General features: G+C 38.1%; 4 protein-coding genes across 7 annotated transcripts in view; 2 read left to right on the top strand and 2 right to left on the bottom strand.

Annotated features, from left to right (window-relative positions):
- Positions 1-59,220, bottom strand: part of samd4a (sterile alpha motif domain containing 4A) — a 60,411-nt gene extending 1,191 nt beyond the window's left edge. Inside the window, exons 1-14 of one of the 3 annotated variants that reach the window (XM_026926285.3) lie at positions 58,807-59,220; positions 58,397-58,523; positions 55,934-56,455; positions 26,072-26,593; positions 21,157-21,432; positions 20,647-20,756; positions 19,783-19,869; positions 18,372-18,606; positions 16,879-16,964; positions 16,511-16,629; positions 14,984-15,197; positions 12,375-12,501; positions 8,176-8,259; positions 1-5,179 (exon numbers count right to left, since the gene is read on the bottom strand). The exon at positions 1-5,179 is cut by the window's left edge and continues 1,191 nt beyond it. In XM_026926285.3, coding sequence (XP_026782086.1) covers positions 5,151-5,179; positions 8,176-8,259; positions 12,375-12,501; positions 14,984-15,197; positions 16,511-16,629; positions 16,879-16,964; positions 18,372-18,606; positions 19,783-19,869; positions 20,647-20,756; positions 21,157-21,432; positions 26,072-26,593; positions 55,934-56,129 — 2,085 coding nt within the window. In that variant the 5' untranslated portion in view covers positions 56,130-56,455; positions 58,397-58,523; positions 58,807-59,220 and the 3' untranslated portion in view covers positions 1-5,150. The remainder of the gene's footprint in view (positions 5,180-8,175; positions 8,260-12,374; positions 12,502-14,983; positions 15,198-16,510; positions 16,630-16,878; positions 16,965-18,371; positions 18,607-19,782; positions 19,870-20,646; positions 20,757-21,156; positions 21,433-26,071; positions 26,594-55,933; positions 56,456-58,396; positions 58,524-58,806) is intronic. The other 2 variants (XM_026926287.3, XM_026926286.3) reach the window with 2 other exon arrangements.
- Positions 59,221-65,717: 6,497 nt separating this feature from the next.
- On the top strand, positions 65,718-78,003 carry ero1a (endoplasmic reticulum oxidoreductase 1 alpha). The gene is made up of 16 exons (XM_026926785.3): positions 65,718-65,986; positions 68,207-68,326; positions 68,437-68,520; positions 69,263-69,301; positions 69,411-69,487; positions 70,527-70,600; positions 71,605-71,725; positions 72,378-72,424; positions 72,591-72,602; positions 74,077-74,103; positions 74,206-74,298; positions 74,469-74,715; positions 75,686-75,755; positions 75,849-75,935; positions 76,046-76,182; positions 76,679-78,003. The coding sequence occupies exons 1-16, from the start codon at positions 65,891-65,893 to the stop codon at positions 76,740-76,742; spliced, it is 1,395 nt and encodes a 464-aa protein (XP_026782586.3). The 5' UTR covers positions 65,718-65,890; the 3' UTR covers positions 76,743-78,003.
- Positions 78,004-79,563: 1,560 nt separating this feature from the next.
- Positions 79,564-111,016, bottom strand: gpr137c (G protein-coupled receptor 137c). Of its 2 annotated transcripts, none has more exons than XM_026926876.3 (7): positions 110,203-111,016; positions 88,647-88,696; positions 87,035-87,269; positions 86,422-86,571; positions 84,452-84,577; positions 84,106-84,230; positions 79,564-82,858 (listed from the first exon to the last, which is right to left on the bottom strand). In XM_026926876.3, exons 1-7 carry the CDS (start codon positions 110,581-110,583, stop codon positions 82,645-82,647), a joined length of 1,281 nt encoding a protein of 426 aa, XP_026782677.1. In that variant the 5' UTR covers positions 110,584-111,016; the 3' UTR covers positions 79,564-82,644. The 2 variants fall into 2 exon arrangements, with proteins under 2 accessions (XP_026782677.1, XP_026782678.1); XM_026926877.3 differs by having other exon boundaries at positions 87,035-87,236.
- A 281-nt stretch (positions 111,017-111,297) lies between these two features.
- txndc16 (thioredoxin domain containing 16) lies at positions 111,298-136,235 on the top strand. Its single transcript, XM_026926883.3, has 19 exons — positions 111,298-111,735; positions 112,514-112,596; positions 112,945-113,018; positions 113,290-113,364; positions 113,455-113,576; positions 113,815-113,905; positions 114,684-114,840; positions 114,941-115,107; positions 115,992-116,052; positions 117,058-117,184; positions 117,374-117,520; positions 117,661-117,720; positions 117,812-117,980; positions 123,668-123,801; positions 124,094-124,178; positions 127,551-127,689; positions 129,357-129,526; positions 129,721-129,911; positions 135,004-136,235. Exons 1-19 carry the CDS (start codon positions 111,561-111,563, stop codon positions 135,210-135,212), a joined length of 2,436 nt encoding a protein of 811 aa, XP_026782684.3. The 5' UTR covers positions 111,298-111,560; the 3' UTR covers positions 135,213-136,235.
- Positions 136,236-144,179: the final 7,944 nt, after the last annotated feature.

Genomic DNA, 144,179 nt, shown 5'->3' with positions numbered 1-144,179 from the left:
GCTTTTTTCTGTTGTTGTTTGTACAGAGAGCACTCTTCTTTGTTTTGATGATGACGAGGATGTGGCGGCGCAGGAGCATCATGGGCATTTTGATTTTGACAGCCAATTTCTGATTACAAACTGATTTAATCAGGCTCAAACGGTGGTCACACTGAACTTTTCAGTTCCATTGACTTCCATTCATACGCATACCAATGCTGGAGACCAGAAACGGAAGAAGTTTCGCATTTCGCTGCGTTCCAAACTTCCTAAATTTGGTGAACTCTGACATGCGAATTCGTATCATGTGAAGACATGTGACCAGTAGAAGATCGACACGTCACAGCGTGACTTCTTCAAAAAAATCCAAGATGGAGGACGAACTGATTATAGTGGTGTCACACTTTCCCGTTTTATACACAGCTTTAAAAGAATATAAAATCAACATCTATAGAGAAGCACGTCAGAATCCAGAATCCATCCATTCATTCGCAGCGGTCTCCGAAGAAATTTCACATGCCGAAAGTCTAGTGTGACCACCCCTTCAAGCTGATTTCGTTCCAACAACTCGTGCGAAAATCATACTTAACTAGAGAAATTTTAGACATTTTAGATATCTTTAGGCAGACTGACAGTTTTTATAGCTGTATTTGTTGTACAGTTGTTATACAATTTAACAATTGGCTCCTTACATAATATGATCTTTGTAGGCAGATGTCAAGGCGAGGCTAGAAAGTAGCCTAAATAAAAACCACGCAAGTTTGGTAAAATATACTTACGTTTTCTTAAAGTAGAAACGTCAATATACATTACTGCCTGGAGTTTTCATCGTTTTTGGCAGCCGCACCGACATCCTAAGGGTTTTCCCAGACCACCACACATATTTATACACACTGAGGAATCGTTCCTTATTTCAAGCACACACAAATCAGTCTCATCCACAGCGTAAAGTGTGTGTTAAACTAGTTCGGAAGCTCACAGCATCATCTCATGCTGATTGCTGAGGCGACCGTGCACTGCCACACGACTGCAAAAACCATCTGAGAAGTCAGCTTTGTGTTTATCATCTACAATGACGTGTTAAAACGCCGAGGCCTAAACTCCAACACTGCACTGTACAGCATGCGATAGGCCATCGGGATCCCAGAGCGAGCAATTTACACGACGAAACAAATCAGCAAATAAAGAACAAAATCAAATAAGGACTATAAAATACAGTTTTTTTAGATAAAGAGAAAAAAAGAAACAACAAAATAACAAAATGATATGAGATGTACTTATGGTTACCAGCCATAGCGAGTTAATACATACGGTATCTTAAATAATACATCTAATGAATACAATAATCTCTGCGACAATAATAGAAAAAAAAAAAGAATGAATAAATAATCATTTGAATCTGCTAATAGGGTTCGTTCAAATGGCAGTGTTGAGTGGCTATTACACAAACGCACCGCTCGAATGAGACCCACACACATGAAGCCTCACGGCAGTTTAAGAGCATGCTTCTACAAAACATCTTCCTTTAAAGGTTAATCAAATGTAGGAAAGAAGCCTACTAGTTCAGAACAGCATGACTTGTAATGATCTACAGAATTAAGGGTGCCATTGAACGCATCTCACTTTTAAAGCGCTATTAAATAACACACAAAATGGAGGCATTCTCTGAGGCGACTTTTTTACCATGCGTTTTGTGTGTGTGTGTGTGTGTGTGTGTGTGTGTGTGTGTGTGTGTGTGTGTGTAAGGCAGTGATAGTCCATGCTCTGCCCCATCTTTTTCAACTCACAATGAGAGTATCATTCTTAGGGAACGTAGCAAAGTGCCTCATTCTGTGCTTTCAAGTACAAGTCTCTAGAGAACAAGAGTAGAAGTTTCTCAGGCGTGTGGGTGTGTTTCAAAAGACATTTGCCTTTTTAATTATTAATATTAAGTCACAGTTTACATTATCTTAAAGGGATTTGTGTGAGATAGGATCTGTGTTTCTGAGAGAAATCAGACCTAGTTAAGAAAGAAGCACCACTGATAAAGAAGGTGAAGCTTCAGGACGTAGCTAATTAGCCAGCGTGAACCGATTATTGCTAAAATTCTGACGAAAAATTCTGTGAATTAGGAAAATTATCACAGAAAAAATACGGCTCTTCTTCTGATTCATAAATCCCATCTTTTGCCTGTGAGACCTAAGAGAAGTTTCTAAAGAAAAATAAGCGGTGCTAGCTAATTAACATGCAGCAGTGTCAGCTAACTTAGTTAGTTAGACACAAGCTTAAAAAAAAAAAAAAAAAAAAAAAAGATTTTGTCATAAAGACTTCCTTCTTTTCTGACTAGCATAGCATAGAATAAACACAGTAAAACAGCTAGTTATCTAATTAGATTTAAGGGTTCACTGATACTCCGAAGCTAGCTTAGATAGCTTGCTAGTTAACTAGCCAATAGTAAGGTTTAGTCTTATCTAGCATCTAACATTAAACACCTTTGATAACTTAGCTGCAAGCTACAAATCTTTCAGTCTGACTGTCATGTCTGCTATTAATTCACTTCCAATAATTGAGAAATGGCCACTTTTGTTCAGCAGAGACCCCTTACTCAGCACTTTGGACTATTTCTTTGCTTTTCTCACTTTGCTAACGTGTGATAGCATCTTTGGACGTGATCTAGCTTGAGGTGTGGCTGTGTGTGAAGCCAACAGCCCGTAACTCTAGTTCATAACTCTATTATGGTATTGTAGTGTATTGTTGGCAGTGAAGAGCTAAAAGCGTACACACACACACACTGTCATTTGTGATAGGGGTGTGCGTGGGACTGTTTTTTTTTTTAAATCCCAACCCTGGCAGTTATTTGTTGTTTACACTTGTATGCTACAATTTCTAACAAACTTCGTTGTTTCTAATCTGGTTATTTAAACCACCATGACCCTGAACAGGATAAAGCATTTACTAAAGATTAATGATTAAATGCAGAAAAAACGTCGCACGAGCACACTCCCATGGTAATGAAACTTTCTTTGTCTCACAAGCTTCATATCTGACTGCTCCCACTCCCGCTCCTGCCTGCATGAGGGTTAGGGTTAGGGTTAGAGTTAGGGTTTTAAAAAAAAAAAAAAAAAAAAAAAAAAAAAGGGATCCCAGCCCCAATGCACACCCCTAGTTCACGATCTACTTTGTGTGCTCCAGCACGCTTTGCCCAATCTATTGCACGTAAGAGTGTTTGCTTTCAATAGTTCAGCGTTTCACAGCACCGAGTGCACGACAAACAAGATCTTATATTAGAAAAAAAAAACTACGATTACACAAAACTCTACACACCCTCATTTTAAGGGCTTTAAATCGCCCCAAAAATCAACAGCCCTTATAGATTTCTAATTAACGTTCTATTCCATGCAGAAAATCAAACAGCTACTCGAAGTGAAAAATCACAAAGAGGCCGAGATTCACAAAGTTAAACTGAAAAGCTTATTCCACACTGTAAACCTACAAACGTGATATGCTAATAGACTACCTGACCTTAAGACAACACTGGGAAAAAAAAATACACAACAGCTCATTTCCTTGTAGCGCTAACTAAAGGCTAGCACAAATTCATCTTAGCATTTTGTTACTGAAACGTCTCAAAAGCTAGAGCGCTTTGAATCTGTTCTTATAAGATGTCTTCATACAGTGAGTCTTTCCATTAGTGAATCACAATGTGTATCAGTTTTAACACTGAGAAATTGGTGACATATTGGTTTATAAATAAAGGTTATCTGTAACATATAGCTAGGGATGACGTGTTTAGCATCACTGTGCTCTCAGTCCGACTTTAGCTGAGCGTGTTCACTCAACTCTAAAAAAGTAGCTATTTTTGAGATGTCTCCTCGTCACACTGTGGAAAAAATTGTTAGTCTCCGCCCACAAACCATCATCACATATCAGTGTGTTTTCTGACCAATGCCCGAGTGTCCATGCGAGGGCACATGACTGCTTGTTACATCATTTGGCCACCAGGTGGAGCTACATACTTTAGTAAATTTCCTCCAGTCACTCCAGCATGCGGATAGTATTATGCAAAACAAAGCTCTCTAAGCCCTCTCTAACGGAAGTGTCCATTTATATTTATGTATTTATTTACAATCCGAGCATATAGCTGAGAATAATAAGCACGGCCCCAGACGAGCAGTGGTCCAGTGTAGCCTTTTTCATGACTCTCACTTTCTGTTAATCTTCTCCAAAGACATTCAAATACAAACATGATCAAAATCAGTGATCTATCAAATACGATTTCAAGCAGGAGATCTTGCCAAGTACCTCTTTCCATTCCAAACAAAAACATCCACCTTAGCCTGACTTACCACATGCCTTCGTCCACTTCCCTTGACGTCCAATTCCATTTACGACATTCCTTCCCCCTCCTTGTTCTACCTCACATCCTCCACATGCTTACGTCACTTCCCTTTCCCCCTTTGCTCTGTCTCTGTCTCTGTCTCTCTCTCATTCCTTCCTCTTCTCCTCTCTGACCACTGCTGCTCTGACTCTTCAAATTTTCACAAAACAGCTTCCCAAATGACCGGGAAATTCCCAAGTGAATCCGAGAAAAACTAAAACCTTGTAAACTGATGCTGGATGTTGCTGTTGGAGATGATAACTGATAACTGTGTGTAAACGACTTGGTTTGGTAAGTTATGATCAGCTCCTGGCTTTTAGCGTGTGTTTATTGATTACTGGCTGTTTTTTGGTTTCGGCGTGCAGCGAGACAGCTTCACAATCCTTAAGTCTCGTGGATCTTTCCGTCCTCTGTTCTCTTCTCCACATTCACCAAACCTCATACAGTACCTTTGATCGGTTTTATAATTTTTTTTGTTTGTTCTCTTTTTATCTCCCAAAAATATCCAATGCCTAATGTAAAAAAAAAAAGTAGTCATGGCAACGATGATGATGATGATGATGATGATGATGATGAAAATGATAATGATGATGATGATGGGAGCTGGTCACTTGCAGCAGGCTTTCAGAAGAAGGTGAATGGTAGCATGTAGGCCACACCCACCAGCTATTACTTCCACTACCAATGAGTGTGTTGGTTAGATGAGCAAGTGGGCGGAGTTTAAGGACAAAGCGGGTGTATGCCGCACAGATGGCCCTCCCCTCCACCGCATCTTCAATTCATGGTTAGCTCTGCCTCCTTTTCGTGCTCTCCTTCAGATAGTGGACGTCCGATCAACACCATCTACAAATACACAATGAAGAACATACATGAGTCAGCCATTCATTATTACACTGTTTAATTCATACTAACTCTCTGCCTGTGAGTTCCAGTGAAGTAGGTGTGGCCTTGGGGTCTATCAGTCCCAATGAAGGAGGTGTGGCCTCTCTGCCTGTGGGTCTCAGTGAAGGAGGCGTCGCCTCTGTGCCTGTCAGTGTCACTGAAAAAGGTGTGGCCTGTCTGCCTATGAATCTCAGTGAAGGAGGCGTGGCCTCTGTGCCTGTCAGTGATGGAGGCTTGGCCTCTGTGCCTGTCAGTATCACTGAAGGAGGCGTGGCCTCTGTGCCTGTCAGTATCACTGAAGGAGGCGTGGCCTCTCTGCCTGTGAGTCTCAGTGAAGGAGGCATGGCCTCTGTGCCTGTCGGTATCAGTGAAGGAGGCGTGGCCTCTGTGCCTGTCAGTATCAGTGAAGGAGGTGTGGCCTCTCTGCCTGTGAGTCTCAATGAAGGAGGCGTGGCCTCTGTGCCTGTCAGTATCAGTGAAGGAGGCGTGTCCTCTGTGCCTGTCAGTATTAATGAAGGAGGCGTGGCCTCTGTGCCTGTCAATATCTGTGAAGGAGGCGTGGCCTCTGTGCCTGTCAGTATCAGTAAAGGAGGCGTGGCATCTGCGCCTGTCAGTAAAAGCCTTTTTAAGACTCTTCTGAGCCATGTATATGGAGCACATAGGTATCCATTGTCCAGTATCCATTGTAAAATATCAGAAAGGCAGTACATAAATAAAATGAATTATGATCATTAGTAGAAAGTGTAGTGGGGAAATACTCCGGGGGGGATGGGGGTACGTTTTGGCTGAGCGTGGTCCAGGAACACAGCCAGCTCTGTGGGCAGCGACTCGGGCATTCCTGAGCTCACCGCAGTGCCTTACTGTGCTCCAAACACACAAAGCCGCACTTGTCCGGCCACTGAGGGTCTCTGTCTCAGCTCGGCTCCTAAAAAACACACACACCCTCTTTATGCGAAGGGAAAACTCCGCTTTGTACGGGAACGGTCACCTTTTTTTCCCGCAGCCTAAAGTCACACCCAGAGCAGTGGGGTTATTCAGCAGTCTGACGGATTTTCTGCGTTTTGTTGTGGCTGCTGCTCTCAGCTCGGGTTACGTCGGCGAGGAGTAACAGAGGAGCTTCGCTTGAAAACTCTCAGAGACGGAAAAGTACATTCTTGCTCTGTCCAAAAGCTACAGTGTAATTTTCCTCTGCAGCTCGGGGCCGACGGTGGAAGCACGGCTGCAGTGTTTGACCTAATTAAGGAGGATGCCATTTCAGACATTTCGCCGATAAAGAACGTTTCTGTGCGTGCTTTACAGCATAACGAGCCAGTATTCACCACTACCTCAAACCATGTTTGTTCACATTCCAAACTCTTTGCATTTGAAGCCAAAGCACAAAATGTACCCTTCCAGTGTTTCCACTGCCTTACAGGAGCGCTGCCTTAAAGGCACAGGAGGAAATTCTCATTCTGGAGTGCTTTAATGCCACTAAGAGTGGTCAAAACATCTTTCTCCACTTACCACAAATCGAGTCCATCAGTTAGGACTAATACATGTGTGGTGTGTGAAATCTATCTCTTTAGGTTTTGCACTAATGTAGCTAACAAGTAAAGGACTGTCTCAGGCCCCATCAACATGTATACAGATATTTTTGAAAACATAGCTTCAATCCTGTCCACAAGAACAGCGTTTTCAGAAATATCTGAGCATGCCACTCCAGCAGGTGGTGATAGCATCTCCTAAACTCAAATGTCATACGCCTCAAGAATAATGTTAAGAGCATGCGTACTAGACTAGACTAGTAACTCATAATTTCGACTACTGATCAGGAAAAACCAAAGAAAATTACCCCTCAACTTGAAATTCCCACTCAGGTACTCGAGATGGTCTCGTCAACTCTCAGTTCCTTTGAGTTCAGCAAGTGACGTCAAATCAACATGGCTGCTCACAGCATCAGCAGCAAACAAAGCAGCACTTCTTACCTTTACATGAGTTACGCTGTATATACAAGTATTTGCTTTAGCTTGCTATTTGCTAGCTTGTTGTTAACATGTTTTTTTTCCCCCCACTTTGTAGTTTGAATGCACGGAGGTTGAAAATGACTTAATTCCGGGCTCCAGCTTCCCGCTTCCGAGGCAAGTCGAATGCACCATTGTCCAGGACATTGTGTATCATATTATTGTCTCCACACAAGAGTGTTAAAATCAAGCAAAATTAAACTGAAAACACGTTACAGACCACAAAGTAACAAACTAGTCAGCCGCCATTCCTAGCACAAGCGAAAACCTCAATGGGCATGTCCATGTTTTCAAAAACATCCGTTTTTCCCGTCCACACAAACCCAGTGAAAGTGGAGTTTTCAAAAAAATATTCATGTATGTGTCGATGGTACCTTAGTAATTATTACTACAGAACCAATTTCATAAAATACTAATATATTAGAACTATATTATTATCTAAATCACTTCTAATAGTTTCACCTTCAAATTTTGGGCCACGCCTCCTCCTTGAGTCTAGTACCAAACAATGCTGATTGAGTATACAGTTATGGAAGAATGATTTATAATCGCACTATATCCGCTGTCCATCCAGAAGAGGATGGGTTCCTTTTTGAGTCTGGTTCCACTCGAGGTTTCTTCCTCATGTCATCTCAGGACCTTTTTTTCCTTGCCACTGTCTCCTCTGGCTTGTCTACATCCGTATCCGGATTTGTCTTTGCGACAATGTCCTTTGTTAAAAGCACTATATAAATACAATCTAAATGAATTCCTGAGGAAGAAAGTGATTCAGCTGAAAGATGGAGCCACGACTGTTTTTAGCTCTTTGACGTCCTAACAGTATCACATAGCATGAGAAACAACATGAGCAAAAAACAAGTCGACTTGCGTCTTCTATACTGGGTTTCAGTGCAACTGTGATCTTTTAATCTTCAGAGAAATAAGGACACTGAAGTGTATGAACAGGAAATTATTTACCTTCTAGAGCGTGTTCAGTCATACTGCGGCAGAGAGACTCCAATCGATTATTGATGTCTGGCTCCGTCACAGGAACCTGCAGATCTGCAACCAAACACAAACATGATGAAAAAAAAAAAACACATGAACGTCCAGAAAACCACCACAAACACAACACAGGTGACAGCTAATAAAGAAACACTCAAGTAGAAAAACAGTAGTGTTGAATTCTCGAATCTGATTGGTCAGAAGGTGTCGGTCCCTGGAGGTTCAACTCAATCTAAGACTCATAATGAATGAATGACTGTATAATCATTGATATGGTGAAGTTTTCTTGAAGATTTGTTTAACATTTATGGAAGCACTTTGTAACAGTCAGTAGATTTTCCACCACAGGGCAGAGGAGCAAGAAGAAGCTTGTTTCACAAGTTCCACAACACTAAAGGTAACTATAAAAGGATAAGAAGTATGACATGCTGTTCTTTAAGTATATGCTTTTAGTGGAAAAAAAAGTTCATGGTGGTGGGAGCACACACAAAACATTTGTTTCTTTTTCAGCTATTATTTACTATTGGAACATATTATTTTCAGCTATTATTTATTATTGGAACAGTCTCTAATGTTCACTATATATGCTCACTACATAGGATATAAAGTAGTAGCACTGTATGGTCAGTATTGTACCATTGTTTATAAGATTCGTCCAATATCGAGAAAATTAGTGACTATTGTTTTGTTTATTGTATTTTAATGGCTTTTGACAAATGTGCACTCTTCATTTTCACGAATATAAAAGTATTGGCACCCTTTGGCTTCACTTGCTTGCTTACAGTGGTAATCAGTATATAAACAATATAAAATATCCTGACAGAAAAAGCTTAAAGGCCCTTTCTATGTTCAATGGCAGACCAGATTATAAATACGTATGAGAAAAAGTAAACTATTATGTAGTTCAGATTTACAAGTAACACTTTTTCAGGTGCTGTTCTACTGAGGGTTATCAGTGCTGGAGAGTTTGCCCTGTGCCATATGGGAGCTGCAAGAAGACACTACACCACGTCATCCATGTTAGTGTTAAACACTCGGTCTTAGGCTGAGTCAGCACTGCTGGGGTCTTCACAAATTCCTCACAGGGACACACAGCTGAGTCAGGCAGGGACTGATGGATGGAGTGCACACTCCATGTGCTATTTTTAGGTACTAAATTCTCTGAGGCTCCTCCACACACACCCCAACATACACACACCCTCAGTCCACGTCTCAGTTTAACCCCGTATCCCTCACATTAATCGATCTGATTTAATCATTTGACTAGTCTCCAAAGGGAGCTTGTGATAGGGGGTGAGTTTGACAGTCACTTTCTGCTCCTTGTCTTGGACTCGGGGACTCAAAAGAAGTGAGAGAGATGAAAAAAAAAGGCAAGAGGGGGAGGAGTAGGAGAAAAAAAGACGAGGAGCAACATAAGAATGAGACAGCAGAGGAAAAGAATGAAGGGAAGAAAATGAGAAAAAGAGAAAGAAGACAAGGAAGGGGAAAAAGACAGAAAAAAAAACGAAGGAGAGGAAATGAAGAAGCGGAAAAGGAGACCAATGAGACAGAACAGTAATTGGGCTAAGGCTCCAAAGCCACAGCGTACAAAGAGTGTCATTGTACGAGCTGCCCTTTTCCCTGTTCCTTCTCATTCTCCTTCTGCTGCACACACACACACACACACACACACACACACACACACACAGGACTGCTGGATCGTCCACTTTTATGAAGGACAAGCTACAGGAAGTGAGTGTTGACACACTGATGTAAGGTTTTGCGCTGGCAGCGGGTGAGGGAGCGACTGTCTCTGTGGAATGTGTGTTAGTGGAACACTCTCCTCCTAAAGCTCTCCTACACACACACACACACACACACACACACACACACACACACACACACACACACACACACACAGTCACCTCACATGACCACAGAACACATTTACTCATGAAATGCTTGTGAATAAGCTCTATATAAGACCTCTGCAGGATTCCTACACACCAAGACTGAGCTTCAAAAATAGTTTACTGTTCCTTTTTAAACGTTCAGTACAGTATTCATTTATGAAAACTGAATCAATAACAAACCTGCAACACTTTCTCCAATGTGTAAGGAAAAATTACACTAAAATTTTGTTATATTAAAATATTCTGTCTTTAAATCATTCTTCATCATTCCACATATCCATATCCATAATCAGAAAAGAAAATCTCCTATATATTCATGGCCACAAGTCTAGACCAACTGGTTGGTGAAATGTAAAGGTGCAAGCTGTCAAGTGTGTACATTAGAAACTAGCTAAGCTAGCTTGCTAAGCTAGCAGAGTTGAAGATGGACAAATCCAGACCTACGTCCTCCACTTTAAATTGCAATTGTGCGTGCACATTTTAGGATTTTAGGAATTCAAAGGACAAAAAAAAACTGAACAAAAAGCACAGGGAACGAAAATGAACAAAATTTGTCACTGAATGTAATAAAAACAAATGCAAATTGCTCCAGAGTGCAAAACTTATTTTAAAAAGCGTTTAACTGGTAAATAATTTTTCATTATTTTTTCCGTTCCAATGCAAGTTCAAGAAAGTATACATTTCTTTTCAAATTCCCTTTCAGAATCTGTCACTTCCTGCAGTACATGCCTGGCTACAGGAAGATGTGGCATTAGATAACCACTACAGCCGGGTTTTTGAAGACGTGTAGAAAGTGTAGAAAGTAGTTTTCCTACAATTCTTGCAAGCAACAAATCGCACTGCAAAGTAGAAGGACACTATCATACGTAAAGAACATTATTAACAGTTCTTTTATTCTGCTCTATCCGGTAAACTAAAGAGGGGGGCGTGGAACGCTGGAGCAGGAACGTAAAAATATCATTTCTGTTCAGAACGAATGCAAATGAATTGGTTAAATTCATGATCATATGTTTACATTCAGAGTTGGAGAAAAAACATCTTCCATTCCTGCTGATCAGAAAACCTCTGAGCAAGTAACAAAGCTACCACATAATTCAAAAAAGGCGAAGAACTATCATATCGATTTAAAGATTCATCGCAAAAGATTCGCACACCTATGCCGTTGTTGAAAACCCAGGTTTCGCTTAGTTTTTTACACCCTGGAGCTGAGCTACTGCATTTCACTTCATGCTTTAACAGTAAAAAGTAGTCACATAGTTAAAAAAAAAAAAAAAAACATAATTATGTGTAGAATCGAGATGCGAGAATCGTTTTATTGAATCAAACTCGCATTGAATCGTTGGGCGCCTAAAGATTCCCACCTCTATTTAAAAATTAAGCAAAGTTTGAATGAAAAAATATAATAAAACATTAAAACATCGAGATGGCACGATACCACTTTTTCTCTTCTGATATCTAAGATCTTCAAAAAATTAAATTACGCTTTTTAAACTGAAGCACTTAAAAATTACAGTGAAAAAAAAAAGCTGAAATCTCAACTTTACACAAAACTGTAGCTTTTTTTTTTTTTATTCAGTTGAAATCTTTCACACAAATATCACTTACATTGCAAATCTAATAAAGTATAACTAAAAATGACAATCAACATTTCTAGTTCCAAAAAAAATCATTTCCAAATCCAATTCCAATCTTTTCCATTTGTTCCAGGATCGGATCAAATTCATTCTTTTCTTTTCCACAGTATCCGATCCAGCATTTTTTTGCGTCTGGTATCCGCCTGATACCGATCCTGGGTATTGCGTCGGTGCCATCTCTAATCACAATTTATCACGATTAGCTGTTGGGTCTAAAAAAAAACCCGATCGTAACTCCTCTGACGTACTCACATTCCAGTCTTGAGGTCGTGACTTGAATTCATAAATATAAAACGTGTTCAATATTTAGAGCTTATGCAAGATCCCACGTGCAGAGAGTCAGGATTTGGGAGTAGATTTTAAAGATTCATGTGTTTAATTCTGGGCAATATTTTGATTTTAGGTTTGATGAGTTTGGTGATTATATCTGTCACATTAGGATTGTATAAAGCTTGTACTGAAGTCTACACGAGCCTTTAAAAAAAAAAAAACTACACAAATCAAATCTCGACACCAAACATGTCTCGGCTAATCGGCTGCTTTTGTGTGTAAATGGAAAATGTGTGTAAGCTGGGTTAAGTGTGGAGTGTGTAGCAGACAGGAATGTGTGTGTGTGTGTGTGTGTGTGTGTGTGATTCTCTCTTACCTGCCTGCTGGAACATGGCCATGGTGTGTGGGTTGGTGTGGACGGGTAGCGAGCGCGTCCTCTGCACAGAACTGTGGGTGCGACTGGGCATGCTGTTACTGCCGCCCGGGTTAGCAAACCATAGACCCTACACAAAACACACACACACACACACAATGAGCATGACATCTTACTGTTTCCATTAGGAGCTCACATTGGGTAGCAATAAGTGAGAGAAATTATAACGCTGGACCACTGGGTGCAAGATGAGAACACACATGGCTGAAAGTTGTTTTGTTTGGTGTTGGGGCATTAAATGAGGGTTCATTAGTTGAAAAAAAAAATTAAAAAGTTTTTTTTTAAAAAAAGGGGGAAAGGATGAGTCAAAAGCTCCACAGAAAGGAAACAACACCGTTCTACGACAACAGCTGATACGAGAACACACTGTCATCCTTAGACAAAAAAAAACACTGACTATGCTGGACCTTTCTCTCTTTTTCTGTGTCTCTCTTGCTTCCTACCCCTTTATCACTCTCTCTCTCTCTCTCTCTCTCTCTCTCTGTCACAGATGTCTCTCTCTCTCTCTCTCTCTCTCTCACTCTCGATCTCTTTTCCCTTTCTCGGCCCTCTGGTACAGGGAGGCAGGCAAAAACAGGAAATGCCTATGCACTGTTCTCACTGCCTCTCTCTCCTCCTTTTTCTCCTCCTCTCCCCTTCACCATGCTGCCTCCCATTTGTTCTTCTCCCTCACTATGACTCATCCTCTCTCTCTCTCTCTCTCTCTCTCACACACACACACATACACACACCCCCTAACCCACAGACATGAATCGGTTGGAACTTCCTCCCATTGTACAAACGTAGGAAAATGTTTCAGCACGCACACACACACACACACACACACACACACACACACACACACACACACACACACACACACACACACACACACACACACACACACACTGGAAAGACAAGCTAACAGACTCAGCGCTTCCATAATAATTCATAGACATGAATCAACAATATGAAAACATGTAAGAACTCTTCCATTTCAGGACCAGTGTGGAATTTGTGGAATGCAGCACGTCGTCTGAAGTTCCACTTCAAAAAACATTTGAAACAATATGCTGTTAATTTATGTGGGAGCATTTTAAGTGTGTGTGTGTGTGTGTGTTCTCTTCCATGTCTGTCCAAACTTGCAAGGACCTAGTTTTCAGTGATCTAATCATTCAGGTATCTAATCAGTGAGCTAATCGTTGATCAGATATCTGACCCTTCGTTCACACTACCAAGTGACAAAGTGACATTTGAATTGAGATTTTCATAATTCTATGCAAATGATGCCACAAAGAGACAAATCCAAACAATCGTCTTAAATGACTCCTCGGACCAATCCTATGCCTCGTGTACAAATGCAAATGATGCCACAAAGCGACAAACAATCGTCTTAAATGACTCCTCGGACCAATCCTATGCCTCATGTGGTGCGATGTTTCGCACACGTAATTAGTCCCACTTTCTGTTTGCCACATAAAATTGAAAGAAAAACTATATATGACTTCTCAGTAAATGTGTAGAAGGACATTATGAAGAAAAATAAAGCTGGGAAGGAAGTAGCAGAGATCGCTTGTGTTTCCGCTGGCGAGTGACACAATTAACATTAGAGTTAACATTAATCTGCCAACAAAGTAACATGTCACATGTCAATCAAACAACCAATTTTCACTTTGATTAGTGCGTTATTTATTTATTTATTTTTTTTTACTTTTTAAGTTTATTTATTTACTAGCTAGCTTTAGAAGCTATATATACCTACTAAACTTTCACATCAGAACTAAAAAAAAAAAAGTAGACAAACAATAAACTAGGAGACAGGAGCAAATGACTTTTGAGTGCTATGCAAAAGTTATAAAGTCTCTTCTCATTGTGATCGCGTATGGAATCGGACACGCCTACTCGTCCCAATCAGACACACCCACTAGTCTACAGACAGACCCTATGTGTACGTCTAACTTTCATCTGGCTACAAAAAAAAAAAAAAGTAAATGAAAAAGCCAAGAGAGTGAACACACAGTGTACATCGTGATCAGAATGTTATTTGATCGGCCGGAGTAAGTCCAGGGGGCTGTCTTGCTCGCAGTGTGACTGGATCTCACGCAGCATGAGTTAGCATGAGTCTGGCGTTAGGTGGAACGATTCCACCTACAGGATTTGACATCAAATCATTCAAATATTCCTGAAAACCACAGCAAGAAAAAAAAAAAAAAAAACATCGTCCCTGGAGCCAGTGGAAGATGAAATGTTTTTGTGATGACATCACTACGTTTCCTCCCACCTTTACAGTCAACCTGCTGCACTACACACATTGGCTGAAACACGATCTGGCTGATGGTGTAATGGTATTTACTAGGTGGATTACTTAGCGTGTATATTGCTCATACCAGCAACACACACACACACACACACACACACACACACACACACACACACACACACACACTACAAGGTTAAATAATAAGTGCACCAGTATGGTAGGTGAACCTGAGAATCTGACAAATCAAGAGCTGTGGTTCATTTATGTTACTTAGAACACCCATGAAACTACACTGTGTGTGTGTGTGTTTTACCTGTCTGCCCTGCTTCAGGTTGGTGGGTGTGTTGTTGGAACTGCGTGGTGTGTGCGTGTGTGTGAGCAGGCCGGTGGTGCCCAGCAGGCCGAGCCGGGGCGCAGGAAGACTCCGCGATGGCACCGGAAACTGGCGCAGGTTTCTCCGGGAACACACACTGCTGCCCACACACACAGCGCTCGGAAGGGAGTTGGACTGACCGAAACCACGGCTGCTGCAACACACACAAACACACACACGCACACAGGTTAGCATCACATACCACTGCTATGACATCATGATAAAACGGAGGAATCTTGTGGGAACTGCGTGCTCGTGTTAGGACTTGTGGTGGTAAAGAGGGGAGTACGATTACCATTTGATATTTCAGATGTGTTCGAGTTTCCAGACTTTAACAGAGAATTCAATACTGCTTAACGTTTAAAGGAACGTAGTGTATATTGTTAAAACAATTTGTTTGAATGATACCAAATGGTCCGGGTTTTATATTAAACATCCAGCAAAGTAAAGTAAAATTTCAAGAACGTGATGACAGAAATCTAATAAAACCTGAGCTGAACTCACTTATCCATCTTTCGGTAAAGGTTTGCGTAGGTGTAAGCCAATTCGAACTAAAAATTCCTGCCACATTTACAAAAGTTTCGGTAACGCTGATTTTCTTCGCACTCACGTGTGTGTTAGATATAAATACTATGATAAATATGATAGATATGATAAATACTACTCTGCCATAAATTACCAAGCACTCTTATGACACACGTATTTCATGACGCCCACAAAACTCCATAAAAGGCAAAGCTTAAAATGATAAAATGACTACTAAACATTGAAAGGGTGCCTGCTAAGTGTGGTGTGTGCTAAATCTTCCAGTAATGCAGCTCGGTAATCCGTATACAAATATAATATATAAATACCACATTTCTTGTGTAAATGCTCCCCCGAACTATTTACAAATAAATTTGCTCATATCCAGATTGACAAACGAGGCCCATTGTGTGTGTGCATGGCCTAGTATTCTACTGCGCAGACTTGATTGACAGCCTCAGTCTGCAAGACCACTCATGCAAAAATAAATACAATGTCAGGATTGTACCAACGGACTTAAATACAGAGTTAGCACTTAACACTTTCGCTCACTGGGTTAGTTTTTCCGTATCCAGGTTGCTCAGCGTCAAACAGATAAATGAAGTGGAAACGTTTTTAAATAACAACTACTGATGTTATGGGAGGGGCAAGCCACATCTTCCCTGTTATTGGTGAGGATGAAACCTGCTCAAGTGTTACCCCAGCTTAGGCCCACCCACTTTACATAAAACAGGCAGAGGTCATAAAATCATCAATTATTCATACTTTGTAGTGTATACTGTATCTACAAGCACACCACTGAACTCATTATAAAGCAGGATTGTGATTTGGAGACAAACTAATTGTAGATCATAAAAAAAAAAAAAAAAAGGAGAGAGAGAGGGAGGGGCGAACCCTTATGAACACTTTTGAACGCTTAGTGAAAGTGAACGTGCACATTACCTCCTCGGCTGACGGTAGCCAGTCATGTCCAGGAGAGGTTTCCGTGGAAACGAGCGTACTAGCTTCTGCACCTGCTGCCTCCATGACGACAATCTCTTTTTCTGCGTCTCTGTGAACGCCTGAGAGACAAAGTGGGCGGAGTCACAAAGGTGACTAATAACGTCTCCTCCTCCTAAAACCCTTGATTACTTTCTAAAAAAAAAAAAGTTGAGTACGCTATCTAGTCACTTATTATTTATTTTGAAATAACATAGAATTTTAAATATCATATAATAATAATATCTAAAAATATATATATTTTTTTCATTTACTTACTTATTGTTAATAATTAATAATTATTCTTAAGACTAATCCTGTTTGATCCTCACCTCATGGAGTTCACACTTATTGATGAGCTGCAGATATGAGCTGATGTTCTCTTCATCCGGCCGAGACACCAGCAGCTGTGTGCACACTGACACACACACACACACACACACACACACACACACACACAGTTATATATGCAGGTTGAGTGCAGTTCAGAGATTGAGTGATGTCTGTTTGCTCACTCACTCACAACCTTTAATGCAAGCTGCATGAACTCTGTGATAATCTGTTTAGACCACACATTAAACATTAAACACACACCGAGGTGCCGAGTGTGTCACACTCGTGCTGCATTTACACACCTTGTCCATTAATCCATCTGTCTGTCAGACTATTATATACATGTTGTGTCCAGTATCCAGGTTATTAGATAACCAAATCCAGCAACCGTGTATAAAAGTGTGTGAGAATATGTTCTTATCTGTTTATATGCAGTATATATACAGATAGAAATATGGCGCTAATGATTTTGATTTTGTGAAAGATGATTCCTAATTTCAAAAACTACACGTTTATTTAAAAAAGAGAAGATCCAAATGTTTAGGGTTAGGTATGCATTGTTTTTCAAAAGTACTACAAAAATATTACATATACTATATTAGCAATGCAAGACACTTTCTCTCTCTCTCACTTTCTGTGTGTGTGTGTGTGTGTGTGTGTGTGTGTATGGTTTTATATCTTGATGGGGACCTCATGTCCCCACAATGATAGGAATATCTGACTAATTTGAGCTTGTGGGGACATCTGGCAGGTCCCCACGAGGAAAACTGTGTGTTTTGTTGTTGTTGTTGTTGTTGTTTATTTGTTTAGAATTTGTTTTTGTTTAGATCTGGTTACTGAGGTTTTGTCACAATAATGTCCCTATGAGGTCCTCACAAAACAAAATATGTTAAAACAAAATACCTATAACAGGTCCTAACAAAACACACACAACTCTACGTATGTCTTAATTCCAAAATAAAATGTTTTTTGTTTAGTTTTGTTTTGTTTTTCAATAAAACCTGAAGGTTTTGTAGGAAAACAAAACAAAACTAAACAAAAAAGATTTTATTTTGGAATTAAGACATACGTAGAATTTTAAGCTATAGTAAATAGGTCCTCACAAATATAGTAAAAACTCTGTGCATGTGTGTGTGTGTGTGTGTGTGTGTGTGTGTGTGTGTGTTTTGACTCAATAATATCTCCATAATGATATGTAAGAACTTGAAGATTGTGAGGAAATGTATAAGAATATCTGACAAATTTGTGCTTGTGAGGACATTTGGCAAGTCCCCATGAGGAAACCTCTACTTTTTTAATTCAAAAACTGCAGCTTTATATATTAAAAAAAAAAAAAAAAACCTAAAAGAGCTGAAATGTTTCATTCTGGTTGTTCAGGTTAAGGTCAGGGTTAGATTTAAGTGTAGCATAGCATGACTTAGTTGTATTAATAATTATGTAAGTGGAAAGTCCTCACAAGTATAGTGAGACAACCATGTTTGTTTATGTGTACCTTTGCCCATGACGCGCGTGAACTGAGCAGGAATGTCCCCCTCTGCTATGAGTGTGGTGCTGCTCTCAGCTTCCCCTCCGCTCACACACACTCCAGTGGCTGCGCTCTTTCCCTCGGCGCTCAGTAGGGGGCGCTGTGGAGACTCGGCCACGCTGTTGAACGCTTTAATGGGAGTCCCAATGATATAATGGAGCTCCTGCAAAGGAGAACGCAGATTCCCGCCTTCCAACACATCCTGAGAGAGAGAGAGAGAGAGAGAGAGAGAGAGAGAACATGAGATGACTAGAGATAAAGAAAAAGTAACACACAGAAAAAAGCCTGAAGAGCCAAATAAGTGAGAGTGACAAATAGAGAGAAGTGAGAGTTATCAAGACTGATAAACACAGGGTGAATGAAAGAGTGTGAGCGAGAGACAAATTACCAGATGCGAGTATAATTGGTATTCAAGGCCACAGCCAGCTGCATTATTTATTTTTGACGCATCCATAAATTGTAGATGAGCAACGGTCAGGTGTTGGGATATTTCTGCCATGTAATGAGGTGTAAAATGACATGTGGTGATGAAGTTCTCCCGAAAATACATGCTTGTTTTCACCTACGGGGCTTGGCCAGGCTCAAATAGCTTTACATGTACTGCTTAAAGCTGAATAGAATCAGAATATGCAGCATGAAGAGTCCTGTTTCTGATCATTCGACATGTTGAAAACACTGATCTGAAATTAGACCATCAGAGATACAAATGTGCTGCAGACATGTCCTGTAATTTGTACATAATCATTGTTTCCAGGTCTGAATTCATATGTGGCGGTCTAGGAAAACCCATCAGATGTTGCTGAGGCTAAATTCTTAACAGCTAAATATGATTTTTTGACATTTTTTTTGGCAAATAATGTACTTTGGCATTTCTACTTTCAGAAGGGGGAGGGATGGTATACTCTCTGTCTCCTGTCAATCACATCAACACTAGCCAATCGTGAGGTTCTATGAGCTCATGTATGCAGAAGAGGGCGGACAGCGCTTTCCTCCAAGACCGTTACGCTGCCCTGTGATGCAGCATGAGCAGCAGTTTGAAAGATACAGTTGGCTAGCTTCACGTCTCAGACAAAGTGCATGTTAGCCTTTAGTTATTATGAATAAATAAATAAAAACAGCAGCAGAAATAGCATTAGTAGTGGCTAGATAAGAACAGGATAATCTGATACAGACTTTGAAATGTTAATGTTAATATGTGTTTAGGATCACTTCATTAAACATGTCTATTCACACCAAACTGTGATTAATATATTACACAGTCACGCAGAAGCTGAGAAACATATCCAGTCCATTTTTAAATACCAGCAGTAGTCATATTTAAATGTTCTGTACTACAACTTTTAAGGAGTGAGAGAGAGGAAAAAAAGAGAAGACAAACCTTTTCCAGAGAGCGTAGCATGTTCTGTCTCTCTTTCAGTTTCTGGATGCTGATGATGATCTTGTGCCGCGCCCCTTTAGTAACGCTCTACATGAGAGATTGGGGTATTTCGACAGACATTCTCAGATATTTTGACATTACAAAGCATCATTATAGTGGATTATATCCACAGAGCTGTTGAATTCTCAATTCTGATTGGTCAGAAGGTGTTGATTAAAATCCTATAACAGCAGCTCTGACAGTAGTTCTGGCAAATCACAGGTTTATATTAAACACTACATAATCTAAGACTAATAATAAAATGATGAATTATTATCTAAGATATAACTAAGAAAAATGTATAATCATTGATATGGTGAAGTTTTCTGCGAAGAGACGTTTATTTAACTTTTTTGGAAGGAGTCTCCAGTGTCAGTGACTTGTTTCTTAGGCATTCTATAACATGAAAATTATGACATATTGTTCTTTAATAACTAAACATGGTAGCTTTGGAAAATTGTTGTGGTATGCTTTCGGAAATGCTGTAACTTCGGGGTGGTAACAGTAACTCCGATTCATGTCAGGCTGCCTGACACCTCGTCGTTGATTATTTTCCTATAACAGCATGTCTTGTTTTTTATTCCTTATATATTACATTCATATGCTGCTTTCAGTCAATAATATGACAGTTTTGGATTTTAATAAAGGTGCCTGAGAAAGATCATCCGATTCAAAATTATGCTGGCGTTTCATAAACCATGAAATCAAAACAGTTCCTTCTACTGGAATCGACCCAAGTGCACATTTAAATTTAGTCGTTTATCTCCACTGTGTATGAACTAACCCCAACCCCAACACACACAAACACACACCCACGCCTCTCACCTGTGCCTCCAGCTGCTGCTCCGTCAGCGACATCATTTCCTCGTAGGTCATAGTGGAGAAAAGCCCGGCGTACTTGTGCAGACGCAGACTCTTCAGCCATGCCGGGACATCTGCGGGCAAGAACACACACGTCTGCTTACACATCAAGGGTTTGAATAACCGTCAAAGGAAAAACAAACAAGAAGTCTTGCTCCATGGGAGAACTCCTTCACGTCTAATCACTGATGCACAAACTCACTGATATCTACAACCTGTAGTAAAAACACGGTGGTTTAGGTTTACAAGTTGTGTGCTTGTACAGGCTATGATGATTAGCTGATCGGATTAATTGATGTGCTCTCACCTGCAAAGCTACATGTAGCGATGCAACTTAGTTATTTTTAACAAAGCAAACTCTGGAATACGATTTAATGAAGGATAAATGGAATACACTCCTAGCGTCCCCTTTAGTCCATACGAAGAGTGAAAAAGAGCACAAGGTCAGGCAGTTCACAGAAGGAGTTCGCTCACCCCTCATGCCGCTCCCCTCCTCGCTGAAAGAGCTCCGGAGTGCCATGCCCAAGCCTGAGCCGTCCTCTAGGTGCTCGCTGCCGCCACTCCCTGATGATGCCACGCTGCTCTGAGGGGACAGAGGGGCGTGGTCAGGTGTGAGAGGTGCCCCCCGTCCCCGCAGGTCCTCCTGTGAGAGCCAGCCGTGTCCCAGAGGCTGAGTGGATGAGCCGCTCATGGGGGGAGTGAGAGAGACGGAGCGCTTCAGAGGACTGTGCTGACCCGCAGACTGCAGGACTGCACACACACACACACACACACACACACACACACACACACAGATTATACACTGATAGACAAGATTTTGCTAATCAGAATCTAATCTATCCTATGCTAACACAAACACTCATCTTTATGTCATCATCACAGACAACTTCATAGTGGCTCTCGGCTTGCACATGTGTAGACTCACCATAAAAACACGTAGTGTAACGAGACACGTAAAGTTTCGCTCATTCAGTTTTGTTACACAGGTACTTAACACAATTTTCTGAGTGGCTCTGCGTGTAGTGTATGCTTTTCATCCTAAGTAGGTGTGTCCGAGATGGTGTTTTTCAATACTCCGCCTTTAAACATGTAATTTATTTATCATATCCTATTTATTTATTGTGCTTTTAATAAGCTATTTCGAGTTAATAAACTAATGCTAAATATTTTACAATATATAAAAGTAGTTCATAATTTTATTCATAAAAAATTCAATCCTTGCAATTTAAGCAAGGTCTCCAATTAAGATGATGTCCTCTGTGCGAAAGATTAACGTTAGTATGGATGTTAAAGGGACAATACTATTAATTAATTAATAACGTCATATTTATGTATTTAATATTAGCTTTGAATGGCATTTCGTAGTTTTTTTTTTTTTTACTGTATGCTTAAATAAATAAATTTCAACCATTTCAACCAATTTCACTCAAGCTGATATTGGGCAAGTTAAATTAAATCCACGGTCAGAATCATAACAGAGACGTGCAAATTTCATGCAACTCTCTGAATAGTGCTTAAGTCTGTAGTTAAGTCGGAAGTCTGAATACAGATATGCGCAATTTCGGGATTAACTCCTCCCTATGCCCACACAGCTCAACTCTAAACATGGCTGCTGTAGGATTAAACTGCTATCTAGTGCTTTCTCTGAAAAGATGGACTTTTTCAGGTCTTAGGGTCTGTTCTGAGGCATCAAGCCCACTGGAGCTCATAGGGAGCAAGGGTATAGGGTAGATGGTGGAAGGGGGGCAGGACAGGATGAAAAACCTATAAGCAGTGGAGTAGCAGTTTGTCCTATGTATAGGCTTTCCAGGACCGGTTTAAAATAGGTGCCCAGCTAACATTACACACTCCAGTCCCTAAATATTAGCCATTTCCCCTAAATACAGACCCCACAAAAGCCTACCTTACAAGGGAAGGGAAGGAATGGCATGCGGTGCTCAGCTGGGGACGGACTATGGACTGGGAGGTGTGGAAGCGTCTGTTTGTCTGTGTGTGGCAAAGTGGAGACGAGATGCCGAGCTAAAAATTGAAATGATGCTTTTGACTGTTAATATAACAGGTTGGGATGTGGGACAGGCCACATGCACTGTTGTCATTGTTACCTATTATTCATCTAAACTGTTCCTATCATTAGCGAATTTTTTTTTCCCGACGTATCAACAGCATTTTTAATACCTAGAAAAAAACAAGCACCCATTCTGTAAAAGGGAAAACGTTATTTCAGCTGACACAAGCCGAGCTGATTGTAATTCTAAGAAGCGTGTGTTTGTGGTGGATGACAGAATGACGGGAGGTAAAAAATCAGGCTTTTGTGCTGCTCAGCCTCCAAGCAGTCTAAAATAAAGGGGATCTTGTGGAGCCAAGCATTAAATGGGCCCTTATTTATATCTTCAGCTGTCTCCTTCATCAGGAAAAAAAAAAGGAGCCTTGCATTCTACGCTGGAAATATCCCGCTCTAACCACAGATATGTTCAATCCCAATATCTTTGTCACAGCCACTTCACTGCCACACACTGCGAGTATGCTTCTCATCTTCTCCACACTGTTGTTTCAGGGGTTTTACTACAAGAGACTGGCCAAAAGTGAAGTGAACACAGTGTTCTCCGTTCAACCTCAAATGTAGATGATCATCACACACTCGCCTTTGTTTAGCGCAGTTTGTGTTAAAAATTAATCACGCAATTCGTAATGGATCTCATTTCTGCTAATCAACTACAGAGGACAATTGTGCGTGTTTAATTTTTGGCTGTTCCTTTCAGAACTGAGTTCATGTGTATTTAAAAAAGCAAATGTTCTAACACGTAGATCCTAAGAAAAAAATAAATAAATAAAAATCGCAGGTTGGTTAGTATGAGTATAAATCCAGCTGAGTATGATATCATTGCGAAAGCGTAAAGACGTCACATTATTTGTTTGCTCTGGGCAGATGTGCACAAGGACGGACTGTCTGATCTGAGATCTGAACTATGACCCACAATCAGAGTTTCAGCAAACAAGTGTCTCAGGAATCAACTATCAGTACTTTTAATTGCTCTAAAATGCACCTTGTATATAGAAACTGTACAAACAATTCGGTTTTTAAGTGATCTGTTTCATAAAATGATCTCATTACACCCTTTATACCAATACTGACCTGAGCTAGCTTCTAAATCATATTTAACCAGAATTTAAGGAGCTATGTTGATCAGATCGAAGTCAACGTAAACATACTAATCGGACTCCATACACAAAAAAATGATCAGAATCAACGTACACACACTGATCAGACAACATAAACACTGATTAGACTCAATGTAAACAAACTGACTTACAGTGAACATGCTGAATAGATTAAGCATATATACACTGATCATACTCAGTATAAACACAATGATCAGAGTCAATGTAAACACACTTATCAGGCTCAACATATACACACTGATCAGACTCAAAGTACATATGCTGATCAGACATACAGTGAACATGCTAATTAGATTCAGCATATACACACTGATCAAACAACATAAACGCTGATTAGACTCAAGGAAAACACACTGAACAGACTCAACGTAAACGCTGATTAGACTCAAGGGAAACACGCTGAACAGACTCAACGTAAACGCTGATTAGACTCAAGGGAAACACACTTACAAGACTTACAGTGAACATGCTGATTAGATTCAGTATATACACACTGATCAGACTCAATGTAAACAAACTGATCAGACTCGATGTAGACACACTGATTACTCAATGTACCACATTGATCAGACTCAGTGTAAACACAATGATCAGATTCAATGTAAACGTACTTATCAGGCTCAACATACATAATGATTAGACTCAAGAAAAACACACTTATCACACTTAGCATATACATACTGATCAGACTTACAGTGAACATGCTGATTAGATTCAGCATATACACAATGATCAGGCTCAATGTACATACACTGATTAGACTCAATGTAAACACACAGACTCAACGTAATCACACTGATTTGACTCACCATAAAACCCTTGATCAGACTCAACATACACACACTAAACAGACTCAACACAAACACTGATCAGACTCTACATAAACACATTTATCAGTCTCAAAACAAATGAACTTAGACTCAGAGTAAATCACTGATTATCATCAACCTTATCACACTCAATTTACTATTTACTCATTGTAAATATAATAATCAGATACTCAATTTACTCATGGTAAATATAATAATCAGACTCATGGTAAACACACTAATCAGACTCAATGTAAACATAAACACACTCATCAGACTCAACATAAACACACTGATCAAACTCATAGTAAGGACACTAAACAGACCCAGCATAAACACACTTATCAGACCCACTGTTCACTTATCACACTCAGTGTAAACAAACACACTAAACAGACACAGAATAAACACACTGATCAAATGTGATACAAACACACTGTTCAGAGCCATTAAAAAACAAGTTTAATAAACCAAACATTATAGGCCTTTACCCAACATAAACACATAGTTCAGACTTTAGGTAAACGCTGATCCAATGTAACCACTCTGATCAGACCCAACGTCAGTACACCAGTAAGACCCAACTTAAGCACACTGACCAGACCTAACATTAAAGAGTTAAAAGGAAAAGTCAACAAACACACACAAGATCCAACATAAACCTATAGGTTAGCTTCAGTGTAAGAAGTCTAATCAGATCCAAATTTAAAACGCTGATCATACCATATGTATACACTAATCAGACTCTTTGTTAAACCACTGATCAGACCCAATGTAAAGAGATGTCAGACTCCAATGTAAACACATTGAAAAGCCCCAAATCAGCTTAAATAAACTGCTCAAATCCAACATCAGTACACTAATCAGACTCACCAAAAACACAATGATCAGATACAATTTACACAGATCAGACTCAAAGTTAAAATGCTGACCAGATCAAACACTAACACATTCACAAGACTTCAACATTAAAAGACTGATTGAGACCAACTGTAAACACACTGATCAGACTCAATGTAAACAATCCAAACAAACTCAACGTAAGTGTAAATACTGATATAAGAAAAAATACTGATCAGACATAACGTGACGATATGATCAAACCCAATGTTGAAGCACTGATCAGACCCACTATATTCACATTAATCAGCCACAACATAAAAACACTGATTAGACCTAAAGTATACACAACAAACAGACTCAATAAGAAATGCTGATCAGACCTGGCATATAGGTACAGGTGCTGCAATGTTAAAGTGCTTATCAGACCTACAGTAAATAAGGTACACATGCTGATCACTCAACAGAAATACACTGATCAGACCTAAGGTAATACTGTAATGTCAAATTAATGTATTCTGAATGTATGGCAGACCCAACATAAAGGTAAATCCACTCACTGGAGTTGCTTCCACTTCCTGTGCCCACTGTATTGATGGTAGAAGGGACTGATGATGATGGGTATAGAAGAAGATGTCCGTTCTCACAGCCCTGCTGTTGTTGCTGTGTGTGCCAGGTGGCAATGCCCGAGTCTCGGGATCCCTGCCAGCCATTGAGACGATCATCAGAGCCGTAACGCTGATGCTGGGCATAAAGATGATGAGAAGAAGGCACTCGCTCCAATGAATCTCCTCCTCCTCCAGCAGTGCGAGTGGCTGCCCGTTCCTCCAGATGGTTGAGCCAGAGAGCGAGATCGGCCCGGTCCTCCAGAGACGTGGCCGGGTGGATGAGAGCGTACGAGAGCAGCTGCCTGCTCTCTTCAAGGTGCCGCCCAAACTCGATTGTGTGGGTGAGGATTTTGGGAAGTAGCCGCATGTACTCGCTTTTGGCTTCGCCGTTGCCCGGTTTGAGGAGGGGCAGATGGGTCAGGACCAGAGAGATGAGACGCTCTTTTGGCTCGGCCTGCCACTGACCAATTACCGCTGAGGGAGAGAGATGAGAAGATATGTTCAGGATATATTTATTTTAGTAAATGCATTCAATTTACCTGAAAGGTTGTACAGGAATGTCTTCAGAACAGAGAACCTTGTGGTTTCTCATGTCATGACAAAACCCAAAATAACAGTAATACAAACTAATAAAGAATCCACAGACAAATATGCCTAGCTCCTCCACTGCAAGAGGACAGGGAAAGATCATTTCTTTATTTTACCTTTTGTCCAAACCAGTGGCCACAGCACTATGTCTACACTATTACACAGTGTCCAAGCAGCTATACATATCCAACCTATTGAGGCATGTCTCAGAAACACTTGTCCTGTCCAACTTCAGCTTCAGCTATACATACTCTGAGGTCATGGACACTTTGTCCAATACCACAAATAGAGGACTGGTTAGAGAATGGTACACACATTGACAAATGTGCACCGAAATTGAACTGCCATATCATGATAGTTTATTTATCACCATTTATCAAAGCTTAGTATTATCACGATACTGAATTTTAAAAAAAAACTCTAACCACCCCGACATCCTAGCTTAGATAAAAACACCGGTTTTTCAAACAGGGCTAGTTAGAATATCTAAATCCGAGCTGATTAACACTGGCGAACTGCCCAACTAATACAAGTTAGGTAGTTATATACACTGCATATTAGCTAGTTTCATATTATATGTTTCATATTAGCTCTATACTAATGCTAGTTACCTAGTTATAGTATACATTGCATATCAGCGGGTTACATATACCACAAACTAGCCAATTAATGCTAGTCAAATACACTGCCTAATAGCTAGTTACGAATGCTAGTTAGCTATTTATGTACACTGCACATGAGCTATTCAAATATGCTGCATAGTAGCTTGCTGGATATTTTGCATGTTAGCTAGTTATTAGTTACTAATGCTAGTTTGCTAGTTACTTGTGCTGCATATTATTTACATACCCTGCATATAAGCTAGTTAGCTAGGTATATACAGTACATATTAGCTAGTTGCTAAAGTTAGTTTGCCAGTTATATATATATACAGGATATTGCTAGTTAGATGCTGTTTAGCAGACAGGATTTGCTAAGTTTGGATAGAGTCTCTTCTTTAAAAAAAAAATATCTTTTTAAAAAAAAAACTATGGTTTAAACTAATACATTATGACAATGTTATTTCATGACTAACGTGATAATCATTGAACACAGAAGCCAGATGGGAAAGTAGTGTAACAGTAGCGTAGCAAACCACAGTTGCTACATTTTTCTACAGGCCGTTACTGAGTCACAAGCTTGTTTAAAACTGAGGTAAAACGAGTAGGTGTGAGAATGTAAGTCAGTCATCCTGATAACTACTGAAAGCTGCTGAAAGCTACTGAAAGCTATAGGCTCAGTCTGGGTTAAAAAGAAAAGACTAATGCTACAATCTAACTAGCATAGACTCATATAGTTTTATTTAAAATTAACACTATGTACTAATACAACTGACTCAAATTGTGTTAATGTTACATTATAGCAGAAGTGGAACAAGCTCTGTTTGTATGGACTGGAATGCATGGTTAATTCATGCGCCCTCGAGGTCTTACACACAATATGTCATGCTTTCTTGATGTCGCCAAAGTTCAGACTAGAAGCGGCACGTCAAAGCTTGGGGCACTTTTAGGGACAGGGCTAGAGTCAGTTTGCTTCTCGTGATAGCCTGGATTTACGTACATAGTGACAACCTCAGAAATATTTGCGTCACTTCGTCATCTCTGATCAGCTGCTTTTTAATCTGGTTATTATTGTGGAGGTACTGTACAGATGTGGCCACATCTATTGGCACCCTTCCACCTTTTTATTAATTTATTTATTTAAAAAAAAAACCTCAGTTTTCACTAAGTTAAATTTGAAACTTACAAAAGTCCATGGTATTCAATATAATTTTATTTTACATTGAACAGAATAGAAACTTTACTCGATTTATGATTTTAACATATTTATAAGAAAACAAATGAAAATGGCATGGACAAAAATATTGGTACCCTTAACTTAATATTTTGTTGTACAGCCTTTGGAGGAAAAGACTGCAATTAAATGTTTTCTGTAGTTCTGAATAAGATTTCTCTGCTGGTATTTTGACCCACTCTTTTTTTAATACACTTCTCCAGCTTTCTCAAGTTTGAGGGGTGCCATCAGCCAACTGCAAGTTTCAGCTTTTTTCCACAAATGTTCAATAGGATTCAGATCAGGACTCATGGAAGGCTACATCAGAACAGTCCAATGTTTTCTCCTTATCCCTTTTTTGGCTGCTTTTTGATGCGTGCTTCGGCTCGTTATCCTGCTGGAGACCCATGACCTGTGACTGAGGCACAGCTTTCTGACACTGGGCTGTATGTTCGGCTCCAAAATGCCTTGCTAGTCTTCTGACTCCATTGTGCCCTGCACAGATTCAAGGCACCCAGTACATGAGGCAGCAAAGCATCCCCAAAACATCACTGAGCCTCCTCCATGTTTCACAGTAGTCACAGTGTTCATTTCTTGAAAGCTTCTCCTATAAACATACAGTTGATGGGATTTTCCAAAAAGCTCTAATTTTGTTTCATGCCCAAAGCGCATTCTGCCAGAATGACTGTGGTTTGTCAACAAGTCCAGTCTGGCCTTTTTTGTGAGTTGCTTTTAGAAAAGGTGTCCTCCTGGGTCTTCTGCCATGAAGCCCACTTTCATTCAGACACCGGCGGATGGTTTGACTGGAAATTGTTGTACCTTGAGCTTGAAGGATCTGACAGACCCTTTGGATCTGTTTTGATATTTTCTTTGTTCTTTTTTTAACCATTCGAACAATCTGTCTGTTCAACTGTGGGCTAATTTTGCTCTTGCGACTTCGTCCAGAGATGTTGGCTACAGTCACATGGGCCTTAAACTTCTTTAGAATATTGCCAACTGTGGTCACAGGAACATCAAGCTCTTTAGAAATGATCTTGTAACCTTTACATTGAGCATGCTTGGCTATGAACCTCAGACCACTCTCTGCTTTTCCTTCTGTTTGCCATGTTCAGTGGAATACCCACAGTGGAATAAGACAGCTAGATGAGTAACTACATCCATTTAAACTGGCTGCATGAGTGTTTATAAGACTGAAAAAGATTGTACAATGAATTAAATCTGAACAGTCTTCTCAAACTATCACCACAATGCAATTTTTCTTACAACTTTCAAAGGGTACCAATAATTTTGTCCAAGCTATTTTAGAATGTCTTAGTAAAAAAGGTAAATAATGCAGATATTTTCAAAATGTTTTGGTTTGTTCCAGTGCAACCTAAAGACACACATGTGGAGATAATATTTTTTTAAACATTTGAACACTTTCTGGGGCAAATTGTGTTTTAATTTAATAAAATCCAGGGGATTATATTATCAATATTTTTGGCAACGTCTGTATGTCCACAACCTTTGTGTATCCTGTATTATATCACAGCGCTGTTGAATTCTTGATTCTGACTAGTCAGGTGGTGTTTTGAGTAATATCTATAACAGCTCTGACAAATCACAGGTTAATATCAATGCACTCATTATAATATGTTATTGTTTCTATAGTAACAGCTCATTCACAGGGAATTGTATGGTGCATGCTCAATCTAAGACTAATAACAAAGGGATTGCAGAAAGTGTTGTTCTTTAACAAGCAAAAAATGCTAAATCGTTGATAAGGTGAAGATTTTTATTCTGTTTATGTAACATTTATGTAAGGAGTCTCCAGTGTCAGTGCTTTGTAACAGTCAGTATTTTTTTTAGCCATGGGAGAGTCCTCTTGACAGAGGGTTTGTGCTTTCTGATTTCTCAGTAACATGACAACCTTGTTCATGGATGATTCACAACATGTAACTGTAACTCTAAATAGATAAGAAGCATGACATTTATTAATTAATAAAAAATGTACTCATTGGTATAAAAGAATAAAAGACTTTGGGATATGCTGTTATCTGAAAAGAACAACTTCTAGGTGGTAAGGCCCCAGTGCAATCACACCATCTTGTCACTGATTATTTCCCCATAACAGCACACCCCCACAGTGTTTAATTCCTTACTTCTCAACCATTTAATTTCTCTCTCACTTTTGGTCATTTCAACTTTTTTTCTGTATTTCCTCCTCTGTCCAAATACTGCCCATTAACTTGTGACCTTCAATCTCGAACTTTACAATTTTATGCATTCAGATATAAGAATTATGGGATTGCCTATGATGAAAATTTATCAGAAATAGAAGTAACATTTGAATCAAGCACTGCTGACATCAGAGGCTTGAGAAGGTTTAATTTCTTTACCTCGACAACGTGACTTGCTCATGGTATTTACATGAATGGTACTATAATGGCAAAAAAAATCAAATTGCAGCAATGTAGAAATGCCCATTTTGCTGGAAATTGCAACAACTGGAATGGGGGATACATTGCTAAAGCAAGCAAAACGAATTTTGATAAAGAAAAGCGAAGAGTACAAACATGTATATCTCATTTTGTATGTAGTTGTGTGTCAAAACTATGACAATATCTTTGTATTGTGTATAAGCACTTAGGACTTGAACTGGGTAGTGAAATATGTTACCAAAGCCAAACTTGTAAAATGGTTGTTATTATTTTATTCATATTATAATATATAATATAATATTTCATTACTAATCTCTGACATCTGATGAGGTGATAGTTCAGGTCACACCAGTAGAACCAGGGACTGCGTCTTAAAATATATTAAATAGGGGAGAAGAAGAGAGCATGTGTTACATGTTACATGTGTCAATGGTGCTGTGATTAGTATGGATGTAATACATAATCTACAAATACCATTAATGTATCTGTATCTGTTTAGTGTGCCATATCTGAATCTGGATTAAACTCACAGTGGGCGTGGCCTACAATTTTACCTTTTAAAGGTTCTGGCTGAATTCTGGCTCTGACAGTTCCTCAACCTCAGCTACATCTTTCCAGTTCATAAATGGTCTCATATGCGTAGGACTGGTTTTTTTAACAGGATGTTATGGAGTGCTGATTCCGCTATCTTGTTTGGGAGTGTTTAGAAGACACACACAACACAAATAACACTAATGTCCCCCAACGCTCAGACCAAGACACGGCTGTTGTTCAGCTGTGATTAAACATTCCATTTGGACGACTTTTTCTGGCTCTTCCATTTTTACAGGGTCGTGTCTGATGCCATCCGTTATTTGTAAAAGCTGTGAGCTTCGACGTGGCAGAGTTATTTGTGAAGTCGTGACATCGCACGGCAGGCAGCCTACATTCTGGAAACATTCAATCTCAGCCTGGTTTAGCACAATTGGAGGCTCTGGATACTGTTAGTGCTCTCCTAAGTTAGCACCACAGGTGTCTGTCAAGATGGCTTTAAAATAAATCATATCTGAATATGAACTCATAAACCTTTTTAAAAGACATGTCATATGCTTATGAGGAGAAAATATACAAACAAGTCAACAAATGAGGAATAACACAGGATAGATCGTGCTGTTATAGGAAATCCAACGTTATTGCTAAAAATGATCCAGCTTCATTTTTGTTGGTTGCTTGATTATGATCAGTCATGATAGTTTCCTCTTGGAGAAAATATTCAACCTTGGAGGGAACACTACTAAAACCATTTTAACCTCATCACACCATTCATCTCTCCCATTCTTCCATCCTACTGTACTTCTCTACCTCTCCTTCCATCACTCCATCCCTCCGGCCCAGCTGATGGAGTGAGCTGCTAATACAATAAAGGCTTCTCATCTCTCAGACTTCCGCTGTCACTCTCCCCCCATTCACTTCCTCCACAGCCTGCTCACACTCACCCTCACATATCCACACACACACACACACACACACACAAATTCACTCTTTCTTATATTGCTCACTGAAACATTGTTTCGAGTTGTTTACCTTCCTTTCAGAAAATTGATGCACCCAATAAATGGGGTCAAAAAGTTGTCTGATTGTGCATGAATGGATCTCAGTCCCAGTGAAGGAGGCGTGGCTTCTCTGCATGTCAGTCTCAGTGAAGGAGGTGTGGCCTATCGACATGTCAGTCCCAGTGAAAGAGGGTGACCTATCAGCATGTCAGTCCCAGTGAAGGAGGTGTGGCCTTTCGGCATGTCAATTCCAGTGAAGGAGGTGTGGCCTTTCGGCATGTTAATTCCAGTGAAGGAGGTGTGGCCTTTCGGCATGTCAGTTCCAGTGAAGGAGGTGTGGCCTTTTGGCATGTCAGTCCCAGTGAAGGAGGTGTGGCCTTTCGGCATGTCAATTCCAGTGAAGGAGGTGTGGCCTTTCGGCATGTTAATTCCAGTGAAGGAGGTGTGGCCTTTTGGCATGTCAGTTCCAGTGAAGGAGGTGTGGCCTTTCGGCATGTCATGTCAGTCCCAGTAAAGGGGGCATGGCTTCTCTGCATATCAGTCTTAGTGAAGGAGGTGTGGCTACAGTGCCTTTCAGTCTCAGTAAAGAAGGCATGGCCTTTCTGTATGCCAGTACCATTGAAGGAGGTGTGGCCTTTCGGCATGTTAATTCCAGTGAAGGAGGTGTGGCCTTTCGGCATGTCAGTTCCAGTGAAGGAGGTGTGGCCTTTCGGCATGTCATGTCAGTCCCAGTAAAGGGGGCATGGCTTCTCTGCATATCAGTCTTAGTGAAGGAGGTGTGGCTACAGTGCCTTTCAGTCTCAGTAAAGAAGGCATGGCCTTTCTGTATGCCAGTACCTTTGAAGGAGGTGTGGCCTTTCGGCATGTCAGTCCCAGTGAAGGAGGTGTGGCCTTTCGGCATGTCAGTTCCAGTGAAGGAGGCGTGGCCTTTGGGCAAGTCAGTTCCAGTGAAAGAGACGTAGCTTCTCTGCGTATCAGTCACAAAGGAGGAGGTGTGTCTGTCAGTTCCACTCAAGGAGGTGTGGCCTATTTGCCTTTCAGTCTCAGTGAAGGAGGAAGTGCATCGTATTGAATCATTGAATATTTGGTATATTTCACACATTGGATCAATGATCATGTGTTCAGATACACATCACAAGGAGAGATAAACACCCTTAATGGCTATAAAACAAACCAATATTAACTAGTTCTGATATTTTTTTCCAACCCAGAACACATTCCAACCCAGAACTTGTGATGTATGTCATATATGGGATCTTCAGGATTTTACATTTGTAAATCAACCTAAATTCAGTGACAGATTTCAGAATGAGGGGAACTACAATTTGTGGTTTTTGCTAGAATGTAGTCTCATTCTTGTCTTTTCCTCACACTCTGTCCATCTCTCTCTCTCTCTGTTTCTTTTCTTTGACCATGCAGTACTAAACGCTTAGCTGCTTCAGGAGCCATCCAGAGCCGTAGGGGCTGTTGGAGAGGGAGGATGGAAACAGTGAGCAGACTTTCTCTTCGTCCTCTCCAAGCATTTGTGTAAACCCCTCCTTAACCCCCACTCTCCCTCTCACACACACACTTACACTCATTCATTCCTCTAACAGTCTCCCGTACACTCTTATCCTCTCTCTTTTCCATTGCACTCTCCCATAGACGGGAGGTAAGCGTACGCTGAAAGGCCAGAGCATACCATGTGGTCATCTGCATGAGTCATGAAGAAGAGAACCCAAGGGGGAAAAAAGAGGGAGAGAACCTTGGAATCTGTGAATCACAAAGTAGTCAGAAGTGCAGTGTGAGGAAAGCCCTGCTTAAACGCTTTATCAGTCAGGTTAAAGGGACAAAACAGGAGAATTTGGGGGAAAAAAAACAGGAATTCTACAAAACTGATTTTAGTCAAAAACAATCAACGCAGAATTACTGTGCATCATGGTGTATTGTACTTTAACAGATTATTAGCACATGGCTGATCCTGAATTACTTATTTCCTGATGTTCTTTTAGAGCAACATTAATCTCTCATCTTCTTCATGTGTATGTGTGTGTGTGTGTGCATGTGTATGTCCACTCCAGCAGTGCCAAGCCTCTGAGCATCAACACGCTGGCATTTTCATCTAATACGCTCATCCGGTCAAGCCTAGCACGCTGATCTGAGCACAACTCTGGCCTCAAGCTAAAAACATGAGTAGAATATAGCAGATGTGTTTTACAAACCGTGCAATGTCAGCTATTTCTTACACACACACACACACACACACAGAGCACTTTCAAATGGATGGGTGTGTCTGCGTGAAGCCTGTTAAGAGCTTGTTAACCCGACCATACTCAGACATTTTCTCCTTTTCATTAGATCAAATTCGAGACATCGTTACCGGCAGAACGGTCGTTTAAAGCTTGCCATACACTGCACAGTTTATTAAAAATAAAAACACTTGCGTAAGTTTCTCCCAGAATTTCTTGTCTTTTTGTCGTCAGGGGATGCACGCTAAACGATTAAGCAAAGGCAAGATATTACAGATGTAATGACTTTTAAACAGTGTTTAAGCAACACAAAATAAACCCCACAGAATTACATCGAAAGGGAATCAGTGCAATGTGGTGAACAGCGCTGGAAATACTTTGCGTCTACACAGATGAAATGTATAAACTCTCGATCGGGCCTGATGTCATCATTCTTGTAGTCACAGACTTTATTTTTGTAACTGGCTGCTGCCTGTGTCAATCATCCAATCACAGCACTGACCCTTTCATAGTACAAAAAACATGTCAGTTTTTTTAGTTGTAAAAGACATTTAAAATATTGCAAAGTCTGTGATTACTATGGAGTGAGACTGGAAGGCTTCGGATTTTGGAAAACTGTCAGAAAGTGCAAACGGGACTAAAAATCAAGATAATATTGTGAATGGTTTGTTCATAATAACAGGCGGGTGTTTATTTACTTGTATTTTTGGTCAGTGTAACACACTCGGAGGAAAGCGCTTTCTTCACTCTTCCTCATATATGATTGACTGTTTTCACTGTGATTGATGGGGAAGAAAGAGTATGCCCCTCCTACCCAGAGAGCACGGCCAGTTTTGCTCTCTTGGACTTCCAGCATTGGGATTCGAACTGGAGATCTCCAGACAACAGGGCGACTGCTGTTCTATTGCATCTCTTGGGACTCTGTGTTTATTTTCTATTAATTTGTAACAGGGAGCAACAATTCCAGCAAAAGCAACATGTTTTATGCAAATCAGTTATGACAAGATTCTCTTTTTTAAAAAATTAATATTAAAATACACTGAAGATGAAAAAAGAACAGATTTTTTTTAAGAACAGTAACATGGTGCTGCGAACTTAAAGAAGGCTGGACAAGCCCCGCCCACAAGCAATGACAGTAGTGGCCACTACACACACGACGCAAACCTGTAACGTAATCACTGACTTGTTACCATGAACGCAGTTCAGACATTTCATACATGTCTGAATATAAAAATCAACAATACACAGCCAATGATATTTGTAGAGTACTGACATGGTTAAAAGCTGACCAATGACACCAAAGCAAAGCCTCTCTCACACCTCACACACACACACACACACACACGTCCGTCTAAATGGGAGGTGAGTTGTTTGGCAGACACATGATTCCCTTCTATTTCTATTTATAGATCCTCCACATCACACACACCCCAGCACCCCATGGCTTAGAGATAACACCCTATTTTTACAAGTTCAACCATACACACATACAAACACACACCACTCAGTACACTATCCATTCAGGCGGGAACAGCAAAATCACAGATGTAGGACATGAAGAGATCAGGAAAAATTCTCATCTGTGGCTGTGTGTAAAGTTTGGTGTCACAGGAACAGCCTCCATATGACATGTTAGCACTACAAACACAGAGACAGAGACAGAGCTGCTGCTGTGTGTGTGTGTGACCATTCCTTTTTATAGTTGTTGAGTCAACACAACAAGGGCACGGCGTGTTCCCACAAGAATGACACACCACCTTTAAGCCCCCAGCTTGACACGCTCAGCTCAACTACCGACCATCAGAACCATCACAACATCAGGAATGTGGAGAATGGAGTGACTCGGGGGAGGAAGGAAAAAGATCTAAAGTTTATCTGAAGAATCAATCTGTACTTATTTCCCTACACACACACACACACACACACACACACAGACACACACACACAGACACACAGACAAATCAGGACTGGGTCTATGGTGGCTGAAGAGGCATAATGGAAAAAAAAGAGAGAAAGATGGAGAGAAAGGGGGGAGAATGAGATGTAAGAAAAAGAGGAGAAAAAGTAAATAGATAGATAGACAGATAGATAGATAGATAATGTGGTCATAATAAAGGAATGTTTGAAAGAGGGAGAAAAAGTGAGAGGACGAGAAGACAGAGACGAATAGACAGAAAGTTAAAAAAAGACAGAGAGAGAGTGAGAGTATCCCCCACCCTTCTCTCTGTTCCTCCTCTCCTCTCTCCAGCTCAGCTCAGAGGAATGTGCTGCGTTCCACACATCCACTCGTTCAGCGGAAGAATGAACAGTTTTCCGAACGGAGCTGCCGCGTCCCAAACCACGCTGCTGAGATGCATAGTTTCACTGTGAGATCATTCGGCCAGACGCTACGATAAAGCGCACTACCTTAAACGGACTCCTAATGCATTTAGCAGAGTGGAGAGGATGGGGATGGAGGGAGAGAGGGAGAGGGAAAGAGAGAGTGACAGAGAGAGAGAGAGAGAGAGAGAGAGAGAGAGAGAGACCAGCACGTATCAGAAGAATGACTCTCCAAACAGTGGAGAAAGGGTGACAAAGGAATGAAAGGGCAGGAAAAGAGAGAAGATGAGTGAAGGCCATATCACAGACACTTCCACAGTGTGTGTGTGTGTGTGTGTGTGTGTGTGTGTGTGTGTGTGTGTGTGTGTGTGTGTGATGTCTATGAAAGCAGCAGCAGTGTAGTCTAAATTACACTAAAGCTTCATAAAGTATACTTCATCACATTCGTGACACAGTAGTTCAGTACAGTCGCACAGTATAAGTCAACAACATCACACTTGGGAATAATACAGCACACTACAGCACACACAACACACTACAGTATACTACAATACTTTAGAATACATTTCAGCAAACCACACTTTAGCACATTACAGTATAAATCTTGATAAATGAGATTAGAGCATACAACAAGACACTGTATTCATACTACAGAACACACCTCATTATAACACACTGTAATAATTAAACACACAACACTATACTAACACTATATACATACTATAATCACACATCATTAGACCACACTATGACCATACTACAGCATACACCTCATTATAACACACTATAATAATTAAACACACTACACTATACTAACACTGTTCATACACACACAACATCATTAGAACACACTATAATCATACTTAAGCATACTACACTTTACACCAAAACACTATAATATATGGCACACTACGCTATACTCTGTTACACTGTGACCATGCTAGAGAACACACATCAGTATAACACACAATAATAATTAAACATTAACACCATGATCATACTACAACAGATAACATTATTAGAAAATACTATCATCATTCCACAGCACACTACACTATACTTCACTGTATACACACTGTAATCATACAGCACACTAAACTACAACACAGTCTATGGTACACTAAACTATACTAACTCTATAATTATCCTACAGCAAACATTATTAAAACACACTATAACCATTCTAGAGCATAGTAGACTATACTCCATCACACTACAATCATACAGCACACTAAAATACAACACAGTATACCCATACTATGACATACAGCACTATACAAACGCTATAATCATATTATAACAGACACTATTGGAACACACTATAATCATACTACAAGCATACTCCATCATACCATAATCATACTAGAGCATAGTACACTATACTCCATCACACTATAATCATACAGCTCACTAAAATACAACACATTATACTGATACTATAGCACACTACACTATACAAACACTATAATTATACTACAATAAACATTATTAAAACACACTGTAATCATACAGCACACTAAAATACAACACCATATACCCATACTATAACACACTACACTATACAAACACTATAATCATACTACAATAAACATTATTAAAACACACTATAATCATACAGCACACTAAAATACAACACCGTATACCCATACTATAACACACTACATTATACAAACACTATAATCATACTACAGTAAACATTATTAAAACACACTATAATCATACAGCACACTAAAATACAACACCGTATACCCATACTATAACACACTACATTATACAAACACTATAATCATACTACAGTAAACATTATTAAAACACACTATAATCATACAGCACACTAAAATACAACACCGTATACCCATACTATAACACACTACATTATACAAACACTATAATTATACTACAATAAACATTATTAAAACACACTATAATCATACAGCACACTAGAATTCAATACAGTATACCCATACTATAACACACTACACTATACAAACACTATAATCGCACTATAACAGACACTATTAGAACACACTATAATCATACTAGAGCATAGTACACTATACTCCATCACACTATAATCATACAGCTCACTAAAATACAACACATTATACTGATACTATAGCACACTACACTATACAAACACTATAATTATACTACAATAAACATTATTAAAACACACTATAATCATACAGCACACTAAAATACAACACCATATACCCATACTATAACACACTACACTATACAAACACTATAATCATACTACAATAAACATTATTAAAACACACTATAATCATACAGCACACTAGAATTCAATACAGTATACCCATACTATAACACACTACATTATACAAACACTATAATTATACTACAATAAACATTATTAAAACACACTATAATCATACAGCACACTAGAATTCAATACAGTGTACCCATACTATAACACACTACATTATACAAACACTATAATTATACTACAATAAACATTATTAAAACACACTATAATCATACAGCACACTAGAATTCAATACAGTATACCCATACTATAACACACTACACTATACAAACACTATAATCGCACTATAACAGACACTATTAGAACACACTATAATCATACTAGAGCATAGTACACTATACTCCATCACACTATAATCATACAGCTCACTAAAATACAACACATTATACTGATACTATAGCACACTACACTATACAAACACTATAATTATACTACAATAAACATTATTAAAACACACTATAATCATACAGCACACTAAAATACAACACCGTATACCCATACTATAACACACTACACTATACAAACACTATAATCATACTACAATAAACATTATTAAAACACACTATAATCATATAGCTCACTAAAATACAACACCGTATACCCATACTATAACACACTACACTATACAAACACTATAATCATACTACAATAAACATTATTAAAACACACTATAATCATACAGCACACTAAAATACAACACCGTATACCCATACTATAACACACTACACTATACAAACACTATAATTATACTACAATAAACATTATTAAAACACACTATAATCATACAGCACACTAGAATTCAATACAGTATACCCATACTATAACACACTACATTATACAAACACTATAATCATACTACAATAAACATTATTAAAACACACTATAATCATACAGCACACTAAAATACAACACCATATACCCATACTATAACACACTACACTATACAAACACTATAATCATACTACAATAAACATTATTAAAACACACTATAATCATACAGCACACTAGAATTCAGTACAGTATACCCATACTATAACACACTACACTATACAAACACTATAATCGCACTATAACAGACACTATTAGAACACACTATAATCATACTAGAGCATAGTACACTATACTCCATCACACTATAATCATATAGCACACTAAAATACAACACCGTATACCCATACTATAACACACTACATTATACAAACACTATAATCATATAGCACACTAAAATACAACACATTATACTGATACTATAGCACACTACACTATACAATCACTATGTAATAATACTACAACGAACACTATTAAAACACACTATAATCATACTAGAGCATAATACACTATACTCCATCACACTATAAACATATAGCACACTAAAATAAAACACAGATTACCCATAATACAGCCCATTACACTACACTACAACAAACAATAATCATACACTATAGTACAGCAACTATGATTATAAAACACCCTATATGCCAACAGGCTATAATCAATTTACAATAGGCTACAATCAGAAGAGACAAACTGCAATTATGCTACTATACACAATATCAAATTGCACAGGTTTATATACAACACACTACACAATACTACAGCATACTATGGCTGTAAAACACACAATACTCCAAAAGGCTGTAATCATGTTACAATACATTATGTTAAACAGCACACTTCACTATACTACACCACACTAGACCATACTACAGTACACTATGATTATAAAACACAATATACTCCCGAAAGGCTGTAATCTGTTTACAGTAGACTACAATGATAGCAAACAAACTACAATCATGTTGTAATACACTACACTACATTGCACATTTTACTACAACAAGTAATAATACTACTGCAAAAGACAACTTCACTTACTGTGATCATCATTTAAACATGCTACTCCACATTATATTACTATAAAATCATATCTCCATGTTGAACACACATATGCTCACTTTATGTGTGTAACACATCATTTTACTACAACACACTATACTTCACTAAAATACATTTTAACCATACTGCAGCAAAATATTAATCACAATAGAACACACAACGTTATACTAAAATAAGTTACAGTAGTAACTGCCAAAACTTCATCAATCAACAGTGACACACACACACACACACACACACACCAGTGTGTGTTTATTAGTGATGTCACTTCTGTTTCATATTGTATACATAAATTCTTATCATCTTTCCCATAATATGGACACTTTGATATTGTACTAAACAAGTCCAGACATCACCACAGACTTCCTGACACTGCTAAAACCTGGAGCGTATGACTCACACACTTAAACCCTTTGGACCAATCCTGCCTCCTGCTTACCCAGCCTGGGCTTCTCTCACAACTCAGACGGCTGTGAATCACACACTGCCACACTGTTATGTCTGCCGTGTCAAATCAGAGAGGAGCGCCGTTCTAATTTTAGCTCAAGGAAGAAAAAAAAAAAACACAACAATTTCTGAGGTTTGTGAATTTGTCTGGATCTGAGCGCGCGGTTTCTTCCTGTCTTCCTTCCAGCCGTGTCTATTTGTGACCTTTGATTTTGTGCTGTGCTGGACTGACGTGTGTGTGTGTGTATGTGTGTGTGTTTGTGTGTGTGTGTGTGTACTTATTATCGGGATGGACAGAGAGGGAAACACCTGCCAAAAGCAGCCACATAGGCACCGAGTCACTATTGTTCCCACACACATGATGAGCTTTGTCGCTCTCTCTGTCCGTTTTCCTCTCTCTCAGTTTGTCTCTCCCCCGTCTGTCTCTCTCACAGCTTTCTGGGTCACAGGAAGTCCGTCACGGCATGCACATGCACCATTTAGTGTTCGCCCTGCTTCTATTTTAGCAACAAAGCCTTCAGACAGCGCAGACTAAAAATAAAAAATGAAAGCCTATGTCAAAGTAATACATCAACGTGCACATTCATACAAAATGAGCTCTACTTTTTTTCTCACAGAATAACTAAACACACCACAATTCATTTTCTCTACTGAATATACAGTCTCCAGTAATTTTATAATAATACACAATCCTGACTTGACATGGTTTTCTTTCACAGTTTAAGACCGCATTCAGGGTTGGCATCTTAAGTCCAGAGTTGATTTTCCGGGCTCTGCAGTGAGACGATACACATGACTTGTATGCAGTTCACATTTCAGAGGTTGACTTTTCACAAGCAGATATATCAGAGAGGGCTACTTTTCAATAGTTCATGTAGACTCCCCCCTTAAACACAAGCCCGAAAAAAATCTGGGATAGAAAATGCGGACTGAAGAAGGAAAAGCCTTTTGTCTTTGCTGTCAAATGAAATATGATGTAACATAAAAGCAGAAAATTTAAAAGACTAATACCACGATATATGATTGAGAAGATGGCACGCATTGTCAAAATTTTGCTGCATGAATAGTCCTAGTTGTAATTATCACATTAGTCACGGCAAATCTGTTTTAACAATATGGCTTTCACCCTTATTATTTGAAGCTTATAAAATAGTACTTCAAATTATTTTGCATTTTAGTTTTTTAATATTGTGTGCCAATAGTTAATTGTCCGCATGACTCAGTGAAGGTTATTTGATCACGCTTTAATTTTCATCTGCTGAGTTAATAAATTAATGCAAAGGTTTTTTTTTTTTGTGTTCTTCTCTGAAGACAGATGTGCCCACAATTTGAAGGATAATCTGACCCAGCACTCATATGTTACACGTACAGGTAACTTTAAAATAATCCATAACTTTATCCGTTAAAAAAAAATTCCTTGAAATAAACAATGTCTCTCTGTGTGGGAAAAAAACCTTATCAACTTTCACTTTAAGGTCCCCATGAAGTGCCTTGAAACGTGCAGCGTTATTCGATGTGTTGATGTAATTTCCAATGAAACAGGAAGTCAAGGCGGGACATATCAAGTGGCTCCTCCTTTTTAAATATCCAATAGCGTTTACCTCATAGCCCCGTGGCGAATATCCCAAAATTGGTGAAGGAATCATCGTAAAAATGCCTGTCATAAAGCTGTGAGTTGGCACAAATACCCCCTTCTTCACAGTGAATGAATTCAAACCATTTCCTTCTTAACCAACTTACAAGTGGAAAACTGAATAGGACAGCCAATGACACATTTACGACCCATGCTTGCTGATTTGTTCTCTCTCGCTCAACAACACCAACTTTGGCAAGGTGATTTTTATAACGTTGGGGGCGGGACACTTCAGATTCTAGAGAGCATTTTGATTGGACAGAAAATCTGATGAGAAGCTGAAGTGCAGAATGATGTCATCAAAATTGTTGATGTGTCATACTTACTATGTACTTAATATTGGCCTCATATGGCACTCCATAGTTTTTCAGCGTACTTGCAACACAAAACATGAATTTCACTGTTGCATATTGTGGTTTCATTAAAGTGAGTGTGTCAGATGCGCTGGACTTACTACCGCTCTCCTCAAGGTGATATTGTGCATGAAAAATGCACTTAAGTCCAAGGTCCAAATTGTGTGTAGCTGAGACATGCCTCTATTTTATTCAAACTCCACCTTGTGTGCGTGACTTTCACGTAACTTCTGAGAGTTAAGTCTGTAGTTACGTCCGAGGACGGAATACTGACGTGTGCAATTTCGGTATTAAACCCTCACCGTGCGTGTTTAACTCAACGCACCCAGAGAAAATCACAAGGTCTGAATTATCTTGTTTCCCCCAGGAAGTGTCGCTGCAACCCAATGAGAGCAAGTGCCATAAAACTGAGACTGCAATGAAGGGAAGTATACTTTGCCTACCTGTGGAAACTTCAGAGGTTGGGTGTTTGTGCAGAGCTGAATGTCGCAGTCAGAGTTATGCTTGGAATGCAAGCCTCAAGTCTGAGGATTTGAGAGCTAAGGGTGCTATTTAAGGAAATAGTTGGGCCCCCAATATCCCCTAGCTCACCCCCGTGCTCACTCGCTTCCTGTCTGGAAGAAATCTTTATTTCCATACTCCATGCTGGGAGATGAATAAAACTGCGGATTCCTCCACTAAGGAGCCGATATAACTGCAAAAAAAAAAAAAAAAAAACCTGAAGAATTGACTAGACCAAGCTAAGCGGATTTGATAGGAATATGCTGTATTTAATCTGAACTCATCCTTGTCTGAAACCGGAAAGGAGCTGTGGCGATATTCTTCAGGCTCAGCTCATGCTCAATCAGCACTTTTTGAACCCGGCACACAGTAGAGCTTTGTGTCCCGCTGTACAAACAACACAGATGTGCCAGATGATTGGCAGCTCAAGCCAAACTTACAAATGCAACAGTGTGGAGAGAAATGACCTCATAAGATGTACAGCCCTGAGGCGCAGTATGGAAGAGTGTTTTGGCATGTGTATAAAGGTAGAGATGTCTCCAGAGTGCATGATCCTTTAGAGTTGAGCATGCTCTAACAGCTGGGGTAGCTACAGAACCGGTCTGACTGCGTGGGGTAACTGGGCAAGTCATAGATCTCTTAGCAAGATGACACCGTTAACCCCTACGCTTAGACTTCATCTCTCAGACAGTGATGGGTAATTCTTCTGTGGTGTAACTGACCAGCGAATTGTCTTTTTCAGAAATGTCAATCATTTTCACCCTTTGAGCTGAGGTGAAAAAGCGCAGGCAAGTCTGGCTATTCCATCTGCTGAGAAGAGGACAGGAAACTCTTCCAGCTTGCCCAGCCCCCTCTCCCCTCCCAGATGTCAGACACAGGTCGGGACGTGACCGAGAGAAAATGAGGAACTCCTTTTCTCTCTCTCTCTCTCTCTCTCTTATACTCTAGACACATATAGCTGGACTTAGAGTCCCATTCAAGAAAACCACACCTCACCTTTTTACCAATACAGGATGCTCTCAATGTCAAAAAGAACTCTAGAGTCCCAAATTTCATATAAACAGGGTTACCCAAATGCCCTCAAGTCATTCTTTTCACTCTTAAACTGCTGATTTTTTGCTTATAATAAGAACTGATTCAGCTGCTGATGTAATCCAACTTCAGCATATTTTCAAAGGTTAGAAGAGTGCACACATTAAAAATTGTTAGCCTGTTCAGCTGTATCTCTTTAACCTCCTTTATTACCATCATTATTTTCCAAACCTTAAGGTTTATTATCCAGTATTAAGGAATAGGAAGTATCCAGATCCTCCTACAAGTGAGGGAGAATCCAGCCCTGGCTAATAGAGCAGTTCAGGGTTAAATGTGCAAAGTCTGGCAGCTCTGAGAAAACCTTAACTGCTGAGCTACAACTACCCGATTACATGACATATACAGCAGAATGTCCATGAACCCCACAGATGTGCACTTTTATCTAATAAAATATTAACCAGGCAGGTATTTTAGCTGGACTAGTGAACACACAGAAAGCTAAGAAGCTGTAGAACCTAACCCTAGCCCTAATTTTTTTTTTTTTTACCTTAGCCTTGGTTTTATTCTGTTAAAAATAAAGCCCCTTATTCACCCTGCTGTTACATTCCTCTTGCCCCAGTAGAGCTTCTCTATCTTTGCCTGAGGCAGCTACCAGTGAAGCAATAGACTTCTTGCTAACTGTGCACTTCTGGATGCAAAAACTACATGACCTGTCAGTCAAGCAGACTACTAGTTTACGTTTCGGACAGATACAGCTATAACTATGCACAATTCATTCAGAATGTGGAAGGAAGGTTGTGGTTAGACTGCTCTTACAGGACTAATCACTGCTGGAAAGGTTTCCAGTTTACACTCAAGTGAAATACACTAACTGGTTGATCGTGAGCTCAATAATGAGGTTCACTGATGGCAGGCCGTGATCTAATATCTATCAACAGCTTGACACTTTATGGTTTAGCAATGCATTCAATCACATTTAAACAAGTGCACACACATAAAGAAAAATATGTAGCTGAACTTGCCAGTTCTAATTTTTTTTTTATCTGTTATGCTCTATTGGGTTCAAAAGTTCTTCCTGTTCTTAGTCTTTCTCCTTTTTTTGGGGAAAAAAAGATGATAGAGTGAACAGTCCACCTTGTTCACCTTTCCTTGCACTCACGTATGTATTTCACGTGCACAATCACGTGATCAATCACAGCTGATCAATCACGTGTTATGAATGTGTCAGCAATGCAGGCTGAAAAATATTGAAATATCAGCGCAAATGGACATCAAATCTAGGTGGTGTGCAATCACTTGATTCTACATGCACATATCTACAGTCTGGGCTAGAAAGAAACCAGCCCCAGCCTCACTGCTTCATACCATCTAGTGTATTTTTCTTACACTCAAACTAGGCCCAATCCTGTTCCAGCATGATGATGCCCCTGTGCACAAAGCAAGATCCATAAAGACATGGTTTGACAAGAAGAACTCGAGTGTCCTGCACAGATCCCTGACCTCAACCCCACTGAACATCTCATATCAGTGCCTGACCTCACTAATGCTCTCGCTGAACGAGCAGAATTCCCCACAGCCACGCTACAAAATCTAGTGGAAAGCTTTCCTAGAAGAGTAAAGCTTATTACAACAGCAAAAACGGGGATTAAATCTGGAATGGCAAATTCAAAAAGCACATATGAATGTGATGGTCGGGTGTCCACAAACTTTTGGCCATATAGTGTACCTTTGACAGCTTAGCAAAAATGAAATTTGCATACAGAGTTCCTTGTACAAAATGAATCATTTTGTGTCAGCATTTCCAGTAGAAAACTAGGTGTGGCACGGAATGCCTCGAAGTCTGGCTCGAGGTGCGTTATAAAAATGCACGGCTCTCATTTCAAAGTCGCAAGATCAGCTACTAATGTCATTACATAATACTCACTATTGAGCTGCTTTTCAAAAACACACAGCTCAGTTGATGAAAACTTCCTTATTATACAATTACTTTTTATTTTATTTGTTATAACTTTTTATAGCTGACTTTATATGGATTTATATGTAGCTTATATCTGTACTTACAAGATGTACTCACTGCTTATCTTAGCAAGTGAAGATATCCTGAAGCACAAGTTATCTAATATTTCTCATTGAGATTATGATATAACACATCTAAGATCATTAAACCTATTTCTAGACATGTCCAAGCTTAAATTTGTCTTATCCTATTAGCGGATAATTTTGCTTCTTTCTAGAAATAAGTAAAATTATTTGCCAGTAGAATATGAACAATTTCAAGCTTGAAATTAGTGAAAAAAAATCTAGAAATAGGCTTTATAATCTTAGATATGTTCAAAATGAATCTAATAAAGAGAAATAGTTGAATTTGCCTATACTCAAGATATTTGACTTGCTAAGATATAATCTTTGCAGTGGAAAGAGTGTGCAAAATTTTTATTTTTTTTAAAGAATAACAGATTTTAGAAGACACATAACAGGGAGCTCTGTTCTTGTTTGCGTTCCCTTATGCCAATGCAAAACAATTTACTTTAAAATAAATTTCAAGCCATTTTGAGAATACTGACGTAAGCCACTCATAAATGCTCATTCATGAATACATTAGTGCTATGAAGTCCCTACATTCCCTTACATCAACACAGGCACATTATGTAAATGTTCTTTAATGCTTATGCACAGGATATGAAGTCCTTATGAAACTAGACATTAAGTGTTACCAACTAACGCATCCATTTATCTGTGCTAAGAAATTTCAGACAAAAAGAGCTAAGTCTTAGATTAGGTATTTCAAATCAACATATATATCGGTGTATACGAAGAGCTGACACTGGAGACTCCTTCAATAAATGATAAATAAATTGCATGTGCTTATTAATCCATTCGTATCTGCCGTACAAGTCCCAGTGTAGGTTGCTGCTACAGAACCGATAGCATATTTAAACGTATTTGAACCTTCTGTCCAATCAGAGCCAAGAATATAACAGTACTGTGGTATAAGTACTCTTTAAAACACCACGTTAACATGTATAGCACAATCTTCTTGTAGCCATGTTGATGTTTTAAGTCTGACATTTACTGAACCAGACCCAGCTGCTAATCCTTAGCTGAGATTTATAGACTACTGAAGCAAATAATTCAGCCTCGAATGTACTCAGTGTCTGATGTTTGTGTGTTTAGTTTTGTAGAATGTAGTAAAATTAAATGAAAAAGATGCAAAAATTCAAATTCCTTCAAATTCTGTCCATTTTTATAGACAAGTGTCACATAAGACACCTCCACTGTGGTGAATATGAAATGATTAGACAGTGTGTATAATGCTGAACTGGTAGCTATAAGCTTCCATTACTACACTATTCTGATACACCTGTGTAAAAGTTAGTTTTTAAAAAAAAGCATATTAAATTGCTAGCTGTGATTATTAAGAAAAAAAGAGTACGGACCTTGATCCGGTCTTTCACTGAACAATGTTATGGGGTAGACGTTAAACTTTTAAATCATGATAATTTTCCAATCCTGTCAGATATTATCCCAATTCTGAAATTTCAGCCCTTACAAGACATTTGTCTTTAAGCTGTCTGTCCCGGAAATGCCTCGGGCATTAGTATCGTTGAATATTGTCTTGGTCTTGGCTGAGAATTTGTCAAAAATAGTGTTTGTTTTTTAAGCTTTTTATTCTGTATGCACAAATTTTGACAAGAGCTAATTGCTTCTTCTAGAAAACAGAGCCTAACCATTGGCGCAATCCATTAATGAAGCCAACTAGCTGAAATAAAGGTTTAGCTTAACGGTTTTAACTCAGCCTCACTTTCATTTGGACTTGATCTTGACTTGGACTCCTTGACCTCCTTTAACTCTGTCTTTACTCAATCCTGGCTAGTTCTGATCTTGGACTTGACAATGGCGGTCTTGACTACAGTCCTAACACTTTCCTTCTTTATATAATGTAGGAATAGCAGTGATATTGTCAATGATCTCCGATAACAATATCGTGATACACTGTATAACTGATTATTGTCATACACTTTAAAGAGGATGACAAAAAGGCAGTGTTTGGATCAAAACATTTAATGCAGGCTCTCCGTCCCATTCTGTCCCAAGGTTCATATTAGTGCCTGAAGCAAAGCACTGTGTGCCAAAAAGAAACAGTTTGCTTCTGTGTGGCTGTGATGAAACAGCTCACCAACCCTAAAGAAGAAGCACAATTTCTTCCCAGACAGCATAAAAATTCTGTTCGGAGCAACAAGGAGGGTGGACAGCCATGACAGAGCAAGTGTTTGGGTGTTGGCCTGGAAAAACATTTTATAAAGCCAGTGGATGGAGAAATGGAGATTTAGCTTCCAATACATCTAGACTACTGGTATGAAAACGCTCACTGTTTATTAACCTCTTCAGACACTGCTTCTGTTGTAATGATCACATGGAAAATCTGCTTCATTTTAAATTATCCATAACGCTGCTGAATTCTCGAATCCGACTGGTTTCGGAAGGTGTTGATTAATATTCTATAAGAGCAGTTCTGACAATTGTAATTTTGTAAAAAAAAGGGCACTCTGTATAAGCCACACCTAATAATAAACAAAAAACATGTTGTTTTCCAAAGAAAAATGTCTAATCATTGAGATGAAATTTTCTCTAAAGAGATATTTATTTAACATTTATAGAAGGAGTCTCCAGTGCTAGCGCTTTGTCACGGTCAGTACGTTTTCCGCCACATTAAAGTCTTCAAGACTTTGCTCTTTCTGGTTTCTTGGTAACATGACAAGCTGTATTATTCTGATTTATTAACTTCAAGAAAGAGGAAAAAAAGAGGCTGGTGAGGGGATGACTTGTCTTGTGGTTGTTCCACAACATGAAATGTAACTAAAAATGGATAAACGCATGCTGTGTCATTCATAATAAGTTAAAAAAGAAATCAAAAATTGTAACTCTTGGCAAATTGCTGCAAGATAAGAGGAATAAAACACTCTGGGACGTGCTGTTATTGGGAAATAATCAACGTCAGGTGCCATAACACCATCCAGTCACTGATTATTTTCCTATAACAGCACACCATGTTGTATTTGATTCCTTATAAGAAGCATGGCAAATGAGTAAGGATCTTTATCTCATGACATAATAAATACATTCTTTTTGTTTTTCGAACACTGTCTGATGGATGGTACTGGATGGGATGCAACACGTGATATCAACTGACATTTTTGTTATCCGTTTACTACGTAAAAAAAAAACAAAAAAACAACAACTGTTCAGTATGTGGGCATAGGCTTATAGCCAGCACTCTGACATCATAATTATATCAACAATGAAAAAAATCCTTGTTTTTTTCTTTCCTTTATTTGTAGAGCATACACTACAAAATATTTCTTTAGTTTCTTGTTACTTGTTCAATTGTACTTGCAGACACCCAAGCGAGGCTCATAGATACGGTCAGACATTCCAGTTAATTTTCCAATTAAGTGTTAAAACATTTCCATAGCACTAGTCAAATTTCAGAATATTCAAAATAATATTCTGTACTGGGTTAAACTGTCAGACAATATGAACAGCACAGGTATATTTTTGCTCCCCCAAGGTCCAAAAAATGTAAATGTACTGCCAAAGCTACAGCAGTGGACCTTACTGTCTAATTCTGAACGTTTAATGAGTTTTATAAGTGCAATACATTCTCTAAGTCGTAAAGCTAAAGATACAAAGGACAAAATAGAGTCTGGAATACTGCAGCATGGATCTTACCTACCTACAAGAGTCTTGTTATTCTTCATGACCTGCAGCACATTTATCAATAATGACAGAAACACAGAGTCTGAAAAGCAGCGTGTCAGTAATGACCTTCTCCCCTGCTGAGACTGGACATGTCCCGTCTGACTGCTACAGCGTGGAATGGATGCTGAGAGTGGAGGGCAGCAGCTGGGCACTAACACTGTGTGTGTGTGTGTGTGTGTGTGTGTGTGTGTGTGTGTGGCATGGCATCCATCTCCCAGGGATGCCACTGTGGTGTCTAAACAGCACCATGGCGTGGGCATCATCTCCATAATTTCACACATACACACACACACACACACACACACACACACACACACACACACACACAGCTCCCTTGTCATGTCCTTTCCCGAACTCATGTCCTGTGATCTGCACTCTGCCTCAGGGATTATATCCCAGATCACGGAAGCAGAATCCAGGAATGGACAATTCTGAAAAATACTCGAGTACACACACATACATATACAGAAGTGTAATAAATAGGGTTAGCTATTGTTTTCTGGAGTGAGATGACAAACATAGCTAGCTAGCTAACACTAGCTAGTGAGCTTTTTTTTATTATTATTAAAAAAGAACTAACCGAGATAGCTAGCAAGTTAACTACTATGCCTGAAATGCCTTGTTACATATATATCTAGCTAAATTTACAAGATTAGCTAGCGACATGTATGAACTGAACTCAGGCAGCTAGCTTTTCCATTTGTAACCACATTCCTCGGTGAGACTAGGATCATGTTTGTCAATCTTTAATGTTTCTCCTATGTTAAGTAAAAGAATAAAACAGACAGGGTGTTTTGTTACCACCATGAAGTTAATTATTTGATCATTTTATTAGTTAAATAACAGAGCATATTTTTATCCGTTTATCATTAGTCTTTGTCAAGTCAAGTTAGTCAAGAATTAGCTGTTACTATAGAAACCATAGCATAGTAGATTGAGCCTATTGTTTGCACTACAGCTGGAGCAACTGTCAGAGCAGCTGTTATGGAAAATTAATCAACACCTTCTGACCAAAGAGATCCGAGAATTCAGGAGGGCAGAATTATTGCCTTCAGTGGTGAATTTGTCCAAAAGAAGGAACCTTAGAGGAAAGATGTCCTTTCCAATAGAACATATATATATATATATATATATATATATATATATATATATATATATATATATATATATATATATATATATATATATATATATCTGTATGTATGTATATTTGTTCTATTATGCTATACACATATTATGATATTATGCTATTTGTTCTATTATGCCATACACACACACACTCAATTTAACCCATAACCCATATGTTATAAAGAATATTCTGTCTTTATTCAATAATTATGTATGCAGACAAAAACTCCTCAGTGTAAGACACGAAAGCTTCCAGTGCTTTTTTGGTTTCTCTTTAATATTCAGCCATCAAGTTGAAATAACATATTATTCAGTGAACACGTAAACACTTAGCTCAAAGTCACCATCAGTGTGTTGTGGGATGCTGAGACGAACAGCTAATACATTGCATCACTTTGGGTCAGAGAACAAGGCTGCTTCTTCACAGACTCGAATAAGTAGGTCATTGTGGATTCCTTTCATTAGTACAGTTCCTTCCAAATAGTTGTGCCTTTCCACTCGCACTTCCAGCTGAAAGTTAACCAGCTGTAAGCGCCACTCTCAGGACCTTTTTAACATTTTAGTACTATTAGGTTAAAAAAAAAAAGAACTATAGTAGTAGTTTAATCTGTTGACCAAATACTTATTAACATGACAAAGTGTACTGTATTTAAACATACTTTGCATGAAAAATGAAGAACCGCAAAATGTAACGCAGTGTTAGTGTTACTTTTTTTTCTAGATGAACCAAAACTGGGATGTTCAAATCCAAAAATAATATTAAAGTTCTTTGAAGAGTAACACATCCTTTCAGTGCAAATTTAATACATGCCTACATTAGTACAGAAAATGTGTACACTTTTAGCTTATAGTAGCTAAAAGTGATTGTAATCATTGTGATACTGTGATAAATTATGTTATGCTACATTTTCTGGAAGTATCTGGGCATCACTTTGGTACCTCATGTTCCTTGTTAAATATTTTTTAATAATGTGGCCTTACCGTTTTGCTGGCGATATTTTTGCGAATCTAAATATTGTGATATTGTGAGAGGTGGTTAAAATACCAAAATTTTTTACTCAAGTAAAAGTGCAGTTACTTATCTAAATAAATACTCAGGTAAAAGTTGAAGTGTGGTTTCAATTTTTTTACTCAAGTTAAAGTAGGAAAGAATACAGTCTTAACTTAAAATATGAAATTAAAACTACAAGCAAGATTCATAAAATAATAAATTTTCTGCCTCACATCACACAGTTACTTATGGTAAATTAGTGCTTCTTTCACCAAAGTACATGAAAAACATTAGCTAAGGCTAACTAACAACAGCTTTTTTGCTAACTTCTCAAATGTTAACTAGCATGATAATATTTCTGACCATACAAAAATAGCCAAATGTTAATAGATAGCTAGTCACAATACAAACAGCCTTGATAAAAACTAGATATTAGGTGTCATACTTGCTGTCACATTTGTTTAGATTTATGAATTTAGATGAACTCCTTGAAGCTATCTAAAACTAAAAGTCACCTCATGAGATTACAAGTATATCTAGCCATAAACTAGCACTAACTAGTTACATGTAATGCCTGACAGGTTGGGGTAAGTTAGCGAGCTAAATTTCTACATTTAGAAGCTAAACGTCAAGACAGACAATTAACTTACATTTGTATTGTACATTTGTATGTAATATATTCCTAAGCATACTCTTTTTCAGCCTTTTACAGGAAAAAAATAATCAGAATCACAAACTTGTAGATATAAAGTTTACAAGCTCAGTTTTAGGAAAGCAGGTTACACATTTTAGGGTCAGCATTTTGTCAATAACCTACTTTATATCATGGTAAAACCATAATAATGATAAAATTATCTGTAACCTTTTAGCTTATAGTAACCACTATTTCTTGTTAATATTGATATTTTTTGTGAGGTGATATTTACATACATAGGACTGTACTCAGAGTGGGCGACTTGAGTCCAAAAGTTATGTCAATATTTATCTGGGGAAAGTTATGTATATTCAGAGATGGGTTCAGCACCTGCATAAATTGATTTCTGTGGGCTCATCAATCCAATTATTTAAATTAGCTGCATGTAGTTCACACCTCCGAGGTTGCGAGATTTTTCTTGAGTAGGAGCATCCGAGATTTCAATAGTGTCTAAACCACTGCCTTCAAAACACAAGCAACTGCCTTTAAGCCCCAAAAACATTTGCTGTCAAATGCAATGAAGTCTAACATTATACTGTTCATGTTTTATACATAAACGAGAACATGACAAGCTTTGAAATAAACATTTAATAATCGTCTAAATATATATTGCCAGTATATTGCTGCATGAATAGTCCTGGTTGTAGTTATCACAATAATCACTGAAAAATTTCAAAATGGCTTCCATCCTCAATACTCAGCAGCTTATAAAATAGCACTTGATCCAGCACATCCTATTATCTATCTTTACATGCTGACAGTTGCACCAAAACACATTCACCAAAATCTCAGAGTGAAACTACAGACTGCGTATCACTGGTGCAGAAAAGTACCGTAACAAAAGAGTCACACAAGAGTCAACAGGTAAGACTGACTAACAAGGCCCAGGTGATGAAGTCTGTCACATATAAACACACACGTCCAGTAATGAGTGACAGACTCAGGAGGTTAGAAATACATACATGAATGCAAATGCAGTGATTTGCAAACTCTCCAAAGCTGCTCCTCATTGTGGGGAGGCCGGACATATGCAAAACTGTGCTGTGCACACACACACCCGTGTAGTCAAACCATCAACGGCCAAATTCATCACACAGCCTCGTGGCACTCAGTACAACAAATTATGACCTAAGATCATTCTCATTTCCAAACCTCTATACACCTGCTGATGAGTTCATCTTTATAATGAAGTAAAAGGAATGCTTCAGTGGAAAAATTCCTTTTACAAAATCATGTAGTCCCTCAGCTGAGACATGTGGTGTTGGACGTGTTTCGGAGCACACCCTGTATTGTTTTATTCCTTACACATGTGCTGATATTAAGATGCGATGCCTTTCAAACATAAAAAGCATCATGTCATTCATTAATAAATAGAAAAATGAAATCGTTTGCAAATTGCTGTGTTATAAGGAGCACTACAAAATAATGTGATGCAGCCAGACATGAAGTCGAGTTGATTATTTTCCAATAATCGCACATCCTGAAGTGTTTTATTCCATACATACTGTATATTATAGAATAAGGAGTACTTTATGGGAAAGTTCTTTCACTGAACACTCTGAAATAAATCTCATGTTCACACGTGTGTGTGTGTTTTGTGTATACGGTATAAATACAGTATTTAAGCACAACACAGCTGAGATAATATAAACCCCAAGATATCCCTTTAGCTGATTATATTACTAATCTTCTCATCAGTAGACCAGACACCACTACACGTTTTTAATCAGATGATTTGGTTACCAAGGTTTTTGTTTCCATGGCCACAGTCTCTTCTCAAGCACCACTCTAGACCACTAAAGACAGAAGTTTTGAGAAGTTTTTTTTTTTTTTTAACAATTTGGTCTGGTTACAACTATTCTATTTACCATATTTGGTATTTGGAGGAAATACAGTATGAAGCCAGTGAGACATTACAAACTTAAACATTTAGAAACCTTGAATGCATCTGCCTATCTGTCTTTAAGTGTGTGTAACAGTTTGCCCCATGCCATTATTATTATTATGCCATTGATGAGACCATGTGACTGTGCATAGCACAGCCCTAATATCTTAATTATCGAGCTATTAATAGTTGACCAGCCATCACTGAGAATCTGACGATTGTTAGATAATTTCATACTAATATCAATACAGCTGCTTTTCATAGTAAGAGTAGCAATATGAAGATTCTGAGAAGATTCGACTGACCTGGGTTGTTGGCCTCCACTTCAAGAACGTGCAGCTCCGTGCACTCAGCTAACGAATGCTCCAGACAGAGCTGCAGGAACCGAGCCTGGGTCCGACTCACCCGCTTCAACAGTGACAGCAGAGCCACGGTCTGCTCGCACTCGTTCCAGCCCTTAAACCAGCTGGCCAAGACACCCACCTGGTCACGAAACATCATGGTCTGGTGGGCCGCACTTGAAGCCTGCGACGTGGGTTTAACGAGAGAGATGGATGTATTCAATGTGGTGGGAATTGCTTCACAGACGAATCCTGGAAAAGCTCTTTAAAAATTTATCTGCTCTGAAGTCTTGGGGTCAAGCGTGGTTAATGAGGACTCAAGTGTTGTCTCGTCATTCTTTGTTATGTTATGATATGATATGAGATGGTGTTCTCCTCCAAGATTTTGGCAATGAGTGATAAACCAACAAAGACACTCCGTGATGGCTGTCCTGCGTTAATGTAGATTTACTGCTGCTGGCATTTTTCACCAGGAACACCTTCGATCTGCAAAGAGGAAGTGACAAATGGTTAGAGCTCATGAATGGATAGACGGATGGATAGATGGATGGACACTTTGTGATTGACTTATTACAGATGTCTTTTTTCCTCAAATGACATTCCAATTCTTTAACTTTAATTCACGGCACGTGTATTAACACTATTTATACCACAGCGCTACTGAATTCTCAAATCTGATTACTCAAAATGTGTTGATTAATTTTCTATAACAGCAGCACTTACAGTAGGTCTGGCTGCAAGGCAGAATTGTATTGTGGGCATTCCAAAGTAAACAGATAAAAAAAAAGTATGCGTTGTTATTTTAATAAAAAATGTTATAAAAGTAATGTTAAAAGTAATAAAACACTTTGGGATGTTAATGGCCTGACACGAAGCTTCACTCCACTTCACTGTTGATTATTTTCCTATAATTACACACCCCCTCACTGATACTACTCCTACTGATATTATGCTGTAATGTCTTTTCAATATTGTCCAATACAGTGAACTTTAGAAGACAGTTAAGACTTTATCATCTGAGGCAGCCACGTCTCACACAAGATATTTCAAAGCATCCAAGATTGTGATTTATGATTGTCAGTACAACGGATAATCGTGCTATCCCTATTTAACACACACTACACATTAGGGCTGGGCGAAATGACAAAAATATCATATCATGACACTTGAGGACATTTCTACGATACACGATCTGTATCACTAAATATAATTTAGCCAACAAACTGTCCGCAAAACAGTAGTAATATAAACAAAAAAGTTTGTTTGATGAAAACTGAGTTTGATGATATTTTTCTTTAATGCCTACAAAGACAAAGAAGATTATGTATTAAAAAAAAAAAAGTCTAATCTATGGCATCCATTCATTCTCTGTACCGCTTATCCTACACACGGTGTTGCACGGTGCCTGGAGCCTGTCCCAGGGGACTCGGGGCACAGCGTGGGGGACACACTGGATGGGGTGCCAACCCATTGCAGGGCACAATCGTGCACACACAATATGGACAATTTAGAGATGCCGGTCAGTCTAGAATGCATGTCTTTGGACAGGGATAGGAAACTGGAGTAAAAGTACAGAGAAAATATACAAACACTACACACACAGAGCAGACGCAGGGAGCGAACCCCGACCCCCATGTGTGCGGGGTGAGTGTGCTAACCACTATGCCATTGTGTCCTACGCGAGTCAATAGCATTTATATGCTGTATACGATCTCTCAGAAAAGTGTATCGCGTAATTATTTATCGCGATATTGATATTCTATCCAGCCCTACTACACATCCACACACACACACACACACACACACACACACACAGGGACAGATAACTCGGCGTGTCAGGCAGGGGCTGTCATTGTGTTTAACCCAGCCATGAAAGCGGACCAGGTTCAACATTTCCAGGCAGATATCCACATCTAATCCTATCATAACAGAGCCATTTATCGTGTCCTCTCTTTCCAAGCTAACATTATTAGCACCGATAAAAATAGCAAATAGCCAAGGCTTCAGTCAGGCGTTGGGGAGCAGCTCGAGACATTACAGCAGGCAAAAAAACACCCAAACAAGTCCAAAATTCGAGATTTAAAACATAACACGTTAAATAAATTGATATGGAAACTTCTTTCGCTTTGGCTTTTTTTTTTCCTTTCTAAAATATCATTTTTTCGAGCAAATTCGTCGTGTGTGCGTTTTAATCTTAACAGCCGACATGGAAAGCTCCTGCACTGGGTTATGTTAGGTTAGTACACACACACACACACACACACACACACAAGTCCAGATCCTTCTTCAACGCTTTCAGAAAATAAAACTGCGCCCCAAACCCCAGGCGACTGTTGCATTTTTCAATCCTTCTGCATTTCCATCTCCTCTAATACTACATGTCTGCTGCAGAAAAAGAAAAAGAAAAGAAAAAAAAAAAGCTCTTACCCGTTTATTTCCTGTACAGAAGGCGTCCAGGACTCAGTAAAGCTGCTGACTCTTCTGACTCTCAGGACAAATATGTCTATAATTTCCCATATACAGGCTATTTTCACTCAGCCTTAAAATAGACTGCCTATGGACGCCAGACAGACACACACACACACACACACAGAGACAGACATTTGGATAATATGTTGTTTTAGAAAAGAGTGAAAGAGAGAGAGAGAGAGAGAGAGGACTGGAGGTAGGAGGTAAGAGGTAGGGGAAGTAGAGATAGTCTATAATAGAGTCTATAATAAATATAAGAGAGTCTATAATAAATCAAATCCAGTATATAGCTATAATAATAATAATAATAATAATAATAATAATAATAATAATAATAATTAAGAAAAAGGAAAAGAAGAGTTACCCACATTGAGGTCCAGTATGCATGTGTTGCATCCAAAGTGCTGTGTTCAAAGTTGGAGTGGAGCAAAAGCCCCAGCTCACTCAGGCTCACTCCAGGGTTTGGCCATGTTGACCAAGTTTTCTCAGTCCAGACAACAGACTCAGCATTGCTACAGTATATCTTCTCCTTACACTCCTGACCAGAAGACCAGCATTGCTTTTGCTTTCCCTTCCCTGCTTTTCCTCCCTAAAGTCCAAAAAGGAGTCCTAACATTTCTTTCTTTCTTTTTTTTTTTTTTATCCCCCCTCCTTAACAGTCCCAGTGGAGAGGCTCAGGCTTGCTTTTGCTTTTCTGCTGCCCCCAGTCCAGAGCAAAGACTCAGCATTGCTTGGGCTTTTTTTTTTTTTCCTTCCTCCAGTCCAGAGGAGAGACTCAGCATTGCTTTTGCTTCCCACATGCGAATCATTAACAGGGAGCATTACGTCAGGGGCTTGGCAGCACACGCAAGCACAAAAATAGAGAATGGAGTTACAGGAACAGATCACACTGAGACCACTGACCTGGGATTAGTCCCTTTTTTTAAGCCATAGAAAGCCTTTGGATTATATCAGAATATAATAGTTGAAGTGTGTAAAATGAAAGAGAGCAGAGAGAGGAGGGGGAAGAAGTTTAGGAGTGAGAGCTACACCATATCCCTGTTTGCTTGTATGTAGATACAACACCATCCATAGTTTATATCTTCAACCCAAGAAATCTTTGACATCAGAAAGGCATATAGAAGGACAGCATTATATTTAGGATCCATTTGATACCCCCCTTGAGTTCTTCATTGTATAAGATATACTGCAGTGACAAATTCCTTCCAGTAGTAGGTATCCATGTCCACTAGGATTTGACCCCTGGATTTAATTTTAAGTTCATTACAGCACACTTTCTCTCCATTATGTAGTAAAGTCAAGGTATTATTGTCATCACATCCATATAAATATATAAGGGCTTACAAGTTCAGTACATATTCTGCCTTGACATGCTTCCAAGCTGCGAAGATGTAAGTGTGTCTATGATCTAGATTGGTGGAAAAAAAAATAAAAGTTGTATTGAAAATAAATAAAGAATGTATGATTTAGTGTTTTCCTGCTATAACACCTAATTCATCCCATTGACCAGTTATCAAGTACATCATGGGTTTAAATAGTAATGTTAATGTTAGAGCAGGATAAACACTAAAACGTAGAGATCATGAGGCACTAAGGAGATCACGAGAAGTTAAATACCGCTTTACTCACAAAAACAGGGCATATGACTTCTGTAAGTTGTTTATTAATAGATATTCAGTTATACTGCTCACCTGGAGTGTTCAGCCGCAGGATTGGATTTGGACTCTGTCTTCTTTGTAAGTCCCTTTGGAGTCTTTAAGATGCTCTTTTAAATAATGCAGAATCCTGTCCGGACAAAGAGATGATCAGTTGAAGGTTACTGGTGTTGCTCTAGATCCCAGCACTATGGCTCTATGGAAGTCTTGTTTTGTTTTTTATTTATTTTTTTTGGTAATTTTCCACTCACTAGCACAGGAACTTAGCTGCTGATATTCCACTGTCCCATTTTTATAAGACTGCAAGAAATTAGCCTAATTAAAAATTCATATTTGGCATAAGAATGAAATGTTGCTTTAAGTAAGACTGATTCTACACCGATTCCACTTTTTCTATTTTCGACGCAATGCTGATATGATAGCAGACCTCTGGGTTTTGATTGATACCTGATACCTGATCCGATACTAACATGCTCACAGTTATAGAGCCGACTCTCTGTATGCTTCTGTTCCTAAGTTATGCAGAAAATCAGAGGTGTTATGGGGGTGGATTTTAAAACAATTTCTGTTCATATGTTCTGTTTGTATATTCATATAACATCTGCCTCTTGCCAGTAAACATTACACATGTTCACTGAATAAAACCAGTGAACTGGACCAGAAAATGTGCCACATCCAATCGGATACTGACCCAGCCCCATTAAAATACTCAATATACTCAACTGGGTCAGACGAAAATCTCTAAATGCTATTTTCACAACTTGGCCTAGTAACCCACAAGATAAATGTCTGACATCATGGGTTTTAATCATAATTGGTGAAATAATTATGGAATAATGTATTAAAAAAAATAGACATTATATTTGCATGTCATAAAACAGGACTACCAATAAATATGTATGAGGCTCTAAATCCCTTGAACATCTGCATCTATGTACATAATTCGCATAACATACATAATTTTGATCCAAAGCTGATTCACCTTGAAAAAAAAAAGCTGATTGGTGACATTAGGAGATTTTGAACCTAAAGTCTAACCCAGAGTTTGAATCTAAGCTGTGTTAGAAATTAGCTTGGACTTGTGACATTGAGGATACACCTGGTAAAGCACTTCTTAGCAACACTTCTTAGCTTAAGTTTAGATTTGCTGTACAGCAAGGTCCATATTTTCTTTGTCACCAAAACACATAAGGCTACTGAGCAGTATAGGATGATCACTGATCATTGTGAGTCTCCAGTGCTGCTCACGTTCCACTTTCCTCTGCTCCATATGACCTCAGTATAGAAGTGAATATACAGTAGTTCAGCCAAAATCTAATTTCATTTTCAACTCTCAGATCCAATCACTTGTCAAATCCAGTTACTCACTTCTCTTTCAAGTGGGTATAGAACATATTTTGAAATATGCTCCATACACACTGGACTGCAGAGCAAGAAAAGAACTTAACATAACCTAACATAAGCTCAGTGGTGTAAAGTGGAACCACACTTCAGTTACATGGGCTTCATAACATACATTTTAGTCTTTGGCGCCATCTTGTGGCTAAATGAACACATTACAAAGATTAGCCAAGGTAGAGTTAATGTCACAAAATGCAAACTGCACTTACTACAATGACTAGAGGAAAGACACCCCAGGTAGAAACACTGATTTTGGATATGTCAGTCATTTTTAAGATTATTTATTTACTTATTTATTTATCTATTTTTGGAAAATTGCATGCATAACAGTGCATTTCTATTCTTAAATTGCACTAATAAAAATATCACCACCCAATTGTAATGTTTATTTTATTGGATTTTTTTTAATCTTAGCAATTTTTGATGATGAAAGCTGTAAGCAGTGTAAGCAGTGACACAATCATATCATGTCATATATCCCTAAAATATCCTGTTTCCTGATATACTGTATATACTATATGGCCAAAAGGATGTGGACACCTGACCATGACACCTATATGTGCTTGTTAAACGTTCTTTTTCAAAGCTGTGGCGTTAATATGGCTTTTAATATGATTTTTCTGTTATAATAACCTCCACTTCTCTGGGAAGGCTTTCCATTAGATTTTAAAGCGTGGCTGTGGGGATTTGCTCGTTCAACCACAAGGCCTGGGGTGCAGTCGGCGTTCCAGTTCATCCCAAAGTGGAGTTGAGGTCAGGGCTCTGCGCAGGACACTCGAGTTCTTCCACACCAACTTTGGCAAACCATGTCTTCATGGACCTTGCTTTGAGCAAAGGATATTGTCATGCTGGGGTACGTTTGGGCCTCTTAGTTCCAGTGAAGGGAAATTGTAATGCTACAGCATACAAAATTAATCCTACACAGTTGTGTGCTTCCAATGTTGTGGTAACAGTTTGGGGAAAAACCACATACAGGTACGATGATCAGGTGTCCATAACCATTTGGCCATATAGTGTACATTTTAATTTCATTTATAAATCTTGTAAACTTTATAAACCAGAGTGGAAACATATTAATTAACAATGAATGTTAATATAAATGACTCAAAATCATTTTTTCTCTATTGTCATAACCAAAATTCTAGGTTTTTAAATGACCAGCATTCATTTCTATCCCTAATTTGAATCATATTACTGAAGAAATTCCCAAAAATGATGATTATTGTTGGATTTCTGATAGATTCTACCCTGAAAAATTGCATAAAATATTTTTTCTTGATTAAATAATAAAGAAATTATGTTCCAACAAAATTCTGTCTTCAATCAGTGAAATAAATATTTTAATTACAACATTAAAAGACTAGATTTTTTTAAAATTAAATGTGTCAGTCTATATTCATTTTACATCATAAGAAGCCTCAACTGCATTAAGAAAATATCAATATATGTAAATAAATGAAAAAGTTCCAATACTAGGAATACAAATAAAATAAACTTTAGTCTTTGGCGCCATCTGGTGGCGAAATTAACGCATGACGCATTGAGTTAACGTCATAAACATGTAATCTGCACTTAACTAGGCACATTGTTGAGAAGAAGTAAATAATTAGAAATAAAATGATTTCTGGATGGATGTGTTCCTCTAAGCTTGCATCATTTGTGCATAGTCTAATTAAAATCATTCTTCTGTTGGAGTAAATAACTAAAAATGTTCTGCGCATGTGCAAAGAGGAATGTTTTGAGTCAAAGGTACTACAGCAAGTGTCATGCATTTCCATTTACAGTTTGTAAATGTATCTTTCACCCCGCTCACATATCTGTAAATCTCTGAAAGTTGTTTCTTAAGCACTCCAGGGTTTAGGGCCCATCTTGGGATTGTTGCTAGGCGTGACGCAATAATCATGCGCAGTATAGTTACACAATGTTTCCGGTTGTGATATGAGTATTAAGAGTCATATAATATAATATAATAGAATAGAATATAATATAAAAAAATAAACAGAGGAGAGTATCTCAAATAAAAAAAAAAACATATCACTAAAACCATCAATATATTCATCAAGAAATAAATCCATCAATATATCCATTAAAAAAATTAATTAATTTGTGCTTCCCATATATCTATACATTAATCCATGTATCCATCATAAATCTGGGAATTTTACTGACATATTGACAGTGTATGTATCCTTAGAAAAATCAATAAAATGATCAATAAACCCAAAATTAATTTGTTAATAGCCAAATCTGTTAGTAAATCTATCTATAAATTCTATCAGTAGCCTATATTTGTCAGTATATATTTTTAAATAAAAAAAATAAAAAAAAATATATATATATATTATATATATATATATATATATATATATATATATATATATATATATATATTCTGTAAATGTTTAAATAAATTCTGCAATACAGCAATAAAAAAATCATTTAAAATTTATTAATTCATAAAAAATTATGCTAATATAATAGGCATTATTTTATTTATTAGTTGAACTTGTTAAGGTATTTAAAGTATTTTTTTAAATATTATTTTTCAGTATATCCATAAACAAATCACTTGATAAATCAGTAATAAATCTAATAATAATCTTTCAGTGTATCCTTAAATAAATACATAAAGAAATCTAAAACACACACACACACACATATATATACACCGATCAGCCATAACATTATGATCACCTGCCTAATATTGTGTTGGTCCCCCTTTTGCTGCCAAAACAGCTCTGATCCATCGAGGCATGGACTCCACTAGATCCCTGAAGGTGTGCTGTGGTATCTGGCACAAAGACGTTAACAGCAGATCTTTAAGTCCTGTAAGTTGCGAGGTGGGGCCTCCATGGATCGGACTTGATGGCCAGCACACGCCCCCGAGGATGTTCGATCGGATTGAGATCTGGGGAATTTGGAGGCCAAGTCAACACCTTGAACTTTTTGTCATGTTCCTCAAACCATTACTGAACAATTTTTACAGTGTGACAGGACGCATTATCCTGCCTAAAGAGGTCACTTCCATTAGGGAATACCGTTGCCATGAAGGGGTGTACCTGGTCTGCAACAATGTTCAGGTAGGAGGTATGTGTCAAAATAGCATCCATATGAATGCCAGGACCCAAAGTTTCCCAGCAGAACATTGCCCAGAGCATCACACTGCCTCCGCCGGCTTATGTTCTTCCCATAGTGCATGCTGGTGCCATCTCTTCCCCAGGTAAACGATGCACACACACCCGCCATTCCACATGATGTAAAAGAAAATGTGATTTATCGGACCAGGCCACCTTCTTCCATTGCGCCGTGGTCCAGTTCTGATGCTCACCTGTCCATTGTAGACACTTTTGGCAGTGGACAGAGGTCAGCATGGGCCCTCTGACAGGTCTGTGGCTACGCAGCCCCATACACAGCAAGCTGCGATGCACTGTGTGTTCCGATACCTTTCTATCATAGCCAGCTTTAACTTTTCAGCAATTTGTGCTACAGTAGCTCTTCTGTGGGATCAGACCAGACGGACTAGCCTTCACTCCCCACACACATCAGTGATCCTTGGGCGCCCATGACCCTGTCGCTAGTTCACTGGTTGTCCTTCCTTGGACCACTTTTGGTAGGTACTAACCACTGCATACCGGGAACACCCCACAAGACCTGCTGTTTTAAAGATGCTCTGACCCAGTCATCTAGCCATCACAATTTGGCCGTTGTCAAAGTCTCTCTAATCCTTACGCTTGCCCATTTTTCCTGTTTGCAACACATCAACTTCGAGAACCGACTGGTCACTTGCTTTCTAATACAGTATATCCCAACCCTTGACAGGTGCTACTGTACTGTAACGAGATAATCAATATTATTCACTTCACCTGTCAGTGATCATATGGCTGATCAGGGTGTGTGTGTGTGTGTGTGTGTGTGTAATACATCTGAAAATTAATCCATAAAAATTATGATAATATAATATGCATTATTTTATTTATTAGTTGAACTTGTTAAAGTAATGTTTACTCGTCAGTGAGCAGATTATTAGTGGATTATCAGGAATTTTATTTGAGTTCATCCGTTATCTAGGGCGAGATCCTAAAACCCTGCTTACTCCCTACATGAGTGCACTACGTAGGGTGCGACAGCGGCTTCTCAACACACAGCGTCGTTCACTTAATATCCGATAGGCAGCAGTTTCGATTTAGGATCACACGTCACGTCTTTCACGTCTTTCACGTAGGAAACAGGAAGTTAATGACACAACCCACTTTCACACGCACTCTTACACGCTCTCTTTCACACCTACACACACTCTATCTCTCTCTAACACACAGAACACATCCTAAACTCCAGCTTACAAGCGAGAGCTTGAATTCAGACTTGTGTATTGAAGTGTGTAGCTCAGGGCAGCACAATGAGATTATTATTATTGTGTATAAACTTGAGTGTGCTTGTGTTTCCTGTTTCAGGCAGTATGGCGAACTCTGCTGCACACAGGTGTTTCTGCAAAGTAAGTTGCTTTCTCCAGCTACATGCACAACATTCAATTAGATGTAATATATCTGTGTCTTAATTTCTGTTTTCTGTTTATTTTAGCTGAAGGATTAGTGAGATTGTGTAGTAGTAGTAGTAGTAGTAGTAGTAGTAGTTGTATATTTGTAGTGAACAACTTGACAATTTCCTTCATACACAATTCCTCAAACCTCATCTCAACTTTGAGATACTATCTCAGGTTGCACTACTGGGTGGTGTTTGTTTTTAACTTCAAAACTATATCTAATGCAATATGTATTAATGTACACATGCACACATCATTGTCTACATACACAATATTCAGCTTAAAGGAAATCTCTACAAAGTCTTTTAAGGCTGAAGGATGATTTTATACTTCTGTTTCGAAGCATGTTTGTGTGTCTGTGTCATGACCAATGGCTGTAAACTGTGTATGAGTGGACAACATGGCACCATTTACTCCTAATACACCTTATTTATCAAGCTGGATCGTTCGTATGAGTGCTTACACAAGAAGCAGGAAAAAAAAAAACGTTTGTAGCCTGCTTGTGCTTGTGTAAATCTACACATAAAGAAGACTAATTAATGTAACTCGATTTGATCGACTTCAAATCATATAATTTGCATGGATTACTGCACTTTTATATCTGGAATGTACTGTCGAGTTTAAATTTCTTACTTTTTTTATTACATTTACAGCATTTAGCAGACAAAAACACATCCTCATGCTAGTTCATTAAATCCGAGACTAAGAGTACCATGAAAATTTTAGGTAAACCAGTTGTTTTATATGATTGGCATTGATTAAAGAATATAAAAAATAAAGCAAGCAAGTCAACACAAACGTATTAATTAAGACAATTTAATGATTAGTTGTATTTATGACAAAACAAACACCTCAGCTGATGGAAGAATTAGTGCTCGCTTATTTTTTGGCATAGTAGTGAGTCAAAGAAACTTCCACTTCTGCACTTGAACTTCATGAAGTTTTGTGGGTGTCACTGCGTGCAAATTTGCTGTGTCAGGAACACAGTTTGCACGTTACTGGGTGATCAATGTAAGCACGCTAATATGAAGAAAATCAGCATTTCGTAACAGCACATTTTAGTTCGGTTTGGCTTACGCAACCATTTACACACAACTTTATTAAAAGATTGATAAATGAGGCCCATTTTTGAGGCCTCCTTTTTTTGGTCAAAATGGGAATCGCAGTGAATCCTGCAAAAAATTGGAACCAGAGTCTGCGCAGTAGAGACCTTGGAGACTTTCGCCCAATCGTACTGGTGACTTGCTCCTGTCGGTGGTGCGCACACAAGATGGTGCATTGTCTAACTCCAAGTGGCAAGAAGAGTATTATTAATTAATATGTAAATTGTAAATTGTTGTCACATCATTTTTGCAGGCATATTGATTTTACTGTTGTCTGGAAAAGAGTTTAGAGCTTTGAGTCATGACCGACTTAGCTATCATTTGCTAGCTAGCTGATATTATTGCATTTTAATGTTGGTATAAGTAGCTAATGAAGAAATGAATGAAGTTTGCTGGGCTGTAATCGCAGTAAGAGATTCAGGGGAGGTGTTGGAAATTGTGTGCACATTTAGCCAACCCAAAATTGTCAATCATCTCATCAACCATACTCTTATTTACATTTATCATCATATAACTCCTATAAAATGCATTTATTATAAGAAAAAATATTGGGGCAGATATCAGGGTCAACTGAACTTGCGAAAAATTGAGTTTCCCAATTTGTGGGCATATAACTTAAAGTGTAAGTATGGGTCTTTGCGCAATGATTAACATGGGAGTGGGCGGGGTTAAATATTGTACTGTAGCCAGCCACTAGAGGGCCTCAGAGACATTTCGGCTTCCTTTTTGACTCCCTGTTTCTACGTCCACCCGTATGTACAATCATTGTGACATGGAGAGGGGGTTTATGGGTAAGCATAGGATGCAGAGACAGACTGATGGACTCATGTGAGTTCGGTTGTGTGTTGTGGCAAGATGTTGTGACTCTTCTTCCACAGGTTTTATCCAGGGTTGCAGAGCGGCGGTGTTCCACATACATCTCAAGTGTAATCAGTAAAATTTTAGTCAGCGAAGTGTAAACTATAACATTTTAGTAACGCTTGGTACTGCTTGCCTGTGTAGTGGAATCGGTTTGGAACTAAATCAGATGTAATCGTTTAATTGAATGCCTGCTTATTTTCCATCTTAGGTCACCGGTAGTCTGGACGACTGCGCCTGCGATGTGGAAACAATCGATGGCTTCAACAACAAGAAGCTCTTCCCCCAACTTCAGAAACTCCTTTCGTCTGATTATTTCAGGTTCTATAAGGTGGGATGCCTTTCTGGACATTGTGAAGCTTAATCTTCAGCAGTAATTTTGTTTAAATCGATTATCTGATGTAGCGTTTATTCCTGTACAACTAACTTTCTACTATTCAGGTGAATCTGAATAACCCATGTCCGTTCTGGAGGGACAGCGGCAACTGTGGTCTCAGAGACTGTGCCGTTAAACCCTGCAAACCTGTGAGTATTTTCACTCTTCCTTTTTCATAAGTATACACTAGTGATGTGAAGTTCTGTTAGTCCTAGACAAGGAGGCGTGGCCTCTGTTCCTGTCAGATCTAGTGAAAGAGGCATGGCCTCTGTTCTCGTCTGTTCTAGTGAGGTAGGCGTGGCCTCTGTTCCTGTCAGTTCTAGTGAAGGAGGCGTGGCCTCTGTTCCTGTCGGTTCTAGTGAAGGAGGTGTGGCCTCTGTTCCTGTCAGTTCTAATATAGGAGAGGTGGCCTCTATTCCCTTCAGTTCTAGTGAAAGAGGTGTGGCCTCTGTTCCTGTCAGTTCTAGTGAAGGAAGTGTGGCCTCTGTTCCTGTCAGTTCTAATACAGGAGGCATGGCCTCTGTACCTGTCAGTTCTAGTGAAGGAAGTGTGGCCTCTGTTTCTGAAAGTTTTAGTGTAGAAGGTGCAGCTTCTATGCCTGTCAGTTCTAGTGAAGGAGGTGTGGCCTTCCTCGCTAAAATTTTATTGTGATTAAAATTAAACTGATGATACAGTACTGAATTGTGTCTCATAAGCTTTAAATCATATCACACTGGATTATTGGCTACTTTAATGCCTCACTAATGTATAATGTCTTGGAGCAACATAATCACACTATAATATTTAGAATATAATATAAATGTTTATATTGTTTAGCCCTAGTGTAGATAAAAATAATTGTACTTGTGCTTCTTTGTTGATATAACGTATTGTTTTCATTATGCTGTACAGAATGAAGTACCCGAGGGGCTGAAAACCAGCAGCTACAAGGTATGAGCCATGCTAGTTAATGAACCACATCGCTTTTATAATCAGTACAGTGGAGACTGTATTTAATGGTTGGATATGTGTGTGTGCGTGTGTATCTGTGTGTGAACAGTACTCATTAGAGGCCAGCCAGCACACAAAGGAGTGTGAAATGGCAGAGAAGCTGGGCGCTGTCAATATCTCTCTAAGGTAAACAATGGAGAGTTATACTTAACACCTAACCTGAAGTGTACACATGGGCTGCTTATCTCTACAGATAATGTGTGTGATGAAGTAGTGCAAGTGTATCCATCACGCTTGGAATAACCTACGGATCAAAATCTATTTATCGTCATTCATTTCCTTAGTGTACATACTGAGTATTAAAGGTGGTGATTAAATTTTAAGTCATAGCACTGTATATTATTGCAAAGCTTCAGTAAAATGGCTGGTGTGGTAACTAAGTTGCTAATTAGCTTGCAGAACAAAGTTATGAAGTAAGCTTAGCTACATAAAATCCCAACAATTGCAAATACAGTGAAAAATACATAGTACAAAACACAAAAGCAAATAAAATGAAATATTTTTAAATATTTGGTATTGTATGCCTATAAACAGCTTTGTCACCCTTGACCCCTGATCTCAGTCCCATCTGCAGAGGTGCCAATATTTACGGTTTAGTTGTAGTAATTATGATTTTTAACCCCTTACTATGGCACTACTACTTCAGACTACACCTGAAAACTACACTTTCTGGTCTTTTCTGTCAAAGAAGCTGACCAGTAAAACCGATTCACTGAAGGGGAAAGGACGCCGGACTTGAAAAAATGCACTTTTGTTTTTAGTCATGGTTACTTTCACGTCACTTCAGCGTTATCCGTGTTACTTTCACGTCACTTCAGCGTTATCCGTGTTACTTTCGCGTCACTTCAGCGTTATCCGTGTTACTTTCACGTCACTTCAGCGTTATCCGTGTTACTTTCACATCACTTCAGCGTTATCCGTGTTACTTTCACATCACTTCCGCGTTATCCGGGTGAACTTTGACCTGTGAATTCACAAGTCTCAGTCGTGCCCCTGAAATCTACAATTATGTGAATTCATCCTTCATTAACGGTCATCTAACAAACTAAATCATTAAAATAACGCAACAGCCCAGCTACTGTCATGTTTCTCATGGAGACTAGGCTTTTTTTGTGTTGTAAGCTGTGTGTTGTGTAAGTTCTGACTCACAGTTTGTGTGGTACAGTGATGAAACCCGGCAGGCTCTGCTCGACTGGAACCGGCACGATGACGAGGCCGACCGTTTCTGCATGCATGATGGTAATTTACCAGAACAAAGATATTTTGCATAGAAATATGTACAGAGTGTCCCAAAAGTCTCCATGTATAGGGGACTATGTATGTGTGCCAGCACCAGGTCACTTGTGCCTTCGTTAGTGGATGTTCGTGGACGTCCACATCTCGGTTGGTCCGTGACACTTCCAGTCTTTTTGAATTTGTTAATAAGTTTGGCAACAGTGTCGTGTGTGATGCGCTTGCCAGGTTTCCTGTTAAAGTCCATGGCAACCTTGCGACAGCTTCCTGATCCAGCCATGAGAACAATTTCAATACATTCTTCTTTTGTCAAAGGCATTCTTAAAGGCTATCTGAAAAAAAAAATATGATTTTTATAATAATAATAAATTTTGGGACACTCTGTATTACTTAAAACATAAATTTTGAAACTCTTGAGCCAACTGCCAAGATCTGTTTATATTTTATGATTTACCAAAAAAAAAAAAAAACTTTACTTTTTAATCCATTTGTAGCAGTGTTAGAATTCCTGTTATGAAATTACCATTTATCCAAAAATCCTGGTGTGTTTCTGGATATATTATTTGTCCGATAACTGCCTTACCTTTTATCACTGTTTACGAGATTATTGTGACATTGTATAGGAATTCAGATCCAATCATTCAGTTTTCATATTAAAGAGAAAAAAAAATTCAGCTAGTCAAATGTAGTTTGCAAAACTCTCTGTTTAAAAGTTAAAAAAAAAAAAAAAAAAAAAAAAACACAGGCAGTTGAGCCCAATCAAAACACAGTGATAAAACATATTGAAACATAATTTGAAAATGTGTTTTTGATAACTGAAATAAACCACTTCAATTTCAAGGAATTTAACGCAAAACAAATGAATATAGTATTACAAGTATTAATGATGCAAATGATATTAATTCAGTGTTGTTCACTTTTCATTATCAGGAATTTAATGGCTTTAACTCGTACGCCTTGTTTTATCTGTTCTCCAAGAGCGTCTTTATTAACTGGGTTATTTCTTTCAGATGAAGACTCTCCGGATTCGCAGTATGTCGATCTCCTCCTCAACCCTGAGCGATACACTGGATATAAGGGTCCTGAGGCCTGGCAGATATGGAACAGTATATATGAAGAAAACTGTTTCAAGTAAGGTCACAGTAAATGATGTAAAGATGAGATAACAGGTTGTTCATCTCTCACAGGAAATCGGTTCGTTTCAGCAGTTTAGATTAGAATCAAGATCAGGGCAAGTTAGTGCAAAGCACAGGAAAATATATTCTTTGAACTGCTCAGGGCCGAGTTTCCCAAGAGCACTGCAAGTCGTGAGTGTATCAGTGAATACAGTTCATCTTTTTCCATTCACAGTGTATGATAATTGTCCTCTAGCCTGAATTAGTGTCAGCGTCTGACCATGGACTGTTCACTGTTGGCTGGAGCTTTTTATTTGATGGACTGTTTTTGACACTTATGTTATTAAAATCCCAGCACCCACCATTACTGCATGTGATACACTCATAGCAGCACTACACACCACCATGTCAGTATCACGTCTGTGCTGAGAGTAATTCAACACACTAATGCCTACTCAGCAGTGGTCCTGTGGTTTGCTTTGCATATCTTCCCTTCGCAATAATGCATGAAAGCAAAGATTTTTGCGCACTTACAATATGACCTATGTTGTAGGTTTACCTGATAAATCAGCATGTTAGTGTATTTCCTAAATGCCTACCTTTGCTTTTTTAGTTGTTAATCAGATAATGAGTCAGATCAGATAATACTTTTTGTACTATACTTTCAGACCGTATACAGTTAAACGACCACTGAACCCTCTGGTGTCGAGCAGTGGTAAGAATTTGGGTTTCTATGTATGTTGTGTGGTTTTATCTTATAAAATAAATACACAAAAAAAATATATAAAAACTCTTTTAAATATTAAAATATGTGTGTGGTGATTTTGGAGGGGCATGAATGTGAATCTTTTATTAATTCAGCTTTCTTGTTTGTGTTGCAGGAGACAGTGAAGGTAAGGAAGACTTTTCTTTTGAAATTGCATTAATTTGAATGTCGAATTAATTGTTTTAAAAGTTCTGATGATTGGCATAGTGTTTGCAAAGTTCAAGCTTGACATAATGGCTTTACAGTTCTAAAAGTTGACTTGTCATACACCTCCAGAGGTTTACTTAAAATTTTACATAAATAATTTTACAGAAATTTCTATAGGTTGGGTTTTGTTCTAAAATTTTAACAAAGTTCTAAAGCTTGTATTAATTTTTGTCAGGTTCTAAAGTCTAACTGTCCTAATATTCCAAAGGCTGATGCAGTTTTTTTTTTTTTAATGTAAAGTTCTAAAGCTTGTCTTAATTGTTGGAAATTTTAACTGTAAATTTTAAAGGCTGCAGTATTTTTTAACATAATTTTCTAAAGATTATCTTAATTTTTGTAAGGTTCTAAATCTTGTCTTAATTATCCTAATATTCTAAAGCCTGACTCAATTTTTTATGTAAAGTTATAAAGCTTGTCTTAATTGTTGGAAAGTTTAACTGTAAAGTTCTAAAAGCTGACTTACTTGTTAAAAATCACTAGAGAATTATAGTAAAGTTTCATTAAAAATAAAGGTTGGTATAATTTGGTGTTTTTATTTGATATAAAGTACTGAGCAAAAGTCTTACAAACATTTTTCTGTAAGATTTAATTTTGTGCTGGAAAACTAATGTTTGGAAGTCTAAAATGTTTTTGTACTGATTCGATAATGTAGAAGTCATAAAATATAAATCTATAAGAAGTACTAAAAAAATAGGATGCTTAAGACTTTTGCACAGTACTGTACATTTCTTTAGGTTGACATACTTGTTCTAAAGGCTGACTTAATTTTTTTTTAACATAAACGTCTAAAGCTTGTCTCAACTGTTGTAAAATTTAAAAGTAATCTTATATAGTCTAAAGGCTGACTTATTTTAACATAAAGTTCTAAATCTTGTCTTAATTGTTGTAAAGTTTTAACTGTAAAGTTCTAAGGGCTGACTGAATAATTTTAACATCAATTTGTAGTGATTGTTTTAGGTTTGTAAAGTTTGTAAAGTTGACAGAAAGTTCTAAAAAAAAAAATGCACTTTTTATAAATCTCTAGAGGATCCTTAATTTAAAGTAATTATAGTCCTAAAAGTTAACATAATTTACATAAAGTTCTTTAGAGTGTCTTAACTGTTCCAAAGTTCTAAAGACTGAAATTTTGTAACGTAAAGTTCTAAAGCTTAATAGTTGTAAACTGCTACATATTGTCTTAACTGTACTAATGTTCTAAATGCTGCAGTAATGTTTTTTAATGTAAATTTATAAAGCTTGTCTTAAATCTGGTAAAGTTGTAAAGGTTGTCTTAACTGTCCAAATGTTTTAAAAGTTACCTTAATAGTTGAAATTAAAGGTTGTCTTAATTAATTTAACATAGTAAATGTTGGTGTAATTGAGCATCCAGTTGTAAAGCTCTTTTTGTGTTTCAGGAAGGGGATTCTACAAGTGGCTGGAAGGTAAGCAGCACTTGCCACTTGTGTGTGTGCGCGTGCGCGCGCGTGTGTGTGCGTGCAAGTGCACGTATCTTGTTCTTTAACATGCTTTCCCTCTGTATGTAGGTCTGTGTGTGGAGAAAAGAGCGTTCTTCAGGCTCGTCTCAGGACTGCATGCGAGCATAAATGTGCACTTGAGTGCCAGGTACCTGTTGGATGGTGAGTCACGTTAAAGTTCTGTTCAAATGTTTACATTTTCATATAATTTACATATAGTGTCAAGCTGAGAAATTTTCCTGAAAGTGGAAATTAAGCAACAGTTTGCTGATGTCGATGTCTGTCTCTTACCCAGTAGCGTTAAACATTGCTTCCTGTCTGTTACTGATCAGATAACTGGTTTGAGAGGAAGTGGGGTCCCAACGTCACTGAGTTCCAGCTGAGATTTGATGAAGAACTGACAAAAGGAGAAGGACCCAAACGTCTGAGGAATCTCTACTTCCTCTATCTGATCGAGCTCCGTGCCCTGGCTAAAGTCCTGCCTTTCTTTGAGCGTCCCTCCATCCATCTGTACACAGGAGAGGCAGAACAAGACAAGCAGACTAAAGAGCTGCTCTTAGAGCTCCTCCATATGGCCAAGTAAGAGAATGACAAACTGCCATTTACACAGTGGGTAGATTTTTCCAAAATGAATTTCATGGTAGGATAACCGTATAACCCAGTATCACAATTTTTAATATTCACATTTTCAAATAGGGTGACATTAAATACCATTTAATAGTAAATTATACAGTTATAATATTAAAGCAAACTTGTTAATGGGATCGTTTAATAAAACATTTGGGGTGATCTGTTAGGGAAATAATCAACATATATCAAAATAACAGATAAGAGACAGATTTATTTCAGCTTTTTTTAATTTATTTTTATTTATTTATTTATTTATTTTTATGAGGGCCATTTCATTTTCACTTTGTTGTCTTTTGTTACAAAAGGCATTTTGTTACAAACTTGGAGATATGTTTAGGATCACTGTCCTGCTAGAAGACCTAGTTGTGACCAAGTTTTAACTTTGTGGCTGATGTTTTGATGTTTTGCTTCAGTATTTCTAGATCTATTTTCTGATACCTTTTCCAGCAAAACAGCATGATGCTGCCACCACCATGCTTCATAGTTGGGATGGCGTTTTTTGGATTGAACACCTCATCCTTTTTCGCTGATTCATTTTTTGTTTCGTCTGACCAGAGAACACTCCTCCAAAAGGCTGGCGATCACATGAGAAATTCAGTCTAGCTTTTTTTCTTAGAGTAGCGTCGTCTTCCTTGCATGGCAGTCTTTCAGGCTACGGCGATGTAGGTCTCTCTTAACGGTGGATGTTGCCTCAAACTCCTTCAAAAGTTCCTTTGTTGCTAACCATTTAGGGAAAACGGAAGAAAGGTTGAAAGAGATAGCTATAGGAAGGACTCTGGTCGAGGTTAAAATGCATGGATAACCAATATAAGAGCAGTTGCAGATGTAATTTTAATATTATGGTGTAATGTTATCCATGTTTATTCATGCGATTATTTAACATGCATGTTTTAAAAGCAACAAAATTTGTCATTTCCAGGTCTTTCCCATTGCATTTTGATGAAACCACACTGTTTGCAGGCGATAAGACAGAAGCAGCAAAGCTAAAAGTCAGTATATGGCACCTGCAATTTATTTATGTACAAGAAAGCATTAATGTCTTGCACTGTGATCACCTGATTCGTTACTCATCTGTTCATCAGGAAGACCTCAGGCTGACTTTTAAGAACATCTCTAGGATCATGGACTGCGTAGGATGCTACAAGTGTAGACTGTGGGGCAAACTGCAGGTATGAGTACCAAAAATGTCCCTAATGTCCCACGTTGACTGATTTGAACGAGATATCTATGAACATCACGTGCTTGATGTTTGACGGTTAGTCGTGTATTTCTTGTTTAGACCCAGGGTTTAGGTACAGTTCTAAAGATCCTGTTCTCAGAGAAGCAAATTGAAACTCTTCCTCAGTCCAGCAACGCCAAACCGTCCTTCCAGCTGAGTCGGCAGGAGATCGTTTCCCTCTTCAACGCTTTCGGGAGGTACGGACAACATTATTTACTGCATTATTTAACATTAAGTAAGCAATAAAGCATAACAGAACATGCTGTTGTAGGAAAATAATCAGTGACACAAAGCGGAGTTACAGTTACCATTCTGAAGTTGATTATTTTCCTATAATAGCACATCACACAGCGTTTTATTCCTTTTATACCACAGCAGTTTATCAATGATTACAGATTTAAATTTATTAATGAGCAATACATCATACTTATAAGTACTTATAGTTACATTTATTGTTGTGTAACATCCAAAAAAAAACAAGGTAGTTGAATGTAAACAGTGACAACCATCACTTTAATGCTGGTCTTAATTATTCGGCTTAATTGGTTTATTATTATTATTATTATTATTATTATTATTATTTAAAAAATAATACAAGTGTTAGTTACTTAGTTAATGTTACTTACGGGTTGTTCATGTTAACTATTGTAATACACTCTTTTATATTTTGTATTTTTTTTTTTTTTTTTCCAGAATCTCAACAAGTATTCAAGAACTGGAAAACTTCCGGAAACTGTTATCAGAGCTCAAGCAATGAGGTGATCTCAGCCTGATGTTATTCCTTCGCGTGGATGAACAGCCTGCTATCTATCAACCAAGACATGTTTGACGTTCCAAGTTGGCTTCTTTAGTTTTCCACAGGAATTAGGAGGAGATTGTAGCTACCAGTTTAGCACATCAGGTATTTCAACCAGACTTGTTCACATGCTTTCCGACACTGTATCACATATTATTATCTATAAAAATGGACAAAAGGATACCACAGAACTAAAAACAATACTAACGGCCATTTTGTATCTGAATCATGTTCTTTCTCAGCACATAGTTTGGTGTCACTTGGTGTTATGTCATTATAGGTCATTATGTCGTTTTAGGCGTGCTTAGGTGTGATGCTTTAGGCAGGCAAATTGGTAGCTATAAGCTTTCTTGTTTAGCTATATTAGCTACAGAAGAAAACTTTCAACCACCAAACATGTCTTGGTTGATTATAATAGGAGTAACAAGAAATGAAAAAAAAAAAAATCATTTTTGCCCAAACTGTTCATTTAAGCTCGACTCAGGAAGTGTGGTTGAAGATCATGAGAAACTTTACAGCCCAAAGAGAAAGTCTCAATGCCAATGAGATGTCCTTGAGGTATGAGATTTGGCAATACAGATGCCCCTAAACAAACCGAGCACTTTAATGACTGAGGATTAAATTTAGCATTTAGCACAATTTGCACTATGGCATATCTGAGGAATGTATTTCACAAAGAAGTTTGGAGCGAAAATAAGAATTAGGACTACTCCCACATAGGATTGTTTTTTTTTCTCAGGGATTTAAGTCAAAATTTCAGAATCAATTAGACAATAATGTGGAAAATAGGCTTGTCGTTCTTGAGTCAGGTACTACTGATGAATAAGGATCATTTTTGGATGATTCTTCTATTGCATACAGTTGTTAAAACTATTGGTTTTTGCATTTCGTTTTGTATCTTGCATCACAATACTTGTCCATAGTTCACATTAGGTATCGTGATATTTAGTTGTATGTTAGAACAGATACGTCATCTTTAAAAAAAGTACGTAAAGCATTACAACATGAAACAGGAAAAAAAATAAATTAAATAGTAAATACATTTACATATACATGCATACAGATGATGTGAGAAAACTGTATTTTGACTTTTTTGTGATGGTAATATATTGTCTTATCACCTGTGGTTCAGTAGGTTTATGGATTTTTCTTTTTGTTCTACCATAATTTGACAACCGCCATGTAAATGTGTTCATTCCTTAATAAAAATTATTTACATGCATTCATTTGGCTGATGGTTTTAGTTAAAGTGACTTGCACATGTGGCAGAAAGCAATATAAGATTTGAGCACACAACCAACACTGCCACTTAAAATGAATAAAAACGGCCCTGTGTGTGTGTGTGTGTGTGTGTGTGTGTGTGTGTGTGTGTGTGTGTGTGTGTGTGTGTGTGTGTGTGTGTGTGTGTGTGCGCACACCGCGACTAGTGTTTGTAGAAGAGTTGGATGAAGTATAATGGCATCTCTGTTTGTCAGAACCTAACCTGAACACATTCATTAATCTACAAAGCAGAAGGTTGTTGTCTGGGAGGCAGGCATGTGACTCAGACAGTCCTGTCCTGATCTGCAGCCAATCGGATTTAAGCGAGTTCAACCAAGACACAAAAGCACAAATACTGGCAGCGAGGAAGCTTTTGGAATGGTAAGAATGGTGTTTTTGTGAGACGACATGTAAAGAATCAGGGCATAATAAAAACTGTAATGTCGTGTATAGCCCACAAGTAGGCATGCGGCAATATTATATATTTTAATATTGCACTTTTTGGCCAATATTTTATTGTGGTTTATTATATTATGACAAAAGTGCATTGCAAACTGCATCTAAAAAGAGTATTTTGCTAAAACATTCCTTATTAGCTAAATGCCATGGGACAGTGGCTATATTTTTTTATGCATAAATATATATATATAGTAAAAAACAATACATGTGCCCAAGAAGAGCCACATGACCAAGTGAAGTTTTTTTTTGTAGTGTGATGAGACCAAGATTGAGATACTGTATCTGACCAAGTTTCAAAGTGCTGTGGTGTAAACCTAATGCAGGCCATACACACCATAACATACTAACACAGTGAAATATGGTGGTGGTAGCATCATACTGTAGGGATGCTTTTTTATCCTCAAAACCTGCGCTTCTTGTCAAAAGTGAGTGGAGAATGGATGGAGCAAAATACAGGAGGTTTTTTTTGTGTATTTGTGTGATAATTTGTAGCAGCGTACTCTTGTGCAAAATGTTTTTCAGCGTTTTTCCAGTGAAAACAGACATTTTCAAAAACAGTGCATTAAGGTTTTATTTGATTTTTTTTTTTTCTTGGTAGTGCTCACATTTTAAACTATGAAAATGGATAAAGGTATTACATTCATCGAACATGAATAAAACATTTAAAAGAAATGATAAAGGCTTTCTTGGTATTTCTAACAGAAAAGAGCAGATATGGTCAGTATTACCGAGCCATAAATGGACCAGTTACGCAAACATGTAAACCATACAAAACAATAGCGTTCCTGTGCAACATCTCTAGATGATTGTAGCTGCATCCTTTACTTTTAATGTTTTAAAAAAAAAAAAAAAAAAGCTTTTCGCACAGATGCAACACAACTCTGAAGACTTACAGCCAAATCGAACACACAAACCCTGCAGAAGCCAATGTAAAAATTAAAAACATAAAACATCCGTAAAAGCCAAGACTGGGACCTCCATCATATGTGCAGTGCTGTGGAGGATAATAAAACAGAGGGGGAAAAAAAAGAGATGATTAATACAATCATGATTGCCCAAATACATAAAACAATTCAAGTCAAACAAAATATAAGGGATAGAAATTAATCGGTTTTATCAAACGTTCACTATTTTCCCATTATCTAAATTGCAATCAGTCATAAAAACATAGTGTGCAACATCTGCTTCTTTAGTTTTGCACTGATGCTATAAGGCTAATGGAGCTAACAAAGACGGGTCTAAAATACTAACTAAATTACTGTGTAGCTGAATGTTATAATGTTTTATACCACATTGTCGAATCCTCGAATTTGATTGGTTAGAAGGTGTTGATTAGTTTTCTATAATAGCAGCTCTGACAGTATTTACGGCTACAAGGCAAATCACATGTTAATATTAATGCGCTCATTGTAAATATATTACGGTTTCTATAGTAACAGCTAATTCACATGGACGTCTAAGCCAGACGTAATGTAAAACTAATAATAAAGATTAAAAACGTGTTGTTATTTAAGAAAGAAAAATATTCATTGAGGTGATTGATTAACATTTATGGAAGGAGTCTCCAGTGTCAGTGAATACGTTTTCCTCCACAGGAAAGTCTTCAAGACAGAGGACTTTGTGCTTTAACATTTTTGGGAATCTTAACATGCTACTTTTTTTCTTATTAACTTAGAGAAAACCATAAGAGACTGATGAGGTAATGACTGTTTATCGCTGTTATAAAGTAACCGATAACAGGAACTAACTTTTTTTGCGAACATTAAATGTACGTGTCATTATTTAATAAATAAAAAGTTATAATTGTTGGCAAATTTCTGTGATACAAGTGAGCACGCCTGATCTAGTAGTGTACTAACAAATTATGCTAATTATACTAATTACGCAAAAAAAAAAAAAAAATTAAACATCCCTAGGCCCCGCCTCCCAAAGCTGAATGGTGAAGCTATACCAGAAAGCTAGTAACATTTATTATAAAGATTTCATGTGAACCACTTCTCGTACTTGTTATCTACATTAGCTATGTAGCTCCACTGTAAAAATAAAGAAGCAAACTTTGGACACAAGCTGCGGCTGATAAAACACAGCCTTTCCTCATTACTGTGAGGCAAAAACTTTTGGGTCAATCACATTAACCGTCAGTGAAAGAATTCTGTCAGTCTCTACACATGTGTGTGCTAATAGCTTGGGCTCAGTTCGCTGGGAAGCCTGTGATCATGATTAAAAAAAAGAACGAGGAATTATGGCATGATGCCTGTGAAATCACTTATGTACACACTTACGCAACAAAAAAAATTTTAGGGATGCACCAATCCTTTTTTTTTAATACAACACTAATATCAGAACCCTGATTATCAGCTGACACCAAAGAGTGATCCATATAAGGACGTTTTTCATGTTAAAAAAGGAAAAAAGCTGTTGCTTTTGTGAGAACATTGTAACAGTGTTTCAGTTCATGATGTGCTTTAAGACAATTTGTGTCCTCTGTGTTGTTAATCAACGTTCACTTCACAGAACACGCTACATAACACATAAGCCTGTCATGCAAATTATCAGGCAATTATCAGCCAATCAAGCACCAGCAATGCAATGCAATGCATAAAATAATGCAGATACAGGTCAAGAGATTCCGTTAATGTTCACATCAAACATCAGAATGGAGAGAAAATGTGATCTTGGTGCCAGACTGCTTTGAGATACTTCAGATACCGCTGATTTCCTGAGATTCTCATAAACAGCTGTCTCTATATTTTATACAGAGGGTGTATGTACTATTAAAAAAAAACTTCCAGTGAGCGGCAGTTCTGAGGGCAGAAATGCCTTGTCAATGAAGGAGGTCAGAAGTGAATGGATAAACTGGTTCAAGCTGACAGCAAGGCTACTGTAACTCAAATAACCACTCTTTACAACCATGGTGAGCAGAAAAGCATCTCAGAATCACAACATGTTGAACCTTGAAGCAAACGGGCTACAACAGAAGAAGAACATACCGAGTTCCACTCCTGTCAGCCAAGAACAAGAAGCTATCGCTACAGTGGGTTCACCGAAACTGACAGTTGAGTTGCGTTGCTGCTACGTGATTGGATAACTGCATGAATGAGTAGGGGTACCTGAATGTGTTCCTATTAAAGTGGCCGGTAAGTGTAGCTTGTTGATCTAAGGTTGTATTATGATGTGTTCTGGCTGGCTTTGTTTTTCCCAATTAGCTTCACTTGCTATGGTAACATTATCACCATTATATAATGGAATTTGAGAAGATGTTACGTCAAACTGTCAAAAGCCGTCTTTAGGAGACCTGGCGTCTATCACGAAGGGCTTATGAAGGTCTTACGTAGCCCTACGCAAGATGATTCAGGAATGTTAAGTAAAATATTACCAAAAATGATCCAATACAAAGCCAGTGTTTCACACCAGCATCAGTCCATCAGTGATACTTGGTATCGGATTGGTGCGTCCCTAAAGAAAATATATAATGGCACCCATACGCTTGAATAATACGTTTAGTAGTGAGATGTTAGTACCATTAATTCTGCATCACATATACACTTATACACTCATTCACACTTCATAAAAATAGACCTTTCCAAGAACATTCAATCCATCTGAATCTTCATTTGGGGTTTTTCCTCATGTCTGTTTTGGCACTAAGCAAGCATCTTTACCATCTTTAACGTCTTTGCTAATTGGCCACAGTTGACTTCTTCCTTTATGCCATCCAGGAAAACACTTTCACACTTGGGTCTCTGAGTGCACTGAAGTTCTCAGTACCATGGAGCAGGCTCTGAAAGGTTTTACCATGTCAACCATATCACCAGTGTGCAGAGGAATTTTAGGAATTCACCATGCTGAACCCATGGAGACTTGGGAATTGTGCAGATCAGGGAGTGTCTTTAGAAGGATTATGGTTGGTCCACATATTATTTGAATCCTTGCAGAAGTAGCAATACTGAACTAGGAGTACTGTGAGCAGAAGCAGCACCAGCTAACCTTCTTACCACCTCATTTCTATCTGGTCCCTTTTTGAAACGGTGAATATTTGAAAATACAAGGAGGTTTACCATACATATCTCCTGCAACAGTCCATATAAGGTCCATAGAGGGATCTTGTCTGTGCCTGACTGATTTAAAACTCCAGGCTGGTCGATCAGTTCTGTGGCGTGATGTAGTGAGTCTGAGGGGTGGAGCAGTAGTCCTGTGGGGTGGAGTAGTAGTTGTGGTGCTGGCTGGTCTGGATGCTCCCATAGGAGAGGAGAAGTGGAGCGGTGGAGGTATGGGGTGCGGAGAACGTGAAGCTGCCTGTCTTCTGGATGGAGCCATACCAACTTGCACCTAGCTGAGACGTCGAAGACATCGTACTACTGCAGGAAGGAGAAGGACAAGAGGAAAAATAAGTTATGTTTTACCAGGACGTCATTGTTTCTGATTGTTTCTGCGAATTTCTAAGCTCTTTACCACGAAGTGGTAACACACTAGGTGTGTTAGTGGGAGGAAATTTGAGAGAGTTTGACCAATATATCAGTGGACACTGATACACCAAGAAAACTATGAAGGATGTTCCTTTATACGGACAACGATGCCTCCTGGAGACAGACGCTTTTTTTGCTTTGGCAGTGATTGCATTTCAGTGTAGCACTACTGCAACACACTGATGAAAGTGAAATGCAATGCAACACGGAAAAGCGTTCACTAGTTTCATGGCTGTGATTGTGATTATGAAATTTCTCCATGTTTAACGCTCCAGAGTCATGAAGCCTGGAAGCATGAGGCAAAAGAAAAATAAGAGAGCACGGATGTGTTAAATAGTGCTTGAATTTGGAATAGGGATTTTCTTAATGTTGCTTGTTGCTTATAATTGCAAAAAAACCCAAACTTGCTAACTAGCAAAAGTTACAGGAAGCAAAATCACATGACATTCATCGTCTGATTATTAACATTATCAAAGCTATTATGAATAAGGAAAGGGCTACTACTGAAACAGTTTCCTGGCATGATCATAGCACTGTATAGCATTTTTTTAATTCTGTTTTTTTTTCTGTTCCAATGAGAAAGAGTAGTAGCCAAAATATAGTTAACCCTTTAATCACCTCCAAACTACTCTAATGTTATATACACCATTATCCTGCAGCATGTCTTGGCCATTTCTGTCTAAACTTTCTACACAAAAAGGTCTAATCAAGTCCAATCAAGACTGTAACAAACATTATTAGCTTTTTTTTTTAATAAGACAAAATGTAAAAAGACTTTATTTGCTAAAATATATATAAATCTAAATTTTCTATAATTTTGAATAGAGTTTTAAAAAAGTTCTATAATTGTTTTAGACCTAAAATGTTAGTGAATAACTTTACACATTGCAAATAGTTTCCAGCAGTAATGTTTTTTTTTTTTTTTAATCCATTTTAGTTCATTTTTACTTGATGTCTGCTAAGTTCAGTTACTTTTTAACAAGATTTAAAAAAAAAATAAAAAAGAATTGTGCCGTGCACATAGGCTACATAGAAAATGACCGGTCATCTGCTACTTTGTAAAGAACCTAGCAGGCAGATGAATGAATGTTGCTCATTTATCATTTCATGTTTTCTACAATCACTGTGTGCACACAAACCTTCCCCTTTCACCCCTGGAGCTGACGCTTCTGGAGAGGTCATCATCACTATCATAGCGCCTTGGATTGTCAAAGAAATACGCCCTGGAGTTGAAACTGTGGCTGTGGATCATGCCGCCTGGTGCCTGAGAAAACAAACACAAACATCTGTTCAATAGTGCGTCTCAGTGGATTTTTCCTCTTGACTGACTCAAGACTGATGTGACTCATTAATTCTGTCTGACAGGACTAACGCTCTCCTGTGGAGCCTAAAGCAGCGGATTGGTGTGATTCATCATGGAGGAAACACCGGGCAGCACAATAAAGGGTCAGTTAGGGTCAGAATGACAGGAACTAGACGTCTCACCAGGTTCTGATTGGGCCGCTGAACTCTGAAAAACACCACGAGGAGGGTGGTGGGGACAAACTCCCAGAAAAACAGGACAATCCCAAACACCATGTAGGCCTTCCCGCTTATCTTCTCTACATCAGCCTGCACACACACAAACACACACATCAATCAGAGACTACATGGTTCTACTATAAATGACACAAAATAACACAAAACACTAAACATAAGAAAATATTAAATAAAATAATACTGCAAGTTAGGATTAAAATATCTACAATATCATTAACTTTTCAAACAAAAGGTAAATCAGTGTTGTAAATAAGTGTTGCAGTTCCAATGTTACAGTATATTTCACATTGCATACTGTATGTATTATAATACCAAAAGTATTCCAAAGTGAATCATAGCCTTGGCTTAGAAATACTAGACAACTCTGAGGCATGGCTAACATTTTTGGATGCACACAAGCCAAGAAATTAGTATCAATACATAAATTAATATATATATATATTTAAAAATCTTTCTAGGCCTTTTTTCAGGGGTTTCATTATCTCCATATTATCTTCTGTGCCTCACAATCTGCTTGATAAATTACTACTTCTGGTTCACTGATTATTTTGAATAAAGGTCTGAAACAGAGATCATCTCTGTAACTTACTGGAATAGGAAAATATTCAGTAGGCATCCTCGTTTTTGTAAATTTGGACACCACTTATAGACATCGTAGAACTGCATTTCAAGAAATACTGTGCTTTTAATACAGATATACTGTATACACCTAGGAAGTGACCTAGTTATTTATTCTGTGAAGAATGTTTGGTGTTTTTGCCTGACATCTGAGGATGGTAATGCTTTTGGGATGGCTGGGAAACATTTCTATGGAGATGCATAATTACTGCTTTTTTTGTGACTTGTGAAAAACCCGAAATATGTTTTTAAACAGAACAAAATACTTTGAGACTGGAATGACTGAAACAGATGAGACAAAAACAAAAAAAAAGGACACATTATTGACGATTATGCAAACTGACAGGCACTCAAGGGTTCTGAGAAAAGTATGACGTGGCCACCATAACCTCCACTCTCCACTGTCTGGACCATGAACTGCAGGCTAGTCTGGAATATTTCAGCCAAACCGATCAGGACAACACCAAATTTTAGCCTTGCCATTTGGAAAAGAAGAAAAAAACTTCTAAACTGACTATATTTAACTGCTCTGTCTACAGTTAACTCCCTCGATCTCTCTCTCTCACTTTCTCTCTCTCCCTTAATGTCACTGCCAATTTGGAAACACGGCATCTAACAAAACAAGATGCCATTTTCATTTTTAATTCGATAAAATATATTTGGGAAGGCATGCCCAAATATATAACTAGGCAGCCTGCCCAAGTATCACCTATGTGTTGGGAAACGCCAACACACATTCACACCTTCATTCACACCTACGGGCAATTTTCTGGGATTTTTGGGTTAAGTGTTAAGAAAAATATGCTGGTATTGGCTTTTCCATTCCCTCTATGTCTTATTTTACATGCAAACCAGCCATCAGGATGACTGATGAGCATGAGAAAGGCTTTGGGTGCTCTTTTCCATCAGCATTTCTCATATTAATCATCATTAAGATGAAGAGATTTTAAAATATACTTAACAATACAACCTTGAATAAATTACCTTGATCAGTGCTAGTAAATCAGTTATGTAGTCTGGGAACTATTTACACTCCTTGCTAGTGTTTGGGTTTGCTTTAGCCCAGCTGCTTTTGGTTGTCTCTTGTTCATATTCCTAAAATGATGAATATTTATTGTATTTGTCTTCAGAAACTGCTTTATACTGGTCACGGTCACAATAAATCTTGTTATCAAAGGCAGGGGCAGAGCAGCCACAATCTGTGCGGTTTATGAAGTGTTTCTGCTTAAACAGCAGAAGGATCTGCCCAGTAGAAATAGGTTTTGCTCAGTAAGAGAAGAAACTGCTGGAGACGGTACCTGGTCGGAGAAGCTGTACCAGCCGTAGCTGAACGGAGTGGCCCGGTCTTTGGGAGATACGGCCACTACGGCAAGATTATAACACGCTCTCGATGTGTAGAGCAGGACAACAGCTGCTCCGGTGGCTGTGGCCTGACACACTGATGTCCCCTGAAGCAGAAAAATGCACTACTTAGTCAAGCAGCTAATATGTTTATGGTGTGTATATGTCTTTGGAATTCTCTTCAGTAACATCATTTGTACATAAACAGTTAGGTACAAACCAAAGTATGTCTTTATACATATATTAAAAAGTAAATATGCAAATAAATTTGAAACTCATACTTTAGGCCATTGTGCTTACCTTAGTGCTGAACTATGCGAAATTGTTAGCTATATTCTCATCTTACTTGCTAGCTACCTTCTCGTAGCTCCAGGACGGACACCAAAATTAAAACAGCTCACTATTACAGGATAATTCTGAGTATATTCAGTAGTATTTTATCCCAGGAATTCAATACATTAGTTATTTTCATGAATATAATCTGGAGCTAACAGTTCTGTCATGCTAATACTTATATTAGCACCCTGACGAGAGGAAATTTGTTTCATATTCCCTTTCCCATCATCTTACCTTCGACTCCAGATAAACGTTTGCAGAGGACATCTTGGCTAGTTTACAGATGCAGGTGGCGAGTGAAATTGCGCACAGCACAAAGAGGCTGTCGTTGATCAGCACGCGAGCCAGAACTATGTGTTTTGCATTGCTAGCTTCCATGTTTTTCTGGGTCAGCACCATCAGAGAGCATGTAACATTCACCACCAGGAAGAAAACGCTGAGGAACAAGAAGACCAACTTCAGGGGCGTCCTGTGCAGAGACAGGGTCATAAAACAACTTATACTCCTTCATCAGTGCACAGCATACACCAATGATACTGCTAACACAATCTATAGAATCTCTGTTAAGGAAAGATACAAATCAAATTTTGCGCTTAATTTTACCACAATGCTTCTGCACATTTGCTGACTAGTCATGCATCAATAGTCAGCTTTATGATATAACAGTTTTCAATACAAATACAACTTACAATATTCTTATTGTCAACACTTGGTCCTAATATTAAAATTAACCAAATAATGTAATCTGTCAAAGCAGCATGTGTACCTTCTTTCTAGCTAGCTATGTTTATTATCTTGTCTTTTGATAGAAGTCTGGACAATCTGAAGGTTGTGGCCAGAAAAGTGTACAAAAACAATGACTACCTTAACCCTTACTCACTTTCAGCATCTGTCAATAATTCTGGAGTCGCCTGTATCATCACTATCCCCTCTTCCCTTGTCTGACTTTGCAAGTATCTCAGAAAAGAAGTGATTTATTTATCTAGTAGTAGTGAGCCAAAGCAAATGGACTTGAATCTGATTGGCTGTCATTTTGAAGACTAATTCAAGGAGTTGACACCCCGGAGTACCAGTAAGTAGAAGGCTGCCTAGATAGGATTTGCAATCCTGAAGAGTCAAGCCACTATTTTTCCCTAATATACATGGTCAAGAACTTTCTGTGTTTACAGGAAGAAAACACTTGATTGACACCTGCAACCAACCAACCAACCAACCAACCAACCAAGCACAGACATTTTGTAGTGATGTTTCCTGACACTAGCATGCCTGAGATATAAAGCAACTATCCTTTCAGGTGTCCTTTAAGATGAAGGTTGAAGATATTCAAGGTCGAAAATCATGGTGGATGGTTATCATCATGATTTGAGAATAAGATCTTGACAAGATTCTTTTAATAATATTTATATTAATATCTATTAAAAGTGCTGTCAAAGGTGAAAATATTTTAAAACAAGCATTATTTTTGTTCCAACTGCATTCTTGCAATATCATTAACTTACTTATCATGACAGGAAAATCAAATTCAAATGAAGGTGAAACTTCATAGCTATACTTATACACCTAATTGGTCTATTTGTTAGTTTCTATCCAGGCGCCAGTCAGTCTACAGTCTCGTGGTGTGCTCTCCGTCTGTATCAACCATCTGTTTTTGTTTCATTTTCTAATTTGTTAGACTGCACTATTTGTTTCGTAGTCATTATCTCACTCCGTGATCAACAATTATTAATAATTCAATACAAAACAATGTCATTCATCCTTCACTGGGACTAACATAAGACAAAGGCCACTGCGACTTGTTTATGAAGCTTTCGTAAGTCAGCCAGGTCATTTTAAGTGTAGTACTTACTTGTATTTGCTGAGTTCTGGGGAATATTTCGCTTTGGCTTTACACATGATCTGTTGGAAGAAAGAGAGAGGAGGACTGGATTAACATGATGATGCTAGCCAATGCTGAGTGAAGGTTTATTTGGGTTCTTTAAGGCCAAGAACAGCGTTTTGAGTTTGCGACCAATGAAAACACTGATTGGTCAGAAGGTGTTGATTCATTTTCTAAAACATTTCTGCAAGGCAACTCACAGGTTTACATCAATGCGCTAGTTCTAATACATTATCATTTCTATAGTAACAACTTACACAGGGACTTGTATGGCAGACGCTCCACATACTGTACATGGATTAATAAATGTGTGTAATTGTTGATAATTGAAGAGGAGATCTTTATGTGGCGTTTTTAGTCCAGTGTCAGCGCTTTCTAGCAGATAAAATGGTTCCTTTACGTTTTCTGATTCAGGAAAGTCTTCAAGACGGGGGTTCTTGGTAACATAAACTTCCAGAGAGGGGAGAAGAGACAAACTGATGAGGGAACGACTGTTTATAGCTGCTATAATGTAAGTGATAACAGGAACTAACTTGTCTCATGGACGTTTCACAACATTAAATGTAACTAGAAACAGATAAAAAAATACAGTGTCTCATTCTTTAATAAATAAAAAATCATTAACGCTGAAGTATAAGAGTGATAGGAAATTAAACAACTTTAATTGTGGTGGTAATATTAACCACGCTTTATGCCAGGCCTCAACACAACACCCTGTTGTTGATTATTTTCCTACAACAGCACTCCTTCAAGTGTTTTATTCCTTATATAATACATGTAGCAATATATTTTTGTCTATAGCTAAAGTTTAAATAGTTTACTTTCAAAATAGCTAATGCGGTACTGTTGGGTAACACAACAAATAAAAAAAAAAGTCATTAAGATCAATAAAGTTTGATTGTCTTTAAACTGTTTATCAACATCATGATATTGTAAAAACCCTGATAACCGTCTGGTCTACAAACAGGATTGTTATCTGCAGACCTGTTCAAACAGAAATGTCTGTACTGCCTGTCTGTACAAACAGCTATTTTTTTTACAGCTTGATTGTTAAAGAACTGCTCAAAAGCTAACAAATGCCTTGGTTTTTCCTGCCTCGGTCTTTCTTTGCTGAGGCTCCTACAGTGCTGCCAAGGTGTTGGTTCACTAGCATGGTGCAATGAACTCATCTTGAACCCATTCCTCTATCTGCTAATAAAGACTGTAATGTTTTAGCTACGGGAGATCTTGCATAAATCCGGCACTGAGAGATTTATTTAAAGCCTTCTGCCTAAAATTTCCACACACAGCAAAGTTATTCAGACACAGACAAATCTGGACACTGTCACATTTTTTTAAAATCAACAAATATTTTCAGGCATGATCCAGTTAAATGAAATTACAGTAGGACAAATCCAGTATAAATACTCGGCCCAATAGGCTGCACGTGTTCTGCATTAGGTTAACGTTAATATTACAAGTGATATACGTTATTTTGTATTTTATAACTATTTCTAAACAGGTTTAGTTGTCAATTCAAAAGTCCAAGAAGGGAATGATATTAAACACCTTCTTTTTCTAGATGAGTTGTCCTGAAGAACATGAAGTGGGTGTTATAAGTAAAAAAAAAATGATGACATATATACGATGGGGTTGTGTGATAGCGCAAAGTTACTGTTACGCCCCAAAGGTGATTATTTTATAATTACACATAATGTTCGGCCATGAAACAAGTTACTTCCTGTTATGATTTAAACATCATTATAGCAGCTATAAACAGCTGTTCCTTCACCAGCCTCTCTATTTTCTATTTTTTAATAAATTTTAATAAAAATGCAGCTTTGTCATGTTACTGAGAATCCTTAAAACACAGACTTTCCTGTGAAGAAAGCTTATAGACAGCATTTTCAAAAAAAAAAAATAATAATACATAAGAATCCATTTATTATTAGGCTTATAAGGATAGGATATAGGATTATAGCTGTTGCTATGGAAACGATAACTTATTAGAATGCACGGGTGTAACGATTCACGCCGGTCACGATTAGATACGATTCGAATATTTTTAAATTTTGAATTATAATGAAGAAAAATTATGACTGAAAATACTGCTTTTTTAAAACTTCTGAATCATAAACAATGCAAAACATGTATTTGGGCATTTTTGTCTGTATAAAACTAAATAAATAAAAAAAACGGCTATAAACAGAGGTTTAGTGTTGTAAACAATATTCGATATTTTAAAACTAAAAAAAGTTAATTAAAAAAAATTAATTTATAAATTTATAATTAAGTCAGCTAAAATGTCCAACTGTCGCACCATAGCTCGCAGCTGGTGTTGCTACTGAAGAGCTCTTTCTAACGTTATAACGTGGTTGTGTATCCATATAACCCATAATGCACTGTTGTTGTGATCCGGAGCTATCAGTCACTTTACAAATGCACATGACTTCCGGTAATGGTCCATAAAAGAATGTGATCATGTGACCAGCGTACGCTCTATATATTTCAACTCTATGGGTTGCCCAGATTGGGACCTCTGGTGTTCAATCAATGTAACTGCATGAGATGCACAATTAATAGAATTCTAATTTCCATGATGTGAACTGAAAATTTCTACAATGCACATATTCACATTTTGCGATGCATCATTACACCCCTATTAGAATAAGCGCATTGATATAATTGATATAGAAATAGATATATATTCTGTTATAGACCTTACAATTGATCTGATATGCTTAATATCAAATTGATGTCAAACTGTAGGATGATTTATTTGAGGTCTCAACATGAAAATGTTGGTCAAAATGGTAAAAAAAAAAAAAAAAAAAAAAACACACAAAAGAATTTTCAGTTTGACTCCAGTACACTTTGCTTATACATACCTACTAAACCTGGTAATTAGCTTTGACCTGAATTCCTGGTTTAAACAGTGATATAAAATATAATAAACAATTTCTGAAATCTGAAGTGCAACTTTGCAGAATGAATTTTCCCTCTTTGCTTCATCATAAACATACCGCATTTAATCAGTGGTTTTAAAAAAACGTGTAATGCAACAAAATTGAGAATATTCTCATTTGCATGTGGTTAATCTTTGGCCAAAAATAAATGGAGAAATGAGACTTTTTTTTCACAACCTGTTTCTGCTACAGAACTAGGGTGTTTCTATAAGACTGCACTTTAGGGATGTGAAATGCTGTAAATGCTGTCATAGGCGCTGATTCTGTAGCGTAAGTAACACTGATGAGGGAAGTACCACGTCTTCCTGCCAGTTGGTGCCCAATAGTGAAACTTTTATTTATTAAAGCTTTTATTAACACTAGGGATTAACACTAGGGATAAACAATACAATGATATAAACATGGACAAAGGTGGGTTAAAAATGCGTTCGTGTTTAATTAACTTAATCGTTACAAGAATACATTAACTGCATTCTAAGTAAAAAATACATTTTTAACAAAACAGTTATCATTTCACAATAATGGGCACCATTGCATTTAGTGCTTTGTGCATCCTCTTCTTATATAATGCTGTAATAATGACACGAAGGGATCTGAGAGCACTCCTCAATACACAATTTCTCCATGTTCTCCAGGGTCCTATTTCTTTTCTTGTGCAATCTCCACTTCAGCTCACTCATCTTTACCAAGTGTGCCAATAATTCTGGATCTGATTGTAGATATTGTGATATGGATTTACTTATTTTCCGAATTATAAACCGCATTGTTATTTTTAGACAATGTGAAGCACAGGAATGGAAAACAGTTACAGGAAAACATGTAGCAAAACACTAATTTCCACGTCTCTCCACGTCTTATACCATATTTAGCTGTAGTCAGCATGTTATACAAATCACATGATACAAAACCCATGATGCATACTGCAGATGACATAAGTCAATGCATATGTGGAGCTCATAAACCTACCAAGCAAATTCATGGCACAGCTGGTTCGTATTTTTTGGTATTGATGCTCACAAAACTGCCTAAAAGGCTAAAATGACAAAATGATGACTAAACTGTGAAAAAGTGTCTCCTAAGCGCCTCATGTGCTAAATCTCGGTAGCATGTCGGCTATCCTGGACAAACACGAAACACTCTTGATTCTTTTACAGAGTGCCATTACTTTTGTCCTACTTGAATGGCTTGACTTACTTGTTTTTAATTTCTGGATTTGTTTTGGATCGCTAATAGATGGAAAAGTTGGAAAGAAAACCTGTGAGATCATGTTTTAGCTTGTGTTATAAGTGCATCTCATGCCAATGTTTTTTTTTTCCCCAGACAAGATAAAATGAGGTAGTATCACGCAAACATATATCACATGTTGTTGCTACAGCTCGACCTAGCCTCCATTTCTTTTTGTCCATGCAAAAACAGAAACCGTCCCAAAATAAACAGTAAAAGTGTACAGAAGGCTCAGTCTTCCTAAGAGAGACTAGGTTCCCCTGAGCATTCTACTTTCACTGAGTGAGAGCTTTAGCTCTCCAATCACACACACACACACACACACACACGCACACACACACACAGAAATAAGGTCAGCACACTGGCCCGCTGCTGAATGTGAGCCTCAGTTGGCCATAAAAACTCAGCCAAAGCACGAGATTCAGAGTTTATGCCAGGAAGAGGAATTAACACAGAATTGTGAGCAGAGTGGAGAGAGAGAGAGAGAGAGAGAGAGAGAGAGAGAGAGAGAGAGTCAGTGAGTTGATCAGTGAGTCGGTCTGTGAGTCAGTGAGTCAGTCAGTCAGTGTATTAGTCAGTGAGTGAGTCAGTCAATGTACTGGTCAGTGAGTCAGTCAGTGAGCCAGTGAGACAGTCAGTGTGTCAGACAGTCAGTGAGTTGGTCATTGACTCAGACAGTTAATGTATTGGTCAGTGAGTTAGTCAGTGTTTCAGTCAGTAAGTGAGTTAGTCAGTGTTTCAGTCAGTGTGTCAGTCAGTCAGTGAGTTGGTCAGTGAATCAGTCAGTGAGTCAGTCAGTCAATGTATTGGTCAGTGAGTCAGTCATTCAATGTACTGGTCAGTGAGTCAGTCAGTGAGTCAGTCAGTGAGCCAGTGAGACAGTCAGTGTGTCAGACAGTCAGTGAGTTGGTCATTGACTCAGACAGTTAATGTATTGGTCAGTGAGTTAGTCAGTGTTTCAGTCAGTGTGTCAGTCAGTGAGTGAGTTAGTCAGAGTTTCAGTCAGTGAGTGAGTTAGTCAGAGTTTCAGTCAGTGTGTCAGTCAGTGAGTGAGTTAGTCACTGTTTCAGTCAGTGTGTCAGTCAGTCAGTGAGTTGGTCAGTGAATCAGTCAGTGAGTCAGTCAGTCAACGTATTGGTCAGTGAGTCAGTCAATGAGCCAGTGAGACAGTCAGTGTGTCAGATAGTCAGTGAGTTGGTCAGTGAATCAGTCAGTGAGTTAGTTAGTCAATGTATTGGTCAGTGAGTCAATCAGTAAGTCAGACAGACACTGAGTTGGTCAGTCAGTCAGTGAGTGACTGAGTTGGTCAGTGAGTCGGTCAGTGAGTCAGTCAATGTGTCAGTGAGTCAGTCAGTCAGTGAGTCAGTAATTCATTAAAAAAAAAAAATGCTCTACAGCCCATCAGAATGCCCTGTTTAATACAGCTGAATATTTCTCATTTGGTTTCATAGCTCAATCAATAAAAACATTCATTTTTACACCTCAGCTGCTATAGAGGAAACCAATTAAGGCCAATCTGAGTGAAATTTCTTTCCAATTAAAAACAAAGTGGGTAGTCTTTTTAATAATCTGTGAAATATACGAAGAATAATTGTGTAAACCTTTGTGGAGGATTACTTCCACTATCGGAATCTCACTGTGCATGTGCATTTGAGACATGATGGGCTCCTGATAAAAAAAACTCCTGTGAGAAAACACAGTTCATGTTACAGATGTTAGCATGATTCATGTGAATTAACCTCAGCAGAGTGGCTCAGTGTTTGATATTCAACAGGCATTCAACAAGGATGCAGAACATACACATGAAAAAAAAAAAGACATTAGAAGTCGAGTTATCTGCTTTAATGTTGGATAATGTGTGCAATTACTTGCTCCTGAATGTCAGGGCTAATATCAAATGCTGAGTAACTTTATTCCAGTTCCAAACTCTTCCTCTCTCTGCCCGTTCAATAATGACATTTGGATGCCTTCTTGCTGAGAGGGAAATCATTTTAAACTCAATTTAAACACAACTTAAAAAAGCTGAACACACTCCCTGAACCATCAGAATGGTGTGTGAAGTCTGTCTCTGACAGATCCTCAGCCTCAGCTACATCACTCCAGTTCATAATTGGCCTCATTTAGAGATGGGACAATTTTTTTTTAAAATTCTGCTCACACAGTTATTATTTTTGTTCGTACCTGGATATGATATTTTTCTAATAAATTTAGTTGGTTGTACACTATATGGCCAAAAGTTTGTAGACACCTGACCATCACATCATTATGTGCTTGTTGAACATCCCATTCCTTTGCTGTTATAATAACCTCCACTCTTCTGGGAAGGCTTTCCACTAGATTTTGGAGCGTGGCTATGAGGATTTGCCCATTCAGCCCTAGTGAGGTCAGGCACTGAACAGGCACACCAACCTAGGCAAGCCGTGTCTTCACGGACCTCGCTTTGTACACAGCGGCATTGTTATGATGGAAAAGGTTTGAGCTCCTTTGTTACAGTGAAGCAAAATTGTAATCCTACAGCATACAAAGACATCCAATACAATTCTGTGCTTCTAATTTTGTGGCAGCAGTTTGGGGAAGGCCAACATATCAGTGTGATATCCACAAACCCTTGCCATATAGTGTATTTCCAAAAATATAAACAAACTAGTAACCTAATTTGAACCATGACTCTGATCAGGCAGTTACTAAGGATGAATGAAAGAATGCTGTGTGGTCATGTTAATGAACGTGGGCTCTGTTTGTCCCACAAACCTCATATCATATCATATCATATCATATCTGTTTGTTCACAACAGATTGAAAGTTAAAACCTTTTTTTTTGCATCCTAATGCATGCTTCTATACTCAACCAGATGCCTCAAGAACCTTCCCAACAAGCTTTCTAAAAAAAAACAAAAAAAAAAAAAAAAAAAAAACAGTGCATAGTGTTTGTCCTGTTTGTATCTGTATCTGTTTAGAACACATTATCTGTTCATTCTGGATGTTATACATCTATAACATCTATTCATATTGGGTTACATCTATTACATCTGTTAGGTTACATCTAATATAAAAACTTTATTTGGAGTCTGTAATCAGAATTACTTCATTCGGATTCATTTAAACATAGCCACTGTAGGAAAACGGAAGAGGGACAGTTTAAGCTCACAGCGTCTTGTGATCCAAAAATACAGCATTATACGCACTCTATAACATGACGACAAGGAAGAGGAAGAGAGAGAGAAGCAGTGGTGCCTGGGAACACATGACAAACATAACACACATTAACACACAACGCAATGTTACACAGCAGTGTGAGATTCTGCTGCTCTCAGTCTGCTCAGCCCAGCACTCCATTCTCCCTCTTTCTTTTCTTTTTTTCCCTGAGTGACCAAACAAAGTAAACAACTTGCAGGCTGGGTATTCGTATGTCTTTCTCTCTCTCTCTCTCTCTCTCTCTCTCTCTCTCTCACACACACACACACACACACACACACACACACACACAGTATGTGTGTGTCTTTCTCTCTCTCTCTCTCTCACACACACACACACACACACACACACAGTATGTGTGTGTCTTTCTCTCTTATTCTCTCTCTCTATCTCAGTCTCACTAGCATGTTATTAGCGTGTACTATATCTGCTACTTATAGTGAATCACAGGTTCACATGTCAGAATGATTACAATCCATATTGCTATTAAAAATTAACATTTTAGTGGAGAAGTTTGCAAACTTATGGCTTTTGAATGAATCTCTATTTTACAAATCACCTACAAAATGATCCAAAACATAATCAAAATCAACTGAGAAAATGTCTTTTGGCCTGTAGTTCATGCCCAATGCTCCCTTCCTCCTAATACCCCCCTACAAACACGCACCATCTGACATGTTTACAGGATCCAGCTCATTATTTCCTGTTTGCCTCCTCAGTTATCAGTGAAGAAATAACACAATCCTGTTACCAGGAGCCTCTGCAAAGCCTGAATCACGAGACTGAGAGGCTAAGAGGATTTAACCTCGGCTCTCTTCCAGTTTTACTTCTGTTTGAACATGATAGCCTGCCTGACTGTGTGTACACACGTGCAACATCCTCTTGCTCAGGCTTTAAAATCCTAATGACTGTCTTTTTTGTCAGAGAGGAGCTCCATTCACTTAGCACACACACACAAGTCTTGAGAGTGATCAAAAATCAATACATCAATCCAGAGTAAAGAACTCAACTGTCACAGAGTCATATGAAAATGTCGGACACGGTGTGAAGGTCGAGGTCAGACAGATAGAGTAATGAGTAACGATTATTAACTCAGATGGGAAAAGCTCTTCACAGGACAAACATTACCTTGGCACTCTATAAAGACGGGCTTTAATGAAGATTGGCAAGAAAAAAAAACACATGAACTCTCATTTGGAGTCTCAGCAAACATTTGGAAAAAGATTCTCTGGTCTGATGAGACCTGTAACAAAGTGCTACAATTTGGTGAAAACCCAACACTGCTCATCACCATGAGAACACCATTTCCACAGCGAAGCATGGTGGTGGTAGCATCATGTTTTTGCGTTGCTTTTCATCAGCAAGGACAGGGGAAAAATGACTGGAGCCAAATATGGGACAACCCTCGAAGAAAACCTGTTCCAGTCTGCAACAGACTTGAGACTGGACCCAAGGTTCACCCTCCAACAGGACAACAACCCTAAACATACTGCCACAACTACATCGTAGTGGTTTAAATCAAAGAACCTGAATGTGTTATTCAAAGCCCAGACCCTAATCTGATTGAGAATCTGTAGCAAGACTTGAAACTTATTTAATTAACCTCAAAATAAAAATGTTATAAATTCAAATGTTAGACATACTGTGCAAATCAAATGGTTAAAAAGTCCAGGTAAGTCCATTTCAATTCCAATTTGAAACACTACAAAATGCAGAAAAGTTGAAGGGGGTGAATATTTATGCTAGGTCCTGTATCTCTTACAACGTATTTGCATTCGTTTTCTCTGATTGACCAGATATTTGTTGGGCACTTCTTGGTTCTCTGTTTTACTTCTGTAGGTCACGCAAGTGTATTTTTATTAGAGAAAATATTGAATAGTACAAAATTCTAGTTAATAATAAGCCAATATTACGTAGAGGTGGAGAAATCATGAATTTATCAGCCCAGCACAAGTTAAAGCTCGAGTGTGTTGCCCAGTCCTATGTTTCGGTTGTTCAAAAAAACCTAACTGACTAAACTTAAAAGTAGTAGCTAATGTAATGTAATATACAGCAAGCTAGTTAGCTATTTAAGTGCAGAAACAAACAAGTATACGTTAACGTAGCATTTGCACCCTAGTTACAGTATCAAGGTATGTCTACATAGCTACATACCAAATGAAACTTTTTGTGTATATCAAATACAGACCGAGATCTAGAGACTAGCTTCCCAGGCAAAACCACATTTTTTAGACTGATAGCAACTGCAATTCTGGTAACACTGACTGATATAATTTACCACCACACAAGCATCACTCGCTTTAGTTAAACAAGGTGTGTAATGGTTGCACACTAAATCCTCAACACTTTAATGGGCTAAACTCTGCTTTTCCTTTGTAAGTCTCATCAACTGACCTCATTACCTAATTCTCCTCTTTATTAGTCAAGCAAATCTGCAACACCAGGCAACTTTTGCCAAAGAACCAGTGACCTAGTTACACATTAACTACACATCTAACACAACATCGCAACTCCATGAAAAAGCCTCAGAGCGAGTTGAGGGAAATTATTCTAATTTGAGAAGCATGAAGGGTTGTGTGTTTACAGTTAGAATGCCAATCATGATTATGTGGTTCAATTACAACTGCTGATTAAAATAGTTTCGGTCACAATGGTGTTCCCAAAATTAAAAACGTTAAACTTTACAGAAAAGCGTCAAGTAAACTTCCTGACCAATCAGGTGTCAAGTTGAGGGGGAATCGAGAAAAACAGTGGAGGATGGGGTGCCAATGAGTGAATATACGAGTGAATTCAACTATATGTTGAATTTTTTTTAAAAAATCCAATTTTGCAATCTGATTAAAAACAACAATTTGTCTATTTTCGGGACGTTCGCTGGTACGCAATCAGACGTTCCGGTTTAACTTTGGCTGCATGCAGTGAAGTCGCACAAGCAGCCCCTCGTCTCTTGCGTTTCTGCCTCCAGTGCTAGAGCAAAGTCAAACAACCTCCTCATCACAAGTGTTACACCAACCTTTATTACTGATATTTAATGTAGAGCGCAAGACTGTCTAGTTAGTTAGCTGATACTAGCTAGGTCTGGCAAGATTGTTCTTATGGTTACAGCGTGGGAATCGCATGAGCTGCTTTTTTTTTTCATATCAGCACAAGACATAACACTCAGCACTTTTTCTGGGAAAAAAAAAACTCTAAATATTATAATCAGTATAGTAACAATTAAGTGTAGCTTTTACATGCTAAATGTAAGAATATTAGACTCGAAATAACAACATCATAAGATTTCGTTATCATGTAATATTGACTTTTTTTATATTGTGATAACTGTCTAAACTTTAAGCTCAGTTTATGATACAGAGGTGCAAACATTTGTAAATCTGAGCATCAGTACAGTACAACAATTAGTCTTTATACTTTTAATACAGATGTAAAAGAAAAATATCAGCCAAATCAACCAATTAATCAAACAAAATATCAAGACAATGGTGTGGTAATTGGCAGCTCCGCCATTTTGTTTTACCAAGACCACAATCCCGCCCAATGGATTTCTACTGGCTCACAAGAACGAGGTTTTTGCGAATACTAAAAGTAAAAGTTAGATAAAAAGGAACCACTATCAGAAGCAAGTGTGCATCTTTCACGTCCTTTCCCCTTCAGTGAATTGTTTTTCTATTGGGTTTTAGTGGAGTAAATTTAAAATGGAAGGAAACTTACGTCATAAGTGCAAACAAAGCCAGAAAAATACTCCCTATGCTTAGACAACATTCTCCTTAATGAATCACAGGGATATTTTAAGGCATTCACAACAATATGGTGTAAAATATAGACTAATGAGATACTGTATAACAGTTAATCAGCACGGCTCAGCACAGATACGGCATCATATTCCTCTTGACAGGGAGAAGCAGATGTTTCTGTCTCATGCACGTCCTTCCTGTCTATGCAGCAACACGCTCTCGGCAGAGATCGCACGCGCAGCTAGTGACAACGTCAGCGTGCAGGTAGGACTGGGGATATGAAAACAATATTTCAGCATGTTCTAACAGAACACATTTACAGCTGTGTGTGGGCGATGTGACTCTTCAGCTGGCTAAACGAATCCTCAGGTGGCTGAATTAATAGCACTTTTGTCCTGGTAAACATCAAAACACACCACAGTCACCTTTAATGAAAAAAAAAATATATATATATATATACATATTTATTTATTTATTTATTTTTGGGCAGATTTTGCTCTTTGAATTTTTCACTGAGAAAAACTCGGTCCTGTTCGGAAAACAACATGTTGTCTAATACATTGTAGAAGAGTTGTTAAGTAATTAATAATATAACACAATGGGGTATGATGTTTTACGAAAATAATCATCAACAATGTAGTGTGATGCCAATAATTACAAATTTTAATTTACTAATAAATAACAGAGCATGCTTTTTTTTTTTTTTTTTAGCAGTTTATAGTTACAGTTACAGCAGTTTATAGTTATAGTTTATATGTTATGAAACATCCACGAAACAAGTTAGTTCCTGTTATCACTTATGTTATAGCAGCTATAAACGTATCTTTTTTCGCTCACTATTTTCTGTCTCTTGAAGTTAATAAGACAAAAAAAAAAAAACACCAAAAAAAACCAACACAGCTTCACAGCTTGTCATGTTACCCAGAAACCGGAAGCCAGAAAAGTCCTCTGACACTGGAGACTCCTTCCATAAATTATAAATAAACATCTAATAGAAAACTTCACCATATCAACAATTATATATATATATATATATTTTTTTTAAAATATCCATTTATTGTTAGTCTATGTTTGTGCGGACCGTCCGAGCTGTTGAGCTGTTACTATGGAAATGCTAACGTATTACAATGAGTGTATTAATATAAACCATTTATCATTTATATAATCATTTAGGATACAGCTAGAAATACTGTCAGAGCTGCTGTTTTAGAAAATGAATTGCTCTGAATCAAGAATTAAACAGCACTGTGAGGATTAAGCAATTTGCCAAGTATTATTCATTTATTTTTTAAAGAATGATAAATTATAAAGTGAATAACACATACACTTTTTAGCCATTTATAGTTACATTTAATGTTGTGGAACATCTATGAAACAAGAAGTAGAGCTAAGTTTCAGATACTGTGAAATAAACATACTTCTGTTCAATGTTGGCATCTTATTTGTACAGTTTAACAGACAACATGTTACAGATTACGGCAACCAAAAAGAATTTTCACTGTTGTGTCCTGCCTTAATATTGAGTCTGCCAAATATCTGTGGCATTTAATGAACAGCACCGTTTCTCCTGTTTACACTTTGAATCAATGGTGTTTTCAGAAAAAATCCTGTGCATCTCTACATTGCAATTACTATTTTCCTAAGATTCCTACCTAATAAACAGCTAATTATATTTCAGCAATGTATATTCGCCTACATAATTACAACCCTTGTTGGTTTTTGGGATCAGAAGAAGCACCTACAAGCCGAACAAGACAAGAAAAATTCCTCCAGGTTTCAAAGGCAAGACGAAATGCTGATTTGTGCAGGTTTTATTTGCTATTCTGATACACAGTCTGCTCTTGTGCACTCACTGGTCCAGGTTTATTTCAGAATAGGAGCGGATGGTGTTTTTGTCTGAGCACCACACACACACACACACACACACACACACACACACACACACACACACTTTTTTTTCAAGCCTGCAACAACACAATGACGTAATGCTCCTGCATCGGCTGCTGCACTGCCTGCAGCTTTAAAAACCAAGTGTTTTTCGCTAGGTGCCCAAACAGACACTAAAATAAAAATACTGCCTTTTTTGCTGTTGGTGCTAACAAGTCGGAACTCTGAGAGGATACAATACGCATTATAGATTCACACAAAGGCTGTAAAGATCGCTACAGCAGTCCAGAGCCAGTCAGTCAGGTTTCACTCGGCCACTGTCCCATATGCTGACTGCGTGGCACCAGAATGCTAAATAAGCAAGTCTTTACTGATATCTGGGCTGCAAAAGAGGTCACAAACTAAGAAAAGATCACAAGCGAAAGTTATCTGATTTTGCAATATGTAGTATTTCAGACAGCTCATTTTCCACCCCTTTAATTTCCACCTATATTAGATTCAGTTCTTGATTCAGGTTTGTCAGATGTTGATTAATTGTCCACACAAGCAGCTCTGAAGGTAGTTCCGCAAGTTTATATTAGCTTGTTCTAATACGTTATCATTTCTATCGTAGTAACAACATACACCACGACTTACATGACGAACGCTCCACATGAATTATTTATTGAGAATTAATTATTTGATTAATTATATCTATACCAGCAGCTCTGATGGTAGTTGCACCTGCAAGGCAAATCCCAGGTTTATATTAATGCACTCATTCTAATATATTATCTATAGTTATCTATACAATACGTTTCTATAGTAACGACTTACACAGTGACTTGTATGATGGACGCTCCAAGTAAATGAAAGTAAACGTTTTCTGTGAGATGTTTCTTTTCCATTTATGGAAGGAGTCTCCAGTGTCAGCACTTTGGAACAGTCAGAGGTAAACTTTTCTGACATGGGAAAGTCTTCAGGACTTTGCGCTTTCCAGTTTCTCTATAACACATTAAGCTGCATTTTTGCCTTATTAACTTGAAGAGAGGAAAAAGAACAACCGTTTATAGCTGCTAAGTCATAACAGGAACTACCTTGTTTCGTGGATGTTCCACAACGTTAAATGTAACTATAAATGGATAAAAAAAAGTATGTCATTCTTTAATAACTAATTATAATCATGTGCAAAAAAGGAGAAATGAAACACTTTCAGGGACGCAACAGTAACGTTGTTGATTATTTTCCTATAATAGCGTGTCATGTTGTGTTTTTATCCCTTATTGAAGGTCAAGGGCTTTATTGTGTTTTTTTCCTTTGTGATTTTAATGTGTACAAAAGCTACTATGTAATGTAATCACTGCTGGTAGTCACCAAATTACTTTTAGCCTTCATAATAACTACAAAAATCACACTCCAAAATCTCTGAGACTTATTGGTAATCCATATATGGCTCATCTTCTGCAGAACTAACAAAATGTCCCAATGTTAAGACGTGTTCAGAGTGAGGATGGACGTCTCTGTTAACTAAAATACACATGAGGCATCAATTACAGCCATGCACAGATTTAGAGTGGAGATTTCACATCATATTTTCCTGGTTATGATTAAGGGGTAATAGTTTGCTTATAATTATTGTTGCATAATATGTACAAAAAAAAAAAACCATGTGGCAATTTTACTGCTACATGTTGTAATCATTATAGGACCTGATATATATATATATATATATATATATATATATATATATATATGTATATATATATAAGGGGTGTAAATCGGATAGTTCATCACGATACGATACTATATCGATTTTCTCCGCCAGCGATACAATATTTGCCGATACCTCAAAAATTTCTGCGATACGTTTCGATTCGATTAATTTATCGATATTTCAATATTATGTGCCTAGTTTACACAAGCAGTTACATTTTTAATAACTCACAAATGCAACCAAAATATATAACATGAACATTTAATTAAACTCTTTGAAAATTGCACATTCTCTATCCCAATTGGGACATTTACAACAACAAACTAACAAAAAAAAAATTACACATTATTATTATTTTTTTAAATAAAGAAAAATAAATAATGGGGGGAAAAATGAAGTCACATGAAATCAATCAAGCTTATGATGGCAACAGTCAAAGTCTTCCAGTCTTTTGTGCCACAAGGTGCAATAGTGCAAATCACTGAGGTACTCTAGTTGTAGAAAAAAAAATTACTTCAATAAAAAAAAAAAAAAAAAAAGAAAAAGTGTCAAAATAAAGGTACCGCATATCGATATTTTACGTGTGGCATCGATGTATTGTATCGTTAGAGATTTAATAGATGCATCGATCCATATCGATGTATTGTTACACCCGTAATATATATATATATATGTTCACACTACCAGGTTGAACTAAAACAAATCCAATTTTCTGCTTTATTGTGACCCAGATCTGTTTTTTCTACTCAGACTTGAGCCAAATTTGTACGTAGTCCTAAACTGGACTCCGTACATATCCGATAAATGGCCATGTGACATGAATGAGAATGGAATGGAATACATGTGGCTCTTTATACACATTTATGCAGCACAGCAACAGCAATAGCACTGACTATTCAGTGGAATAATGAGGAAATTAATTTATTTGATATCTGGGAAATGAACCTTTAACCTAAGCGGCACAGGGGAACTCAAATGTTCAGTTACAAACGTGAACCTTCAAGATGGATACATCTGATCTAAGCAATAAAAAAAATCTGATCTGATTTGTGCAAAGAAGCTTGGAACGAAGGTATACTGATGAACTCATGATATTTCACAATACATACAAATGCCAGAGAACGTATTAAGCATTGGACCCTGTGTGAGAGCAAAATGTTAATTAAACATTTGCACATCATATAATTTGCATGTTGCAGGCTTCTTTATCTCATTACAAAACCAACACTATGATTATGAGTCACAAAAAATATATTGTGCAGAATTTTTTTTTTGTCTTGTGCTTGAGGCTTTGTTCAATAATAAGCACTAAAACTACAGGAAATCGTTTAGAAATGCACTGATCTTTGTTCTTTTTTTCTTTTGGAAGTCATACTGCCTTTGCTAAACGAATCAACATGAAAACATGAAGTGCACTGCAAAACTGCGAGCGCAAACGCCATTAATGTGTGTTCTGTGGCTTTCTGTGTTGTCTAACAAAATGGAGCCATGGATAGGTCTAGGAGGTTTTTTTTTTTTTTTAAATTTACACTCAGATTAAAAAAAATGTTGAGTTTGTCTAAAGAAGTCACTACTGTTTTAATCTTAGGATAAGGGATTAGATACTGTGTAACTGCTTACTGATTAATAACAGAAAAAAGGAACTCTTTCAACATGTAATTTTGGCTTTGCGAGGTGTTCAGTGTTGAAGCAAAGCAAAAAATATAATCGTCCACCTCATGCGGAAAGTGGGTTTAAAATCCTCCATGTTGTTAGCAAGTTGGAGAACACTATGTGTAGCTGTTTTTCTTTTTATATTCTTTGTATAGCAAAAGGTATTCATGCTCAACAGATACTAATAGCTGTAGCAATCATAATAAGAATCAATGAGAAATGCACAGATCAGGTCTTTGGTCTTGGCTAAATGTCAGAGTACAATAGATTTACAACAAAATAGAGTCATGGAGAAACCTGTCTGCTTTTCTAAATCAGTGGTTTATCAAAACAGAGTCTGTGATTTTCTTTATTTAGTTACAGCCTTGCAAATAACAACCTGCTATTATCAGAGTTATTATATTTATTACTGGTATAGTCTGACTAGCCCCTTGCATTCAACGAGTTTAATCCAAACTTTAATCCAAAAATCCAAAAGTAGCATATAAAATAAACCTAATGTGCTCAAATCGGTGCAAGCTTAAAGAATAAAAAAGCTCTCCGATAAATAGCTAGAATAATGAGACGAGTTAGATCCATGGGATTTATTTAACAGTTTGTCTCTGGCCTCAAAAGTTTACCCCTGCTCGAAATAATTCAGTAGTTTAATGATGTGAGTCCAGATGTTTTTGCAAAAGGACTGATGAGCCCAGGCTTTCGTTTAGCACCTATTATGTTCAAGGGAAATGTCGGGGGCCGGTGGGGGGGAGGACCAGTGCATGCACTAATGGTCCTTCGTCCCTCTCCTTGAATGAGTAACAGCCTTGTAGAGATCAAATTTCAAAGTTGGAGCCCGGCCTATGAATCCAACATTGTATAAGTTTTGTTGCATTGGATATTTGCTATATATCTGGCTTTGCTAGGTTTATTGGTAGCGATGGTCAGTTAAATCACACAATTTCACACTTTAGCCATAAGAGACAAGTGCAGTGCTTGTAGGTGTTTGCTGTTAATCAGTTGCCATGGATACTACTCATAGCATGGATATGCTGATAACCAGTTGTCATGGATAATACTCCTAGCATGGATACGCTGATAATCACTTGCCATGGATCAATTGCCATGGATAATACTCCTAGCATGGATACGCTGATGATCAGTTGCCATGGATAATACTCCTAGCATGGATACGCTGATAATCAGTTGCCATGGATAATAATCAGTTGCCATGGATAATACTCCTAGCATGGATACGCTGATGATCAGTTGCCATGGATAATACTCCTAGCATGGATACGCTGATAATCAGTTGCCATGGATAATACTCCTAGCATGGATACGCTGATAATCAGTTGCCATGGATAATACTCCTAGCATGGATACGCTGATGATCAGTTGCCATGGATAATACTCCTAGCATGGATACGCTGATGATCAGTTGCCATGGATAATACTCATAGCATGGATACGCTGATAATCAGTTGCCATGGATACTACTCATAGCATGGACACGCTGATGATCAGTTGTCATGGATAATACTCCTAGCATGGATACGCTGATAATCAGTTGCCATGGATCAGTTGCCATGGATAATACTCCTAGCATGGATACGCTGATAATCAGTTGCCATGGATAATAATCAGTTGCCATGGATAATAATCAGTTGCCATGGATAATACTCCTAGCATGGATACGCTGATAATCAGTTGCCATGGATAATACTCCTAGCATGGATATGCTGATGATCAGTTGCCATGGATAATACTCATAGCATGGATACGCTGATAATCAGTTGCCATGGATACTACTCATAGCATGGATACGCTGATGATCAGTTGCCATGGATACTACTCCTAGCGTGGATACGATGATAATCAGTTGCCATGGATAATACTCCTAGCGTGGATACGATGATAATCAGTTGCCATGGATAATACTCCTAGCATGGATACGCTGATAATCAGTTGCCATGGATAATACTCCTAGCATGGATATGCTGATGATGAGTTGCCATGGATACTACTCATAGCATGGATACGCTCATGCTGTTAATGTGTTCAGAATAACGGGAAGTTTCCGACTAATAAATAGCAATAATGCGTGGTGTTTTTGTTTGCTTGTTTCTTTCTTTCTTTCTCTAAGAAGTTATAATTACCAGTGTGGGAATTTCCGAAAGCTGACTCAATAGTGTGTGACACATTGGAAACCAATGTACTTAGTTTGGCAACGGTTGCTCAACATTAAGGTTAAGGCTCTGAATTACTGATAAGAAGGTCTGGGGTTCGAGAACCGCCAAGCTGCCACTGTTGGGCCCTTGACCAAGGCTCTTAACCCTCTCTGCTCCAGGGGAGCTGTATCATGGCTGACCCTGTGCTCTGACCCCAGCTTCCTAACAAGCTGGGATGTACGAAGAAAAGAATTTCATTGTGCCGTAATGTATATGTGACAAATAAAGGCTTCTATTTTTTTTTTTTTTTTTTGCTTTGAGAGCAAAAAAATTAGCATAGTTCAAATTTCTCTTTCTGGGTCTGACAAGATGAAGAGTTCAGGGAATGTCTGACTCATCATCTACCGTATTTCCTATGGAGTAATAAAATAAAACACTTGGGTTGTGCGGTTATAGGAAGATAATCAATGATGGGATGGTGGGATCCATCCTGAGGCAATGTGGAGTTACTGTTACCACCCTGAAGTTGATTATTTTCCTATAACAGCATGTCCTGAAGTCTTTTATTCCTCTTATACCATGGTAATTTTTAAAGAATTGAGTGTTGGTGTTGATTAATTATATCTATACCAGCAGCTCTGATGGTAGTTGCACCTGTAAGGCAAATCCCAGGTTTATATTAAAGCACTCGTTCTAATATATTATCTATAGTTATCTATATAATACGTTTCTATAGTAACGACTTACACAGTGACTTGTATGATGGACGCTCCAAGTAAATGAATAATAATTTTAAAAAAAAAGCATAATTATTTATATGATGAAGTTTTCTGTGAGGAGATGTTTCTTTTCCATTTATGGAAGGAGTCTCCAGTGTCAGCACTTTGGAACAGTCAGAGGTAAAGTTTTCCGACATGGGAAAATCTTCAGGACTTTGCGCTTCCCGGTTTCTCTACAACACGACAAGCTGCGGTTTGCTCTCATTAACTTGAAGAGAGAGAAAAAGGAACGACTGTTTATAGCTGCTAAGTGATAACAGGAACTAACTAGGTTTCATGGGTGTTCCACAACATTAAATGTAACTATAAATGGATAAAAAGGATGTAGGTATGATGTGCTGTTCTTTAATAACTAAAAATATTTGTAATCGTTAGCAAATTTCTGTAGTGGAAAAGCAATAAAACACTTTGGTTCATGATGTTATAAGAAAATACTCAACTCTGGGATGGTAACAGTAATGGTGTTGATTATTTTCCTATAAAGGCATGCCATGTTGTGATGCAAATGCAAAGAGCAAAAAAAAAAAAAAAAAAAGTTTAGTAAGTTCAGAGAGCTAGACAGACAGATAGATAGATAGATAGATAGATAGATAGATAGATAGATAGATAGATAGATAGATAGATAGATACTTTCCTGATCCCGAGGGAAATTGCAGTGTTACAGTAGCAGTAAAAACAAACATTTACAGATAACATAAATACAATAAAATAAAATAAAGTAATGAAGCACCGTGGGGAAAAAGCAATAATCTAATTAAAATCTTTTAAGGAAAGAGGGAGTCTCTATAGACAAAATCTGTAAACAAACTCTGTAAACAATGTACTTGCTGTGCAAATGTGCAAGAAAGTGTAAAGGTGCCAGTTTAAATGTCCTGTGAGGTAGTACTAATAATACTCCTACTCCTATTAATACTACTACTACTACTCCTATTAATACTACTACTACTACTAATACTCCTACTAATACTCCTACTCCTATTAATACTACTACTACTACTAATACTCCTATTAATACTACTACTCCAACTAATACTCCTACTCCTACTAATACTCCTACTCCTATTAATACTACTACTACTACTAATACTCCTGTTAATACTACTACTACTACTAATACTACTACTACTCCTACTAATACTCCTAATCCAACTACTACTAATAACACACATACTCCTACTCCAACTACTAATGCTATTACTGCTACTAATAATGATACTCCAACCCTACTTCATCTACTAACATTACTACTAATAATACTCCTACCCCTACTACTAATACTGCTACTACTAATAATACTCCAATCCTACTCCAGCTATTAATTTTACTACTAATAATACTCCAATTACAAATACTACTACTAATACTCCTACTACTAATACTCCTACTACTAATAATACTCCAATCCTACTCCAGCTATTAATTTTACTACTAATAATACTCCAATTACAAATACTACTACTAATACTCCTACTACTAATAATACTCCAATCCTACTCCAACTATTAACTTTACTACTACTAATACTCCTACTACTATTATTAATACTCCTACTAATATTACTCCTACTCCAACTACTAATACTGCTACTAATAATGATAATACTCCAATCCTACTCCAACTACTAATTGTACTACTAATAATACTCCTACTCCAACTACTAATACTCCTACTAATAATACTCCTACTCCAACTACTAACACTGCTACTACTCCTACTAATATTACTCCTACTCCAACTACTAATACTGCTACTCCTAATACTGCTACTAATAATAATAATACTCCAATCCTACTCCAGCTATTAATTTTACTACTAATATTACTCCTACTCCAACTACTAATACTCCTACTACTAAAATTAATTTTACTACTACTAATACTCCTACTCCAACTACTAACACTGCTACTACTATTATTAATACTCCTAATGCTGCTAATAATAATTATAATAATACTCCAATCCTACTCCAGCTATTAATTTTACTACTAATATTACTCTAACTACTAATACTCCTACTACTAAAATTAATTTTACTATTAATAATACTCCTACTCCAACTACTAATACTCCTCCTCCTACTACTAATAATAATAATACCCCTCCTCCCACTACAACTACTACTTCTACTACTACTACTAATAATAATAATAATAATAATAATTGTATTGTGTTTGTGCATGTGTTTTTTGCACTGGATGTTTGCAGTGTGCATCTGTTGGCTGTGCAAGCCCAGTGTTAGGACGTGTAGATGTATCAGGACTTGGCTGACCTGTGCGAAGTAGAGGTTGAGGAGGCAGAGGGTGCAGAACTGCAGGCACACGGGGAAGCAGTAGAAGAGCCAGAAGGGCAGCGGCTGCAGCTGGCTCGCCTGGGCCATGTTGTTGAAGTAGAAGGAGAAGAGAGTGGTCCTGAGGGCCGACCAGAGCAGGCACAGGAAGAGGAACACACTCCGGTAGCTGAGGCGCTTGTGGCCGTAGTGCAGGATGAGCCAGAGCTGCGAGTAGATGAAGAAGAAGAGCAGCGAGTACAGGAGCGTGTGCACAGCCGTGAGCGCCAGGTCCAACACGGCGCCTTCATCATCATCATCCTCCCCCTCATCCTCAGCCGTCAGAGCACCAAGCCGTCGGAGCTGATTCTCAAGTGACAGCATGTCGACAAATTCAGCAACAACAAGTCGGCCTGACTTAAGACGCCCTGGTGTCTCTTAATTCCAACACGATCATAAAAATATCCACAAACTTTTTCATAGATCGGATTGGATAATGACAAACGTCAGGACAAAGTTGCACATAAAACTAGATAACTAACAACCAGCGGAACCTAGTTGTTTAAAAAAGATCGGTCATACAACCATAGTTGAGGGATTAAAAACGGGCAAGGTGAGGCAAACAAACAAAAAAAACATGTAGTGAAGGAAAAAAAGGAGCTCAGTGCAAAAAAAACAACTCCAGCTGAAAAAAAAAAGATCCAGAGAGGAGCGCAATCAGCTGGGGTATACTGCAGTTTAGGACACGCCCCTCGTCCAATCAGCTGTGGCACGCTCCAGCTAAACCCCCACCTCTTGTCCAATCAGATAGTAGAGTGCGCCTGTTTGTGCCCCGCCTTCTTAGCGATGCTAGGAAACTGATTATTCTGTAACGCCATTTTGGATCCGAACGCAACTGTAAATCTCCTGTGTTTAGAACCAAAATGTCAGGTTCGTTCAAATTTTAACCGTTATAGCGCCACCTACGATATCAATGATTGGCTAATCCTAAGTCCCGCCGCTGTGTTTGATTGGCTGGGAGAGGTTGTGATTTTGGTGGATTCTCAAACCAGCCTAATGTTGGTGAAGAGTATACTACAAAGGATGCAAAGGACATTATTGTGTTCCCTAGCTTGTGCACTTATGTAGTGGGTAAGGAGGTGTTTGGGATACAGCCTCTGTTTCAGGAAGTAACAGTGGATCCCATATTACAGGCTGGAGGATTTTATACTTTTTAGCTATATTTATCTACAGTAAAAGGCTGATGTGAAATATTTTTTGCAATGCTTATAATTTTAAAAATGTTTTCCAAGAAGAGGAAGATTTTGGATGAATTCGGAAACTAGTCACGTTTGAATGACGTGTAAAATAGTGATGTAGGAATGCACCACACTGGGATCATGAAGACTTTGTGTGTTTTGTGTGTGTTTTTGCTGTGTTTTGTGTCAGAGCAATGCACTTGTGGAAATCCTGCAAAGCTGCTGCAGCTCACTGCTCAGGGCTTTAAAGAGCACGTGCAGTCCGGAAAAACAGCTCTCATTTACTTTGGCAAATATGGTGAGGTGTCATGCACTTTTCATTAGCTTAGCTCATCTAACAGCTAATGTTTAATTATGGTTCAAAATAAGAGAAAAAATATTATAAATAAAAAAAAAAGAAAATAATTTACAATTAATGGTGATATAATAATAATAATGCTAATCCTAACAATAATAATAATAACAATAATAATAGTATCAAAATAAATGTTTTTTTTTTAATATTATTGTTATTATTGCTAGTATTTATTATTAATGATAATAGTAATGCTGTTGTTATATTTACTATTATTATTATTCATAAACAGACTTTATTGGCAGCATGTACATGTGTGTATATATAACCTTTTATTGTTTTACTTTACGTAAAAGAAAATAAAAAGACTTTTCACACTTGTATTTTTGGACAAAAAAATAAAAATAAAGAGTGCTACTTTGGGCAGAAACCCTGCACATCCTCCCTGACAGCACCATGCTCCCCGTGAAGCATGGTGGTGGTAGCGTTGCACAAAAAATACATACATACATCTAAGGCATTAAATTATATGATAAATGTTGGGATGAAATGAATAGATGAAATTCTGAAATTGAGATTAGATGACAGATGAAATGATGCACATTCGCCATTTTTTATGTTCACTGTCTTTGCTTTTCCTTTCAGACAGCTTTTTTTTCTTTTTTTTTTAATTTGTGCATTTTTGTTGTCGGATATGCAGTAATTATCGTTGCATCAATCAGTCAGTAATGACATTGCTTTTCATTTATGTCTGAGTGTGAGGTTTTCTGCTTATTTGCAGCTGATTCAGCCATTCAGACGTTTATAGAGCAGTTAGAGACGTCCGCTGTGGCGTTGGAGGACTATGGCATATTGGTGGCGATGGTCAGTTAAATCACATTTCATTCTTTATCTTCAAAATTTTCAGCTATAAGAGACAAATATAGTATAGCATAAATAATATTTTACAATATTCCTCAGTATATCATAATAATACTCATTTCTGGTTGTCTGAAAGGAGTTTACAACATACTGTATGTCTATATAATGCAGAATTATAATTAAGAATGCCATCAGAAGTGATTACTGTGATATGTGGTGTGAAAATTGCATGCCTTATGTAGAATAAACAAAGGAAAGCGAAAAATGTCAAGCATAATGTGTTACTAAGGTTCTGCTTTCAGTGTTAGAAATGATATTATTATATTACCTGTCCAAAATGTGTCTCTGCAGGTGAACTGCTCCAAAGAAAATGTCGCAGAATACTGCACAGAGGAAGAAGTGATGCGGAAAGCATATTTATTCAGGTTTAAACTAATCCACTTTATCACCAACACTATTCTCTAATAATCACTTTTTTTCTTCAAGTTCGCTTCTTGTACTTTAATGGAGCTAACAAGTAAGGGAAGTGTAGAGCTACCAGTTTAGCATTGTGAACAGTACATGTATATAAATAATCATAACGAAGTCACTTTAAAAGGTGTCAGTAACAATTTGTTTATAGTTTCATAAAAAAGCAGATTAAAGGAAAAATCCTTAATGTTAATTACTTTTTCTTTTTCACTTCTTTTTTCGCAGAGGCGCAGATGTCTTGAGAAGTTTCGAGATTGACACCATTTTTGACGTCAACGCCATCGTGTCCCACATGCTATTGTGAGTTGGGCAACTTGCCTAATTTTTTATTTTTTTTACATGCTGTAGTAATTCAGTGCATGATGCAGAGCATTTGCTGTTTGTGTATAGCACGGTGCTCTTCAACGAGGTTCGATACATTCACACTCCAGCTGAGTTGGTCGGCGTTGAAAGAGTGGCGAGGGGAAAGACGGACATTGTGATGGGTCACATACCTGCACTCGGGCTTCCAGGTACGATACTTTGATGTGTATTTCTTTGGCATGATGTGGCCTGCATGGAAAATTGTCTATTGTGCGTTTAATTTTTGGCCAAACTCTTCTCAAGGCTATAAAAACCATTTTGTCTTCAGGTTGGGATTTAGATATTTACATATTTCTATTTATTTATTTGAAATGCTAATAACTATAAAAAGATGAATTGACGTGCACATGGAACAATATACAGTAAATGTTAAATATTTCTGAGCAGAGCACCGGGCTTTAATGGAGGCGGCGTTTGTTTACGGAGGAAAGTACCAGTTTGTGCAGACCACCGGCGCTCCTCTTCTCAAACACATGGGGTAAGTGTGAGCGGATTCACAGATTTCAATTTATTATATTCATTCAGAATATACGTTTATTCTAACTGCCTACAAGTGAGGCAAATCTTTACACTGTTCAAACAGCCAACAGAGATGTTACTAAAGTAATAAAAAAGTTTTGGTAATAAAATGTTTGCATAAAAAAATTTGAAAGATAAACAGATAAAAAGATAGATAACCCTAAATTGACGTTTTTAATATAAATACACCTGTTCTTGGAAGGCTCCAGAGTTTGTTTGAGAACATACCTAAACAGAACAGCATCATGAAGACCAACAAGCTATCAACCTGATAATAGCTCTCAACATGCTACCACCACCGTGCTTCATGGTGGGGATAGTGTTCTAATAGTGATAAGCAATGAATGGTTTCCTTTGAGCCAAGGCCAGAACATTCAATTAGGTCTCATCTGACTAGAGAACCTTTTCCCTCATGGTACTCTTCCATAATGTCCAGCTTTGTGGAGGGCTGGTAGTCTGGTGAACAGCTTCTACCACCTCAGCTGAGGTTCTCTCCAGCTCCTTGTCCTCTTGATTCAGTCATTGACATTCTCTCCAGTTCCTTGTCCTCTTGATTCAGTCTTGACTGAATCAAGAGGACAAGGAACTGGAGAGAACCTCAGCTACCACCTCAGCTGAAGTTCTCTCCAGCTCCTTGTTCTCTTGATTCAATCATTGACTTGAATTCTAAAGAAATACTTAAATATAAATAAATAGTTATAAATAAATGAATAACAATAAAACTGTTCTTATTGCAGGATTGCTGATGTGTCCTCTGTCCAGGCGCGTCTCTGGTTCCTCCACTGCAACAGTGTGTCTCACGCGTCTGAACCGTGTCCTCACACACTTATGAAAAAGCCACTGAGCACCATCAACATACACACCTTCCTTCAGCTGATGGAGGCACCAGTCCTGGTGAGAGGGACCTGAATTTCTCTGTCAAACACAATCACTGAAGTTTTAATTATTATTATTTTTAAGAAAACTTTAAAATTCATGTCATTGTTGATGACAGATGGAGGCAGATGTTGATCCTGATGACGTGGATGTGATCTATAATCACTTGAACGTGCCTGTGCTGTTCCTGTTTGCTCAGACTGAGACACTGCACATGGATCGCAGCACGGCTGAGGCTTTGGCCTGGAGGCTGCGAGGAGAGATTGGCCTCGTCCTAATCCACAGGTGTCCTAATCCTGGCGTGTGATGTCTTTAAAAGTGATATCTCTACAAAGCTTTAATAATTAGCATCAATTCTAGTAGTTTAAATAAATTGACTAGGCAGCGAGTCAAAATCTAGCTAATGGTAAATAGTGGTTATTTGCATGATAATTTATTTCTAATTAATTAGTTAGCGTTAATCGTACATATTATTAGCAAACTTGTTTTCAGGCAAAACTATGCAATTGCTTCAAAACGAAAGAGTTTTAGATAAATACTTTTTAAAATGTACATTTCACAATTTATTTTCATAAGTTCAAAACATTTGCCTTTTACATTTTAATACTTGACTACATGTAAAAGTAGCAACTTTTTCTTACTTTCACTTAAGTAAAAAAAAGTTTTAGGCTAAATACTTCCATTTTTTAATTCCACTTTTAATACTTCTACTTTTAATTTGAGTAAAATTTCGACACATTATTTATATTTTCATTTAAGTATAATTTCTCAGTTTTTTTCCCACCCCTGGTCCTGTTACCTGAAGGAATTATATTGTTTGAGGATAAAACATGAGGGAAAAAAAAAAATCGATTTTTCCCATTGATTTTCTATTACACCAGGTTGTATTTTGACTCAAACAGTGAATGTTATGGTGAGTGTGTAATGATCTAGACATGCAGTTTGTACCAGGTTTAACTGGTAGCTATAGTAGGCTTACAAGTTACATGTTTCTCCATGTAGAAAAGTATAAAAGCTAGTTTCATGTCTTGGTTAAATGACAACATTCACTGTAGGGGACATCATATACATTTGTTTTTTTATCTGAACAGTTGGTTTCAGTTGCTTTTTATTAAATTAAAGATATCTCTGTGTGTGTGTGTGTGTGTGTGTGTGTGTGTGCACTCTAGGGACAGTCCCAGGGTGAAAACTCCGGTCAGATATAATGCTGCATATCGACTCCCACACAAGGTCAGTAAATCACACTGGTGCAGACTGTCTAATATTTCACTCTGTGAGGGACGATCAGAAAGACACTAGCCAATCACAGGCTTCTGTTAGCTCTTGCATACACATAGTTTTTACAAAAAAGCAGGCAAGCTCTGTTAGCTCGGTTTCTGCCATCATTGTGGATTTCAGGCATAAAAAAAGGCACTACATGGTGGCAGGCAGGAGGCACAGCCAATCCGGGGAGAGGAAGAGAGAGCGTAAACAAACCAAATAGGAGTCTGTAGGTCAAAGAGTTAATATTATAGATGGATTTAGGTGTAATAGGTGTATTTTTTTCTTTTTGAACAGGTAAGGCACTTATTTGTTCTCTATTTTGCTAGGAAGCTAGTGAATGGTAGATGATAGTCACATGATTTATTCTTTTTTACCTTGTTGTTTAGTTGCTTTAGTGAGACAACTCATGATAGCTGGCTAGTGACTATTGGGAGGCATTTGTTTGTTTCTATAAGGTAAGAGTGAATCGTCTGCTCACACTTGGTGTGTAACTCGTGTTTAATGTTTTTAAGAGTCTGGTGAAATAAAAATATGACAGCAAAATAAACAGAGATCAAGTAAAAATACACACATAGAGAGCGACCAGAGGTGATTTTTTTCCCCTCTGTGCTATATTTTAGCTAGCTAGAGGTAATGGGTAATTGGGCTGTTGTTTGTCATGCGACCTAGTTAACAAATGGAATTTGGATAAGAGTAAAATAAATAAATAAATAAACTAAATAGGAAGAAATTTGAATAAAATTCCAACAATCCGTCTAAATGTGTAATCACCTGATCTAGATCTGCGATTAATCAGAATTTAGTTCGAGGTCAAATCTCACAGAGCTGAGATCAAATATAGATATAAACTGATTATCAGGAACAAATGTGTTGGATTTGGGTTCTATGGTATATCTCCAGAGCTAGGGATATTGATTGCTGGGGTAAACTATCTGCTTGTATTTCTGTATGATTTCTCCTTATGCCTAACAGGAAGTGAAGTATTTTACTTTGAAGAATGTTGAAGAAGTCGTTAACCTTATTCGGGGGCAACTATTTCAAGAGGAGAAGGAAGAAGAAGAGGAGGATGACGAGGATGAGGATCACTGGGCTTCTACAGGTGACATATTTGTGGTGGAGCCTGACCTGTAAAAAAAAAAAAAAAAAAAAAAAGAAAAAAAAAATCTGAAAACTAATCCAGCAAAGTTCAGACACTACATATTTGTTTGAATGACATTTTATATAAGAGGGACGCTGTGGACTTTTTGCTATATGTACTTTAATTAGAGGTGTGTGTATTCCCTCTCAGATGTTTTGGATGATGAGGTGGCGGAGTCGGTGTACAGAGACCGCGGTGTAATGCTGGACATGGAGTCTGTCTCAGAACTCACAGCTGACACTTTCAGCACTGCAGTAGCTCAGAGCGACCTCACGGTGGTGCTGTTCTACTTTAAATGTGAGTTTTATGTTTCAGCTTGCTCTGTGGCTGTGTCAAAGTGTGCTGTGGAAAGTTTCATGTGTTTGAGAGTTATTAAACAATTCCTGCCAGAGCAGTACTATAAGTGGACATGTTGTCTTTTTCTCTGTCCTCTGCAGGGGACGCTGTGTCCATGGCTTTTCTGCAGTCGTACGTCGAGGTTGCTGATGCACTTGAAGGTATAGAAGGTTCAGATCAATATGTGAAGCCACATTCAGCAATTTAAGCTTCCATTTGTTTGTGTGTGTGTGTGTATGCGCATCTCTTTAGGTGTGAGTGATATCACACTGGCCTCCATAGACTGTGGCGAGTGGACGTGTGTGTGTCGTGATCAGAATGTCTCCTCTTTCCCTTCCGTTCTGCTGTTCCGTCTGGGTGAGGACACTCAGTCCTACAGAGGCATGATGGGAACTGAGAGCCTGTATAGATTCATCCTGCTGTGAGTCTCTTGCTCTCGCAAACACACACTCACACACATCAGAAAGAGATTCTCCTTGAGGTATGAGAGGGAAATAATGGTGAGTCATTGAACTCAGGCTCTACAGTTTCTAAGATGATGGCAAGATATTTTGTTTTTGTGAATGACTCTTTTTGCATGAATCACTAAGATGAATGAATCAGTATGTTCATTGTGTCCTGAGATTTCCAGCATTTTAGTGCATGCAATAATAGTATTGAGCTGCAGTTTCAGGCTGCATTTACAATCCCAGTGATCTTCCACTTGTATGATTTGCACCTAAGTTATGGCTTTATCTCATTAAGGTCCAAGAGCAAGAGTGTCCTTTGTTAGGGATATAATTTACATTCATCATAGGATCACAGACTTTGTGAATCATTGTCTAAGCTCTTTTATATTCAGCCGCATGCTGTGTGGATTGATGCATAACGTGTACCACTAATGAGGCCACCAGAGTCTCCACCAAAGGCATTAAGCTCAGTCTTATCAATCTAACATCTGCCATTGTGGCCAGTATGCATGGGGTTGTGGCTTTAATATGCTTTTGAATGCACCAGAGCTCTTTATTGAAACCGATACAGTGTTTAGACCCTGCGCTTCGGTGACTATACCACAAAATGGGTTAGGCCATTGATCAACTTTGTTGAATTTCGCTAAGACAGCCTTTATATAAGTCTGCAGTCCATTTTCACTGCTACTGAGCCGCACTCCTTCATTTCACTCAGATCATCAGGAAGCTATCCGCTCCAGGGTGTGCTAAATATTCAAGTTTTAAAAAATTAGAAGCGATCACTTAGAGAATACATCAGGATCTGTCTCTGTATGCGAGGCAGTTGTACTAAGTTCCTGAGTTCTGCAGGTCTTTGCTCTGTTTCATTGCCGCTAACACATGCCTTCTATCAGTTCCTCTTTATACCAAAGTCGAAAAGGTGCTTACCTTCTTGTTCCAGGGGGCTCAGCAGGCAAGCCTTCTGCCCATTTCTGTTCCTGCTGCGACAACACAGCAAAGGAGCTCACCTATTTCTTCCTAGAGAGCTCTGAATCCATGTCTGCTGTTTCACATTTCACTCTCTGCTGTGTCCACACTGCATCAAAAGAAAGATAATAACTAGTCAGCAGTATTTACATAGCTTGACACATCATTGGCATTATGGCATTATGTTCCTGTGCCAAACGATTTGGGCGTATATCATTGTCCAGTAATGGGGCATGGATACCACAATGCCGACAAACATTAAGCCACATCTGTTTTAAGGACTCATTCAACCCAACCATGGTGAGAAAAGTCGGAAATAATAAAAAACACAAGAATTACCTCACCAAAGTGCACTCAAGTACACTCACACAAAAATTAGAGTGCTGTACTTAGTGATTTGAATCCATTCCTTAACTCGTTGACAAGAAGAGAATGGGAAACAGGATGACCGCGAAATATCGAGAACTGACATAACCTTTTATGATCACGGGTACAAGCTGGCGACTTTACTCCTGGTATTCATAAATGAAATGGCGTATATCAAACCACCACTGGTCCAGTAGTTCCAAAGGAAACCACCCTTCTGGAAGAGAAGGAGGTAGAACCATTTTTTTTCTTTTTTCTTTTTGGTATGGCATAGTTTTTCTCACACAAAACATGTGTTTTGGTTTGGTCTTTGGTCTTTTTATCTGAGGGTCTGGGAAAGAGCATTCAGGAATTTGTGGTTTTTTTTTTTTTTTTTTTTTTTTGCATTATCTAAATTTTTTTTGTTGCTGGTAATGACCTCTTTTTCTTCAGTTGTGCCGCTACTGAGTAGCAGGAAATAAAAAATGTCTAGGGCCATTGAAAACTTTTATGTTTACTGTTAGGGCCCATTTGCACCTTGAATTAACGAGAAATCTGTATCTGCATAATCACTATCTGGACAAGCAATCCAATCTCACCATTGTGTTTACAACAGATGTCTCTGTGCATTCTTCATCATCTGCACTGAGTGCTCATCATGATTGCATCTCATTTCCCCCCACTTAATATGTTAATAACCTGGCTTGGCAGATAATCACAGACAATATTGCAAGAGAAATGCAGTGTTTATATTCAATAAAACGTATGTTCCTGTATGAGTAGGATAAATGAATCAACAACAAACAAACAAAAAACATAGAGAAGAAAAATGGAAAACAGCTTACGAATCACTCTGGAATCCAAACAGGATGAGTTGTGTCACATGATGAAGAATGAAGAATTGTCACGTATGTATATTTTATCTTGATGTGTTGATATTACTTATACAGCAGTTAGTTCTGGGCAACTAATCTGATTGGACAAGCGGCATTCCAAGAGTTCTCATATTTAGTATAACAGCACTGGGACATTTCACTGTATGTATGACTCCATGTATGACTTTGTCTGTGCTCGCTACATGAAATTCCAATTCTAGCAATAGTTCATTACAATGGAACGGTTATTACACTTACTACGGCATGTCAGTGAGTCTGTGCAATGCTCTGTTCCAGGTGTGGCTGAATGATCAGCTACCTGTTTTTAATTTCTTGTTTTAAAAAAAACATTGTATAAAAGCAATATCGCACTCGCGGTCATGCTGTGACGTTGTGCCTACAGCTGAATCATAGCCATGCTGATATTGCAAATAACAGCACTTTTGCTTTTGTGATAATGCTTAATTATGTGGCAAAATTCATCCATTCATTCATTCATTCATTCATTGACCTTCAGTAAGGGCTTTATCCTGGTCAGGACCGTGGTTAATCCAATAATTCAGATACACCCTGAATGGGATGCCAGTCCATACCACAGCACCACACACACACACACACACACACACACACACACACACACTCATTCACAACAGTTCACCTATCAGCGTGTTTTTGGGAGAATGCATATGTGGTAACAAATAATATTTGTTCAAACCTGAATAATAAAGCTAGTTTGTAAACAGTCCCAGTGATTAAAATAAAGGTGCATGGTGTATGTATCATCATTTCAGCAGATGCCAACATCAGCACAGCTTGTACCGCTTCAGTGTTCTCTGGCCCTATTTTCCCCATTTTCAAGCCACAAAAAAAAAAAAAAATCAGATACAGATTATCCATGTATTATTATGATAAATATTTTGTGTATTTATGTGTATGATCACAGTATTAAGACGAATGTTCTGAATCATGACAAGAAGCATAGCACTTATTTCAGGTGATTTTAATAGCGTAGAAATGACGTATAACGTACTTTGTTATTTTTACTTGGAATTTACCTCATTTATTTTTGTGTTCTTTTAACTGAAATAGTGACATTTGAGGAGCAATACATTCAGGTTGCCTGATAGTGCTGGTATGTTATATTTGGCTTCTCAACTCCAGCTTAATAAGGTGTAACACAACTTAGGGTGTATGTCTAAACCAGACAAAACACTGCTCCAGCCCAATTCTAAATTTTTATATCATAAAAATCAGGTATTAAAATATTTATCTTGGGCAGAAATGCAATAAATAGAGAAGTGGCATAGTTTTAGAGTGAGTCTGGCAGGAACAAGAATCTTGGTTGACCATCGATTACGGTTATGACGCTTAAAAAATCTGTTTCTACTTGAAAAGGGAAATATTGTGAAAACTAATATTTTATTGTTATTAGAAAGCTTTTTTTTTTTTTTAATATCAAGTCAAGTTAGTCAAGTGATTTCCCAGAACCTCCAGAGAGCCACAGCTGGACCATTAAGGCTCTTAACCATCAGCGATTTAGCTCTAAAAATCAGCCAAATCTGTCTTCCTCATGAATAAACATAAAATTATTATTCAGTTATTATTACTCCATGTTTAATTTCATTACACACATCCTGGACGTTTGGGGAAAATGATCTCAGAGCCATTATTATTATTATTATAATACATCTTGCATTAAATTCATGGTAATGTGACTTGACAGGTGATATGGTTGAATATGGTTAGTCAAGCAGCTCCAGCAGCATTCCTGTATTCCTGATGTCTCGCCCGTCATTTTCCTCACTGGCCAAAAAAAAAAAAAAGATGTTCTTATTTACTTATTTGGTAGAAAACAGAGCTGTGCACTGTGGTTGTTTTCATGACTCAGGGAAAAATGACTGAGTTACTGAGTCCTTTGAAGTCCTGTGGGCTAATCTGGAGTTTATAAAACTTGCTGTGTTTGCAGCCTGGACCAAACTTAATGGCAGTTAAGGCGGTCTTTTAAAGCTGTTAACCATATAACAGACTCGCATTTTCATCTTTGCTTGACATATTTAAATGCAAGTAAAGAGATATTTAAATGCAAGTAAATATTTAAATGCAAGTAAAGAGGCGACTATGTGTTAGAGTGAAGGTAGAAGAAGCTAAAAAGCAGCTGTGCTGCTGTAATAAATGCCGCTTTCCAGACACAGTGCACGTAAAGTAGCTTCCACGCACTTATCTTTTCTTACTGTGCTATCTATAATGATTTAATAGTCCCATGCAGACAATTTGCAGAATATTTAAATGCTTATAATGTGTATGTCAATGAATAAGCTACAGAACACATACTTGAGTACTTAAAAAACAGGTGTAAGTGCAGTAACAAATCACTGTGCTTTTTACTTCATGCCTCTGATGAATGATGGTTATTAGTTATGGGAAGAGTAAATATTAAAAAAATAAAATAAAAATGCCTGACCTGCACAAAGTTATAGCTCCATTTATGGAAGAATTCAAGAAAATGGTTTAAAAACAGCTGGTTCAGAACTCACAGCTGGATGAGCAACGTTTGCAACAAGTTATGTCTTAAAACAAATAGGTTACTTTTACATGTTTTTTTTTTGTTTCTTATTTTTATCGATAAACCTCATACCTAATATCTACACCCTCAAACAATACACGTCCATTATTTTTTGTTAATATCTGATTAGCTAGTTTCAAATACACAAGTGCAAACATATGTTTTGGGAGCTTGTCAATCAAATGAGCTACACCCTAACTTCATGATGACATCATGGCGCCGAACTTAAGTCTAAATTCAACATACAGGCTTTAGGGAGATATGCGGGTAAAAAGAATATTACTTCCTTATAATAAGCGCCACTATGTCATGCAGATTTGTATGCTTTGTAGCGACTGTGATATGATTCTGATGCAGTCACATGCCACCAGCACTGTGCTCTGCTCTGATCCCATGATGATTCATTAAATCGATCGCTGCGCTTGATGTAATTATCTGCCAAGACCTTTTAAAAGCCACTTAATGCCCTTTCCTTAGACAGCGTCGTAATGAGGGTCAATGCTGAGTCTAGACTCGCGCTCTGAAAGCAGATAGGCCTCTTATCAAGATGTATGGCAATATCATGAGATAATGAGTCAACACTGTGCCGGAATTACGATCACAGGTTCATAACGCAGCATCATTCTGAGGGTCATAAAATGGTTAGAGGGAATGTTTTTTTTTTGTGCCACTATATAATAAGAGTGTTTAATTGTGCGTGCGTGTGTTTCTCTTATCCGTTACTGTGTTTGTTGGAGAGTGTGTGGGCTTTTTGTATCACTTAGCTGGGCTAGAGGGATGTTTTTGTTTGTGTTGTTATCTGTTTAATTGTGCGTCATGTACATGTGTACATTACTATGTTTGGATTTGGGCTGATGCTCTTAATCTCAGCCTCTTTTTTTTTTTTTTTTTTTTTCCTTCATGTCCACAGGAGTCATCTCTCCATCCCGCTCTCTCTGTCCTCCTCGGATGAAGTCCTGTCCTTCCTGGAAGGAGATCTGTATAACAGACACTCTTCTTTCTCGCCCATCCGAGTGCTCGGTCTTTTCACACCTGAAGATCCGGGTATGAAACTAACACTAAAGCGACTCCATTTTTTTAAATTTTCGATTCGTTTAGCATGCTGCTTCGTGTAACATACCTGATTCAACTAATGAGATTATTCCTGAGGCTGCCGCTCCGATGCACTTTAGATTGTTATCACAGGACATGTATTTTCCTGCAACTGCTATGTTTATCAATTTGGAAAACAAAACTAAACACATTTTGTATACAAAGTTGTTGTGGAACATAGTGTGGTGCAGCAGATTTTAGCTTGTTTACATCTAAATTTTTCACATCCTCTTGACTGTTACAGATGTGGCCATTTTTGAGGAAGCAGCGAAATATCTAAGGGGAGAAATGATTCTGGGGCTGTTTGAGCACATGGAGGCAGAGAGATGGTATGGACCGCATTAATGCACACCGTAGGCGAGATGTGAGAGTGCTGAATATAAAATGTGAGAATGACGAATGTGAGATTTGAGAATGCTGAATATAAGATTTGAAAATGCTGAATGTGAGATGTGAGAATGCTGAATGTGAGAGGTCAGAGTGCTGAATATTAGATGTGAGAGTGCGAAATATAAGATGTAAGCATGCTGAAAGTGAGAGTGCTGAATATTAGATGTGAGAGTGCTGAATATTAGATGTGAGAGTGCTGAATATTAGATGTGAGAGTGCTGAATATTAGATGTGAGAGTGCTGAATATAAGATTTGAGAATGCTGAATGTGAAATGTGAGTGCTGAATATAAGATGTGAGAGTAATGAATGTGAGTTGTGAGTGTGCTGAATATAAGGTGTAAGCATGCTGAAAGTGAGAGTGCTGAATGTGGGATGTGAGTGTGCTGGATGTGAGTGTGCTGAATGTGGGATGTGAGTGTGCTGGATGTGAGTGTGCTGAATGTGGGATGTGAGTGTGCTGGATGTGAGTGTGCTGGATGTGAGTGTGCTGAATGTTTGATGTGAGTGTGCTGAATGTGGGATGTGAGTGTGCTGGATGTGAGTGTGCTGGATGTGAGTGTGCTGAATGTTTGATGTGAGTGTGCTGAATGTGAGATATGAGTGTGCTGGATGTGAGTGTGCTGGATGTGAGTGTGCTGAATGTTTGATGTGAGTGTGCTGAATGTTTGATGTGAGTGTGCTGAATGTTTGATGTGAGTGTGCTGAATGTGAGATGTGAGTGTGCTGAATGTGAGATGTGAGTGTGCTGAATGTGAGATGTGAGTGTGCTGAATGTTTGATGTGAGTGTGCTGGATGTGAGTGTGCTGAATGTTTGATGTGAGTGTGCTGGATGTGAGTGTGCTGAATGTGAGATGTGAGTGTGCTGGATGTGAGTGTGCTGAATGTGAGATGTGAGTGTGCTGGATGTGAGTGTGCTGAATGTGAGATGTGAGTGTGCTGGATATAAGATGTGAGAGTGCTGAATGCAAGATATGAAAGCACTGAATATAAGATGTGAGAGAACGCTGAATGTGAGATGTGAGAGAACGCTGAATGTGAGATGTGAGAGAACGCTGAATGTGAGATGTGAGAGTGCTGAAAATAAGATTTGAGAGAACTCTGAATGTGAGATGTGAGAGAACGCTGAATGTGAGATGTGAGAGAACGCTGAATGTGAGATGTGAGAGTGCTGAAAATAAGATTTGAGAGAACGCTGAATGTGAGATGTGAGAGTGCTGAATATAAGATGTGAGAGAACGCTGAATGTGAGATGTGAGAGTGCTGAAAATAAGATGTGAGAGAACGCTGAATGTGAGATGTGAGAGTGCTGAAAATAAGATTTGAGAGAACGCTGAATGTGAGATGTGAGAGTGCTGAAAATAAGATGTGAGAGAACGCTGAATGTGAGATGTGAGAGTGCTGAATATAAGATGTGAGAGAACGCTGAATGTGAGATGTGAGAGTGCTGAAAATAAGATGTGAGAGAACGCTGAATGTGAGATGTGAGAGTGCTGAATATAAGATGTGAGAGAACGCTGAATGTGAGATGAGTGTGCTGAAAATAAGATGTGAGAGAACGCTGAATGTGAGATGTGAGAGAACGCTGAATGTGAGATGTGAGAGAACGCTGAATGTGAGATGTGAGAGAACGCTGAATGTGAGATGTGAGTGTGCTGAAAATAAGATGTGAGAGAACGCTGAATGTGAGATGTGAGAGTGCTGAATATAAGATGTGAGAGAACGCTGAATGTGAGATGTGAGAGTGCTGAAAATAAGATGTGAGAGAACGTTGAATGTGAGATGTGAGAGTGCTGAATATAAGATGTGAGAGAACGCTGAATGTGAGATGTGAGAGTGCTGAATATAAGATGTGAGAGAATGCTGAATGTGAGATGTGAGAGAACGCTGAATGTGAGATGTGAGAGTGCTGAAAATAAGATGTGAGAGAACGCTGAATGTGAGATGTGAGAGTGCTGAAAATAAGATTTGAGAGAACGCTGAATGTGAGATGTGAGAGTGCTGAAAATAAGATGTGAGAGAACGCTGAATGTGAGATGTGAGAGTGCTGAATATAAGATGTGAGAGAACGCTGAATGTGAGATGTGAGAGAACGCTGAATGTGAGATGTGAGAGTGCTGAAAATAAGATGTGAGAGAACGCTGAATGTGAGATGTGAGAGTGCTGAAAATAAGATGTGAGAGAACGCTGAAAATAAGATGTGAGAGAACGCTGAATGTGAGATGTGAGAGTGCTGAATATAAGATGTGAGAGAACGCTGAATGTGAGATGAGTGTGCTGAAAATAAGATGTGAGAGAACGCTGAATGTGAGATGTGAGAGAACGCTGAATGTGAGATGTGAGAGAACGCTGAATGTGAGATGTGAGAGAACGCTGAATGTGAGATGTGAGAGTGCTGAAAATAAGATGTGAGAGAACGCTGAATGTGAGATGTGAGAGTGCTGAATATAAGATGTGAGAGAACGCTGAATGTGAGATGTGAGAGTGCTGAAAATAAGATGTGAGAGAACGCTGAATGTGAGATGTGAGAGAACGCTGAATATAAGATGTGAGAGAACGCTGAATGTGAGATGTGAGAGAACGCTGAATGTGAGATGTGAGAGAACGCTGAATGTGAGATGTGAGAGAACGCTGAATGTGAGATGTGAGAGTGCTGAAAATAAGATGTGAGAGAACGCTGAATGTGAGATGTGAGAGTGCTGAAAATAAGATGTGAGAGAACGCTGAATGTGAGATGTGAGAGTGCTGAAAATAAGATGTGAGAGTCCTGGATGCAAAATGTGATATGCGAGAGCACTCGGTACAAGAACGTCAAGCGCAGACTATCAATGTTTTTCAGTTTAACTGCACGTGCGAGATGTGAGAGTGTGCACATATTCGTGCGCACATGTGATATGTAATAGCACTGGGTGCAAGATGTGACAGGATTGGGTGCAAGATGTGAGAGCACTCGATGGGGTCTGGGTGCCAGATGTGAGAGTGCTGTATGTGAATGTTGGATGCCAGATGTGGGAGCGCAGGAAGCCAAAGCTGTCTGTGTTGGATTGTGAGATGCTGCAAGTGAGACGCAAATGCTTGACCCGAGATGTTATTTGTATGAATGCTGGATGTGAGCTGTGAAAGTGCAGGATGCGAGATATGCATGAGCACTGCGTGTGAGAAGTGAGCGCGCTGGATGTAAGAGCTCTGCATCCGAGAGCTCTGGGAAGAAGTTTGAGATGCTGTATTCATTGGCACTGATTCTAGGATTGAGAGAGCTAAATTGCGCTGTTAGTCATAAAAGTGTTATTGTGTGTTTTTTTTTTTTTCAGGGCTCAGGAGCATGCTGTGATGCTGCCTGCTCTCCTGGTGTCTCATGGCCCTGGAGTTCAGAGAAAAGCTCATTCCCTTCTTTTGTCCACGTTACAGGAGATGATCTCGCACATCAGGAGAGTGGCACTTGATACATTTGTAAGAACCACTTTATTTGTGTGTCACATCTTTGTTCTGAATCATTTTGACCTTTTGAACAAAAACTGCTCTGCTGATATATGACCATTTGCTGGTATTTAATCTACTCAACATTATAGCATTTAACCAGTGGGCTTGAACTGCTCTTAGAATTCCTTGGTAAATCCTTATTTTATTGCCGCACTTGAGGAAACCTAAGTCAGCTTTGAAGAAGGCAATCTCCGCTGATTTATCAGAAATGAGGAAAAGCCAACATGCTACTGATGACGTAAATGGAAGCAAAGATTAACATTATTACTGTCATTTTGATCTAATCTCTATTTCCCTCCTAATTATCTTAATACAGTGAATATAAAAAGTCTGTACACCCCTGTTACATTTGCAGATTTTAGCAATGTAAAAAAAAATAAACTCAAGATAAATCACGTCAGATCTTTTTCCACCTTCAATGTGAACTAGGAGCCAATAAAATTGAAATGAAAACAAATAGAAACATTTTAGAGAAGAGAACAAGAAAAAACTTTCAATGATGTGGCTAAACACGCGTGCACACCTCTTAACATTTTGCGTGTAATACAGCACTCACAATTTTATCCCACTCTTCCTGGCAGATCTATCAAATTACAGTGTGATCTCCTGTGCACAACCTGTGCAAAGGCATTCCGCAGGTTTTCAATAAGATGTAGATCTGAGCTATGATTGGACCGAAACTTTGATCTTCTTCTGAAACCACTCTTCTGTTGACTTTGTTGAGGAGTCTTGGCTTGTTATCATGCTAATAGAGGCCTGCAGGTTTTGTGCCAAAATAGATTGGTATTTGGAGCTATCCATGGTTCCTTCTATCTTGACTAGAGCCCCAGTCCCAGCTGAAGAGCGGAAACAGCCCCATAGCGACGATGCTGCCACCACCATGCTTCACCGTGGGTGTGGTGTTCTCTGTGTGATAAGCTGTCATGTTTTTGCGCCAAACATATCTTTTAAAAATTATGGCCAAAAAGTTCTACCTTGATCTTATCAGACCATAACACATTTTGCCACATGGTTTGGGGTGACTTAGGGAGACTTAGATTTTTTTTTTTTCGTGAGAAATGGCCTCCATCTAGCCTCCATCTGAGGTTCCATGGTACATTTAACGTTTTTGAAATTCTTTTTTACCCCTCTTCTGATCGATACTATGTACGATCCTGTGCATGTTTTGCAAGCTGTATCTAGACCAGCAGTCAGATGAAACCAAGATGATGTCATGAAGATCCAGCTGATCTTTATTTGGGGTTAATCAGAATCACTTCATTGATGACAGGTGTATGAACATGAGTTTGAATGTGACTGGTTAATTCTAAACACAGTCCCATGCTCTGTTTAAAAAAAAAAAAAAAAAAAAAAAAAAAAAGAGGGGGGGGGGGGGGGGGTTTGCACACTTGTGAAACCAAGTTATTTTTAGTTTTTCTTTTTGTATTTGTTTTGAATTTGAATTGGTGGAAAAAGGTCATGACTTATCTTGGTTTCTTTTTTTTTTTTTTATATATCACAAAACCCTGCAACAGGTTTTATATGTGACTTTTTATACGAACTGTACATCAATTTAACAACATCCTGTTTATTTGCAGTTTGGCTGTCTGTCATTTCCTTTCTCTTTTTTTTTGGCTCTGCATTCTCACCGCAATCAGCCTGAACTGACAGTCGAGAACCTGCCATGGTATTTGGAGCTCAGGAAGCCTTTGCTGATAATGTTTGTTGGGGGAGAAGAAAGTCCAGAGACTTTGCAATCTCTTGAGGAGATGAAGAAGGCTGAGAGAACGGGACAGCTGGACTCGTCACTGCCATGCTGGATCCATCTGTGAGGGCTTTATCTTTCTCAGGGTTGAAAGTAACAAAATAATTTTTAAAAATGTGGATTTGTTAAAAAAAAATGTGTGTAAAGGGTTAGGGTTAGGGTTCTCTCCATTTATGTTTTTTAATCATACCATAAAACTGCAGTTAATGTGCTGTTAATCGAGGTTCTTGATTGTTTTTTTGTTTTTTTTTTCGTAGGGGTCACACTCCTGCTGGACGGGCCGTCTTAGAGACCTATCTTAGCTATGTTCCTCCACTCCCTGCTTTGGTGCTCTCACAGCTGAGCTCAGGTGGAGAGGTGTATCACTTCCCCACAGAGCGCCCTCTGCTGTCTGAAAACATCATTCAGTGGCTGCAGTGGATAGAAAACAACCAGGAGCAGGCTGCAGGTGAGATGCAACTGTGGTGCCAGGCTAACTTTGCTAATGTTAATGATAAACAAATTTTAACAGAAATATAAAAATAAAACCAAATTGTTTTGTATATTTTGAGATTTTGGTTGCTGTTCAATAAATCACTATCACGAACATGATGATACGAATCAAAAGAGATACTGCAATCCCACGCTTGTTGACCTGTGACAGATGCAGGCTAGCTTACTAGCAATTAACTAGCCTGTTAGTCCTTGATAAGCGATGCAATGAAATCCTGTCTTCATGCACTGCCCCACAGTTATTCTGCTCAATTCTGGTCATGAGAAAGTGTCTGAACGCCACTCAGGCATTCACACATGTCTTAGTCCCTCTACTCTTTCCGATCCCTTGTGCATTCGCTAATACAATCGCCATTGTTCCATGTGACAAAAAAGATCTATTTCTCATCTATGCTAACATTCTGCTGATTCAAACAGCACTCTTCTTCTGTCATCCCGCCAAAAATAATGGCCGTTAAAAGCCAAAATGCCCTCCTGTGCCATTCCATCTGCTTCCTATGAAGTTGGCGTAGCTACATCCCTTAATTGTGTCTGATCATTTCCAGCCGTTTTCCTGAAAACCTCCAGCTCCCGTGGCCATGTCCTTTTGGTTTTGGCGTGCCAACTCTCAGTAATTTAAGAGCATACTTTCACCCATCTGTCATTTTAAATGGGGGTTTTACCACCATACTTGAGTCAGTCTGTCTACAGTCTTTGCTCTTACCTGCTGCTGAAATACAAACAGCTGTCTACACTGTGTGCTGTACTTTGTCCCAGATGTTCTGGGGTAATGGCAGCTGACATTTCCTTGAGTGCCAGTTCAAAAACACGTCATCACAACCCGTTCATGACTCTAAGTGAGAGTGTGCGTCCTGGCACAGTGGGACGGGGCGATCATACACCTTGTTGTTACTTGGCTGCCTGAGCAGTGTGATATTAGGATGTGTAAGAGACTATTTTTGGAAAGAATATGTGTAAAGTTCAGCGATGGCCTGCATGTCAGTGAGGCAGGGTAAAACCAAGCACAGTGCTGTTTAAGGACTTCATAGTGTTAAGTGCTGTGGAAGTAAGCTTTCACCAACTGATCAAGAACAAGTGCAAGATATGTGGAGAAAGAACTGAGAGTGTTTGGAATCTGTGCCAAAAGTGTGGGTAGACTGTTAGCATACAGTCTCTTTAAGGTGGTTTTGTGATTGTGTTGCAGCCAAATTTGTAGTTATTCATCATTCAGTGGCGGCATATCGGTCAGATGAACTGACAAGTGTGAGCCAGCATTTATCAGTTATGGGCTATTGCTTCATTTCTACCAGGGAAAATGACTTAGACCATACTAGCGGTCTTACTCCACTCACAGTTTCCCCAACTGTTAATGGGTAGTGTATTGTGGCTAACCAGAGCTCTGTATTTATGCATATAGACAGTGGACCTTCTTGTACTTTTCCACATTTTGTAGTGTTACATCCTAGAATTGAACTTGATGTCACTGGGATTTTTAACCATTTGATTTATACAATATGTCAATTTTTTATTGTGGGACAAATGTTAAACAAAAAAGGAGACATTTGTTGCTTGCATAAGTTCACTCCTGGGTCAATAACCACCTTTGTCTGCAGTTATGCCTGCGTGTCCTCTTGGACATGTCTCTATCAGCTTTGCACATCTGGATCCTGATATCTTTCCCATTATTCTTGCCAAAATTGCTCAAGCTCTTTCGGTTTGAATGGAGGCAGTTGTTGAACAGTACTTCTCAGTAATTCTTGGTACAAATTCTCAATCGGATTGAGGTCTGGGCTTTGATGAACACATTCAGGTTCTTGGTTTTGAACCACTCCACTGTAGCTTTGCCTCAACTCACTCTGAGCATTTTTTTTTTTTACAGTCCCTGCTGATAAGAAGCAGCCACACAATGTGATGCAACCATCACCATGCTTCACTGTGGGGCTAGTGTTGAGAAATGTTAGGCTTCTGCCAAAGGTAGCATTTTGTGCCAAGGCCAAAATTAAATTTTTGGTCTCATCAGACTAAAAAAGCTTTTTCCACATGTTTACTGAGACTCCAACACTGGATTTCATATGGTGTTTTTTTTTAGTAATGGCTTTCTTCCATTTTGGTGGATAGTGTACTTTTGCTGGCAGAGTTGCGATTGTGCCATATTCTTTGCTCTGGACTTGTTTTGATAGCTCTGTAGCCTTCGTGGTGCTGTTTGCTTAGGTATGTTCTCTTCCAGTAACGGGTGTATTTATATTGAGATCATGTGACACTTTAATTGCATACTAATTATGTGACTTCTGATGGCAACTGGTTTCATAAGAAGTAGTTTAGGGGTTTCACAGCAACGGGGTGAATACTTATGGAGTCAAATTTTATATATATATTTTTTTATTTGTAATATACACTATATGGTCAAAAGTTTGTGGACACCTGACCATCACACCCATATGTGCTTTTTGAACATCTCATTCCAGATTTAGTCCCCCTTTGCTGTTACTTTAACCTCCACTCTTCTGGGAAGGCTTCCACTAGATTTTGGAGTGTGGCTGCGGCAATTTGTATTCATTCAGTCACAAGAGCATTAGTGAGATCAGGCACCAATGTCTGATGTCAGGTGAGGAGGCCCGGTGTGCATTTGCCATTCCAATTCATCCCAAAGGTGTTCAGTGGGGTTGAGGTCAGGGCTCTGTGCAGTCCACTTGAGATCTTCCACTCCAACCTTGGCAAACCATATCTTCGTAAGACCTCACTTGCACAGGGGCATTGTCATGCTGGAACAGGCTTGGGCCCTTAGTTTCAATGAAGGGAAATTGTAATGTAAGTGGAAGTGGTAGCTCAGTGTTTAAGACATTGGACTTCTGATCGGAAGGTCGAGAGTTCAAATCCCAGCACCACCAAGCTGCCGCTGCTGGGCCCTTGAGCAAGGCCCTTAACCCTCAACAGCTCAGTTGTATAAATGAGATAATTGTAAGTCAGTCTGGATAAGGGCATCTGCCAAATGCCATAAATGTAAATGCAAATGTAATGCTACAGCATACATTCTATACATCTGTGTTCTTCCAACATTGTGGCAACAGATTGGGGAAGAACCACATGTGGGTGTGATGGTCAGGTGTCCACAAACTTTTGGCCATATAGTGTATGACATGATATTATAATCCCAGTTAAGTCCTTTTCAGTTCTAGGTTATAACAATACAAAATGTGGAAAGGTTACTTCTTTCTTTTATTCTTAGAGCCAGAATCCAATATAAGCACAGAGCTCTTAAAGGAGCTGGCAATGACGCTATTGCTGCAAGACCACAGAGTGACCAGAAATGAGTGCAAGATAAGCTACACACACACACACACACACACACACACACACACACAAAATGCATACAGTCCAGTTTATAGCAGAGATCCATGACATTTCAAAATGACCTTAAAGCCAGGTAAACCCTTAATAGACCAGCTGTCTTTGATTGACCTTCTTTCTTTTTGTTTAACTTGAGCACTGGACGTTCCTTTCACTCAGACCTGGTGCCATCTGTCACACACGTTCCAGAAGGTTAAGCCATAATCCCTCTTGCTCTTGTTTGATGAGCATGAGCATATCAGAAACAGCTTGCAGCAATGAAACTCATGGAAACTTGTTTTAATTTCCCATCTCCTTAAATCTAGTGGAATTTAAGTAACAGCCCTTTCTGGTCTATTGGCTCTCATGCTCTCCTTGCATATTTACGTGTTTCATAGGCAATTTGGTTGCAGATATTCGATTTGTATCTGTCTGAACATTTTCCAGTAGTGCCACGGAGCACGTTGACCTTGCTGGCATAATCTTACTCCTGCCGGCTTGCGGTTAGTTCCCAGCAATGAGATTTTTGGCTTCATGAGCTTGGCAGGAATTGAGATGAGACCAGGTTGCTTTTAGGTAATTTCTTTACCAGGTTGACTGGAACTCTGCTCAAGACGTGTTTTCCGAACAATGCAGTCGGAAAGACAGCATTAACCTTTCACTTGGAGTGTATTAAAGGAGCAGAACTGGCCAAAAATTTCTCCAAACATAGGCAGTGAGTCTGGTGTGTTTGGTGTGCAAAGTCTGCTTATTTAGTTTTGCACTGGAGCTTCAAGACTAATGAAGCTAACAAGTAAGGAAAGCTCCCAGCTTAGCATGCTTCAAAATGTATATCCATCTCATTATAAACAGCTTTGTCTAGACTTACATTATTTCTGACAATGTATGACACGTGGTTATGTATGAAAATGGACAAAAGGATGCTGCAGAATGGGTCGTTAGCTGCATCTAAAGCTGATTCTCTGCCAGAATCAGATAAGACGCATGGCCCAGATAATATAGTTCCAGTTTTATTTGTATTTTAATTTAATAAATGCTAATCAGCTGTAAATTACCAAATCTGCTCAGGCACAACTGATTTATATTTAGTGATGCTCACAAAGTTGCATAAATAGGCAAAGTTCACAGAGCTGAAAATGACAAATTGAGAACGAAACAGTGAAAGAACACCCCCTCTTTGTGCAGCATACTCTAAATTTTCCAGTAATGCAGCTCATCCACTGCAGTGCATCCACTACAAACACAAAAGTCTTTTTACTTTTGTCCTAATTGAACGGCTAGTCTTATTTGTCTTGATTCATGGGTTCGTTTTGGATTGGTTTCATTCAAATCATTAATATGAAATGGCAGATTTTCACAAAATGTAACTGAAATAAATAATTAATTAAATAAAATTGCAGTAACACATGCCGATTATATGATTTGAAGCCGATCATTCGAGATTCCTATTAATGAGTCTCCTTATGCACAGATTCACAAGCTGTCATTGTATATGAAGGTTTTTCCACAATATTACTCTCTCCTGTTTTTGTTTAATCTGTCCTGTGTCTATTATGTTGTGCTGTACTTGCTGTTTAACTGTGTTTGTCCTACAGTGGACAATGACTAGTTGCACCATGACTTAATATTTTATCAGGCTCTGTTCTAGAGTAGTGCTTGTGCTGTATCTCTAGGGTGGTTGTTTTTGTTTTGCAAGAGTTAGTACTTTCTGACAGTTCTCTTTTCTTCTCTGTTTTCTTTAGGTGTGATTCCAGATAAAGCGTGGCGTCCCCCTGTGCCTTTTTATGACTTTCTGGCCGTCATGGACGAAGAGGCACCGGGTTACGCAGCTCAGCAGCGCCCTAAAGCAAAGCATGTGGTCAAAAAGGAGGAGGACGATAAGAAGAAACGAGGTGCTGGAAGAGAAACAGCTTTCAAACCTCAAAGAACTCCTCGTCATACCGAACTGTAGACTTTTATCCTTTTATCTAGGTGACTCATCATGACAAGATGACAAAATGAGTCATGTAAATATTTATATCAATATGATTGAGGTGTATGACTCCACACGGCTGCTATTTTTATTATGCTTTTGTATTATTTAAATATTTATTTCTTTTTATTAATGCAGCATTTTAAAGAATAACTTGTTATTGCTCATTCCTTTCTCGTCTGATTTGTACCAGGAACTCAATAAAATGCTCAGATACAGTACTGATGAGTTCCTGTAATTAGGCTTGTTTATGATTGATGAGAAGAGCGGTTTCACTGATTGAGTCATGACTGCTTTTTTAATCATCCGCTCTACGTGCCGTTCTGCTTCTGCCATTGAAAGTAGCACAACAAACCTGTGTTTCATTTCCTATGCTGTAAAAGTTGACCGCGGGGGGAAAAAAACCCAGCATTATTTAAAAGAGCAGAGAAAAAGGAAAAGCTTATATATATATATATATATATGTATATATATATATATATATATATATATATATATATATATATATATATATATATATATATCTTGCAAATGTGAGCTCTTAGGTCTTATATAATATTGACATGCTTTCTTCCAATACAGATCCAAATGTTAGACCATGTTAGAAAAGAACAAGGTTTTTTTTTTTTTTTTTTTTTTTTTTATTTTTTTATTTTTTTTTTTTTAAGGTAAATTGTTTACTTTGTACTCTTTAATGCTTGAGAACATTAGAGAGTGACACTGTACATAAAGTATAGTTTTGATCAGCTAGTCTTACTCTGTTTTTAATCTAGTAAGATAATACCTATTTGAGACAGTACACATCCTTTTAATTATGTATAATTTTTATGTATGTTAATGTATGTATGTTTCATGTACCGTAGGTGTTATAACATTGAGAAAATATGTATTTTTAATTAAGGTTCATTTGAAGAACTGAAGATTTCCAGAGCTTTCATATGAAAACAATTGCACAACAGTGCTGTCCTCCCATCATTTATTAAAAGCAATTTCAACATAGCAGAGGTTGATATTACGACAGTTTTTTTCTATATTGTTTTGCTTTTTTCTATATTGTTTTGCCGGACCTGATCCAACTCCTCCTATAAGCCTAACCTTAAACCCTAAAGCCTAACCCTAACCCGAACAACACTGTATAACTCGAAACAACACACTTATCCACACTGAGTTGATAAGATTGAATACACCGGAAGCATTAAAGCTGAGAAGAGGAAAAGCAAATGATTGACACTGATTGAGCAAAATGTAGCCCTGATTTACAAACCCTATTTGTAGAGTACTTGTTTCTCAGGGTGATTATAAAATAAAAAAATTCCATGTCTCTTTCATGATAAAACTCTCACATCTGGACAGCTGTGATTAGGTGTGATGAGTCTTGCATTATTGTATCACGAATTCACAGTTCATTATGTTTACCAAAAAAACAAGGTCTTGTATTTAGTTTTTTTTTTTTTTCCAATTGCAGTTGCATATGAGTTCCTCAGTTGTCCTCAGTGTGAAAAGATGGATCTCAAAATCATACAGTCATTGTTGGAAAGGGTTCAAATACACAAAAAATGCTGGAAAACCAAAGAATTTGTGGGACCTGAAGGATTTTTCTGAAGAACAGCAGGCAGTTTAACTGTTAAGGACAAACAAGGGACTCATGAACAACTATCAGTAAACAAAAAAACACAGCTGTGGATCATTCAGGTAACAACACAGTATTAAGAATCAAGGGGATGTAAACTTTTGAATTTGTATGATCCCTCTTATTTTGGTAAAATAATAAACATTTTGCAGATTCTGAAAGGGGGATGTAAACTTTTGACCTCAACTGTATATTTATTACATTTAATAAATAAATAAATATTTGTAAACAAAAATGTTAATATTTGGGTCTATTTATTCTAAAAATATTCAGGTAAATATTTACTGTTGAACACAATTAGAAAAAAAATTAATTTCTGGACAAAAGGCAATATTTTTGACATGTACAAAATGTACACAGTTTAGGACTGTTGCATGATGCAACAATGTAAAATAAGACCTTTATAAAATTGTGTGCATTGCGTTACTGTGTAATGCGGTACTGTGTAATGCGTTACTGTGTAATGTATTACTGTATTCTAATTACTTTTCCTGATAACACAGTAATATAACGCATTACATTTTAAATTTATGTAATTTGATTAGTTACCAATGTCAATAACATTACATTACTAGCGTTACAAATGTAGTGTTTAAAAATTAATTAAAATGCATTTAAAAATCACGTTTTGCACGGCAGCGTCAGTTAACCAGCATGCGCTTTAATCAATTATCGGAGAACGCGAGCTAAAATGGATGCAGAGTGTGGTGGTTGTTTCTTCAAGTGGAAATACAGATACATTTTGATTTCATTGAGCGTTAAAAACTATAATAAATATTACTGTTAAATGCAAACAGCGTGCAGTTCCTAAAGAACTTTCTAGCGCTCTTAACTCGACGAGCAATTTAAGCAAGCACTTGAGCAGAAAGCATTCCACGACAAAACTCGTTGCCAAGGAGGATGCCTGCGCCCAAGAACAGAGCGGCCCAACCAAGCCTAAACAGGTTAAATTGGATTTTTGCTCATGATCGGGAGGGAAAGTAACTTCAGAACAAGTGAAGAGGGGCGTAGCAGCGTACATCATGGAGGAAATGCTGCCCTTGTCCACTGTGGAATCGCAGTCATTCAGAGACATACTTGCGAATATAATACATTGTACAGACACATTTAAAGATTTTCATTGTTATGCAGGTTTATATGAAGAACATTTAGTTTTATTTCTAGAGATTGATTACATCTTTAAGTTGCAGTTTTCATACTGCTTTAATATTTTTCAGTCAAAATTAAATTATTGAAAGAACTGAGTTTCGCTTTGTAGTTTTTTACGTTTGATGTCTTCAAAGTAACTTGAAAGTAAAGTAATTAGTAATCTGATTACTTTTGACATGTAGTAATCAGTAATGTAATCAAATTACAATTTTAATGTAGTAATTAGTCATTTGTAGTGGATTACTTTTTTTGAGTAACTTACGCAACACTGATTGTGTGTGTGTGTGTGTGTGTGTTTTTAATCGAATGTGTTCAGTATAGTCTGGCACAAATTTTTTTTTTAAATGAATGTTTTCAATTTTTTAAATTTTGTGTAGAAATTTCGTAAAGATATACTAGAGACATAATGCACTGAGAACAACAAATAGTTGAGCAGCAGAAATTAGCAAAACAAGCAAAAAAAAAAAAAACAAATTAGCAAAACATTAGCTTGTTGTCGCAGAGAGTGCTTATAAAACGACAGAGATGTCTATCCACGCAACTGAAATGCTCAGACCACCTTTGAGTTTATCGAAAAACAGCAGTTCTTTCCTCTGGGGGTGGAGGGTGAGAAACACCAACACTGCGATCCAGATGGTAATAAAACCACAGAGGAGCAGCTGTAAAGGATAGAATTACTCCATGTAATCCAAATACCATCCAAACCAAGCTAAATATGGGCATGATTATTAATCAACAGCAATAAAAGAACAGTTTGAACTGAACAAGCAGCAAGCTGTAAGTAATGTTCTGTAAGATAATATTACAAAACATTTGTATTTGTCTTTTTAAGATGAGTCAGCACCTCCATCCAGGTCCCTGTCACGCTACGATGTCTGTCCATAAACAAACTACGCAGTGGTGGGAAACAGTATTTCCGTTCCTATCAGTTATTATGGCAGCCCTGGAGGGCAAAAGCAAATGAAATTGTGTTTTAGTTTTTCAGGGTTTCGTAGTGTAATGGGCTGAATAAAAAAAATCCAACACCAGGTTCCCTAATTCCCTAAGGTGCACAAGAAGTGAAGTGTACGAACATTCTTTTTTTTTTAAACTATAATGCAACAGAATATGAATTCATTATTGTTAATGACCAGATACTGTGTTCTTAACAGATACAAATATCTTTTACTAGCGTCTTTCTATTAGCGTCTTGTAGAAAGCTTGTTGAAAAAGGTTCACTAGTGCATCACAATTTGGGATCCCACAAAACACAACGAAAAAGTCATGGGAATTTTTTTTACTTTCATGTGGGCATGAGCTGGTGGTTAGATACGAAGCCTGTGGGACAAAGAAAGACCAGGTTCAGCTTTCATTCACTTTGCAGGCATGAACAAAAATAACTGCGCAAGCAGAATAAAAAAAAAAACCCCACACATCTGTCGTTGAGACCAATGATGAACTCGAGTGATGTAGCTGAGTTTGAGGAACTGTCAGAGCCAGAATTCATAGATCATGTTGAAAATGCTGCCATTTCTACCTCTGGGATTTTTTTTCCTAGTGTTTTCTAGTTTTAACAAGGGCAAAACAAAAAACCTTTCCAATTTAGGCCATTCCGAGTTTAATCCACAAATATAGATATTTGGAATGCTATGGAGATAACAGATACAGTATACTAGCTAACTAGTTAACCTGGTGTAACAACATCAACCACAAGGGGCTGCTGATTATCATCACATTACACTTAGCAGCTAAAAGTTACCAGGTTATTTTGTCTTCCACATTTAAATCATAGGATGGAATGATATAGCTGAGTTTGAGAAATTTTAATTACTTAAAGAAATTAATCCTTGGTAAGCAAAAACAAGAATGCATTTGATTCAGGAAAACGAAACACACTTTAATTTTCTTTTACTGTAAGCATCCAGGCTTCTATAGATTACTGACTGAGAAGGGGAGAAGAGAACACCACCTATCATCTGTGTTTGCTGTTCAATTATCATCTAATCTGTGCTGTCTGTATTTAAGAGGTTACACGTGCAGTTTGCAAATGTCAAACATGCTCTGGCAACCTCCTACAAACGACACTTATGAGAAGTGAAATGTCATGTAGACACAAATTCACTAACCCACCAGCTAAGGCTCTATATCTAGGTTTTCTCATGTACAAACTGCCTAAAAATGGAATTGCACCAGACCAGTGAAAGATGCTTAAGATAAATGGAGAAAAACCACTTGAAACAGCAGCCTGACCTCTATTTTCTAAGAAAATAGGACGTGTTACATTTCGGCAATTGGAGCCCCAGAATGATGTTTGTGTCTACTGTGGTTGTGTCACAATTTATCTGTAAAAAAGAGAGTGTTAATTTATGTAAGTAATCAGCGTTGCAGTGAAAGGGTGTGTTGATTTACAAAGAATAATTGCATAATGATGTCATGTGGAAAGTGCAGGGTGGTAACCACATTAATGTTAGGTCTTCGTGTGTCTGCTAATTGCTGTTGACAGCTGCGGCGAGTGTACTTGAAGAGCAAACTTGCAACACATATGAATAAATATGTGTGAAGGATGAGGCTAATTAAAGGCAGTGCAAAATAAAAAGAGTGCAGTTGTCAGTGTGTGCTTGGCTCATAAAGTATATGTAAAAAGTCTTTCTTATGGAAAACCATTGCTGTTGGTAAATATCTAATATGAAAACAACTTTACTGGGGTAAAATTATGTTCTACAAACTCATTATTTCATGATACTAAGACATCATTTCTAAAAAAGAAATTTCTTCATTTCTTCATTTCGGTGAAGTGACATGGGGCTGACTTGCTTGTGACTTTTTGGCCTTACTAAAAGATTCTTATTTGAAATGCTTCATTCATTAAATAATAAAGACAAATTTTAGATATAGTGGCAACCACAATGCATCTTGCATTCTGTCACCACTCTAGTATAAACATTTAGCTGTTTAGTCCATTGAGGATCTGTAAAAAGAGTTATTAGATTAATCCTGCATTAACCCTGAAGAACCTGGCGAAGATCCATGGGTAGACCCAGGCAGCATCAGTGCAGACTTCCTGGAGTGGCCTGTCTCTGTGTAATGCCCATGAGGGGAAGGCACTCCTTGCAGAATGGCATGTCATGTTAGGTGCTGGACAATTGATGTGATGGTTAAATTTCCACCATCTGGTCCAGATTGTACCATGGGATGCATACTGGGCATATCAAAGAAGGCTTAGCAGGTTCCCCATAATGGTGTTCTGTTAGATTAAGGGATTGGTTAACAAATGTGACTGTGATATGACTTTGGGTAGAAACTTTGGGATTGGTTAACAAACATGACTGTGATATGACTTTGGGTAGAATCCCAGGGTTTAAACACATCACCACTCCAGAGCTATCTGGCCACCAACACATGTGTAAGACAATCTTATTGCCAAGGAATGTAGCTGTCCCATGCTTTTTGGTGATGTGATCACTAGCAAAAGGGCAGTCTTTTATAGTCCCTTCTCGGGGATGTCTTAAGGGACTCCAATACAAGGATTAGATTTCACTCTGGGCTCTTGGGAGTAGTATAACATACAAATGTGCCTTGCTTCCAACAGAAAGGCTGTAGACAAGTTTATGAGCCCCAAGTGAGACATGAACAACAACCAGCACATACGCCTTCAGCATAGACAGGGGCTTTCTGCTGTCTAGCAGTCCCTGTAGGAAGGCTAGTCCTTTAGGAACTTAGTGGTGCACTGGATCCAAATGATGGAGTGCACACCATTCACAGCTGAGAGCATACAAAGCCTGTTTACTAGAATTCTTGCATTCAGGAGTGTTTTCTAGACTGTTGGGTTGCACTCCTCCACCCCATCTTCACTCTAAGAGGCCAAATCCAGTAAACACTGGTGACCTGATAAAAGACACCAAATCATTCCTTCCATTTGGGAAAACATATCTATTCAGCAATCCATCTACTAGTGAGAGCAGTAGTGGAAACCAGGGCCTTGCAGGGGCCACAAGCAGGACTCTGTAGTAAGACTGCTGAATTCCGTGCAATAGGGACACAGTTAGCAGTAGATCCATAGAGTAGACAGTGAGGCCAGTCAGTGCGTTCTTACCTAGTGGACTCTTCAGCTATGGCAGGAAGAACCACATTTGACAGTAAGTTGATTTCACATCAGTGAAGAGGTCCACCTGTGCACTGCCAAACTTTCCATAGATCTGGGATTCCACCACTTGTGGATGTAGACACCACTCTCCAAGGCTTGTGTGCTGTCTTGACAGAGCATCCGCTGCACCATTGTTCCATCCCGGCAAGTATGTTGCAAGGCTAACCATGTTTGGGCACACCTGAGGAGTTTTTATGGAAGGTGGCAAGTGCAATCCAACCTCGTGGTGCTGTTGTGGTTGATGTATCTCGCCATTACAATATTGTCCAAACAGGCCAGCGGAACTCAAGGGCAGCCAGCTTGAATTCCAGCTGGCTGATGTGTTCTACTCATAACTGGGGCTTCACACACCTCCTGTACCTATGTGGTACCACACGGACCCCCCAGCCAGTGCAGGAAGAATTCATGGTTACATGTCTCTTGCCGATCTCTCTCCAGTGGGGCACAGCTCGCAAGCAGAGCCTCTTCATGAGAAAAGCCTTGTGCCTTCCTGAATTCCATAAAATGTGCAAGTCGGGCAACAGCTTCAAAGAGAAATCCAAGATCATATCAAATTGCACAGCAATCCATGCCTCAGGTCTCTGATATTCTTGTACCAAATGTAAAGATTAAGACTAAAAACTAATGCACTTTGTATATAGAATGATGCGTACAGTACACTGATCTGCAGTCATTTTGCTTATATTAGTATTCACAGCTTGGTGCATGCTAGAGATATCAGCATGGTGAAAGTAAGAGAATTATGGAACTTTAACAAAATCGAGAGTAGGGTTATGAAAAAAGATTGTGCTAAGATAAATGGCATGAGGCATGAAATTTTCAGGTTGCCCGAAATTCATACCAGCGCCGCTGTCTGTTAATAAGTCAGCATGTATGTCTAAACATAAACCTTCACTAAATCGCTGCCTAGGTGTGTAGTAAAAATTCATATGACACTTAGCCTAATTATATATTAAGGCAATCCCCCAAGATTACAAGAAAAAATTAACTCCCAACATACCCAAATCCCCGTTTTTATGTATTGTATTTCTAGATTATGGGATCCAGTTTTAATGATTACAATATTGACTAATAATTTATGTGTATAATTGTAATATTAACAGAATTGTATACGAAATTATACAGGTTATTATATACAAAATATTTTGCATTGCCTCTGGTGTCTGTACTGGTGGGGTTTCATTTCACTTTTGTCTCTTTGCTGTTTTCCCAGTGCTGAGTTGATTCCTGATATATCTGTAGTTTAGTTACTAAGTCCATTTTTATGAAGATATTATTACACAATAATGTTAATGCAAAAACTTTGTAATTTACTTTATAAGCAGCTTTTGTTTGAGCACTGCCATTACAATAATGCTAATTCCCAATAATGTGGCTAGGGGATTTTTAATATTATGTTAGCCCCAAGCTAATGGCAATGTACCTTCCCTATAACTGCTTATTACAGTCATGCAAATGTGAAAGTTGATGTTTAGGTGAGTGCACCTGCTAGAGGGTGAATAAAAAAACCTAATGTAATCTGAAAAATATGCTCAATTTAAATAGCACAAAATGGATTTTAAGCCTTGAGGGCACCAAAGGCGCTCTCTCTCTCTCTCTATGAACAAACACACAACAACCCCTAATGGATGGAGGTTAAGCAATAAAAGGTTAAATGGAAAATTAGAAAGCATGACACTGTGCATGAGCTGTGGTTACATCGTGTGCTTTGCAGTAAATCTTTTGATGTGGCTTCATCTGTCATTTGTAATGCCAAGTCACAAGAAATACATTTGTGAAGGCAGATGTTTCTATTTGGTGCAGAGTGTGCATAATGCAAACTTTTGACAGTAGGAGGTGATCCTTGGAGCGCTTGGGTGAGGGATTTTAGGATATAAAAGCTAATCTGTGAATCTTTTACACATAACTTACGGTCTTTCAAGCCCACGCTCATATTCCCACACTACTGGAACTTTAATGACGTGTGTTACTGGAAACAGGGTGATAAAAATTATTTTTAGTATTGGGGCTCCTTTTTCAGCAATATACAGCTAGTATTCTGCTT

This window comes from Pangasianodon hypophthalmus, chromosome 10 (assembly GCF_027358585.1).
Source record: "Pangasianodon hypophthalmus isolate fPanHyp1 chromosome 10, fPanHyp1.pri, whole genome shotgun sequence".
Lineage (NCBI taxonomy): Eukaryota > Metazoa > Chordata > Actinopteri > Siluriformes > Pangasiidae > Pangasianodon > Pangasianodon hypophthalmus.
This window is presented reverse-complemented; position numbering and strand designations above follow the sequence as displayed.

Excerpts from the sequence above, each read along its gene's own strand:
- gpr137c (XM_026926876.3), bottom strand. The coding sequence starts at position 110,583 with ATGCTGTCACTTGAGAATCAGCTCCGACGGCTTGGTGCTCTGACGGCT. Across the intron at positions 87,270-88,646 it reads CCAGAACTCAGCAAATACAA|GACGCCCCTGAAGTTGGTCT; the intron begins GTAAGTACTACA and ends GTCTCTGCACAG. Across the intron at positions 84,231-84,451 it reads AGCGGCCCAATCAGAACCTG|GCACCAGGCGGCATGATCCA; the intron begins GTGAGACGTCTA and ends TTGTTTTCTCAG.
- txndc16 (XM_026926883.3), top strand. The coding sequence starts at position 111,561 with ATGCACCACACTGGGATCATGAAGACTTTGTGTGTTTTGTGTGTGTTT. Across the intron at positions 117,521-117,660 it reads GGTGCTGTTCTACTTTAAAT|GGGACGCTGTGTCCATGGCT; the intron begins GTGAGTTTTATG and ends TGTCCTCTGCAG. Across the intron at positions 124,179-127,550 it reads CACATGGAGGCAGAGAGATG|GGCTCAGGAGCATGCTGTGA; the intron begins GTATGGACCGCA and ends TTTTTTTTTCAG.
- ero1a (XM_026926785.3), top strand. The coding sequence starts at position 65,891 with ATGAGATTATTATTATTGTGTATAAACTTGAGTGTGCTTGTGTTTCCT. Across the intron at positions 69,302-69,410 it reads TGAAAACCAGCAGCTACAAG|TACTCATTAGAGGCCAGCCA; the intron begins GTATGAGCCATG and ends GTGTGTGAACAG. Across the intron at positions 70,601-71,604 it reads CCGTTTCTGCATGCATGATG|ATGAAGACTCTCCGGATTCG; the intron begins GTAATTTACCAG and ends TATTTCTTTCAG.